This window comes from Amphiura filiformis, chromosome 8 (assembly GCF_039555335.1).
Source record: "Amphiura filiformis chromosome 8, Afil_fr2py, whole genome shotgun sequence".
Classification (NCBI taxonomy): Eukaryota; Metazoa; Echinodermata; class Ophiuroidea; order Amphilepidida; family Amphiuridae; genus Amphiura; species Amphiura filiformis.
In genome coordinates this window covers 28,897,713-29,007,098 of record NC_092635.1, presented here as the reverse complement: position 1 = coordinate 29,007,098, position 109,386 = coordinate 28,897,713, and the positions used below count along the sequence as shown (strand labels likewise).

The window sequence follows — 109,386 nt, the reverse complement described above, 5'->3', positions numbered from 1 at the left end:
TAAATTTTTCGTAAACAAAAGCCCACACAGAATTGTAACCTAGCGTTCGCTTTATAATCGTTCACCCAACTGAAACTATAATACCAGCTCATTGCTCATTGCACAGGTAAATCAGAAACATGTGTTGTGTGGATTTAACCAGACAAGATCTGATTTAATCAGTTGAGCTGTTTTCAATGAGTGTTATCTTGGTTTAATAGCTTTTAATGGGGTTTAAGTCCTGCAAAGGTCGTGGTGAATTCTACTGTAGACATGACTGCATCATGAACGGAATTGATCTGTGGGAGGACAGGCTTACAGTAGTCTATTGTCTGTTGTCTATTAACCCAAGTCACAGATTACCACACTTTTATACTGACACTATATATGATCAAGTTTCATGTTTTCTTTTTTTTTTTTTTTTTTTGGGGGGTCTGAATGTTCAATGACTGGTCAGAGCTAGGGGGTGTCGCGTTCGTATGACCACACTGCTTTTCATGCCGCCGGCTTTCATGTCTCAATTTTATAACTTTACCAGCAGGGCCAGGGGAGGTACATAATTTTTTGGTTGGTAGGCCTATTAAGTGCTGCTCAGATTTCAAAAATAGTGCAGGCTTCCGACCGGAGTTTGGGGTTGGCGAGTAAAATGGGGTTTCCAGAAAAAAATAGAACTGTTTTTGGCACACATTCTTGGGGCGCCTTTTAAATAAAACGCTCAAAAAGGCTCAATCAAGTTAGGAAAACACGGTACGGAAATGCTTAAAATTTACAAATTTTCCTGCTTAATGCTGTGCTTGAAACATGTATAGGGCCTATATAGGCCTACAGACCATTAAGGTTTGCAAATTGGGATCCCAAAAATTTGGCATGTTCAAAGGGAGCGGGGGCAAAGATTTTTGGCAGGCCGGGAGGGGGGGGGCAAGCGATTGTTGCGGGGATTGTTGGCGGGCTGAGGGGGGGGGCAAGCAACGTACTTGACCGTGCTGTTGAAATCTTACCCCCCGGGCCGCAATTATTGCACAGACCCTAAAGTTCTTGTAGCCAAAGCTCTGGTGGAGGAGGGCGGCACTTACCCGTAAGGCACAAATACGGAGTGTAATTCCCCGGGGTGTAAAGTTTCCCCTTAAAAAGAGATCCCCCGAAAAGCCGTCTCCCAGGATGTAGTATGTTTCGTCCAAAAAACGTTTTGTCCAAATACATTTTGTCTAATATTATTTAAATATTAGACAAAATATATTTGGACAAAATAACACTTGGACCAAATATTTTTGGACAAAATATAAATTGGACATAAAAATATTGGACAATTTGAGATAACTTTGGACAAAGTGTTGTTTTTCCATCTCCCGTGGTCCCTTTTAATAACAGAGTTGTTTAGTGGCGTGCGCCCTAAAGCAGATCATGTGACCTTGATGTCACATGTAAGTGACGGGCCACAACAGTACAACACGGCAGGGCAACACGGGCAATCAACGTCAAACTATTGTTATGCATCGAAGGTCAAGGAGTGGACAGCTTACTAAGCTTACTTAATTAGACTTACTTTTGATGTAGTTTTATGCCGTGTTTTTACGTACACTTAATCAGCAAAGATGGAAGTAACAATCACCAAAGTTTTAGTGCTTTTCTCATTGCTATGTACATGTTTATTGGCAGGGCTGGCTCCTCTGAGATTCGCCCGATTTGCAACACATCAGGATACAGCACACAGACGAAAACGAGCCATAAGGGCTATGAGTTTCCTCAGCTGTTACGGTGGAGGAGTATTTTTAGCAACCTGTCTATTGGATTTACTTCCCACGGTCAGAGATAAGCTGAGTGATGTGTTTGATAGGCTAGAAATTTACACAAGTTTTCCAGTGGCAGAATTTGTTGTGGCAATAGGATTTTTCATCATTGTAATTGTGGAACAAGTTGCACTGGATTGTAAAGAAGCATCAGGCGATGACTCTGGACATTCTCATGGTCACTTTCATGCAGATGAAAATGATGAATCTATAAACGATGTAGAAAGTAACTCATCAAGACCTCTATTAGAGCCACCGATTGATAGTTTGAATCGTGATGAAGACAATATTAATGCAGACATCAATATCAGAGCACCGGCAACAAATCGTTTAGGTTACGGAAGCTTTAATAGAAGGCGTCCAAGAGTCCACAAAGATTCAGTTGATGAATTTCGAGAACAGAGCCGTGAAGAAGCAGATCTTGAAGATCATGATATGCACTCTCACTCGTCGTTACGTGCACTAATGCTTCTCGTAGCTCTATCGTTACACTCCATATTTGAGGGCCTTGCTATTGGACTTCAGGGCACAAACGATCAAGTACTTGACATATTTACTGCTGTGATTATCCACAAAACCATCCTTGCCTTCAGTCTCGGTATGAGTCTAGTTCAAAGCAAACTTAGCAAGCGAGCAATAATACAAGCATGTATGTGTTTTGCAATCATGGCACCGATAGGAATTGCTGTAGGGATCGCAGTAGACACAGGTTATTCAGATTTTACCCACAGTGTCTTCAATGGCCTTTTACAAGGTATAGCTACTGGAACTTTCCTCTACATAACATTCTTTGAAGTTTTGCCTCATGAAATGCATTCCCCTTCTGACAGACTTTTGAAAGTTTTGTGCTTAATTTTGGGGTTCTCAACCATTTGTGGACTGCTATTTTTAGAACCAGATGTTGTAAGACCAGCTTGTTATAGAAATGCTGAACCAGTTTGATATGTGTATATTATCAAAAAAATGTACTGTGTTCGTTGATTGTTAATATAAGTTTGACATGTCTTCTGATGGGGTACAATTCTGTAGGGGGGAGTTTTACATGTTTCTAAAGTGGACATTTAGAGCTTTCAGAAACTGAAAACCCAATGTTTATACGACTTTTCGTTGCAAAGTTACGTCAATTTATCAATTGCTGAAAACAATATAAACCAAAAGAATTTTAACACTTTCTTTGCCAATATCTCAAAATCGAACGACATCTGACTCATTTCCCTTGATCGTGTCACATACACTGAGATTGATCTATCATTATCAGTTGGGCGGCTGGGTGCAGCAGCTACTCTATAATAATAATAAATGTGTGTAATGAGCAGGGACAAGTGATTTGCGCGGAACTTTTTTTCTGCGCAATCTCCGCGCAATTGGCTATTTTTTCCGCACGAATCACTTGTCCCTGGTAATGAATAGCAAACATTACATATAAGTTTTGCCAATTATAAACCGAGCAAAGTATATGATTCTGAGGTCAAAATGTATTTCATGATTGACCTTTCTACAGGATGCATTCATCATTCATGTACATTGTACCATATTCGTTCCATTAACTGCCCATGCCCCTATAAGCGCTCACCCAGTGACTTTAGAAGCAAACTGATGAAAATCTGGATGATGGTCCTAAACAGATCCATGGATGAATATTTTGGGCCACTTTTTCACATATGTGACTCCTCGCCACAACTGAGCCCGGATGTCGCCAGTGCCACTACTGAGACATGCTCCATCGAACTTGACAATAAACAAGAGGAAAGCAAGGATTGATCGACTGGTTTATTGATTTTCACTACTTAAATGTCAAGTACTATAGACATGATATACATCATTTTAAAGCTAATTTCAAGCAGAATATTTTGGTTGAATATCTCAAAAATGATGATTGGCGACATCCGGGCTCAGTTGTGGCGAGGAGTCACATATATGCAAATTTTATGTAAACAATGTAAAAACAAAGCGCCCACCCAAAATGCCTTTGTTAAGTGCCCTGGGCAGTTTTGGAACAAATATGGTTTCAGTTCAAACCCCAATCAATTGTGAAAAGTGCACTTACATTGTACATTGTATTTGAAACAGTACAGTACATACCGTGCATGACATGTAATACAATAGTGGCATACACGTGTAGCGTGGGTCATCACATCTGGGTGGGGTACCAGGTCTGATGGGGGGGAGGCACGAGGCATTTTTGGCAATTTTCCTATGTGATTTTCTAAATTTTGACAATTGATTGGGAGGGGGCCCCTATGATGATATGCCACTGTAATACAATGTATGGTATGTTTTTCTGTATCAGATGTGGTATAATCAGTTGTTCAGGGTTACTTTGTTTTCTCTTACAGTGTATCATAAGCAGGGACAGGCGATTTGCGCGGAACTTTTTTCCCGCGCAATTGGCTATTTTTTTCCTATGGGCAGGGATACATGATTTGCACTGAAAAAAAATTCCGCGCAATTTGTTACTTTTTCCGCGCAAATCGCCTGTCCCTGATCATAAGCCTATAATGACATTTATTATTTATTAGTTCTTATTAAAACTAAATATTAGCTAACTGGAATTTTTTTACTCTGGATTGATTTTTTGCTATGTTGTCACAAACAATTTGGGGCAAAAAAGTGAATTTTTGTGATTGTTTTTTCAAAACTGAACATTTTTGTTAAAATTCAACGTTACCATCTAGGATTTCTCAACTCATTTTCATTTTAAAAATGTATAGTTTGATATACATTGACTTAAACTTTTGTAAAAATACATTTTCTTTCAAGAGAAATGTCATGCAGCTTTAGAAGAACATGTAAAATACGGTATTGGAATTTGAACAAGACGTATGCCTGTACATTTAATTACATTAAGGTGGTACTACACCTCCTGATAAATCTTGTGACTAATTATTAGTTATGTATAGGGGCAACGTATCCAATTACTTCACTGAAATTTCAGTGATGCAAGACAAATGGTTTATTACACATGTATATTAAGGTGGCTGTGTACTCTCAGACATGCATGTAGTAAAAGTGCAATAACTTTGTAATTATTAGCATAAAACATATAAAAGTATACATTTTTATGAAGGCAAGACATCAATAAATCTTAATATAAATACAGATTTGGGGTAAAAACAAAAATTTTGAAGAAAATCACAAAAAAGTGAGTTTTTGGCAATATTTGTTAGGTAGGCCTACATCTTAAAAAAAAAAAAACACTCTTTCCAAAATATTTTATTTTGTTTTTAGCTCAATCTTGAGGCTCCATTCCAAAACGTTTTTTTTTTTTTTTGATATTGGCCTTATTTTTTGAGATATTGACCATATAAGGCATCAAAATGAACTTTTAAAATTCAAAAACGCCTATTTGCACAAAATGATGCCCAAAATCGGAAATAGACCAAAATATAAAAAAATGAGAAAACCGTTTCTTGAGTCGATCATGCTTTTTACGATGATCATATTTGCTTACCTATAGATGCTGTATTTATTGAGTTATCGTGTACCTAAATCGTCATTTTACCGAGAAAATGAACATTGAAATAATGGCCGTTGAAGTTTAAAGTGGTCACATTTTGCACTTTCATCGAATCTCACAGGAGAATCGACAGTTTTCGTTTTTGTAACTTATATTACGTGAACATCGGGTAAATCCACAGCCCCTTGAGAAGTTTGAGCGAAATCCATTCATAACTTGATATTTAAATCGGGGAAAGAACTTGAAAAAACCCACATTTTATCAGCTAAAAGCGGAGCCATTTGACCACTAGGTTTTTGTGAAATCAGTGCTTCCGTGGTGTTTCCATAAGATGCGCCGCCAAGACGCAGATAAGCGTCGCGTATCGTCGCGTATTTGTGTGTTATCAAATTTCTCGATACGCAACGCGATGTGTTTTTGCGCGCGTGTACCTTGCTGGTACAACAAAGATTTTCTTTCCTTTTCAATTTCAAACACGAGTGGAATAGTGAAATAAAATCCTTAAAATATTGCAGTTGGAGTTTACAAATCTGGATTTTCATTCCTTGTATTTATAAAAAACATAACAAGGTACAAACATATCATAAAAACTCAATTTTGAGAAAGAAACAATGGCTAGAGTACACAGCAGCGTTAAGAAATGAGGTACATTCTAGTGGTACCTCTTTTCTTATCATAAATAATGTACCGCTTGTCTTGAGTCACTGAAATTCCTGTGTAGTAACTGGATTCCTTGCCCCTATATTTACATAACTTTTGTTACCAGTGTGATATTTTTTGAAAAAAATGCAACAATAGTCACAAATTTACCACCTTAAATTGTTTATTTTTATGCATGTTTACAAATTGTATGCACTGTTACAATGTATATAGTTTTATTTGTTTTAAAAAGTGCAATATTTATACCCGCATGCGAAGCATGAACGGGTATATTGCCATTCTATGGTTTCTTCTCCTTCTCCTTTTCCTCCTCCATCAAACACATTCTGTCAAGGCTAGCGCTAAAACTACAAGGGCCACAGGGCCCATATGTGGCACACTTATGGGCCCTACCCGTAGATTTATCCTTTGCCCATCTTGGCCCCAGAGGTCAAGGTCACGGCCCCAGGGGCCCAAATGTAAAAATACAAAGCATGCCGTTTCTCATCAAATGAAGCAGCCTCAGGGCCCTGAGTTGGTACAATGATAGCCCCAGGGGTACTCTATATATACAAGTATACATAAACCCCACATGTTATATATTATGGGCCCCAGGGCCCCAAATGTTAAAATAAGGGGCAACAGATTGACAAGGCTAGCTATAAAACTACAAGGGCACTAGAGCTCATATGTGGCACATGTATGGGCCCTAAGTTGAAAATTGCCTTTTGCCCATTTTGGCCCCAGATGTTTAATTAAGTCTAGGGGCCCCAGAGGCCCAAATGTTAAAACAAAGGGCCGGCCGTTTCTCAGCAAATAAAGGAGCTACAGGGTTCAGATTTTGTACACTAATAGGTCTTTAGCATTATATTGTTATATGTATATATGAGACCCCATGCGTCACATAATATGGGCCCCAGGGCCCCAAAAGCAAAAAACATAGGGCGGTCGTTATTCAATAAAGAAAGCAGCTACAATGTCCAGCTTGAGTCTGCTGATAGCACTTGAGAATTATATTTCAACATACGCACATGAGCACCATAAGTCAAATATTATGGGCCCGGGCCCCAAATGTTAAAGCAAAGGCCCGGCCGTTTTCATCAAATAAAGCAACTTTAGAGCTCAGAGTTTGTACACAGATTACACCTGAGAATTATATTGTTATATGTACATATGAGCCCCATATGTCACACCATTGGCCCCACCAAAAGCTAAAACATAGGGCCAGCCGTTACTCAGTAAATAAAGCAGCTACAGTGCCCAGCTTGAGTCTACTGATAGCAATTATACTTCAACATATGTACATGAGCCTCATAAGTCAAATATTATGGGCCCCATGGGGCCCAAATGTTAAAAAAGGGCTGTCCGTTTATCATCAAATAAAGCAGCTTCAGGGCTCAGAGTTTGTACACAGATTGCACCTGAGAATTATATTGTTAATAACACCCATCCCATCCCACCCCATACACGTAGGACTATTAAAACAGATTCACAGACAATAGCGTAATTATAATACAGATAACATAAACGTTACGGCTGTTCCAGTTAATTGCATACCCATTGGCTGCTCTATTTAATTTACATACTCCCTCTGGAATGGCCACAAAATAGGCTGTTCCATTTAATTTACATACTCCCTCTGAAATGGCTGTTCCATTTAATTTACATACTCCCTCTGGAATAGCTTTCCCTAATCAAATTGCATATTGTGAATTTCAATAGCGTATTATAATAATTACTAGGCGGTTACCCGTATTTCGCGGTTCTCGGCTGTCATAGTTATTGGCTTTTGCAGATCTCAAACCTGGGCTTCCTTGGCCAAAGTTACACCCACCGACCAAGTTTGAGCTCCATGAGCAATTTGAAATCTTTGTTTTTGACCTATGACCTCTCAACCGTGGGTCTGACAAAAAGGTCACAATGGAACTTTTGTTTGTTAGTCCAATTTCCACCTACCCACCAAGTATGAGCTCCAAAGGCAATTTGAAATTTTTACCTTTTTGACCTTTGACCTCTTAACCATAGGTCTGAAGAAAAGATCACCGTGGAAACTTTTCGGGAAACTTTTGTTTGTTAGTCCAAGGTCAACCCACCCACCAAGTTTGAGCGCCATAGGAGCAATTTGAAATTGTTACCTTTCTTGACCTATGACCTCTTAAACGTAGGTCTGACGAAAAGGTCACCGTGGAAACTTTTGTTTGTTAGTCCAAGGTCCACCCACCCACCCACCAAGTTTGAGCGCCATAGGAGCAATTTGAAATTGTTACCTTTCTTGACCTATGACCTCTTAACCGTAGGTCTGACGAAAAGGTCACCGTGGAAACTTTTGTTTGTTAGTCCAAGGTCCACCCACCCACCAAGTTTGAGCTCCATAGGGGCAATTTGAAATTTGACATTTCTTGACCTATGACCTCTTAACCGTAGGTATGACGAAAAGGTCACCGTAGAAACTTTTGTTTGTTAGTCCAAGGTCCACCCACCCACCAAGTTTGAGCTCCATAGGAGCAATTTGATTTTGTTACCTTTCTTGACCTATGACCTCTTAACCGTAGGTATGACGAAAAGGTCACCGTGGAAACTTTTGTTTGTTAGTCCAAGGTCCACCCACCCACCAAGTTTGAGCTCCATAGGGGCAGTTTGAAATTTTTACCTTTGTTGACCTATGACCTCTTAACCGTAGGTCTGACAAAAAGGTCATCGTGGAAACTTTTATCTGTTATTCCAAGTTCCATCCACCCACCAAGTTTGAGCTTCATAGGGGCAGTTTGAAATTTTTACCTTTCTTGACCTTTGACCTCTTAACCGTTGGTCTGACTGAAAAGGTCACCGTGGAAACTTTTGTTTGACAGTCCAAGGTCAACACAATGGCATGGCTAGATTTGCCATTTAAAGTATTTGAAATTTGACTTCAATTGAACTTGGCCCCGTCCTTGACCTTTGACCTTCAAAAATATAAACTCGTTCTGTCTCATACCAAGCTGCACCCACCCACCAAGTTTGAGCCCCGTATGACCTACGGTGGCCTCACATTAGAAGTCACAGACAGACAGACAAACAGATCTACAGACAGAGAATAGCGTATTATTATATAGATAGATAGATGGTGATTGGAAATACTATGTGTGAAGCGTTAAGACTGTTCCATTTAAATTACATACCTTTGGCTGTTCCATTTAATTTACATACTCTCTCTGAAATGGTCCCAAAATAGCTGTTCCATTTAATTTACATACTCCCTCTGGAATGGCCACAAAATAGGCTGTTCCATTTAATTTACATACTCCCTCTGAAATGGCTGTTCCATTTAATTTACATACTCCCTTTGGAATAGCTTTCCCTAATCAAATTGCATATTGCAATTTCAATAGCGTATTATAATAATTTAATTATATATGGTGATTGGAAATACTATGTGTGAAGCGTTAAGACTGTTCCATTTAAATTACATACCTCTGGCTGTTCCATTTAATTTACATACTCTCTCTGAAATGGTCCCAAAATAGCTGTTCCATTTGATTTACATACTCCCTCTGAAATGGCTGTTCCATTTAATTTACACACTCCATCTGGAATAGCTTTCCCCTAATCAAATTGCGTATTGTGAATTTCAATCCATCAAATTGCATAGCTTCACTGTGAATTTGAGAGACTGACAACAACAACCTAAGTCCTCAGCAAATAAGGACTGTAAGTTTGTGTAAACCGATAAAATGCGGGTATAGCCGTATTTGTGTACAAATATATAGCCTTCTAGTCAGTTTTGCTATAATGTAGTTCACAAGTTAGAGTTTTAATTACAACACCTTGTGTGTCCTATTTATTAGAACGCAATGGGTATTAAACAGATGCCTTGTTTTTTAAATGTAGTCTTTTTTAATCCTTTATCACTTATCTGTACATAGTGTTGTAAAAAAACCTTTCATATTAAAGTTGCATTTCGTGATCCACAGCCTCATCCCCACTTATCTAAAAAAGTTGAGATTTTTGGACAAAACTATATTTTGTTTGGGTACACAGCACGACATTTTGTACTAGTGTAGCCAAATGTACTATTGGTGCTCATTGACAGCAACTGAGATTGTACATACTGTTCACAGTGTTGGAATTAAGCTTCTTCTTTTTTATCCGCAGCAAAATTTGCTTTTACTTTTCTCTTGGTGCATTTACATACTTCAGTGTGTATTAAGTTAAGTTTATGGCATAAAAATGCTACTCAGCTCCAAAATTGTGTAGCAAATTGATACAATTGTGATAGCATTTGCTACATGTACGGCGATACCAGCTATTTCCAACGCTGACTGTACATTCCATTCCAATGAACAAACTGAATTTGTATTGATGGACTTACATGCTTCTCTTTTTTTTTATATGCAGTACTGGATTTTTTTGTGCAAAAAATTTCCAATGTTGCAAATGTTGGAATAGCAGACAAAAAAGTCACTGCTACAAACTATTATTCTTCTCTTTTATTATTTTTGTGTCCAAAGTTTGCAAAAAATCAAAAATTGTGAGTTATATTTTCGCCTTTAAGTTAAAAAAAAATGAAAAAAAAAACCAAATTTCTTGATTTTCAAAGAGGACTACGTGCATGATTTTACTACTAACGTGCACAGCAGCTTTGAGACACAGGATTTAATTAATATGGCCGTATGCAAAAAAGCTATTATACTGCTTGTGTTCTAAGCACTGGAAAATGAGATCACGGTATTCGCGGCCACAACCTGGGGGCCGCAATTGTGTCTTTTGGTGCCATTGCATCTTTTCCAATTATTTTTTTTTTTAAATGAAATAAAAAAAGAAGTTGTAGACCCAAAATTACATGTACTTGTTAATGAAGGTATGAACCAGAGAACCTTCTTGCGATTTTTTTAAAGCTGGATAAAGTTGTACAAAATACATTTGCTTTTATTGAATAGCCAGGGACATATTGAATTAACATGCATTTCTAGCTGTTCAATAGAAGTAAAAGTAATTTACTTTAGCAGTATTTCTCTGGTTCCAACCTTCAATAACAAGTTATTTAGGGTAGATAACTTCTTTAAAAAAAATTTGCATTGGCGATAATTATAGGTGACTTTTCATTTGTTGGCTTGAAATTAAAAGGGGACATTTTGTAATCACTGATCAGTGAAAACTAACAAGTTGTAGAAAATAAAATACAAATATCTGTTCTTTATTGAAATTGCAATATTGCATTTTCAAGCTTTAGTGTTCCAGCCTCTCATAAAATCTTTTGTTCTGCTTCAATAATTCACATTATTTCCCTCAACCTCAAGTAGGCCTTGAAAGAAATAATTCATCCTTAACCAGGATTTGAATATCATTAATAATAATAAATATCGATTTTAGTTTCTGGGTGGATTGCACCACATCTATGTGTCAATGACATGAAAACAATTGTCACTCACTTACAGAACAAGAAATACAAGCCCCCCCCCTACAAGCCTACCTATTAATAATCCCCGGGTAATAATCGAACCCCAGAAACCAAAAGCATTGTTACATGGAGAACCGAAACATGTATCTTATTTAATATTACTTATCTTTTATTGAAATCATAGCAGCTGAAAGGACTACATGTATTCCATTATGCTTTCCATACATGTAACTGCATATGCCTACATGTACACCCCCACATTATTGTGAAACTTTACATAGTTCGCAATTTAACTTGCAGCTCTATGTACATGATGGGATAGTCCTGTCAGCTGCTGTGATATGAAATGTTAAAAAACTTCAGGTGAATGTAATTTTTTGCAGCTTTTATGCATTTGAATATTTGATGCAAATATTTATTTACAGTCATGACCTCATTTTTAAAACTAATAAAGTACCAGTACATGGTATTAAAAATATTCTGAATTGTTTACTGTTTCTTTTTAATTGCATGAAGCTTTCAGCATACATGCAGTGGTGTAGCTGCCGGGGGAGCAGTTGCCCCTGGCATAAATTGCCTATTTGGGCCCCCGCCCCCTAGTGCAAGGAAAAAAGAGAGGAGAGAGGGAGAGGAGGGGCAGAGAGATGGAGAATCCATACGATATGCAATACCATATGATTATTATCAATAAGCCTGGCAAAGCCCCATACAGGCCCCATAAGGCTTGCCCACCCTGGAAAAAATCCAGCTCTCGCCGCTGCATGCATGTACATGTAGAACATCTTGCATAGAGTGTACAGGTATCACGTATCTTCTGAGGTCCAAACAAAAGCCCCAGTGGGCCCAATGGGAAAAGCTATAAAAATGTATGGATTTTACATTTACAATCCTGGAGGGTGGGGGACACTCATCTTCAGACGTGGCAGTATACTGTATGTGCCTGTCATTAGGCACCCTTGTATGAAGTCAAATATACCTAATGACATACTTCACCGAATAACCCACCTTTTATAGGTTCGACTGCCCAATGACTCCATTTTTCTAGAAAATTGACAATTTAGAGCAAAAAATCTAGTATTTTGCTCAATATTTGTGAAAAAATTTACCTTATGATTCTTTTTTCCGGGCTTTTTTCCTTCAAAATTTTAAACAAAAAATTACAAAATGACCCATGATTTTAACATTTTTATACCAAATGACCCCTTTTTTCATGTTTTTAAATACTCAATGACCCTCTTTTTAAATAATTTTATACTGATATCTCCCTACTGATTTGGCTCATGCAGTAGGCACATACCCCTCACTCAGGTCTGTATGCGAGGGTAGTGAGCAAAAATCAGATTTTTAATGCTTTTTGGTCAAAAAGGTCAAAATTTTGGGGAAAAGTCCACTTTTCTCAAAATCGCTCCCCCCTCTTGAAAAAGTCCACTTTTTCAAAATCGGCACCCCAAAAAAAATCCTGCGTATGGGGCCTATCCTCACTTCACCCCCCTTCCAGGATGTCTGTTTCCCGGACCACTCACCTTTAATGAATATAAAAGGTCTATGATGTGTCATGAGATAAAATGTGAAGATATTCTAGATAAGGGTTATAAGAAAAGGAAGTAATGAAACAAAAGGTAGGAAGTGATTGAAAGTTTCTTTGGCCAAACAGAAATATTGTCTGGTATACCAAACCTACATGTAGCTACTTTTTTGGTTGTATAGCAAACCAATTCTGATACCATGGACAGCTACAAGTCTAGTCCCACCACATATTGTAAAAAAATGGTTGACTGACCATTTGTGTTCATGTTATAGTATATAAATGATTTCAAAACATACAAATTAGGGCTGAACCTTAACATTTTGGGGCACTAGTAGTTATAGAGTGACAAGCGTGACAAAAATTTAACAAGCCCGCATTTGTTGCAGAAATAATTTCCACATGCTGAACAGCACTCTCAAAACCAGGCTCAAAACTCAAATCATATTATTCAGTGGCGTATCGTGGCCGCTCCTACCCTGGGGGGCTAAAGAAAATGTAAATTTTGCCGCCCCTTGCAGCAACAGCCCAAAAAGTTGACCCAATTTTTGTCCAGCCAGGATGGCTCTCAAAAGTCTAACAAGTGTGTGCGTGTGGGGGGGGGGGCGGTGGAGCAAATTTCATCAAATGGTGCGTTCCTTACACCTGAAATAATTAAAAATACAATTGGTTCCATTTTTAAATGGTTCCTAGGAGGGGTCGAAGGTCATTATGGGGGGGGGGGAGCATAAAAATGGTCAAATCACGTAAATGTTGTTATGTATGTCAATTGATTCTTTCATTGCTATAGTATATGAATGAAAAAAGTTATTAATTTTCATAGTGTTACACAGTGCTTAATTCGGGGGTTATAAGGTTGATTTGGTCAAATGTCAAACATTGCTTACACAGAGGTCAAATTTAAAAATGGTCTGATATTATTGACACTAGTCTCAAATTGCTTCTCTAAACACTACCAATCTCAAACAGATACCTAATTAACAATTTTGGTGCAATGTTTATTTTCTTGTCCTCCTTTTCAATTAAAGCCATATTGTAACATTTGCTGAGGAGGTCACCCTCAATATTTTCAAAATACTGATTTTTACATGATTGGACATACCCAGCAAAAATCAAGACTTAAATTTACAATGGCGTACCCCGGCCCCCAACTCAACACATAAGTTGGTAACCATGAGATTTACCATACCAAATCAAAAGACCCCCTTTGCAATGATTTTTCATCAAATTTACCCCCCTTTTTCATGCAAAATCGAGGACAAAATATGGCCCAAAACAACCCCTTTTCTGTGGTTTTCAATGACTAGAATTTCAAATATCCCTTTTCCATGACTAGAATAACACCCCTTTTCAATGACACTAAATATTGACATAAAATTAACGAATTTTTTTGTCAAATTTTCGCGGACAGTGCAAATTAAATACCCCCTATTTTGCTGATTTCACAGTCAAATTTTGCAGACAGTCCAAATTAAATACCCCCGATTTTGCCAATTTTGAGGTCCTCGCTACTGGTAAAAAAATACACCTTTTCTGCACTATTTGGTAACTCTCATGGTTGCCAACTTTTGTGTTGAGTTGGGGGCCGGGGGTGTACCCAGGCCGCTCTTACCGGGGAGGCTGGAGGAAAGGTGAATTTTGCCGCCCCTTCATTATAGCAGCCCGAATGGTTACCTAATATTTTTTTGGATGGTTTGAAAATAAAAAGGATAATAGGCTCTAGCAATCTAAAAACTAAATTTTTTATGTATAGTTCCATTTGTTTCACAATTTGTAAACATTTTTGACAATTTTCCGTCCTTTTTTTCTTCTTTTCTCTTTACCGCCCCTGCTTTTACCCCAGGAGGCTCGCGTCCCCAAAGCCACCCCAATATACATGCATGCTTTAGGCCCGGGTTAAGTTTTTTAATTATTAAGATGGAAACATTATATTTTAGTTGAACACATACGCGATGTTCACAACATAGTACGTATATGGCATGCGGTATGATCATACCTGTGCCGTATTACGACCGATGGAGTGACACGCATTGGAGCTGGTAGTAAATTCCAATTTTCTTTGCTTTACCTCAGTTGTTCTGCTCAAAATTAAAAGGGGACATATCTGACAGTAAAAGCTAACATTTTATAGAAAAGAAAAATACTGATCTATTTTTATGGGAATGTTACAATATGGCTATAATGCATATCCAAAGTCCAATAGGGATATATCGGCTGCTGCCTGCACAATTCAGTATTTGCTTTAATTACCACAATTACTATAAATTATTTCTGCTGTATTTACTCCCCATTCCAGAAAAATACAGCACTAATTTTTTTGGATTAAAAAAATATTATCCTTTTTTGCCAAATGAAACATAGCTAAATCCTAATCCTTTAGTTAGTCATAACTGGCAATAAAAGTCAAATTTTAATATTTTTGCAATTTGAGTGAAAAAAGTCCAAAAACATGCAATTTTGCATGTTTTCTTACAATTGTAGTCACAAAATTGTAAGACTTGGCACAAGTCTAGTCTAAGCATTCAAAAAAGGTTAGAGTTAGCTCATAAATGTTTAATATTATATGTTGTTTTTGTTAATTGGTTATAAAAAAGATTGGAAAATGTGTTTTCCAAAAATTAGAATGCATAACTTGAAATTAGTCTTTGGGCTTGATTGTCACAGAATACGAAAAAGGTCGAAAAAACGCCTTAAAAATGCATGTTTTGGGCCCTTATTTACAAAAATTGACCAAATATTAAAATTTTACTTTCATTTCCAGTTAGGACTAACTAAGGATTAGGATTTAGCTATGTTTCATTTGGCAAAACAGGACAATATTTTTTTAATCCAAAAAAATTAGTTCTGTATTTTTCTGGAATGGGGAGTAGTTTTCTTCTCTATGTCCTCAAATCACCCCAGCACTTTAAAAATGAAACTGATACTGTATAAAATATTTATGATTGATTACGTGCTAAAATAAACTTGTCAAGTAAACATAGAACTTGGAATTGATGTTTATCCACAGAACATCTATTATCATAGGTAATTAAGCAAAATCCTAAAGGTAGTACTACATCCTGATAAATTTTGTGACTAATTTTGCATTTTCTCAAAAATAACTACACACTGGTAAAAAAAAGTTATGTATATTATATAGGGCAAGGAATCCAATTACTTCACTGAAATTTCACTGATTTGTTACGAAATGAGAAACATTCTAGTGTACCTCTTTTCTTATCATGAATAATGTACCGCTTGTCTTGAGTCACTGAAATTCCAGTGTAGTAACTGGATTCCTTCCCCCTATAATATACACAACTTTTGTTACTAGTGTGTTATTAGTTTTTGAGAAAAATGTAAAAATAGTCACAAATTTATCAAGGGGTGTAGTACCACCTTAAAATAATTGAAAAAGAATCATGAATATAATTGAATTGTATTCTTTTGATTCCAAAGAATTACATTTTAATTATATTGTCATAACAGTAAACTGCCTCTACAATAAGGATATCTGTGTTAAATCCCAACTTAGGTTACATAGGCCTATGGGCAAAATGAAATGAAACAAAATCACATGATTTTGGTTTTCTTCTCTGCTCACTGATCATTCTAGTTGTTGTAGATTAAAAAAGTTTTGGGAAAATCATTTTTGGGTTTTATAATATAATAAACAGGTGCCAAATACTAAAGCAATTGTACCTCATTTTGGTTGATTTGTCATAATCTTCACTTAGGAAAGCATCAATACTGTATTATAATACCCCCATATCAATATCGTTACCCGGGATCGTTACCACGATATCAGTGGTGTATCACGAGTCCCCTATTAGGGGTGGGGGCACAGGGTCTGATTGGGGGCACAAGCCATTTGTTCATTTCGTTGGCAATTTTCCTGTGTGAATTTCTACATTTTCAGCTCGATTGGGCAATGGGCATATATGCACTTGGATGTAAACTGCATAAAATTTGGGCACCAATATCTCTCACATACACACCAGTTTAATATAAAATGTGCACAATACAAGTAGGTTGATATCAAAAGTATTAAAAAGACTGCATATAGCTGGGGATGCTAGTTCGATTCCCAATACATCCAAAGGCAGGTCCATAGATATTAATGAGGTGTCACTGGAGCTAGAATAGATTAAAACCTCCCATTCCCATAGGCTTCACGGGCAAGTTTATTATACAGTTGTTTTTTCACCCGCCTACAATGTACCTGCACCTACCCCAGAAAAAAACATGGGACAATCAAATAATTTCTTCTTGGCCTTGTATCTGCAGGCAAGACTATGGTTTTTACCTTATTTGTGTTACAACACAGAAATAAGTGGGATATAAACTGATGGCAAGTAAATGACTTGTTAACTTTTAAACTTTTATTTTTATGTGTCCCCCACCCCCCATAAACAAGACATCTCTACAATGGCTGTAGCCAAGAATACAATACGGTACATAATAGAGAGGTTGCGATTCCCAAAGCGCCATGATTGTACACCTACATTCAAAATCACTCTCCTCAGTGATTGAAACAAGGTTGCTTGGCCGTATTGAACATTCAGCATGTACAAAATAAACATGCTTATAATCACACTGATAATAATTTCATGACAAAGGAGTACAATCCAGCTTGGAAGCAAGACTCGCAAACATTACATGTATGTATGCACATAAGAACCCTGCATGAACATGCACCCAGACCGCACATGGCGTATGGAACATCACAATCTCTCTTAATATAATACATACATCAAGCATTATGAGCATGTACATTTATCTTCTAGTTTCCAGAATGTTAACCTGATACACAATGCGTAAAAAGTCAAGGAAGTACAGAAAAGATTAATAACCAAAGTTTGTGTTGGATCATAATATGTGATGAGTGTACATGTATGATTATAATCTTCACTTTTTGTTCAATTCACACTGTTCACCATCACACATGATCCTACACAAACTTTGGTGATTAACCTTTTTCTGCACTTCCTCTATAGTTTACAAACTTGTACAAAAGTATACTATTGTATAGGTTATCTTCAAGTTTCAGCTTGTTTCATATTTGGGACATTTTTGTAGCAGCTTCCTCTTTTTGTACATTATAAATGTTTATTCATGCATCCCAAAGCTGTACTGGATGTCATGTAGCACAATGAATAAGTAGATAATGTAATTTCATCAAATTTTAGTCTTGAGAATTATACTGTTTGAATGTGTCTGTTAACTGCAATTGTCCCATCCCGGTGTACCATATCCCCCTTTCGAGTTAAGGTACTCAATGGTATGAATTAAACTATTTTTCTTTAAACCTATTGTTCTTGCCTTTTACCCATAAAGAACCATATCCTTTATTGCTCAAGAAAACTAAATTTATGAGAGTGTGGGTTTGTCATAGCACAATATTGGTACCGTCTTGGTTTCATTAACTGCCCAGTGCGCTTAACAATAAAGTCATTTTGGGTGGGCACTTACTTCTTATATTGTTCACATAATTGCATATAATGTGAAAAATGACCCAAATATTGATTTTATGTGTATGGTTCCTGTTTGATTTTGTAGTTGAACCCTGCACATATAATGATGGAGGATCATCATAAGTAGTTGCACATACATGTATGAGGATCAGGTCCCGGGATCAGGTGTAGTAAAGTCCCTGGGTGGGCGTTTATAGGGACATGGGTAGTTAATGGAATGAATACAGGTACACATACCTTAAATTTACATACCGTAAAACCTTGTCTACAAGCATATAGAATGTTTTTGATGAAAGCTTAATTAATCCAGGCGCCATCAACAGGGCTGTCAACTTTTTGGAATTGCTTGGCGTGAGACAGAGGCGCACCGGGATTTGCCGACTACAATGTTCATTTTAACCCGTGATTATTATTTGAGCCACCACGGCCCTCGAGAATCTGAAAGGGGGGGGGTAGGGACAACAAATTAATTTAACTATGCGTGAGATTTTACTTATTTTCCAGCGTTTTGCGTGACATTTACTACCTAGGCGTGAGATTATACTACCTCGGCGTGAGATCGTGAGAAAGTGACCCAATGCGTGAGACTCACGGCCAATGCGTGAGAGTTGACAGCCCTGCATCAATCGACACAATTAGAAAATTATGGAGTTTTATCAAATGAATAACCGATTGTAAGACCAATCTATTGCACTGGGATCTTTATGGCTGCTTCGTTGTTATATAGCCTTCATCAAAATCACTCTATATGCTTATAGACAAGTTTTTACGGTATTGTAAAACTATACAAGCAATTTTGTCACAAATGCTGCAAATCTTGAGCAATAATTTGTGAATGTCAGAGGCTACTAAAGTACAAGTAACTTTATTCCTGATAGTAGGATTTTTGTTTTAAAACAGACTCACTTCTATTGCACAAGAGTGTCAAGTTGAGGGTGTTACTAAACTTACAACAAAAAAGTACAGGGGGCAATCATGTACACAATAAAGTTCATGAATGCCCTTTGCCCTTTAACCATTTTAATAGTTTGTGTTATTAATTACTTATTAATCAATACACCAGTCACCTACAATTTAACAAGGAAAATTGAAGGAAGTAAGCAACCCACTACATTAAATGACACAACCGCACAGTTCAGCTTTTGTCAAATGTTGCCCCCCGGCCCCACCACCACCTTGAAAGTCACCTTGCCACTCCTCCACCCCACCCTGGTGAAAACTTCATGGCTAAGCTACTGCCCAGTGTTGCCCAAACTTGTCAGTGCCATGGCATGGCAAACTGCTTGCCATACCGTGGTGAAGGACTCTCTAGTATTAGCCCATTTTTATGATTCCATTGGGCGGATAAGCACTTGACTTAAAAACTTCTGGTTTTTAAAGTTACTGACCAATCAATTCATGGTCAAAACAGGGGTCAAAAACAAACAACCTATTGTTTTTATAAAATTGGCGCTTCAGAGTCTTAAAACCAATACAATTCTGTTAAATTGAAAGGAAAATACACTAAATTACTGCTACAGCCTGAAACTACAGGTGATCACCAAGTAGCCCAATTGTGCAACCTAAGGCATCACTACCACTGCCTAAATTGTGTATGTATCTGCAATCTTTAGACAGTGATCATTGAGATGTCACATGATTCCTGTGACTGATTTGAACAATGGGATTCACACTATTATCATGGTAATTTGATACGTCATGCAGCCCACACTCATGCTTATCTCTAGAGCACTTTGTACACTACAATAGACAGGAAGTTCAGTGACTTATTTCACTTTAATAAGGGAATGATCAATATTTATGGCAGAATCACAGAGTTTAATAAGACTAGAAGAGTCTGGGCAAGGTTGCCAAACCTGTGATTTGGTATTTTGGCAACCCAATTGGGCAACTTTTGACAAATTTGACAATTTCTTATCCCACAGAGACCAATCAATGGTAAAGACAAAAATTGGGAGACTTTTCAACATTGGCTTCCACGACTTCCAATAGTTTCCTGTCCCATAGAAACCAAAGGTTTAGAGAAAAATTGGGTGACTTTTTTTATTTTTTGATCCGCGATTTGGGCTGACATTTTTGGCAACCCCGAGTCAGGGGACTCTGGGTTATTACAGCTTTCAGTGCTTTCATGTATCCTTTGCATGCAATGAAATGTGTTGAATACAAGCACAAGGTGCAACATGCCAAAATATTTAATCATGTTTCAGGTCTTCTCCGTAAAATGATGAAAGTCCACAATTTTTGTCCCCGTCCCCCTGCATGACAATATATCTGATTTCAAAATAGTTTTGTGCATGCGACTCAAGACACTCGTAGTCAAACCTCTTAATCTTTGATGAGATTTCATCCAGCTTTATTAGTTTTCTCTTTTGAGAGCTCTCAATTTTAATCTTGAGACACATGCAGATATTTGCTATAAAATTGCTTTTACTCTTTGTACAGGACAAATCTGTAAGTTTTACATGAATATCAACATAACAACATCTAGACTTCTCCGTAGTCCACTTGCCCATTTTGCATACTCTGGCTATTACATTTAAGCATAAAACTCTGATTTATATTGATTTGTGTGCAACTGATAGATTTTCACATCTGTATCTGATCTTTTCAGTCACCGCACTCCCTCTGTTTGTAGCTTCCCAAGTGGACTACTGACTTTGCCTTGCGGTTAAGATTTTTAACACAGGACTCTATGGAGAGTTAGGCCAATTTCTGGCCTAACCAAAATTGGCCATGATGTAATGCATCTTTAAATGGATCTGCCTTGTGATTGGTCGCCCATATCTTGCCTTAACTACAACGTAAACAACTATCTGTGGTATTTGCGGCGCTTTTGTGTTGACGCGAAAGTTAATCTCTCATCAAACATCTAGCGCGTCTTGTACTATACCATGCTTAGTACTTGAGGTTAATGGACTGATAAACAAGTATGCTTGACAGTGTGATTTTAGAGAGCAAAGTCTCGGGGGCAAAGTTCTGCTTAAAGTCCATAGTCGGATTTTTGTGGTTCGCTATCAATAAACTGGTAGATTCCAAAATCAGAATTGTTCAGTATTAAAGTGAGCCATTATAATTATGCAAGATAATGTTGCATTCAATTACTTTTATTGTCACTAATTATCTGATATTCTTAATTCTTTATGACCATTTTACTATTGAATACTTTAATTTTAATAAACATCAGTATAATTTTGAGTTCAACGAAATGGGTTCATCATCATGACTAATAATAACATATTTTTAATCAAATTCGACTATGGCATAGTCTAAACAACATCTTACAATACAAACAAGGGAAGAAGCTTACGTATCATACACTGGAACAGCGAGAGGACTGGGGTCCAAGTCCCCACACAGGCAGGTATGTCCAGAGTTTTTACTCTGGTATATCTGCCTATGCGTGTCATGTTTCCATTTGTAAATTCATGTTTAATTGTGCTAGAGTGTGATGCACAGGCCTGTAACCAGGATTTACAATGTATTTGGGGGCTGATTTTGAAAAAGTGGATTTTTTCCCCCAAATTTGGACCCTTTTTGACCAAAAAGGTGTAAAAACCCCTATTATTGGACTTTTTGGGTCAAAAAAGGGGCCTTTTGGGGTTTGCGGGCACCCACCCCAGCCTCCTGGTTACAGGTGATGCATAATTCTTCTTTCCCCTAGGTACAAAATGTATATCTTACAACATTAGTTTTCCTTGTACTTCTTAAAGATCTATATTTAAAATAAAATCTTTTTTATAACTTTACAAAATTATGTGACAATGTCCAGTGGAACCTTATTAACACAAAATTGTCAGGGCCTCAGATTTTGGTTACTGTGTTAACATGAGTTTATGTTATCAGGTCTTTATACTGTATAAAATTATGGTTTGGATTTGAAAAGCATTTTGTGTTAACAGATTTTTCACTGTACTGTAAAAGTAGAAATTTTTGCGAGGTTTTTATTTTCTCGAATTTCACGAGTGGACATAAAATCGCGAAAATAAAAACTCGCGAAAAGAACCTTTTGCATTAGGTTTCTATTGTATCAATATCAAAACCGCGAAATTTAATTCTCGCGCAATTGACAAAATCTTCAAAATCGCGAAAATATTGACTTTTACATTATACATGTACTGATGTGATACCATTAGAATGTGGCATGTACACTCATACAAAATTATTTTGACATAGTCTACATTAATTATTTCGTAAACAAGTTTTAAAAATAGTACAAACTTCATCTCAAAACACATAATATATTAAAATAACCAACAACACACAGAAAAGTTTACACCATACTGTTTAAGATGCCCACTGAACATGAAAACTACTTTTTTAAATCAAAATTATGCACTGAAGGAATTTTGAAGTCAATTGTAATTTGTAAATAAACTGTTCAGTGTACATTTTAAACAACTTCCATTTTCAATTAATAGTTTTTTAAGTGTACAATATCAATATACATATAATTAATAAATATCTCCACTTGTGCATAATATTCTTTGTGTGAATTGTGATAGACCAGTACTCTCCAGCAGATGTTAAAATTGTCTGATATTCCCATGATTCACCAGTTAGTTTTGTGCAGTGCAAATGATTATTACATCAAAACATCTTCCTTCGTAAACTTCTAAACATCTTCCTCTGTGTACAGTAGTCAAAGTAAACAGTCTGTACTGAAAATTTTGTCTCTTATTATTAATTCTTCACTGAATTTATACTTCAGTTGCTTTGTATTGGAGCAATGTCCTTATTGGTATACTATCTGACCATGACATGGATTATAAAAACAATACACCTTGTTGGCCAGATCATAGACCATAGATCATAGAAAAAAAAACAATTTTCTTGGACAAAAATAAGCTGAAAAAAAAAGACTTTTTTAAATATATACATTTTTTGTATCCGTGTGCATGTAGGTTTTAATATTGAGTAGATGTCTTCAGAAGTGTCATACCCATGAAATGGGCTGAAATTTTGCATTTAAAGCCTGATCTCCGTCACTCAGCAACTCAAGTATAAATTCAACGATAAAAAGAGATTAAATTGTCACTCTGGACAGCACACATTTCATTTAGTAAACATGTAGTCCTTCTACTAGTCTGTCTTTTTGTCCCCTCCTGTTGTAACTTCTTGTGCCGTATTCCCATTCGGTTGGAATGGACATTTCATTGCAGATCCATTATTTGTGTTGTCATTTTCAGATTTATTTTGCTGTAAACAAAACAGAGTAAAACAGTAAACAAATGAGTGAACATGATCAAAACAATGACAAACACAGTGTTCTAACAACCCAAAAGTTTGATGTCCTTTAAGGGGTCAGTCACCCACCTTTATACTATTGGTGGGTTAAGGAATCCTGATGTTCAATTTCTTAGGGAACATGCTTATTTGATGCAGTAAGACCTTGTGAGCATTTTGACACCATTTTCATCCAAATCGGCCAAAAAATGAGTTGGTGCCGGCCAAAACAAGTATTTGGACAAGGGGGGGTCTGGGGGGGGTCTGAAAATCAATATTTTTGACAATCATTATTATATGCCTAATTATGTTAAAGTTGGTGCTGATTTGTATGTAATTGATGTCTAGAATTCCATTTATGAAAGTTGCATAAAAATTGGAGTTGTCATTTTCTTAAAATGGCTTTTTTACGTCCAAATATGAAAAAAAAATTCAAGATAAAACGGGGGTCACAACGGTAGAACCCCCCTTAAATCGACTTAAAAATTTTGGGCGATTTTTTTGGCTATTTAGGCGACATTTCATGGCTAATACCCCATGACTTGGGCTAAAAAGTTTTGGCAACCCTGTTTTGTTACAGTCAGTCTACTCTGAAGTACAAAGTACCGACGCACACATTGTGCTGACTAAGTTTGAAGGCACAGCTGTGCCTCAGCAGATTGCATTCTGGGCAGGCAAGAAACAACAACAATGCCCGGCCCGTATTGAGCGGAAAATATTTGTTGTTTTTTCGTACCGTTTCAGAAAAAAAAGGAAACAAAATATATTTCCCTTGCAATATGTACATTTCAAATGAATATAAAAAAGTTTGGGTTAAAAATGGAGAAGAAAAAAAATTTGCGATACCGGGTTTAGTACCGGGTACCTCTCGGGTAAAGTATGATGCACTAACCAATTGAGCTATTTGGCCCACTACGTCCATCGTGGAAGTTTTATAAATAAATACGGCGCACCGTCTCCTCAGCAGTTAGTGTGGTTTGCTTTTTCACAGAATGTGTATGACGCGAAACCAAAGTAGCTGTTGAGGAGACTGATGATTCGCAATTACATGTACATGTAATTCCCTGCCCAGAAATCCGAAGTAATTTTTAGTATAATTTACAAAATAGCCTGTAAAAGCCGCTGTGTTTCATGATTTCTCCGGAAATACATAGACTTGGAGCGTCAAATTTCAGGATAGTAATGAGAAAAATAGTATCTATCATGTGATACCAAAACCTCATCAACAATGAAAATAATCGGGGGGGGATGATCGTCGATCGGGTTACGGACCTTTTACAGCTTTAAATAAAAGTATGGATATATTCACCTTTTCTGTTGAATTTGAGTCGCTTGATTTTTCCTCTGTTTCTTCTCCTTCTTTCGTAATTCCATAGCCTTTCATTCGGACATTAAACCATCGCTGCCATTTTTCTGGTAAGTATGGCATAATTATTGGCTGAAGAAATCGATGAAATACCCATAGGAAAAGAGGTATTACTATGCAAGGAATGCACACCATGATGAATGAAGTTATAAGGTATGCTAGGGTTTTGTAAAGTCTTCACAATCACAGTCAGAATGAATACAATGATTAGTCTAATGAGATAGTACTGCTGTTCTGCTACACTGGTAAGCTTAAAATTAAATAAATAAGAACACAAGCAGAATCAATTATCCAATGACGATTTATCGACAACCAGTAAATAAAGTAGTGATGATGATGTATTTTTAGTGACGCAAGGACGAATTGCAATTTTTCGTCGTTTTACAGCTGTACAATATTCCCATACTTTCAGAAACTGTTTACAATATACATAAGCGATAGTACTCATCATGAATATTAATGAAGTGATGTCAAAGTTTAATAATGTGTTGATGCAGTGTGTGGTGTTGATCGAGTCGATCATTGTACATGGGAATTCTTTTAGCATTGTTTAGTGCAGTATTATAAATGACAGGTCCAGGGTGGGGTTGGAAGAAAGCAAGAATAAGACCCATTCGGTGATCCCAGCGAAAGTCAAGTGTAAAAATTAAAATTGTTGAAGGATTCAAATTGTCATTTGGTATTTTTTAAGGGGGTACTACTAACACCCATGTGGTAAATTTGTGACTATTTTTGCATTTTTCTCAAAAAATAATTACACACTGGTAACAAAAGTTATGTATATTATTGGGGCAAGGAATCCGATTACTACACTGAAATTTCAGTGACTCAAGACAAGCGGTTCAGTATATATGATAGGAAACGAGGTACCGTAGGGGTAACTTTGGGCACTTTTCAGAGTTTTTAAACCACTGCTTCCAAACAAAACCAATTATATTTCTAATTAACTCTTTTTTGTGACATTAGGGTTCCTTCTACACCTTGAAGTTGAAAAAGATTTTTAAATAATTTTGTAAGGGTGCCCTAGGGGTTCAAAATGACCTGACCAAAGTTACCCCGCCTTTGGGGCAACTTTGGTCACAGTAAATACATTCCATGAAGGAAAAAAACTTTAAAAAATTGATCTTCGCTGAATATGGGCAAGTTGTTGTTTTTTGTGACATTTGACACCTTGCAAAATTAATCAAACACACATCCTTGCTCACAAATATCGATTTTAATTTTTTCTGAAAAAAATGTAAAAAAATGCTGATTTTTTGGTCAAAAATCCCGACTATTATTTCTTCCAAACATATTTCTTAACAAATTGACACCAAATACGACTAAAAACAATATTGCTGTACGAAAATATGACCATTTAAAAAAATATTTTTGACCGACCAAAGTTACCCCGCGCCGCTGACCGAAGTTCACCCCATTTTACGGTACATCCTAGCGGTACCTTATTTCTGATCATAAATAACAAACCACCTTGTCTTGGGGCACTGACATTCCAGTGTAGTAATTGGATTCCTTGCCCCTATAATATACATAACTTTTGTTACCACTGTGTTATTAGTTTTTGAGAAAAATGCAAAAATAGACACAAATTTATCGATGGGTGCCCCCTTAAAGGAAAAAATTGGCAAAAAAACGAAGAAAATAGCAGCGAAATTAGTGAAGCCCATTCAAACACATGTAGGCCCCGCCTAGCTAATTATATAAATTACAGATTCATGTAAATGTTCGTTAATTAATTAATTAATTAATTAATTGACCTTGCAACAGATTATAGACTGGATTAGGCGCAGAGAGAAAAAACAGCAGAGAAATAGAAAGAGAAGAGAAAAAAATCTCATTCAATTTAATTAATTAATTCATTCATTCATTACCGGTAATTAATTAATTAATTAATATTCATTCATTCATTCATTCATTCATTCATAATAATTATGAGTCCTGATGGGAGAGCAAAATTAGGGGGGGCAGGGGCAAGAATTTTTGGCGAGCCGTAGAGGGGCACTCGAGAAAGGGGGGGGGGCGATTTTTGGCATACATTCATGGGGTACCTTTTAAATGAAACTCTAAAAGGCTTAGGAAAACAGTATAGGAAACGTTTAAGGGCTGGGGTATGAACGTTTGGACAGTATTTATTGTGGGACATTAGAGCACATCAGACATATCGAATTGCATTCTGAATACGAAGAATGTCATTCTGATATCAGTTAATTTTGTTTTTTGAAATTCGCAATTTAATACACATTTTATGGCAAATCATTAAAATTGATATTTTTGATATTTAACAGTACTTGAAGTAAACTTTATAAATCTGATGATTTATACTTAAAGTGTATGTAGGTGGGATGAAAAGCCGACGATCAATTGAAAATTTTGACCTTTCGTATTGAAGATATGGATTTTTTTTCCCAAAACACCAAAAAAATTAGGTCTTTTTGGAAAAAAAATCCATATCTTCAATATGAAAGGTCAAAATTTTCAATTGACCGTCGGCTTTTCCTCCCTGCTACATACACTTTAAGAATATGTCATTAGATTTATATAATTTACTTCGAGGACTGTTATATATCAAAAATTTGAAAAATATCAAATTTTTATAATTTGTCATAAAATTTGTATTATATCGTGATTTTCAAAAATGAAAATTATTTGATATCAGAAAGACATGCTTCGTATTCAGAATACAATTCGATAGGTCTGAGGTGCTCTCATGTCCCACAAAAAAATACTGTCGAAACGCAATAAACGCTCATTTTAGATCCCTTAGGCCAATTACAATTGATTCTTAGTTTCCTGTTTCCGCCCGCGTCCAAAGTTGAGAATTGCAAAATATTTAATTATTTTATTTATATTTTGGATTTTCTCTTTAAAAATAACTTTTAATGACTACCATTTGCTACTTTCCGACTTTGATCATATCATCTATAATGATGAATAAACTTAGAACCTAATTGTACCATTACTTATGTATAAAATCAAACATAGTAGTAAAATAATTAAATGCATGCTCCTTGTCAAAATGGCTTGATGTAGGTTGCGACCACTTATTTTAAAATAAAGAAAATAAAAGATAATTAATAATTAATAATTAAAAGTCGCCTCATCCCTGGTTTTCAACCATGAAACAGGAAACTAAGAATTAATTGTGAAGGGCCTTAAAGGTCCATTCAGTGATTTGCTCAACCGGACGATTGTACCGGTATCAAAATTCAGATGTTGGTAGGCCTATCATTGTCATAGATGTGCTAACATAGCCTGCTAGTAGTAGTAGTTCAGCCAAAAGCCGTATATTTAAGACAAAAGACGTTTACATGTAATTTGTAATTTATGTACTGACAGTAGGCCTAGGCCTAAATAAATTAGCTACATGTATTTCTATGGGGCTTCAACTTCATCAATAGTGCTGTTTTCTTTGTTTTTGGCCAAATTCTTCATTTCAAATATCAAACGACAATTTGAATAGAATGACTTATCCTTCACTTTTTAAAGCAATTTGTAAACAATTTTAATTTTTTTAACACTTGCGCTAGGGTGATCACTCACTGATGGGTCTTTAAAGGTTTGCAAATTGGGATCCAAAACATTTGGCATGTGCAACCATAGGTATTAGAGGAATATACCTATGGTGCAACTAGGGAGGGAGATGTTTTTTGGCAGGCCGAGATGGGGAGGGCAAAGAATTTTGGCAGGCCGGTGGAGAAAGCTATTTTTGGCACACCATTTGGAAATTTTACCCCAGGGGGCACACCCCATTTCATTTCAATTCTATTCTATTCTATTCTATTCTATTCTATTCTATTCTTTCTTATTTATTTATTTATTTATTTATTTATTTATTTATTTATTTATTTATTTATTTATTTATTTATTTATTTATTTATTTATTTATTTATTTATTTATTTATTTATTTATTTATTTATTTATTTATTTATTTATTTATTTATTTATTTATTTATTTATTTATTTATTTATTTATTTATTTATTTATTTATTTATTTATTTATTTATTTATTTATTTATTTATTTATTTATTTATTTATTTATTTATTTATTTATTTATTTATTTATTTATTTATTTATTTACAATTATTACAATTACAGAGCACCACACGCACGGGCGCTCTTTAATATCCAGGCACAAAATTGAGCAGGCCTGAAATTGAGCATGATATCACTTGATTAATATTCATGACCTACTCGGCGTCGTGTTCAAGTTTTCTCCTTTGAGTTTATAAGAGCTTTCTGGGTGCATGTGTGAATGTATGTGGTCAAGAATTTGTGAAGTTTTGAGCTATGATCGTCATGAAAATGTTCTTTTAAATGTTCGTGAACTTCAGGGCACATCTGGTTTTGTCTTCTGCATTCAAAAATCTTGCATCGCAGCTGGTATAAAAGCTTACAAACACTACTGATATGGTAAGCTTAAAAATTCAAGTAGTACATCATGATGAGTATCAAGACAAGGCCCAGGGGGGGGGGGGGTAGACTGCGGAACTCAGTCCTCAATGATAGTCAGTCATTTATCTTTAGCAAATGACTATCATTTGAGGACTGAGTTGTTATGATATATCTTCCGAGGAGCAATTTCAGACAATAGCTGGGGATTAGTGGGGCAGAGCCGAGGTTATCTATTTGAATCCTTTCATGAAGCATAGTCAAGTCTGCCAAGCTCAAGGACACTCGGCACAAATTGAAAGACCATGTCAACTCCCGACAAAAGAATGCATGCATGTCAAAGGTCATACGACACCAATTTGGTGTTTATGCTCCTCGAAATTAGTATCTTAAGGTCTATGTCTGGGGGGGGGCGATTATTTTTTTCAAACATCATATTTGTAACGCATACGTGTAAATTCAGTTGAAAATTTATACGATGTACGGAAAAAATAATTGCAGGCGGGGAGGGGGGGGCGGCGGCATTAGGACATGTCGAATATTCTCTTGGTCGGGCTGACGTCACAGGGGAAATGCCTTGCTTGTTATTAAAACCAGTGTGCGCATGTGTAGTTCCCCCAGGGCTGTCAACTTGGAATTGCTTGGCGTGAGACAGCTCTCTAGGGCAGGCGTACCGGTATTTGCCGACTCCAATGTTCATTTTGTACCATATTAATATTTGAGCCACGGCGCTCGAGAATGTGAGGGGGGGTTGGAGCAACAAATAATTCATGATGATGTGTGAGATTTTACTAATTTTCCAGCTTTTTCGCGTGAGATTATACAACCTTGGCGTGAGACCGTGAGAAAGTGACCTAATGCGTGAGACTCCGGCCAATGCGTGAGAGTTGGAAGCCCTGGTTCCCCTTTCTCGAGCTGGTTGCTATGATGCGAGGCTTTGCGCGCGCTTGTGCAAAGGGGACGAAGGGGACAATGTCAATGTTCCCGAATGTCCGACCTAGTGAATGAAAGTGACGTACCTACCTCTGCCCACCAGCATACGAAACTAGGGGGTCTATCGGTGTAAAAAATTTCAGAAAAAATGGGGTCATTCGATCCGGTGTTGGCAATGTCAAAATGGGGTGATTTTGTATACATGTACATGAGCTCCCTGAAATTTCACATTGACAATCAAAAATAGCTTTTTACCCAATTTTGCTCAAGCACAACAAAATGTCAATTTTGAGGATTAATTGTTCAAGAATGAAGAAGGGGGTCATTCAGTGTAGGCTACGGTACTGAAAAAACAATGGTTTTTTTTTCATGGAACATGAGGTACCGCGACCGGGTATGTCAATATATGGGAGTGCTCCCCCCCGGGACTCGGACACTAGCAGCTAGGGGACACAGGGATAACCTTGCCAATCAAATACTTCATCTATTGTGTTCTATACTTAATCCGATAAGTGATCGATACATGTGTGTATCCATGAAAATAGGGTGATATCCGCATTAATAAGCTATGGCGGGCATTGGCTGCATGCCTTACTTTCTGATTCAGCAACAGAATGTTATGACTTCATTCTTTATGATTATGTATCACTGAAGTCTTAATATCGATGTTACGAAAAGTTTGATGAAGTCCAATAGACGAAATTCCTTTAAGAAGGCTACCCCCCACTCCGCCCCTCCCCTCCAACATATTAAAGTGTTGTACTTCTATGGTGTCAAATATCAAAAAATTACAACCCGTATTCATAGAATGATAGAATACAGGGGCCGTCGCTATGGTTCATGGGGTTGTGGAGGGGGTGCGACAGTGCTAGGATATTGATCATGTTTATGGAAGAAACAAAATTTTATAATTGTATTTTATTTTAAAATATTTTTTCTTCATTAATTACACAAAAAAAAACCCATTAGGACTCACAGATGAATTTTTCAAGTCTTTGCCATTATTATATACTTTCTACTTTGGACCAACAATTTAGCAGTTATGAGGCCCAAAAGTTTCCATAATTCCAGGATTAAGACCACCAGGATTAAGGCAGTCACGATCAGTAAAATGGTAACAGGAGCCATTTTATAGACATTTAAAACTAAAAAAAATGCATAGCAATATTTATAGGAAATGAGCCCAATCAAACCTTTCCTTTCCTTTCCTTTCCTTTCTTATACTTCCTATAGCAGCTCATTTGAGCTAAACTGAAAGTCCTCTTTAAGCATTTTGCTGAAGGAGTATTTTCAAATTTTTTGGACCCTTTCAATTGTGAATTTTTCCTCTGAAGGGGTCAAAAGCATTGCTCAAGGGGTATTTTTATAATATTATTTTTGAAGACATTTTTAACCATGTGTGTGTTTGGAGCAGTGGCAGATCTATCTAGAGCAGTCAGGAGGGAGGGGGGAGGTTCAATTTTAGAAGAAAATAATGTAAAAAATGCCCCCTAAGGTAGTAAGAAACCTTTGCAAAATGAAGACCTTTAGAATTGAAGCAATTGGTGGACCATTTAGGCACTATTACTGTGTAAAATTTGAGATCAAAAGGTTGAAAAAGCAGAAAATTTGTGAAATTACGGTCCATGAAGCCTTTCCTGGGCACGTTTCCCCTATTATTGTAGGCCTATAGATTGTGTTAAACATAGGGCCTAAATTGGCAAATGTCGAAAGCAGAAGCGAAAACTCGGCTACTTGTTTATTCAGTATGCAGGGGGTATCTGAGGGGATATTCCCCCCTGAGAGGGAAAATTTTACAAAATGAAGGTCCAATTGAAGCCATTTGGTGCATCATTTTTACACTATTTAAATTATTGCTTCAAACAGAAAAAAGGACCCAAACTCAATTTGCAAAATTTCAAATGTTACACAAGTGCACTGACTGACTTTACAAGTCTTCAGACTCGCAATTACTACAATACATGTATGCATGGATCGATGCTGACAAAATATGACGGGCCCTGCACATAGGGAGTAGGTTCTTAATGCCAAAAGCCAAGAATAAATGCACAATATCGGGTGTTTCTCTATTCAAATCTTGCAATATTTGAACAGCGTACATTTCAAGATTTTTGTACTGCGTTGGACTTTGAGACTTTGGTTTTGAAGGAGTCCGCAAAGTGTCTGAACGCGTAAATATGCGTGTTTTGTGCGTTGAAGTAAACCCTGCTCTGGAACTTAGAGGAAGTGATAAATACAGATATCAGAACCGGGGATGGTGGTGAGGTGGTCCCCTTCTCTTTTCGAATAGCTCTGACACTTTAACGTGCACAGGATTTGACTCTTCCTGTACACGGGACCACCAGCTTTATGTGACTTTCCGAACTACGAGACACTGTTCCTACACTACATACATGTATATCTGCATGTGCTATGTAGTGTATGGGGGCGAGAAGGAATTCTAAAATATACTGCTTCAAAGCAGAGTCTGCTTCACACTGTCAGAGAAAATATCTCTGATACACTAAACCAATTAATAGTCTAGTCGGCGTAGTCGCAATATACTACAGTGGAAACTCTTTAATGCGAAATTTGTGGGGCCACAAAATTTAGTTTGTCTTATCAGGATTTTGTCTTATCCATCACATATTACATAGGGATTCAGTGCCAGGGACCTGAAAATCAAGCTTGTCTTACCAGGTTTTTTGTATTATCAGAGCTTGTATTAACGAGTTTCCACTGTAGTAATATCTCCATAGCCTGCAGCGTTCATTAACTTCTTGTTCATTGTACAGTTCCATTGTCATGTCATCACATAGTTATTAATATTACAAAATTTCTTTTATGTTTAAAAATTACAGGGGAAATTACCAACAGGACTTATGATTCGTCTGGCCAGATATGGCTGTACCAATCGCCCTTTCTACCACCTTGTTGCCATTCGTAGCTCTTATGCTCGAAACTCACCAAAGAAATATGAACAGCTAGGCACATATGATCCGTTGCCTAATATCTACAATGAAAAACTGGTGTCAATTAACTTTGAACGACTCAAATTTTGGTTGAAAAGAGGAGCAACACCTTCAAAACCAGTTGCTCAGTTACTAGGTAAGTACAGAAAGAAAGTTCTGTTCGTCAGAATCCATGTAAGTTGTATTATAATAGATTTAATAATCCAGTGGTTTCTTGGCCAATCATTTACAAGCTGATAAGCTTGCTGGTTTTCAATTTCTTCACAATTTGATTGATGAGCTTGGAAGGATCAGATGGATCAAGATCTAATCTAAGAATCAAATCTTGCAACAAGTTAGTCACCTACTTTCCACTTGTACATAATATGTACTAGTTGTCCACATCCAACTTAGTTTCATCAGCACAGACATCGACTGTTATCATACTGACATTTTTTAACGGAACACGGCTCTCCACTAAGGTGGACAATAAATAGCCCTGAATCACGTAGTGGAAGATCGTGATGGTCCCCAGTAAGTTTATCCACACAGCATGCTAGGAGATCGGGAGCCAACATGACACAGCAAACTGCAGTAATTGAATTTGTGTGGTGGTACTTGCTATCAAGGAAATGTACACAACAAATTCCCACCGTAGCGAGATAGGCACCCATATGATAAAGGATGCGACAGAGGGATGTTTCTCACTACATACATGTATATGTACAAATGGAAAGTAGGAGAATTGTTGCAAATGTATGTTAACTTTAAGGGATCTGGAATGAGCGTTTTGAGCATTTCGACAGTATTTTTGTGGGACATGAGAGCACATCAGACATATCGAATTGCATTCTGAATACGAAGAATGTTTTTCTGATATCAAATAATTTTCATTTTTTGAAATTCACGATATAATACAAATTTTATGACAAATTGTTAAAATTTGATATTTTTCACATTTTTGATATATAACAGTCCTCAAAGTAAACTTTATAAATCTAATGATATATTCTTAAAGTGTATCTTCAATACGAAAGGTCAAAATTTTCAATTGATTGTCGGCTTTTCATCCCACCTACATACACTTTAAGTACATATTATCAGATTTATAAAGTTTACGTCGAGTACTGTACAAAAATATCAATTCTTAATCATTTGCCATAAAATGTGTACTACATTGCGAATTTCAAAAAATCAAAATTATTTTATATCAGGACATTCTTCATATTCAGAATGCAATTCGATATGTCTGATGTGCTCTAATGTCCCACAATAAATACTGTCCAAAGGTTCATACCCCACCCCTTAATAGTTTGCGAAAAATAGGCTATGATGACCAGTCACTTCTCACTTGATTGTCTCTATGGGACGGTTCTGAGAATTCACTGTTCACTGGAATGCTACTGGCAGTACTGGTACATGTACACAACATTATTGTCAAATTGTCAGTTAAATTGTGTATCCCATAGCAAAATCATTGTAGGTAAGATTGGGTTTGGGGTTAAATTTAACATGTTTAAGGTGGTACTACACCTGCTGATAAATTTTGTGACTAAATTTGCATTTTTCTCAAAAATAACACACTGGTAACAAAAGTTATGTATATTATAGCTAGGGGAAAGGAATCCAATTACTTCACTGAAATTTCAGTGATTCAAGACAAGTAGTTCATTATATATGTTAAGAAATGAGGTACATAATTTGTAGCAGTATCTCTTTTCTTATCATAAATAACGTACCGCTTGTCTTGAGTCACTGAAATTCCAGTGTACGTAACTGGATTCCTTGCCCCTATAATATAACTTAATTGTTACCCGTGTGTTATTATTTTTGAGAAAAATGCAAAAATAGTCACAAATTTATCAAGGGGTGTAGTACCTCCTTAAAGCTTATTTATTCTGTGTATGGTCATCACAGTCTCCTTTTTCTTCTTTTCTTTTCACAGGATTAAGTGGTTTCTACCCAGTTCATCCCATGAGTGTAATAATAGCTAGACGAGCACGGCTATTAGCAGCCAAGAAGGCTAAAGAAGCAGAAGAGGCAGCAGCAAAAGTAGATGAAGAAGATGCAGAAAAGTTATGATATATGCTGACTGTAGAAATATATACAGAGACTTGTTCAGATACAAATCTAACTTCACATGCTTGTGTGTGATAGTTACATACACAGTCAGACCTGCCAACTGTCCCTCATTTTGGGTTTCCCAAAGTGAAAAAGAGGGACAGTCCTGTTTTCTGAAAATTTCAGTGATGGCAAATTGAAATGCAAGAACAGCAGAAAATGATGCAAATTTCACTTTAAAATTTTGTTATAGCTTTCTCTTAAGGCTATTGTGATAAGTTCAGACCTGCAAAACCTTCTCTGAATTCTGAGAGTATTGCACACCTCAAGTCTTTGAATTTGTTGGTACCTGGTTTGTGTACATGTACAAGGTTTTAGTCTCAATGTCCTTTTTTTCTGAATTCAGTAGGTTGGCAGGTCTGCACAGTGTGTACAAAGCAGTGCAGCAAAGGTAGAATGAAGAAGAAGGTTAAGAAAAGTTATGATATCAACCGTAATAGCCCAAAGTGCTTTAAACTCATTGGCAACAGAACAAAGAGGCCATACCTCACTTACAAAGTACTGACAATGACACACATAATGATTGTGCTGCTTGTTTGCATTAGACACCAAGAATATAGCTACATGTATGTATGTTTCTGAGACTAACCTATGTGAAATTAAATTTGATGTGTAGCACTACAAGATTGGCACATTATGGAACTTTTTAAAAAGTTGTCAGGATAAAAATTTGGCCCTGAAGCTGCAAATAAAAGTGGACAAGAATTTCAATAAAAGAATGAATCCTGCCTATACCTTTTTTCACCCTGATGTGACAGTGATTTCAGTGTGCATTACATTAGGTGCAGCTTCAAATTGCTTGCATTTGCTCAAAGCGCTGGCACACACAGATATGCTCTTACAGATGCCACATAGATTCACATGAGAAACAGCTGGCTCAAGGTGTTAACATCACTGCTACATCAGGACAAAAAAATGGTAAAGCGCATTATAGGTTTTTTCTCAACTTAAAAAGAAATGGCCTAGCACATAAGGGTGGTCTAAAGTATATAAAAGTATACATTTTTAGAATGGAAAAGACTTGATGGAATCCATATGTGCGGTCAAATTTGGGCAAAAATGCTCATTTTGGGAGAAAATCATGGGCAACAACAACAAAAATTCTTGAGTAAACAAATTTTTGTTATTATTTTTTTTAATCACATTATAATAATTTGTCATAAAATTTGTATTCGCAAATTTAAAAAAATCAAAATAATTTAATGCGATTCGATATGTCTGATGTACTCTCAGCTCCCACAAAAAGTACTATACAAACGTTAATATCCGACTCCTTAAGATCACCCTTAATATTTTGAAGAAAGTAAGATTTTCCTTTAAACAGCAAAAGTAAAATGGTTTAAATAAATAAATATAAATATTAAAAAATACATTAAAAAAACTGCATTGATACTGATTCTGTATTTTAGACATGTACCAACTTTCTGTTTCTGTTTGCAGTATGCCAGCCACTTGCAAGGATTTCAGAAAAAAAGTCCTGTAGTCTGGCTGCCAGTAGATTTGACATTGTTTTGGTGTCCATGGTTTTGTTTTTGATAGATTTTGCTTCTCAAGACCACAATTTTCAAAAATATATTTTCTGGACCTCTGTCAGCATTGAACATTTTGAGATATGGAGGGTCAAAGTTCATACAGAGGTCAAAATTAAAAACTGCTCAAGCAAATGCTGTTGATATTTAAGTTCGCCAAATTAATCTCTTTGCCATGGCGATCCAGAAAAAGTATACTTTTACCTATCTGAGACATTCTCTTCTGGAGTTATCAGCAGAAAGGTCAAAGGTAACCATTTGACATCCATGGGTCAAACCTGAAAAACACTCAGACTTGTATAAAAATAGTCTCAATTTTTTTGTCTGCTATAAACAAAAAAAGAAAGAATAGTTTGCCATAGCTAGGATGATATAATAAGTTACCATGGTAAGATGGTGACAAAGGTCAGTGTCCATTGAATCACATAGACCTGGCCCTTTTTTGCTATGTTACCAATACTTACCATGGTTACCCATGTAAGGAAACATCTTACACAATACAAACTATTATTTTTCTGCATTGATTTTCTATGATGAACAATTTGAGACTATTTTCGGAGCATTTTTCAGGTTTTAACCCCTGTGGAGGTCAAATCGTGACCTTTGAAGTTTTTGCTTACAACTCCAGAAGGTATGTCACAGATAGGTAAAAGTGTACTTTTTTTTGGGTTTTGGACCGCTATGACAGCGAAATAATTAGGTAAACTTTGCAACAACATTTGAGCAGTTTTGAATTTTGATCTCTGTATGAACTCCATACCCTCCATGTCTCGAAAAGCTCAATGCTGATAGAGGTCCAGTAAACTTATTCTTGGAAATTGTTGGTCTTGAGAAGCAATAACCAGCAAAAACAAAACTATGGATACCAAAAACCAGCTTCTGTGACCAAATTACATTTGGCAGCCGGACTACTGGAATGAAAAGCCGACCATCAATTGAAAATTTTGACCTTTCATATTGAAGATATACATTTCCCCCCAAAAGACCTACATTTTTTTGTGTGTTTTGGGAAAAAAATCTATATCTTCAATACCAAAATTTTCATATGATGAACAGGTTTTCATCCCAGCTACACACATTTAAGTATTAGATTTAAACAATTTACTTCAAGGACTGTTAAATTTCAGAAATATAATTTTTTAATCATTTGCCATTAAATGTGTATTATATCAAATAAAAAAATCCATTATTTGATATCAGAAGGACATTCCTCGTATATGCAAAATGCAATTCGATATGTCTGATGTGCTCTCAGGTCCCACACAAAATACTAGTATGTGAAAACGTCAGTATCCGATCCCTTAAAGAGAACAAATGCCCCAACTTTGATGAAAATGGTCTCAAACTGTTGGTACTGTTTAATACCTAAATTCTATTAGAGAAGCATGAGTTATAACTGCTTGTAACAACTTGTTGCCTAGTTACTCGTTCAGGGTAAAATCATCTTTAGGACTCGATAGCTATGACCTATTTTGTTGTGTTACCAAAGTAACCAGTCATTATAGGTGGTTCAAACTATTCTTTATTAGCCTGGTTGAGAGTCGGAATGCCCCGGTCATACTGTCCCCTCCCAAACAGTGGCGTAGGGTTGGTAGCGCCCGGAGCAAGAAACAAAATTGGCGCCCCTATCCTCCACCCGAGAATATGGGCGGAGGTGTGGGAATGGCATCGGTTCAATATATTTTTAAGCAGTGGATTCAGCACCTTTTGGCAATTTAATAAGTTTATGGTACAAATGCGCACGATAACGTTTGCCATTTTGAAGCTAAACTGTTGAAATATGGTGAAAAATAGAATAAATTCGTGCAAAGGGCGAAAAAAATGCACTTTGGGGGCTAAAATGGCCAAATAATTTGGTCAGAAACCCACATGCATGCAGGCGTCAACATTGGGGGATGATTGTATGGACCACCCCGGCAAAATATTGGGGGGGTTATCCCCAACCCCCGGGATCTACGTCTGTTTTTAAGTGAGGCCAATTTGGCGCCCCCTAGTGGTAGCACCCGGGGCACGCCCCCCCCCTTTTCCCCTAGTTACGCCACTGCTGTGTAATAATTATGAGGGGGGGGTAGGGTAAATTTCCAAACAATGCCAAATGCTCCCCTCTCGGCACAGGCGTATCCGGGGGATATAATGATAAATCCCCCCAATATTTTGCCAAGGGGGTGGTCCATACAATCACCCCCCCCCCCCATAATGTTGATGCATGAATATGGGTAGGCCTATCTGACCAAATTATTGATTAACCTCACCGTATATGCCCATTTTAGCCCCGAAAGTGCAACATTTATTCCACTTTTGCACCATATCAGTTTATCATGTTTATCTTCAAAATAGCAAAATTTTGTACCATAAACTTATTCTGTCCCTAAAAGATGCTGGATTCATACTTTAAAAAAAATTGCCAACCCCATCCCCCATGTCAAAATCTATGCCACTGCCTCTCGGCCTGCCAAAAGTTTCTTGCCCCCCCCTCGGAATTCCCAAAAAATCTTTGCCCCACCTTGGGATGATGGGACCCAATGATCCCATCCCATAGGCCTATAGGCCTGCGAGCACAGCAAGCAGGAAAACTTGAATTGGCCTCCTTTTTAGAGCGTTTCAATAAAATACCACCCCATGAATGTGTGCCAAAATCGCCCCTCCTCTCAGCTGGCCAAAAATAGCTAGCTCCCCTTTCGACTGGCCAAAAATTTTCTTGCCCCACCCCTCAATATTACCCTCAGGGCCCATAATTAGGGGTGGTGCAAAAATCATGTGTACCCCCGGGATGGTGAATTATAATAGGGGTGGGGCAAGGATTTTTGGCAGACCAAAAAAAAAAAGGGGGGGAGGGCAAGCATTTTGACAGGTCGAGGGGGGGTACATAATTATTGCACAGCCCTTATTGCACCGCCCTTTGACGGCAGCCCAGGGGGCACTCAACTTTGGAAGTGACGGTATGTGATTGTCAATAGGCCCCCTCTTTTGAAGTCGACTATACCCGATGACCCCCTTTTTTAAAAGTCATACCCGATGACCCCCCTCTTTTTAGTTGCGGCTACCCAATGGGCCCCTTTTTTTTGGTTGCGGCTACCCAATGACCCCCTTTTTTTCTAAATTATTTAGAAGAGCATTATCAAAATGCAACAAAATAATGCCAAAACTTTCAAATTTTGCTCCATTTTTTCAAAATTTTCTACCCGATGACCCTTTTTTTAAAAATCTTATACTCAATGACCCCCTTTTTTCAAAATATTATACCCAATGATCCCCTTTTTGATTTTGTTTGTACTCAATGACCCCCTTTTTTTAAATAACGCTTTGTTACCGATAGGCCCCTACTTCGCGACTCCGGTAGGCACTACCCGTCACTTCTAAAGTTGAGTGCCCCCCCGGACGGCAGCCTCAGTGCGACAAAAAGGTATGTCTTTAGGGAACAACCCAAAAGTTCGATGAAGCCCTATAAACGAAAGTCCTTTCGTTAGAAGGCTAACCCCCTCCCCTCTAACGTATGTGTCAAATGTCAAAAATTAACCCGTGTATTCATTGGGCACAGGGCCGTCACTATGGTCGATGGCAAGTTGTGGGGGTGCGACATTTTTAGGATATTGATCACGTTTAAGAAACAATAATTCTATTTTATTTTGAAATATTTGTCTTCATAAAAAATTAGGACTTGCTGGATTTTCAAATAAAAAAGAATCAAAGTGCGGTACAACTACTTTAAAAGATAAACTTACAAATGAGTTGCAGGTTGCGAGTGCTGCACTCTATATTTGTTTGAAATCATTTTGAAGCAACCACTGTAAAATGTCAATATCGTACTTCAGAAAATACTAAAATTGTACAATAATATTAAATCCTTAAAAAAAAACCACCTCCCTCCCTATAACGAAAGGACTTTCGTTTATAGGGCTTCATCGAATTTTTGGGTTGTTCCCTTAGAATGTAGATTGCTTTTCGATGTTTTTGTAGGCTATAAGGGAGTGTTCAGAAATACTTTGATTGGGGAGGACCGGAAAATATGTAGGGGCCATAAAAGTTCTGAATATTGGGGGGGGGTGTAAATGTTTGGGGTGTATGAACAGGGGGGGGGTAAAATTTGGCACGTAGATGGGGGGGGCGTGTAAAAACTAAACAACATTAGTCCCCCGGCCCCCAACTCAACACAAAAGTTGACAACCATGAGGGTTACCGTACCAAATCTTTCAAAGGCCCCTTTTGCAATGATTTTTCATCAAATTTAACCCCATTTTTCATGCAAAATCGAGGACAAAATTTGGCCCAAAACAACCCCTTTTTTGTGGTTTTCAATGACTAGACTTTCAAACACCATTATCAATGACACTAAATATTGGCATAAAATTTCTGGATTTTCTCAAGTACCCATTTTATCCAAATTTCGCGGACAGTGCAAATTAAATACCCCTATTCATGCTGATTTCACTGTCAAATTTCATGGACAGTGCAAATTCAATACCCCCTATTTTGCCAATTTCGTGGTCCTTGCTACTGATAAAAAAATTTGGTAACTCTCATGGTTGTGAACTTTTGTGTTGAGTTCCCGGGGGGGGGGGGCACTCCCACTTTGGAGGTGACGCGTACGTATGTAGGACTGGCCCTTTTCAGCGTCGCTCACCCAAAGACCCCATATTTTTTACGAACACATGCTCTGTCACACGAAGACCCCTTATTTTTCCATTTGATCTGTCACCCAAAGACCCTTAGGGAACAACCCAAAAGTTCGATGAAGCCCTATAAACGAAAGTCCTTTCGTTAGGGAGGGAGAGGGTTAAAAAGTCCGATTACGTTTGTAAAAAAGTAGTTAAAACATCGGTCAAAGTTGATCTTTTTTTAAGGATTTTAAATATAATTTAAAAATGTTAGTATTTTAGAAGTACGATATTGATATTTCACAGTGGTTGCTTCAAAATAATTTCAAATCAATATAGAGTGCAGTACTCGCAACCTGCAAAAACCTGAAAATCTAGCAATGAAGCAAGTCATAATTTTTTCGTGCCCAAAAAGGTATGGAAGAAAAATATTTTAAAATAAAATAGAATATTGGTTTCGGATCAATATCATTGCATTGTCGCACAGCCTTCGCACTCCTCCACATCCCCATCCACCATAGCGACGGTCCTGTATCCGGGCTGGAATTTTCGATATTTGAAAACTTACGTTAGAGGGGAGGGGGGAGGGGGTTAGCCTTCTAACGAAAGGACTTTCGTTTATAGGGCTTCATCGAACTTTTGGGTTGTTTCCTTATTTCTCATTTTGTACAGCAAATTTCATTTATTACTCATTTTGTTACTTATTTTGAAAAATTTGAACTGAGCCATTTATAACTAGAAATTCGATGTTCGAGGTTTCTGTGGCGCTGTTTCGGCTCTCACCCAAAGGTTCCATTTGCAAAAAAGGACACGTTCTCACCGTATGACCCCATATTTTTTACATTTTGCTCTTACCGAATGCCAAAATTCATGCTCTCACCCATTGACCCCATATTTTTTACATTTTGCTCTCACGGCCTAAAACTTAATTTTTTCGCGCGCGCGCGTTCGCGAATGTTCCAGTATTAGGCCTAAGTGTAAGCCAGAACAAAAGTACATTAGCAGACATGACAGATAAGGTTTTTTGATCAGGTACTTTATGTAGGCCTATTTTGATAAATCATCATAATAATTATGTATAGTAACTTATAGTTTTGTCTATAGGCCTAACTTGAGGTTTGTGTCAATTCCTTCTGGGTCTGCTCTTTAAATCACGAAAAGCTGCAATATACGAGGGTTGGTCAATAAGTCCTCGCAACTACTATATATCTCTGCTCAAGCATGACATTGATGACAGTTACTTATCATAAATGCAAGTTCGTACCTTTGTCTTTCAAAACACATAAAAATTTTCTATTAGAGTACCTTAAATTAGATAACCTCATTTGCATAAAGTCACTGCTATAATGCACTGACAATTGTCAACATTGGCGGGAAATTTGAATTGTAGTTAGGGAACGTGTAATCAAAAGGACCAAAGCAGTTTACAAGCTTTGTTTTTGGTATGAGGTAACCTAAGTATATTCACTTGATAATTGCGAGGGAAGAAATGTATCCATTAACAGATGCAGAAAAGGACCGTCTTTGAAAGGCATCAAAAATAGGCCTTAACGACAACTAAAAATGCTGTGAAAATCATGAGAGACGAGCACTCAAGGTAGACACATTAATCAAAATTATCTCCAAAATGAAACAAAAACAAATATGATTATTGGTATGGTGTGAGAGGTCATGTTCAGGACAATAGAAATTGTTACAATAAAAATGTAAATATGCGCATGCGTTGCTGGTATATATGATTAAAAGTGCCAAAAAATGTATGAAAAAAGGAAAATTTCACCAAAAAAGCGCTAAAAATATGACTAAATACAATTTTGCGGGACAGTAACAGTGTGAGTGATTTGCTATACTGAGTCGTATGCTAAAATTAAACGAACCTTTTGAAATTCACAATTCGTATTCAATCTAGAGCCTCTCTATGGTGTGCTACTTTGATTACAAAAACATGACATTTTGAAAACAAAGGCTTCATTAATAGAGAAATGTTTGTGATTTCCCCACCTAAAGCTCCCTTTTTAATAATCAGTAGTTACCCAATCGAATCAGGTACCATTTGTTAAATTTTGTCGTTGATAAATCTCGCTATCTCTTATTACGTAAAGGACCAATAGCTGATAAAGCCTACTCAAAAATGGAGATATTCAACATGATCCCTGATATTTAATAAAAATTGTGTAGGTCTAAAAAGAGTATAGCATCAACCCTATGTTATCGGTCTAAAAAATTGCAAAACCGCGCCAAATTCTATACTTTTATTCTTGAGATATTTGGAATTATGTAACTATACCTCAATTTGGTTCGTATTTTTCCCACTATTTTTTACCATAAATCATGCAGTGCCCATTTTAGGCTACTGTGTTTGTGCTAATGTGATTACGTCATCAAGAATGCAACATCGCTATTACAAATTTGTTTTGAAAGACAAACTGAGGTGCAAACTTGTATTTATGATAAGTAACAGTAATCAAAGTCATGCTTGAGCGGAGATATATAGCAGTTGCGAGGACTTATTGACCAACCCTCGTATTTGTTCTTTTTTAGTGTTGACAATTTTTAGAATAATTGTTCATGTAGTACATCTTATTAATTTATTATCACTGTATTTTGACCATTAAATATAATTATATTCTTTACAATTATATCATGTCACGTGACATTCCAATCATAGGCGGCGGAAACGGGAGAACGGAGGTGCACGTCCCCCGGGGGGGGGGGGGGGGGGGCATTTCCATAACAGATATGCATCATGTGCCTCAGGATAGACCCCTTTTTCAAACCGGCTTGTACCCAATGACCCCTTTTTGTGTTATGGTCCTACCTATTACCCAATGACCCCCTTTAAAAAAAAATTCATGTACTCAATGACCCCCTTTTTCTATTTCCTGCTACCCAATGACCCCCTTTTTACTATGATTCCCAAATTTAGGTGGTATTTGTGTTCTCCTCAAGAAATAATGAGATTTCTCAAATTTCCAAGGTGGCCAAGTTGTTTTTTCGCAGTTTGGCACTTATTTATGTGTACTTAATGATACTCTTTTGGCAATCCTGTACCCAATGACTCCCATTTTACTTTTTGTTACCCCAATGACCATCCTTTTTTCAAAGTTTCATACCGAATGACCCCATTTTTTTCAGTTGTATGACCCCATATTTTTGTAATTGTACATCTGACCTGAATGCCCCTTCTTTTAACAGTGCCGCGGCCCATCCTTGCCATTTTAGATTGGGGGTGCCCCCCCCCCCCCCGGGGCACGTCCCCTATTTTTTTTCCATGCGGGGCGGGGGCGACTGGTCATTTCCCCTAAAAATCTATAGAAGAAAAAATAAAGCAATAATTGCCCCGTGTAACTTTTTAGCACGTCGAAAAGTCAAGTCTGGAGGGCAAATAAGGAGGAAAAAAATCAACCAAATAATGGGCCAAAATAGTGTAAAATACAATGTTCGCGCGCTTTTGAAGCCCCTTTCATCCCAATCATGGGCGAAAATTGAGTGTAAAATACACAGCAATTTTGCGCGCTACCCGCGGACATCGTCCCAGTAAAGCCTTTTTGGAAGCTCCAAGACATGTACAGTAGACTTTACAGACTCTCTAAAAACAAAACCGGTATTATGTAGCGGTGCCCAAAATATCTGTGCCAAAAATCACTCCTCCCCCTTTCGACCTGCCAAAATTTGATCGCTTGGACCTGCCAAAAATGCTTGCCCCCCCCCTTTTGGCCTGCCAAAAATCTTTGTCCCCCCCTCCTATAATTCACCAACCCGGGGGTAGGGTAAATTGGGGTAAATGGAACGCTTAAGCAATAAATCACTTTCTGTGGTCAGGAGGGTATCCATATATGATTTTTGTTTGTTTCAATAAGTAGATAATATGTTTTTACAACTTGTTTTAACAGATAAACTCCCATTTTATAGCTTTGTTTCTTGTATCGGTCCAAATACATGCATGGTCATGGTGTTCCAGATACCGCAACAAATTGGGGTAAATGGAACAGTGGGTTGGGTAATTGGAACAAGGGGCATTACTTGCAAGGAGCCTACATTCATAGCCCGGGGGGTCACTCCCATTGTGGCCTGTACACCATCCGCGATAATGAAAACGCGTAAAAAGGGTAGTTTTTCGTGGGTAGGCACGATACGCGCGTAACGCGTTTAGGGTGCCAAAAACATGAAATATTGGGGAAAAGGGTAGCAAATTACTGCAATTGCTAATACGCGGAAATGAAATTTAGGGTATGAAATTTGATGCAAGGAATAAAATCCCTGTTTAGGGTATCGTTTTAGCCAAGGGTTCAATCCTTGTTTAGGGTGCTTTTCAAAAGTTTATTATCGCGGATGGTGTACAGGCCACAATGGCAGTGACCCCCGGGATTCATAGCTATATTTACATTGAAAAGACATCAGAATATTTTATTTAACATATACTTGTGACTAAACAAAAGATTAACAAAAATAATTTTGTTTTCATGTTTTTTTATAAACATGGTAAAATACCACGTAAAAATATACACTTTCTCTCGGTACATAACAGAAAAAATGGTTTTCAGATTTTTTAAAAATCAATAGGAGGCCTAATCTACCATGAATTAGTTATTTGTAGTATATAATTTCATAATAATTAAACCAATTAGTAAAAAAAATATTAACATGTTATATATATTTGAAGTCAGTCAACCGTGTTCCATTTACCCCAATTGGATCTGTTGTGGGGTAAATGGAACGCCAAACTAATCAATTAGCTAATTAGCATATTAATTTGCATAATTTCATCATTAAAATCTGCTATTTTATTGTTTTAAACATTTATGTTATTGTAGATAACAAACATATTGCCAATATTGTAAGACAACTCTCAGCACAACATTCAAATATTTAGGAATCAATACCCTTAAATTAGTAATGTTCACTGAGCCGTAGCACCACTTCAAGGTCAGTGACAACATTTGAGATTTTCTTCCACGCAAATACCGAGTAAACCCACGCTTGCATGGGGTATGAAACGAAAGCAGAACGTATGGCGTTGGGGTAAATGGAACAGTCGGTATGTAATGTTGCCCAATTTTTTTCTTGATTGAGGGAATTGTATTCTCGCGTTCCATTTACCCCACCGTTCCATTTACCCCAATTTACCCTACACATAATTATTGCACCACCCCTTTATTTATATTTACAAAATGCTAAAACATTTCCACAGTTCCACATTTTATAGCCTATAGGCCTATCAATGGGCACAATTTCATTGCACATGAATACAAGTTTATCCTGTCCTTTGATGTAGAATGGTACATTATCATGATTATGGGGGTCAAAATATAGGCCTACTTTTAATTTTGTACCTACTATAAGGGGGTGGGTCTCAAAAAGCATATCAAAACGTTTTAGCTGTGATAGACCCTTTACAAACTGCGACTTATTACTTATTTCCAACACTCTTTATAGGGATCACAAGGTCAAACCAAAATCTGTGCATATCGTTTTGTGCAGGCTCATGTTACCAGTCTTAACCTTTTTGAAATCTCACTATACCAACCGCTGCACTGCACGGATTGTATACAGAGTGCGGAAAGACCAATGATATCTGGTTCACGCAGAGGTGATTTGGGGGTTGCTGCATAAAAGTTCAATACTAGTTTTTTAGTTTTTCCGCTGTTTGCGAGTGAGTTACTTGACAAATCAGATTCTTTCTTAGATGATAAGCTTGAAAACATCCCAAGCTCCAATTGGATACCAGGAAGCAGGTATAATAATGGTGTCATGACGTTGAAATGCTTTGAGATAAATGGTCAAAATACGTAGAAAATCAGTGAAAAAGCTGAAAAACGCGGATCGCAGGCAGAGAATGAAGCAATATTAATGCATAGGTGAAGGTGAATAAAAATTATTTGCGAGTGAACAATATCATCTACATTATTGTCCATATCATCATAAATTGCAGGACATTCTCACGATTCTTTTGGTGTAAAGAAGCATGATATAGGACTAATAATTTCGAAGTTATGATTTTAGTAATACAAATATTTTGAGAAAATTTCTGATTTTTGTTGATGTCAATGGATGCTTGTAAAGGAATGAAATAAGAAAACGATCAATGGCGCTTAGGGTACCCCAACGTTTTGATATGTTTTAGGTCCACAGCTAAGGGATCATGAGAGAGGCGGGTCAAAAAAGTTTTGGGTTCACGAAGGGGGGCTAAAAATTTATAACATGAAAAAAAAATCCAGCCCTCCCCACCAAAGTATTTCTGAACACTCTTCTATTTATATAAACTCTTATATATTTTGTCAAAGATCCCATAACTCTGAGAACTGCAGGTCTGGAGAACTGTCAGTGAAAATTTGCCCCCTCAACATGCTCAAGTCAGTTCCTCGCCTCGGATTTTATACTGACGGGCGATATCTAATATTCGAGGTATGCTGTATTGAATATTGCCCAATCCTAGGTGCCAAACATGATGGTCAATATTGTGACTGGGTGAAGATCGACGGTCCCTAGAATTTCACATTTAAGCGAAAATGGGGGAAAATAAGGGATCAAAGCTGTATGTTACGAGTGTACTCGATGTCAAAGATGATTTGGAGGAGGTAATACTAGCAGTGCTTGATATTTTAGGCAGTAATTTCGATAACAAACGACGCGGTGGCGATTTCAATCAACTCCGTGTATTTTTGCCATAGAGTAAAACGACCGCATAGATGATGCTCCGTGCGTTAGTTTTTGTAGCAATTATTGTTTGTGAATGCACATGAATGGATTAAAGTACTTGATTGTTTAGATAGTTAAAAGTGCAAACTACAGCCTTTTGCAAAGATCCTTAGCAGTTTTTATGCCACCTTGTACGCGCGTAAATTCTCGCGATTGATCGGCGAATGTCAGCAGAGACCCGAGGCGAGTAGAGAGAGGTGCCGATGACGATGTGATGATGACCAGTGACAGCAGTGTCACTCCAGGGACTGCCATGCCAGACTGAGACTGAGTCTGAGAGCAATCTCTCTATACTCATAATACTGCATGACTGCTAGCCTGCTCTCCTTAAAATTAAATCTGATAAAGGAGAGTGATTTTTAGCTCTCCTTAGACCATTCTCTCAGTCAAAGCTCAAACTTAGGGGAGTGATTTTTAATTTTAGCTCTCCTTAGTCTTAGACTTTATACAGTACAGTTGATCATTCTCTCCATTATATTGCTCAAAACGGATCTTTTATTAAGCTCCAGTCCAGAGCTACTGGTATTTAATGCTCTCCTCATCCTGCAAATTCCAAAAGACAGTCCCTGGATGACATGAATGATTCAATTAGCCAATCGGAACCCAACTTCATATTTACACCATTTATAAACTGTGCCAAAATAAAAACTGCGAAGGAATTTTGCAAAAGATAATATAAATGTAAATAGTGTCTGTGACCGGTCTAGTCTAGAAGCCTGTCGTTAGAAGAATGGTGCAATGGGACGTAATGCACAGCTCACACAGAGTTTAAAGGCATGATCAGATTGATCACAAAATTTTTCAGGATATTTCGCATGGAATTTTTTTTGTTTAAAATGGTGATTATTTCTCTAAAAAATGAGGGGGTCAACCATGCATGCATATCTGACCTGTCAAAAATTAGCAAAGTTATGAGTAAATGTCTGTTTTCAAATTCTGCATTTTTCTGCGGCCATCATTGCCAGTTATTTTTCATTAGGCCCACGGCAATCCATTTTACACACCAGCGATTTTATTTGATGAAATCTAGTTCAGGATGATATTTTCGATATTGACATGTAGGCCTACATGTATGTAGTCCAGGCAAACTAGGTAAATGTCAAACTCAAACAGTTTGCATTCATCAAAGTGAAATACGACAGTCTCAATTTTGCTGTGGATTAACAAATTTGGCTGATTCCAGTAATCCAGTTACATCATGTGCCATAATTTGGGCAAAATGTGTTGCATGCTCAAAATTAAACAAATAAACATATTTTTACACAATAATGATTGCAGGGAGGGGGTCTCAAGGATTTTCTGGAAACCCATGCTAGATCCGGGGTTCCTGGAAGGGAAACCCCTTCTGGGAACCAGATTTATATAAAAACTAAGCCAAGGCTGTCTATGTTTAAACGTTTCACGTTTATCCGCCCGTTAAATGCACTATCCGTTTAGAAAAATCGCTAACCATTTAAATGTAAAAACAAAAAACAACAAAAAAAACACGATTTTTTTTCTTTCAAATTTTTTTTTTTTACATACGTTTACACGGTTAACTGACAGGATTGTGGTCCGTTTAAACGATTAAACAAATAACCGTGAATTAACACCCTTAATAAAAACATACCCCTAGTGGGACCAGATTTTTATTAAACAACCTCTAATGGGACTAGTATAATAGACCAAGTGCACAAAAATGACAATTATTGTACCAGAAATGACTTTTGAAAGTCACATTTTGTTCTATTTACTATCAAAATCCGAAAATTAAAATATGTGGCGTGGGCATGGAATCGGAAAATTTGATACCCCTAGAGGTGAATTTGATATACGGCAACTAGTTAACACGAACCCTCTTAACGAAGTTCCTGATATAAACAAGAAGTATGTTTTGCATTCCCAAGCCTACGTAACATTTCACATGTTATTAGAACTGGATAACATGAACTACTGATAACAAGCAGTAAAATTTGAATTACGCACAACTTTGTGTTAACAAGTGTCCACTGTATTCCTAGCAGGGTTCGAAGGTTTTTGCCTCATTGCCGGCAAAAACCGAACTCTGATCCCTAGCGGGACTTGAAGAGACTTTTGGAATATGATATCCCTAGAGAAACTAATTTTTTGGATTTGATATCCCTGGAGTCTCAATACTAGCGCTAGTCTCACTAAAAACTGATTGAGCATGGGTACCTGGGCATTGGCAGTGACCATAATCTAAGAAACGGCAACCTGCAAAACCATTTCAGCTGAAAATGTAATGAAGACAATTTGCAACATGTTAGGTCATACAGGTTGCCATAAATATCATATACAAATTATACATGTAGGGTGAAATTTTGTAATGAGATTTTTTCCTCCATCCCCAACACAAAAAACAATGGCCTAAAATTCCTCATCATATTTAAAAAAATTCTTTTAAAAAAATGGTTAGTTTCACAGAAGTAGGCGATCTCTAGGGAAATCAAATTTAAATAGTTTGTCGATTTTGGTCAATTTTTGGAAAAAAAGTGCCAAAATCATGCATTTTTCAAGTTATGCAAATATTTTTGGAAAACACATCAATTATCTAATCATTTTCACAACCAATTATCAAAAATAACATACAAAATTAAAATTATCAGCTAACTCTTGGCCAACATTTTGAATGCTTTTAGACCTATGCCAAGTCTTAGAATTTCTGTCTGCAGGCCTTGTGTTATAGATTTTTCTATGTGAGCTGTCAACAGCTCTCTGAAGGAGAGTGGTGTTCCAACTGGTGTGCGAATTTTGTGTAATTTTGTGTAATTTTGAATTGGGTAAACCTATCAATAGATTTCAAGTATGTTTTACTATATTTAATCATAATCATAATTGTGACCCGGCAGCTCAAATGAGCCGTAAATTCCCTAAATTGTATTCTGAGTTACGGTGTAAAATGTGTACGAAGGTCATATTCATCGGTAACTTAAGCTGGCCCGACATCCGTCTCATTTCGATAGTCAAAAACTAATCAATAATCCTATTGTTGAAGTGGATAATAAGCTTCTACCTTAGATGGCTATAGAACTTTTAATAGCTCTGGTCTTTGTTTGCTTATACATGTATTGCTAAATCCTATTCAAGTGGTGGGTTACCAGGCATTGTATTTTGTACAGGTATTTGAAATGACCGTCAATTATGACTGTTTGATATTTATTGCCAACAATGTGGAAGAAGAGACACATGTAAAAACGTAAAAAGCTATAATTTTGTTGAAGGAGCAAAGTTTAACAAACCATAACCCCGCTTCTGGATATCGTTTGAAGTCAAATGATATACCATTTTTAAGTTTATGATGTTTATTTTTAAACACAAAATAAAACAAAATTGACGGGAGGAATTTACGGCTCATTCGCCGTGGGACGGTCACAATTTGTGAAGAAACTTCGCATAAAACTATTGGGTGAAGTCATTAAAACAGCTCCCCTGATTACAATTAAGGGGAGTAATTTATAGCTCACACCAAAAGCAATTAAGGAGAGCTGTAGCCGGGTGACAGCTCCAGCTCTCCTGCAAACAAAAGGCCTGGACTGCAATTGGAAGAAATTGGCCTATTTTACCTCAACTTGCAAACATGTAGGGGCTACTGTATACATGTACAAGTCATGCAATTAATTAAAATCTCTAAATCTTTACAGAAAATGGAACGATGTTACGAAACAGTGAAGGAGATCACTAAAAGTTTGTCGGAGAGAGAAGCTCATGATGCACTTGTTGCAGTGGTAAGTCGCAGAACTGTGGAAAAACGGACAATGATAATGTGACTGTGTATGACATACAATATCATTGTGTCTGTGTTGTATTTGTGAAAAAAGCCCAGATATGAAAGTTTTTTCTATTTCATAAATTGATACTATAGATATTGATATCAACTGGTACTACTTTGATTTGAAGTCAGGAGTTTTTACAAATAATTAAACTTAATAAATGTTTTGTTTTTGCAGGTATTTGCTAAAAAAGACAATTTAAGACATGGCAAAGCACTTTGATGGCAATAAAAGCGAGAAGGATTTTCAATGTTTTTTTTTCAAACTAATATTCTGATAATAGGTATGTTACATGATGGGACGATGATATTTATCCATATATTCCATTCTCTATGGAAGAGTCAGGAACATAATTATCCTTCAGAACATCCACACTAAATTGAACAAATTGTATGTATTGTTCACATTGCAGGTTTGTAAAGGATCACAGCAACATGAAGAAATAACACTTGGTTTGCTGTACAGCATACTAACAGAACCTCACACAGCTAGCAAGGTATGATATAAAAAAATGAAATTGAAAAGTTTTGATTTTTAGCGGCGAAGCCTGTTAAAATGTCTGTATTGATCACTTCGCAAAACACTGCACATACTTGAAGATGTGTAGTGTGTGAGATTTATGCAGTGAGGATGTTTTATCTGCATGGACCATCACAGGGGAATTGATGATTCTTTGCTAAGGAATTCTGCCAGGCTCTGAACTATGGTTGTGTGTGATTTGTGCATACTTTACGCAGGGGCTGTAGACGCATCGGTTTGCTGGGATATTTACATGATGGCTATGGTCGCATTGCTCGCATAAGTCTGTATGGGTCCTATAATAAAAATTTAAATTTACTAAAATCAGTGTCTTGGTGTCTATAGCGACAATGTTAAAGAAATATCACTTCAAGTGGCATACCCCACAAAAAACACACACCAAACAATGAATCACGTTTTAATTAATTTTGATTTTGCATTTCAGATGTATCGTGATCTCAGCATGATCTCACGGGATGGTATGGTCTTGGCGTGGTCAAGAATCAATCAGCTTGTCATTGAGAAGTTCATCAAATTGCAAGAATTGACTAGGACACAGGTAATTTTAAGTGATATTAATATCATTTAAGGGGGTACTACACCCCTGGCCAATTTTATGCCTATTTTTGCATTTTTCTCAAAAATTATAGCGCATTGGTGACAAGTAAGGGATGTATATTATAGGGCAAGGACTACAACTACTGTACTGAAAATTCAGCAACTCAAGGCAAGTAGTTATTGATTTATTGATCAAATATTGGTTTTCCCTCATTTTTGACTGTAACTCCACAACTGTTGTCTGTGCTGAAATAAAGTTTCCAGTGCAGTAGTTGTAGTCCTTGCCCCTAAAATATACATATCTTACTTGTCACCAATACGCTATAATTTTTGAGAAAGTGCAAAAATAGGCACAAAATTGGGCAGGGGTGTAGTACCCCCTTAAGAGTATTAAGGGTGGTCTTAACCCTGGAATTATGAAAACTTTCGGGCTTCATAACTTCTAAATTATTAGTCTAAAGAATATAAAAGTATACATTTTTAGACTGGAAATGACTTGCTGAATTCATCTGTGAGGTCCAATTTGGGCCAAAATGCTTATTTTTGTAGAAAATCCCAAAAAACGGCTTTTTTGGCCCAAATTTTTTCGTAGAACGTAACAAAAAATTGTTTGGCCAAAAAATTTTTGTTATTAATTTTTAAAAACTAGATAAAAATATCTAGGGACCGTTTTTGTCTCGCCTGATAAGGCAGGAGACTATATAATCACTTTTCCGTATGTGTGTATGTATGTGTGTGTGTGTGTGTGGATGTGACAAATTTGGTTAAAGTTTTGGTTAAAGTTTGCCTTCCGCCTATTTTCTCGGAGACTAGGGGTTGCACGTTCCTCAAACTTGGTGGGTGGGTGCATCTTGACCCGAGACAGAACCGGTTTGTATTGGTTAGTGGGTCAAGGTCACTGAGGTCATCTAGGGTTCATCTGAGGTCAAATTAGTAAAACTGTCGTATGGGCATGAAACTTGGTGGGTACAGTCAACATTTAAAGCCAAATTTTGGAAGGTCATTTCGAGGTCACCAGGGGTCATCTGAGGTCAAATTAGTAAAAACTGTCGGATGGGCATGAAACTTGGTGGGTACAGTCAACATTTAAAGCCAAATTTTGGAAGGTCATTTCGGGTCACCAGGGTCATCTGAGGTCAAATTAGTAAAACTGTCATATGGGCATGAAATTTGGCGGGTGCAGTCAACATTTAAAGCCAAATTTTTGGAAGGTCATTTTGAGGTCACCAGGGGTCATCTGAGGTCAAATTAGTAAAACTGTCGGATGGGCATGAAACTTGGGGGTACAGTCAACATTTAAAGCCAAATTTTGGAAGGTCATTTTGAGGTCACCAGGGTCATCTGAGGTCAAATTAGTAAAACTGTCGGATGGGCATGAAACTTGGTGGGTACAGTCAACATTTAAAGCCAAATTTTTGGAAGGTCATTTCGGGGTCACCAGGGGTCATCTGAGGTCAAATTAGTAAAAACTGTCATATGGGCATGAAATTTGGCGGGTGCAGTCAACATTTAAAGCCAAATTTTTTTGGAAGGTCATTTTGAGGTCACCAGGGGTCATCTGAGGTCAAATTAGTAAAATCTGTCGTATGGGCATGAAACTTGGGGGGTACAGTCAACATTTAAAGCCAAATTTTTGGAAGGTCATTTCTGGGTCACCAGGGGTCATCTGAGGTCAAATGAGTAAATACTGTCATATGGGCATGACACTTGGTGGGTACAGTCAACATTTAAAGCCAAATTTTGGGAAGGTCATTTCGAGTCCACCAGGGGTAATCTGAAGTCAAATTAGTAAAAACTGTTGCATGGGCATGAAACTTGGTGGGTACAGTCACCATCAGCCAGATAATCGTGCCCAGCCGATAACCGCCAAATTCATTTACCTCTACCAAAAGTAATCGCAAAAGCAGGCGGTCACGAAAGCAGGCGAGACTCGTGGTTCGAGAACCGCCTTGTTTTAATTTTTTTGAATTTTGACCAACTTTGAGAAATTTGCACCAAAAATGGTCAAAAAATGCAAAATTTTCAAAAAAATCATAAAAAGTCTGATTTTACCAAATTTCAAATATTTTTGGTGAAGTTGGTCAAAATTCAAAAAAAAAATGAAAAAGGGTCCCTAGATATTTTTATCTAGTTTTGAAAAATTAGTAAAAAAAATTTTTTGGCCAAACAATTTTTTTGTTATGTTGCACTAGAAAAAATTTGGGCCCAAAAACCCGCTTTTTTGGGATTTTCTCCAAAATGAGCATTTTGGTCCCAAATTGGACCTCACAGATGAATTCATCAAGTCATTTCCATTCTAAAAATGTATACTTTTATATTCTTTAGACTAATAATTTAGCAGTTATGAGGCCCGAAAGTTTTCATAATTCCAGGGTTCAGACCAACCTTAATTATATCAATAGCCATCTCAATATTCAATCTGAAAGAAAGCAAGAAATATTCAATGTACAATGCACGATGTTAGTATTATGAAAGAAACAACACTGTAAAATCACTGAAATGAATTATAATGAATCGACATGGTATATGCAGCACCAATAAAATGTTGGCTTATAGCCAGTGCCATAATAGTGCCATATTTGTTCCATTAACCGCCCTTGCTCCTATAAGCGCCCACCCAGCAACTTTAGGACAAGCAGAATGTGATATAATAAACTGCCCATCCACTACTGTCAATTATGCTTAAAAAGGTTAAGTTTGAGTTGATTCCATCTTTTCAAAATTATATTTTTTAAACTGTCACCATTTTAACTGTAAACAAGACACATTATTGAGTACTGTACCCTAAAAACTAACAAATATTGTACTATAAGATGGTAATGGATGACTATGTTTGTAATATGCAATTTTGTAAACTGTGTAATTGCCACCCAAAATGACTATGTTAAGCACCCTGGGCAGTTAATGGAACAAATGCTTATTCCATTTATCTTTTTATTCCTCCAAAATGTGTGAATTTTCTCCACAAACAGTTTGTATTTGCAATATTTTAGAAATATTTTTTGAAACTTATACTTACTTTTCTTGCAATTTTTTGCGATGGTCAATTTTCTATATTTTTTTAAACATGGATTGTGTTGCAGATCATTATGGATTCTTCGATTTTAATGAAAACTTCCAAGATTTTGAGAAATTAAAATTTGCAGTCGGATCTATAATGTGCGATTATACCCAAAATGCGCAACTTTTGGCACTTTTTGCGCGTTGTGCATTTTCCCTGTCCTTACATTTATTATATTGCTTATTTCTAGGCTGTATGGATCACAAAGGAGATGGTGAAGAATGCAGTAACAGGTGTAGACAATGTTTGCTCATCTCTCATCAAACAGATTGCAGGTACGTTGAAATGTGTCATTTAGGGCTCTTTTTGAAATTCCCTTACACAGGAAGGTGTGCGCCATCCTGCAGCTTTCCTGTGCTAGCCTTCTTTTGTTAAAATCCTGTGTGATTATAACACTGCAATTAGCCACTTCACTGACTTAAATTAGGAGCGCGCTTTCCTGACCGAGCTTTTTCACAACGCCGCGCTTAGCAAGGGGAATCCTGCCTTCTTTCTGTGTGAAAACGTGGTAGGGTATTTCAATATGAGCCCTTAGATAATCCAATATAAAAGTCCCTGTGGCCTATTTGCTGTCAAAGTTATGTAATAATACAATTTTTTAATAGAGCGCCCTGCACTACAAGCATGTTGCACTCATCACCTGTGTATGTCTGCAATAATAGATTGAATACAATCCCGCTCTTTACAAAAATCTTACAGGTGTGAGTGATTAGCATGGTTCAATGCATAGGTACAGTGTGAATGTTGTAGTGCAGGGCAATCTATTCAAAAATTGTACTCATCTATTGCTATGGTAATTAATCCTGTTACATCATCACTTCGACAGTGAATACCAAATTAACAGTGCATAGTTTCATTCATTGGGAGCTTGCCTTGAGCATTATGGCTGCAGTAAGAGGCTGGTCGACTGCATATCCGTCTTTACACGCTTTTTCAATACGGAATAAATGCTAACCTCTCGTGACATCATCCAAGCAGCATAGTTCATTTCCCATTGAAAAGCGTGTAAAGACGGATATACAGTTTACCGTTCTGGTAAGCTTAAATAGTTCTTACTGAAGTGTCAGTCACAGTACCCAGTAAGGTGCCAAGAATACATGCTTTTTAGGTTAAGAATTCTTTTCTTCATGGCATTGGTAAATCCTGGGTGATTCCAATGTTTTTCTGGTTTTCCTATGGTGCACGCCAAGTGGGAAGATCCCTGGCACTGCCAGTCTCAGGTCAGGAAGTGCAGAGGTAATGTGAGAGTTAGCTTCTTTGTTTTGATTTCTGCTTGCTCTGTACGTAAGTATAAAGCTTTAGAAATTTCAGTTTTTGCTAATTGTTTTCACCTTTTCAATATTGGTGATATGTGGTCACTGATATGCTTGATTTCAGAAAGTACACTCACCTCCAGTAGAACATGTACATTGTATGCACTGTATATGTATCAAATCTTGCAGTGTTTGCTTGCAAGAGCATGATGCAGTTACTACAACGAGGAATGAAAATGGCCATGTGTTGGCCTGAATCACATATGTAGAATATAGGATATCATTGAATTTTTGTTTTGTTGGTCTAGTGGACTGAAGCACTGAAAAACCAGGTACTTGGGTATCTAGAGCCACTAGCCAAAAACTCACAGCTTGTTCAATGGAAGAATTCAGTTACTGGTATGTAGCAAATGTACTGGCAGTCGGGAGTAAAAATATTTTAGTAACAGCCTACGATTTGTTTTTATTTATTTAGGCGGAGATTTATCACCAAAGAACATATGGTTGGCAGAGGCTATGCTAGATATCTTCACTGAAAACAGGTAATGAACATAATAAACATCTTGTTGTTATTAAACATTATTAATATTCATGATATGGTTACGGGAAATGAGATGCAATTTTGGAGATGCAATTTTGCATCAATTACTACTACATTTGTAGCCCTTCAAAATGCTATGTTTTAATGTAAACCACATGAAAACATTAAGAACCAAAAGAATTTGAACATCTTTGTTGCTGATTACTCAAAATGAGTGGACATGGTTCCCTGCTACAACCTTGGCGAAAAATGTTGCCACACCTTAGCGTTAATTGTCCAACATCCTTCCTCCCTCATCTATTGCAATGTTGATTTGGACAAAATCGTCATCATGTCTACATTTCAGTCTCCCAACATTGAAAGATGGGGGATGGGGAAGGGGAGAGTCTAAATTGAATGTGCATGCATTTTTGCAACTATAAAACAAAGATAATGCGGTACTGTCACATATTTAGCTCTGGCGATTGCTTGATTTTGACACCAGCACGTGCTGGTGTGGCAACAAATTTCCGCTAGGGTTGTAGTTAGTTGGAAGTTACAGATTGTCATCGTTTTTGTACTCCAAATCAGTATTAGTGACAGTAGACTCATTCCTCTTGATATGCTCACTTATAGTTCCCATCTACTGAACGACTAGAAGAAATTGATATAAAATGGTAAGAAATAATGGCCATGATAAATGTGGTCATCACAGCTCATAAATGAAAGCCAATGACATAAATACTGACCTATGAATTAAAAATGGTATGATGATAGGGAGATGGAAAAATATAATGATAAAGACAAAAACAGGTTGGATTGATGAAATAATGGAATTAAATAATACTATTATTTTCTGATTTGTTTGTTTTTGTGCAGGTCATGGTTAGAAAAGTTGCCTGTGTTGATGTGTATGGCACTATTCACATATCTAAGAGTGATAGAAGATCACAATATTCAATCATTAGGTACACTGAGACAAAGAGAAGTAGAGTTTTGCATCACACTGCTTAGAAATAAGGTAAGTACTCCCAGTTAGGGTTACGCGACTAAGTCGCCAATAGTCATTAGACCGGTTATCAACACATGATTTCTAATTCAACACGTTACACTTCGTCGTGGTAAAAAATATGACAATCGACACATGTCGAAACTTGTAATGAGATTTTAAAATGCTGAAAAAAATTGATAGTTAAGCTTAAAATCACGCCAATATGAGTTACGAATGCCGACTTCTGGTGTAAACATACTTACTGGTTTGTATTTCGGGAGGTAATTTTTGACTTTCCAATGAAAACATGATCGAACAGTAAGCTTATTCGGACAAAATAGCATGGAAATTTCATTTTTTTCTCTTTTTGATATGTGTCGTAAAGTGTCGAAAAAGGACAATTTATTTTGACATGTCGGATTTGGGGTCATATCGACGATAATACAACACATATGACAGTCGATAACAGGCATAATAGTCATAGGGCTCCGCGACTGTCAGTGATAGTCTCAACTTTTGACTATATCTTTGTAATAGTCCACTAATGATGATTATCTATCCGCAGTTGATTCAATCATTAATTTGAAATGCTTGGATTGATTATAATGTTTTACTTTACATGTGTGCATGGCATGATAGAAATTACCTGGCAATCGTTTCGGGTTATGTCATGGCCACATTATGCAATTTACCCCTGCAATTCCATGTGTTCCTTTTAATTTGCAACTTTAAAAATGCACCAGATGTCATACTGGTATCAATTCAGAGCTTTTGGTAGCAAATGGATCAAATTGGAGCTAACACGATCCTGCACATGACTGTATCAATCAAATTATCACAATGTGCGCATGTTTTGATGTGGGTTGCAAAAGTGATTTATTTTTATGTTTTGTTTATAATGGAGTAAACATGAATTTGATCATTTGGATTAATTTTGACCACTTGGTGTTTGTGCCTAGCAATATGGAAACAAATACAGATGTGATGTCCTCATAGGTACAAATGATATATTTCCCAGATAATTTGTTCTGATGTACTGTACAACGGACATAACCATATGCTATGTCTTATTATTGTTTGTTTTCATTATCAGTTTATGGAATGCTGTAGAATAGGACGGGACCTGCTTAGGCTGCTACAGAATGTAGCAAGAATACCAGAATTTGAGCAGTTATGGAAAGACATCCTTCACAAACCACAGTCAATTAATCCACAGTTTGGAGGTAAGTTGATGAAAGAAAAACAATAACATGATAATAAAATTTCAGCGTTTACCTTCCGCTTTATAATGCCTAAGTTCCCTGTGTGAAAGATTAAGGTTATGTCTTCCATAGGGGGTATATGGATTTCAACTGGACTAGCCCATTCAGGATTTTTGTTTGGGAAATAAGCACTTTTTGGAAGTTATGGAAAAAAACCCTTTTTACCCTTTCGAAAAACCATGTCAAATTATGGAAGTTTAAACAGCTTTTCAAAATAAAGATTAGGGAAAAATAAGCCCTTTTGTAGAAATATATACACTGAGCCCATTGTGTGCTTGGGTGGTGTCTCGCGCTTTACTATAATGCCATAGCTTAAAAGGGCTTTTCGTGATATACAGCTTCATCCCTCCACTTTTCTCATAAAAGTTGAGATTTTTATACCACTGGAACCTCTAGCTACATAATGTTTATCTACCAAACATTTCTTGCAGATTAATTTGTTTAGCAAAACTATTGTCAAATTTGTGGTATACCAGAACGAAATTATAACAGTGGCCTATAGGCAGTGCCATACACATTATCATGTATAACTCTCAAACGCAAAATTAGAATCAACTGAAATTTTGGGAATAAGCTTTTTTGTGGATATCTTCTGAAAAATATCATTAAATAGAGGATGCTAGGATCACGAAATCCTCCGTTAATCGAGGAGAGTGCTCTGATGGTGATCAAAGGCATACTAGCTGTGTTTAACTGTGTTCTTGTGATTGTCATTATAGAGCAACTTAAACTACACAAATCAGTGGAAGTGAATTAAAAGAAATTCTATCTCTATGATATGCAGTTTGGATCCATATATTTATCAAACGTGTAGTATCAAATTCAATGAAATGCTAAAATAATTTTAATAATGTTTTCATTACTAATTGTTGTTACATTAATTTCATTAACAGGTGTTCCACAGCTCATGGGGCAGAGAACATCTCCTAAGTACTTAGCTTGTCGACTTACACCAGACATGGAAAAGAAAATCATATTCCTCACATCCAAGGTTTGTGCAAAAATAACACTGCTCGCCTTTTTGTGACCTCTCATTAAATGTTTAATGAAAAAACAAAGGTTTCTGTTAATTAAAGCTACTAAAAATAAAAAGTATGGGTATCATACATCCCAGCAATGTTCTTATGTAAGCATATGTATCTGCATTCTGTCTTTGTGTATTTTGTGTAACTTGCATATATTGTGACTTGAATATGAAAATTCACATAGGATTCCCAATTTTCTCCCAACAGGTAAAATTTGGGCAGCAAAAAAGGTATCAAGATTGGTTCCAGAAGCAGGTAAGCGGTGGTTGGATCATCCCTATATTATCCTACATATTATGCAATCCAATATACTGCTATCATACAACCAGGCCTCAAATTTAAGAACATCTAGACCAAAACATACTATTCCATAAAAACTGCTGATCTCCTGATCCCTAGATTTGCTACCAGAAGATAATTTTGGAGGACCAGGAGACAAAACAAAATTTTAAGCAAGTTACTTCCATGGTATCTGAAAAATATCAAGTCAGTCAATTGCTTCCCAAAGCCTATTTACAAGTTCACTACTCGCTCTTCTGGTTTACTTGCTATATGTTATGTGCCAGTTGCCCTAGATTAGGGCCCTTGTTAGAGGTCACACAGGTGTTTTATCCAAGTCTGCTTTGAATGTATTTTGTGGGCTAAATATTGATTTTGCCTACCACTTTTACCAGGCACTGAATTAATTAAAAGGTTGTGTGGTGCACTTAGTATTTTAACTCCCAGCTGTTTGCTGTAGCCTCACGGGAGCCAAACTGCACCAGCTGCCCATTAAATTTAAGCATTGCATGCAATAGAAACAGCATTTGGGTCATGTAAAACTGATCAGACTAAAGCAGTAGATTATTCTAAATTGATTAATTCAACATTGTTGGAAATGAATGTTTAGCATTGATCCAAGTATATTTCTTGCTTAAGAATTTTGAGCATAAATTGAGATTGTTTGACATTGTTTTAACCTGCTAATGAAAACTTTGATTAATATTCTTTTGTTTGTTTGTTCGTGATTTAGTACCTGTCAACTCCAGAGAGCCAGTCATTACGGTGTGATTTGATCCGGTACATCTGCTGTGTTGTTCACCCCTCCAATGAAGTGTTATGTTCTGATATCATTCAGAGATGGGCAGTCATTGGTTGGCTTCTTACAACATGCACAGTGAGTAAAGTTGCTCTAGATAGAGCATGTTGTCTGTTAATAATGAGTCAAATTAATATAGAACCAGGCTGCACTTCACAGCAGTGTTGATCATCACAAGCATGTAATTCTAAATGTTATCAAAGCTAACCTGACTACCAGGTCACTTGGATCCAGCAGTATGAGTTAAGAAAAAGAACACACACATGCACAACTTGTTACCATTGTAAATAGATGCCAGTCATCAGGAAATTGACTGATTTTATGAATTTTGTCAGGAAGTTTGGGATTTTTGTTAACAATACTTATTAAAATCTCTGAATAAAACAGTGTAGATGGTAAAGGACATGATCTGGTAGCATCCAAAACAAACTGATGGTTGATATGTTTGCTTTCCAAAGGATATACTTGAACTTTGATTTGAATGTTAATGTTAAAGTCAGAATACTAACTTACCAATTTATTAACATTGATTAACAATTGTTGTGTTTTTCTCTAGTCCAATGTGGCAGCATCTAGTGCAAAGTTGGCTCTTTTCTATGACTGGTTATTCTTCATCCAAGCAAGAGCTAATATCATGGATATAGGTAAGATCATTTTAAGTTCTTATATAAGTGTATCTCATCTCAAGTTGAGAGCAATGCCATGTTACATTTTACAGTGGCAAATTGAATTAGTGCATTTACATGGTTGCCTCGCCAGCGTATCAACAAATTGCCCTTGTACATGTGTGTATACACCCTGCAGGATTAGATTAGTGCATAAATCTTTTCATGGAGCACTTCTTACAGGCTTGGGATGTCTGTTTCATTCGATAGTGGCAGCAGTGAAGAAGGATTTATTGATGGACATAAAGTTTCTCAAGATTTACTTGCTTTGTATGGAGTCTACAATGGGCTCAAATAGATTTCAAATAGTGTCACCCATTTAGGTAACCCCATTTGAAATTTATACTCTGTATATAGGAGATTAAGGTCATGTTTTCCATAGGGGGTGACCTGGAATCCTTGATTGTAGTGTCCATGAATAAAATTGCAATGTATCTGAAATAGGTCTGCATTGATTAACAATTGTTGTGTTTTTCTCTAGTCCAATGTGGCAGCATCTAGTGCAAAGTTGGCTCTTTTCTATGATAGTGGCAGCAGTGAAGAAGGATTTATTGATGGACATAAAGTTTCTCAAGATTTACTTGCTTTGTATGGAGTCTACAATGGGCTCAAATAGATTTCAAATAGTGTCACCCATTTAGGTAACCCCATTTGAAATTTATACTCTGTATATAGGAGATTAAGGTCATGTTTTCCATAGGGGGTGACCTGGAATCCTTGATTGTAGAGTCCATGAATAAAATTGCAATGTATCTGAAATAGGTCTGCATCTTAGTTCTCCCATATGCACCTCTAACATCATGGGCAAGTTATTTAACTTGTTGATACGTTTTATTTTCTCTTCAGAGCCTGCAATACTTGTGATGCATCATTCAATGAGATCACATCCGGCCATTACAGCAACTCTTCTAGATTTCCTTTGTAGAGTAAGTGTTCATTTCACTTGGTATAATTGACCCTTTGCACAGTCATTTCAATCAGCCCTCGAATTAAGGATCTGAAGAGGCACAGCAACTTTTTTAGGGCAAGTTGATAATTGCCTTGGATTTTCACTGAAAAGGCAAGGCAGCATGGCAGTTTGTAATATTTCAAGAGGGCATCATGGCAACTGTTGAAAATTTGAGAAGGGCACCAAGGCAATTTCTCAAAGCAAAGAAAACACACCCAAACAGTCTGATAGATGATTTTATAATGCAGGGGCAGGGCTGGGGCACCGACAGCAACTTCATTAGAGGGCACGGCAAGTGACTGCCGTCGGTAAAGGACATATTTTGAGGGCATTACGGCAGTGGGGATGGGCACCCACGGCATTATGCCGTGGGTGCCATGGGTTAATTTGAGGGCTGATTTCAATATGAGATTCTACTTCAAAATAGTGTGTTGTGTGAACATGACCTTTTATACTCATGCTTTAAAGATCATGAACGCTTTGCAAAAGCCTTCTTGCGCATTACTAGAAAAAGCGAAAAAACAAAAATGCACTTTTGTGATTGAGTATGTGTAGAGAATCTCGTTGTGGCAACAAGTTGGCTGATCCATGTAAAGGGTCAAGAAGGCTAAGTTTTGATAAATGAGGGAACCTATTATTTGCTTTCCTGATGATATATTTTCAGCAGAGCTATTGGAAGACGACATTTCAAATTGAGTGTTACCTGCCAGCACCATTGCAGAGAGTTCTGTGGTCTTTTTTCAAATCCAAGTCATATTGATATGTTTCTCACAACAATTTATAAAATGGGAATCAAATACATTTATGGAACTGGATCCATTTCACAAAGAGATTTGTTGCAAAATCCATACCCGGTATTTAATCACTCCAAGTCACAAAGAGGGGGTTATGGTGAAATAAGCAAATAAGTAATAGGGATTTATAACATAAACCCATGGTAATGTTGTGATGGGTAAAGACTACTTGTAACTTTATGATGGGTTTCTTACCATAAGATCTAGCTAGCTTTGTGAAATTGATCCTGCATTACTACCTATACTTATTTATATATATCCAAAATAATGAGGATTTGGGATTTCACTCTCTGGGATATTAACTTCATCAGAATACAAATTAACATCCAGTACTTTAACTGTGGGGCTCTCCTAAGTTATCAATATTTTGGTTGTCACTTTGAATTGTTTCAAGCCTGGGATTGGTTTATATGTCGCTGCCTGTGTCCTGACTCTTTTGTTTTGTTTTTATTTTCAGATTATTCCTAATTTTTATCCACCATTAACAAGTCAAGTCAAGCTAGGCGCCATGACCTCACTCAGGTTTATTTTGGAAAAGAGAGTTTTACCGTAAGTGAAGTGAAATATATATTATTTATTTTACAATTTCTTTTTTAACAGTTCATAGTATATAGCCTACATGTATATACTGCTTAACTGTAAAAAGATACCTAAATGCAGTATTTTTGTTAAATTATGTGTTTTGCAGCCCAGGTTAGTTTGTGAAATGAGTTGCAAGTGAAAATCAAAGTAAACCATTCAGCAGTAAGTGAAAAAAAAGAAGATGAGCAAAACCAAATTAAACATTGTAATTATTTACTTCAAACATTTCTAACAGGTGCAGACATTTCAAGTTTTTTGTGCCTTTGTGTCACATTAATTAAAAAACCCTGCTACTTCCAAAGACTTTGTAAAGATGTAATTTTTTAAATAGTTGAAGTTATCTGTGGCCTCAGTTGAGAGAGAGTTTTATAAGATAGTATTTGCGTAAATTGTAATTAATATTATTATTTGAGGTCCAAGATCTGGCCACAAACTTGTGTGTTATTTTTCCTTGCTTATAGATGAACTTTGGTTGTATATATTACTGAAATATGTAATTTTGGTTTTGTCTTTGCAAATACAGTCAAACCTTTCTCGTCCGGACCTCTTTTCTACTGATCTCTATTATACGGTTGTGGAAGCATAACAGGATGATTTGTTGATTTGGCATGCACCTTACCCCATGTTGAAGCAATATTTTGTTCCAATTTTAGTACTTGTCAATACAGTCAATGCACAATTACATATCACTTATATGTGGTCCCATCACAGCCGGATAAAAGAGGTTGGATTGTAGTGAGAATTGAGTGAATATTGTTTTTTTTGTTTCCTATTTCAGGTCATTATCACCTCTCTTTGACAATCCCAAGCTAGACAAAGAGCTAAGAGCAATGATCAGGGATACCTTCTCAGAGTTCTGCTCAGTAACTGATGGTAAGTTTGTATTATGTAATATGCACAGTGGTACATTATGAACTCACACATAACTCCAGCATTATCATGCGATGTATTCTGGTCATTTATCTATAACTTTAAGTTTCATGTCTACAAATGTAGCTTTAGAGATGCAACAATTGATTTGCCTTAGCAGGTTCTGATAAAGGGGTAATTTTTGTGTGCTTTCACAGTTTTGGAGGTTTTATACAGACCTATGTATAAAGTAAAAATATTTAAAAGTATTTTGTTTAATTTTGCGGAAGCTCTGTTGAGCATGAAAAGTGCAAAAATTTATGTTCCGCAAAAATTTTCTCATCTACAGTAGCAATTTTGGAACAGGCAGATACATAGGGTAACTGTAGATGACAGCTGTGATTACAGTATATTTTCTAAAGATGATATTTTTGTTTGTTTGTTTAAACGGTCGCTCTGTGTGGAGACACACTTGGGTCTTAATGGGACCAGGTTCAAGCAATATGCTCAATCCAGGCTAAAAAACCTTGTTGATCATGCTGGCTTATATGGAAAGAAAAGGAAGAAACACAATTGAAGACGAGATCTCTATATGATATCCAAACAAAGGAAGTGAACAATTTTTTTGTCAGTTTTTGGGTCAAGAGAAATGAAATTCTTAATCCAATCTCAACTGCCACAGGCTTGGTGAGCAGTTATTTTCTTCAATATCAATCTAAAGAATAGCATGTTTTTTAGTAGCAAATCACAATTTTGGATGTGTTTTTGTTGTACATTTCAGTACCGCCAGTGCCTTCACCCAAAACTGAAATACCGCCTCCAATACCAGTGATTCCTACTCCAATAATAGCGGAGGTGAAAGAAGTAGAAGTGATCAGTGATACACCTAACACTGCACCTGTCAGGAATAGGCTAGACAGTGTAGAGGGAACATTCAGTGATGAAGAAGAGGAAGAAAAAGGTAGGTACAGTGTTGCCAAAACTTACCAGTGCCAAAGTGTGGCAAATTGGCTCTCCAGGCAATTTGCTGCAATTCTCTAGGCAATTTGCTGCAGTTTGCTGTGATATACAGGTTTGACAAATTTCAGTTATTTTACTTCCATCCCTAACTGTGGCATCCCTGAATGTGGCATTATGCTATTGTATGTATTCCATTCTCCTGTTCAAATTCTTTGATACAATGGATATGTTTGGACATGCATATGATGATGATGGTAATAGCTCAAAATTTTTTGAAGTCAAATGTTAGTTTCAGTTTCCAAGCTGCTTACACAATCCAGTTTTCTTCCCTGGTGACACTGCTATTGGTGACACTAGACACTGGTCAAAATGTTTATTTAGACAAAATACTATTATTTGTGTCCATGAAGAAAAAATACCCAGGGTTGGCATTCGAGGGGACAAAGCAAAGAAATGCACCTTAAATAATATCATGTCAAGAATCTAGTGCGAAATGTGTTGGGATATACTTGATATCTTGTAGGTCTATAATAATATTATTTTTCATAGTTATGGACCTACAAAATATCAGGTTTTGTGCTTCCTCCCTTGTGCTGATTTGTACATTTCTTTAAAGAAATATCAGAGTATTGAAACCTGAAATGATGAAGAGAATTAGACAAAAATGGAAAGGTGTGACAGTTTTGTATAAATTTTTGAATCAAGTACAGTTTACACAATGTACAGTAGTAGATTTAAAACAACAGTCACAAGACTTACTATTTGCAGAGCTGTGGTAGCTTGCGACCTGCATCTGCAGGTCGTCTTTAGCCACTGAAGAGATTATTCCACTTGACTTGCCTCTTGACTACCAGATATTGATTGGTTTTGGTCAAGTTTACACACTGTTTTGTACTTGATTTGTTTTGCAGTGAAATCCCAGGTTCCTGTGAAGGAAATGGTATTCCGTCCCATTAAAGAAGAAGAGGAAGAGGTTGAATTAGATCAGTACTTGGACCAGCTGGATGGTGATATCAAGGATCTGTGCGAGACCTTACAATCTCAAAAGTAAGATTATTTTGATACCGATCTGATAAGCTAATTGTTATTTTCATGAAGGTTGTATTATGGCAGATTTTCATAGCATTGCAAAAACCAAACAAAAAACCCCACAAATATTTTGTGGAATAGAGTGACGTTATCCTTGAAATATATTCGGCAACACAAGCAACTTCCCAAACTTGAAAATTGCAATAAGTTTTGTAAGGGCAAACAGGTGTTTATACAGCAGGTCTTTGTTTCATTTCATGAAACATTTGGCAGAATATGTTCCAAACATACAGTCACAAATTCAGTTGAATAAACACAATGTGCCATTTATATGCTTACGTAATTACATCTGCTGCATCCCATAAGGCAAAAAAAAATTGTTTGTCCACGTCCGACCGACCGTGTACCCTGGTGCCGACCGTGTCTTTTTTGTTTGTTTGTTGTAATTTACGTTGAATGTGCTAGTAAAACAGTGGTTAGTATAAATTTAAAGAAAGAAAATGTAAAGAAAATGAACAGTATAACATGCAAAACCATCTCAAGAGTTAAACCAGTAAAAGTGCTGTGTGTTTTGACTTATTTACCTGTCTTCAAATTGTCAGTTTCAAGTGCAATATTTGTAAAACAAAACAAAAAAACCGACCTACCAACCCAACTGTTTCATAAGCCTCTATGGACAAACAAACCTTTTTTTTTTTTGGCCTAACCTCCCTTTGGGAATGTAGTCAAGGTTGAGTGGCGGAAACACAGGCATTTGCTGTGCTTTGTTCATTTTGTGATTGCCTTTCGAGTATAGTACTATTATAGTTGTAATCATCATCATCTTTTATGAATGTTTCACAGAGATGCAGATTTAGAAGCACAGTGCGAAACTATGGAGAACCTATGTAGTGTGATTCTGGAATCGGTAAGTTGAAACATTTTTTTCACATAAAAAAATTTACAAGATTTTTACAAAATTATAATGACCTCTGAAGAAGCCAAAGTTGAACTTATGAAGGGCAAATAATAACCTTCAAACTTACATACTTATTATGGCGCAAGCAAATTCACTTGGCTACTTGATACCAATTTAATGGAGCTTAAGCACCTTTTAAAGAAAAGTTCATAATATTAATAGAGCATTGTTTTACAAGTTCCTGTCCTGTTTTATTCTCAAGATTGATTTCAATTCAATGTAGGCACTGACTTAAAATGTTATAACACAATTTATTCCTCTCTTGTTAATTTGTGTATTTTTAGAATGATTTTGACAGTGACACAGCAGGACCATTGGCTAGTTTTCTCACAGCACTCTATAATCCACACATGTCAGGAGAAATTCTACCAGAAGAAATTTCAGATGAGTAAGTACTGAAACAAAGCTTATTTCAGTTCATTATAACACTACACTTACTACCACACATGTTTTGCACTTGCTGATATGTGTACCGGGTAATTGGGTAAATAGAATGGGGTCAGGATCAGGTGATGTATTGCGACGTGATTAACGAATGAGGTCTTGATGTGTGATAGCTTTTTATGATGTGATTTCAATCAGCCAATCTGAACCTCTATTCGGGGTGTATCCATGGTGTAAAATATTCATGAGTTAATCCAGTGTCAAGACTCCATAGAGGAATCAAGCAGCTTACAGAATAAAGCTGTATAATCCTTCAATAGATGATGTCTTTGTTAGGCTAAGTCCATGCAGTTTTACACAAAAGGATAAACCCACTAACTGACATGAAGTGGACACCTTAAATTTATAAAAACTGAATGAAAAGCAATAATAGCTTAGTAAAATAGCCCAAGTTATTAAAGTATTTGAGTTAACTAATGGAGTGAAACAAGTCTGAACCTATAGGCAAATTGGCTTCATCAAGCAAAAATATGTGGCGATACTCTAGTAGAACCTTCACTTTTCAAACTCGTAGTCTTGATGCCCACTTTTACCACAAAACACACTTACACATCCATGATTAAATTAGAAGTGATGGCAATTTGTAATTATATACAAAAAATAACAACTTGAACAAACATTAACATAAAAGTATGTCTGTAGTGGTCTAACTCTTTGATTAATTTCTTTCAGAACAATGGAAGATTCATTGGGGAAACCAATCTATGTTATATTTAGGTAAGTTGATTTACGTTTTTTCCATGCCTGCAGTAATACACATAGGCCCAGGCAGGGAGGATTCCTTTCAAATTAAAGGTCCTTGACTCGATCGACAGCCTCATCCCCCCTCATCAAAACTGAGATTTTGGTATCAGAAGAAAGCTCATATTTTTCTCATTAGCCCAGCAAAATTTAACGCCCGAGACATGTTTTGTTTAGATGGTATGAACAGAAATGTAATGGCTTGTGGTTACCACACTGGAAGTGTGTGTACTATCCTATGGGGAATTGTAATGCACGTTTTTGCAAAACCGCTTGAACAATACAACTCAATTTTTCTAAGATAGAAAACAGACCATGAAAAATTGGACCACATCTCTTTAAGTGATATTCAAATGTTAAATATTCAAATTTCAGGAACAAAATTTTATCTTTTTTGTATTTTCTCAAATTGCAAATTATTTACAGATTTTGGTGATTTTTTGGGTCATTTCAAAAAAAAAAAAAAAGGCCGACTGACCGACCCTACTTGAAAGGTCTGTCCGCCCATAGAACAGGGTTTCTTTTTTTCGTCGCCTGAGCATGATATGTTAACTCCTCTTTGTACTTTATTTGACAGGAATTTAAGTCAAGACACAGAGGATGACTCCTGTCCACTGCAGCTGCTTACATTAGTTTGTATTATGTATGAGAAACACACCAAGATAGGATATAATCTCCTCTACTATTTACATTCAAGGTAATATCTTTTCTCTATATCATTGTCTTTTTTAAAATTTCTGACATAGAAATGAAAATATTTATGATAACATTTCGACCAAGTGTGCCTGGTATGATGAGATACTGATGAAGTTAGAAATGGTAATATCTCATTGTTCAAATTTCTTGCTTTTGTTCTGAGTGGATCGGATCATGGTACATATACAGAATAAACCTGCACATAAAATAGAAAGTAGACCCACGTTAAGAGTGCTATTAGAGCGAAAAAAGTGTAGTGTTGAGGTTTAACTCTTTAATTAACCCTTATTGGGTTTACGTTCTAGTGACCCAAATATGCTGGTATTTCTTATGTCATGGTGCTAACTGATACACAATTTGCTTCAATTCTTGTTTTGCAGTAGTAAACCTGGAGAAAGCAAACTTCATGTTTATGAAGAAGTGTGCAAAAATACAGAAGCTGGAAATCTGTCAACCTGTCTTGTCAAGGATTTCAAGGTAATTTGTTTATCTTTTAAGCTTCTTTTGGTTACTGCATGTTTGTTTGTTTGTTTGTTTGTTTTCTTCCTTAAAATCAAGTATCCATCTGTTCTTTCATATGGCCCAGCAATATATTTCATGTATATTCCAATATGTTGCAACAAGGAAGCTTACTGAGTAGAGATTTCTCAATTAAAATCCGCTCTTTGCATTGGTGGTATCCTCAAATCAGCACTGTGCTTCGTTTTTAAGATAGCAGAAGCTATCTTGATGCAAGTCAATGTTACAATGAGTTACAAGATTGTGTTGCATTGTAGGAAATATATATCACTTTATTAAATGGGAAAAATCACTATATTATAAATGGGCAATAGCATAAATGACAACATTTTGTTTTGAGCAGTCAAGTCCCTCAGTGGGTAAGAGCCCATGTTTGAGCCCATCCAGTTTTGTCAGTTGAATCTGGTGGGAAAGTTGAGCTCACTAGCTTGTAATTCCCCCTTTTGTTATTGGTGATGATAATGCTGAAACATTGCTTTGATTATTTTTTGCAGGCTTGTCAAGAGGAAGATGTCAGGTTACTCTGTCACTTAGTCACTCCCATTTACACACAGGTGAGCATAGGTGCAATTTATTCTAACAGTCTTAGTCCATATGATACTAGGTAATTGCAAGGAGCGTAACACGTTTTTTTGTGACGTAACTTCCATTGGAGATCAGAAAAGCGATTGGCGATATCTGATCAATAGGTGGCTAGCATACCCTAGAGTCAAATCGCAACTATATAGTTAACTTGAAGGCAACTTTGTCGCTACATGGCTAGTCACGCCTGAACGCTGGTAGCGAGTGTGCAAACACTACCAGTGTTTGAACACAAGCGATTTTTGAATCGTGATTTTTGAATCGCATGCAACGATTGCTAGTGTGATATGCCCTTTACTTTTGGGCCAATGGTTTATTATAACTAGTTAATATTTTCTGTATGTTTAACGTATGTATTATGTATGATTATGCTCATTTCAACACTGGAAAATCTAAATTTGGATTCATTGTTGGTTATTCTGGTAAGATTCATTACTGAGTGTTGTGTACAACTCTGGTGTTTTCTCCTTTTATTTATCCGTTTGTGTTTCTGTGTTTTAGTTTCCAGATACATCAATAGAAAGTATGGACTTATTGAATACCATAGTATCTTGTATAGACTCAGCACAGGTATGACAACAAGATTAGGTGCAATGTAAAATATGTAAAGCAGTGGTTGTAATTGGGCTATTTCTGTTGAAATCCATACACCCTCTTATGGAAGACATGATCTTATTCTTCCATGGGAAGCTGCTAGGGGTGATTACCATTAAAGTGCTAAGAGGAGCTGCACTACGGTTGCGCCTTGTAGAAGCAAAATGATTCTGATGTATCTCAGTGGCAGCGGAATAAATGGTTAATGTAAAGGTTTTGAACAAGTTGGAAAGATGCTATAAAAATGCAGACATTTATTTATCACCTTTATCATAGCACAACAATTTTTTCAAGATTCAAATGATTGAAATTGTAAATGGTAACTTGATATTTGAAAATATTACATGCTTTGAGAATAGGCCAGTTACTTTTTAACTTCATACTGTGAATGACCTTGGTCCCTACATAGTAACCATGAAAGTACAAACTTTTTAGGAAATTTCATCTTTTCAAGCTTTTTAAATCTATCTTTTCAAGCTTTTTAAAGCTATCCGGCAACTTGTTCCAGTTTTAGTGCAGGGAATGAATTGTTAATAGTATTTGAGGTACTCTCCTTGTTCATATGTGTTGACCATACAAATGCTTTGATTATTTTTCAGCTGCAAGATTTAATATGTGACATACTACAGGGTAATCTTGTCATATTCAAAAAGGAAACTGTTGCAAGTACATTAGGTAAGTTATAGGGATTATACAAGTTTTTCTGCACAAAATATTTTGTCTAACTAAATCAGCAAAATATTAAGGGATGGGGTATGAACGTTTGGACAGTATTTATTTTGGGACATTGGAGCACATCAGACATATCGAATTGCATTCTGAATACGAAGAATGGCCTTCTGATATCAAATAATTTTGATTTTTTGAAATTCGCAATGTAATACACATTTTACGGCAAATGATAAAAAATTGATATTTTTGATATTTAACAGTACTCGAAGTAAACTTTATAAATCTGATGATTTATACTTAAAGTGTATGTAGGTGGGATAAAAAGCCGACGATCAATTGAAAATTTTGACCTTTCGTATTGAAGATATGGATTTTTTTTCCCAAAACACTAACAAAAATTAGGTCTTTTTGGGAAAAAAATCCATATCTTGAATATGAAAGGTCAAAATTTTCAATTGATCGTCGGCTTTTCCTCCCAGCTACATACACTTTAAGAAAATATCATTAGATTTATAAAATTTACTTCGAGGACTGTTATATATCAAAATTTGAAAAATATCAAATTTTTATAATTTGTCATAAAATTTGTATTATATCGTGATTTTCAAAAATGAAAATTATTTGATATCAGAAAGACATGTTTCAGTATTCAGAATGCAATTCGACACGCCTGAGGTGCTCTCATGTCCCATAAAAAATACTGTCGAAACGCTCAAAACGCTCATTCCAGATCCCTTAATATATAGGCCAATTTAATCATAATAGTATCGCATATATTTCATACATTATTGAAAATACCTCGCTCTGAATTTAATAGTTATCATATGCATTGATTGCTAGTGTAGATGGGTTAACTATGTGTCCGAAGGTTAACTATTTTTCCAACTTTTGAACCTCTGTCACACAATGATAAAAATTCTATCTTCATTTTGATGTCAGATTTTGTCTTAATCAGATTGCATTTACATTTCACATTTGTTCATTTCATCAGCACATCTATGCTTTGCACCCAAAAGGCACAAATCAGAATTTTGATCAATTTTAGGACGTTCTGGTTTGGCAAGTCACTGGTAATCACTTAAACTCGCACTGCAAGACACTGCTGGCCAAATTATCGGCCCTTCAGAACTATTTTGATTGGTTACAAAAGGGGCTGTATCAATGTATTGAGCCAATCAGAGATAAGAATAGTCAGTTAGGCTGAAAATTGTTAGATCTGAAAGCACTACTTTAATTAGTTATTCAGATGATTGTCATATAATGAACCAATCAGTCATTATTAGTCCTAATGCTTTGATTGAAGCGACATGAAGGGATGGGTCACTGTCAAACTACCACTGTTATAACACCAGGACAAGCCAATTGGGCACTTTTTTACCGGAACCATTTAAAAAAAAAAGCTTTGGCTATAATGATCAATTTGACCCAAATGGGGTTTATTTCATTAATCAAATCTGTTTCTTTACTATTTCAAAATTTCCTTAAAGTGTAATATTTTGATGATCATAATCTATAATATCCTTTCACATTTACCATATTTTCCTTGTGTTACAACAGAAAAGACATTAGACTGGGAAACCTTTGAGCAGTACTGTGTATGGCAACTGTTAGATGCCCATGACTTTGAAGTAGAACTATTAATACCCATCTTGCCTAAACTCAACTACAGAGGTAAGTCTGTCCCACCTTTGGACAATGTCCGGGGCAGCTGAGACCTGGGTTTGATCATAGATTAGCAAAGAAAAGGATTACGAGCAGCGGCATCCCTTTGATGCTATGTGTGTTGCACCTAAACACAAAGACAAGATAGTCGTTAATCTTGACAAAAGTGCTATAACTGAATCCCTTCCACTTAATTGCATTACCAGTCGCAAACCAATAGATATTGTACTCTGAGGCGCCATGCAAACATATGACGCTGAGAGGGCTCAGCAAACGCAGGTTTAACACATTCAATGTTGGTGTTACAGATAGTTGTTTATAAATTGGCATGGTGAATATATGCATTTATTTTTTAAAACAACACTTTTTATAGCATTTCTTTGAGTTATCATTTTTTTGATATACAGTCCAACTTCTCTTATCCGAACCTCTTTTATATCGATCTCTCTGTTATCCGGATATGGGATCTTCATAGAAAAACATGTTTTTCATGTTTTGAGAACTTGATTTCATGCACAGAAGCATTTAGAAGTACATAACTATGTGGCATACATAACTCAGATACCATATTTCAGTGTTACTACCCCCATTTTGAGTAACCTTTTGCTGTCTCGATGTTTGCACTTCAGACATTCAATGCAGAATTACATGTATTTCACTTGTCCCATCATGGGTCCCATCATGGCCGGATAAGAGAGGTTGGGCTGTATATTACTGATTTTACATTACCATTATAACTGTGTGCTAGAGACTACTGTTAAGGCCAGAGTAATGGAAAACACATTTGTCCACGACCGAATTTGAGATTTTTTGATATTTATCAACACTTAGATGTATTCTTTCACTTGAAACTGATAAAATACAACTTGCTAATATTTATTCGTATTTTTGCTTGATTTATTTCACTCTTTTCAACTCTAAAAAGACACATGGCTCAAGACAGCTTAGTAAATTGGCGGAAATAATGAGTCAGAAATGCGTGAATGCGAAATATTGTGATTCTGCGATTCGCGTCAGAACGCTGGGCATAACTCTGGCGTATGTCCAACGAGTCAAGGCGCATTCGGTATGTTGTTAACGCCAGCATAATGTGGTGTAAACAAAACAAAAATTTGAAGTCAAAATGCCACTTAGATTTTTTAATTATTTTGAATTTCGGCGCACTGAAAGCAGAGATTATAGATTTATTGGTGCAAAAAGATGCATATTTAGACCATGCACCAGATACAGCTTTTACAAGTGTGAAAGTCTTACCGTTTTAAAATTTAAAGACGTTTTGTGCATAATTTTGACATTTTTTTACTAAAACGTTGATTTCTCAGTGTTCACTTTTCACGATATTCTTGCGATTTTTGTGACAAGATAACTTTCGAAAAATATGTAAGCAAAGGGTAAACTTTTGCACTATCCTTTAGAGTACATCAAAGTCTAGGGAAGGTTTTTCATTTTTTTCAAAATATTTATTTTAAACAAAAATATACACCATTATGTGCAATTTTTAGCTTCATAGAGTGACAAAATGGCTTTTTTCACATGTTTTTTTAATATTTCGAAAAAAGAGACGAATTTCAAAAAAAAAATTAAAAAAAACCTTCCCTAAGTTCATTTCTCTTCTTCATGAAAAGCAAACTGATTTTTTATAACTCTGAACGGATTTTTTTCTAAGTTGTCACAAAAAATTGGGGTAAAAAGTGAATTTTGTGATTTTTCAAAAACTTGAGATTTTTGAACAAATCTGACGTCACCATGGGATTCCTTGACTCATTTCCTTTCCAAAAATGTATAGTTTTATATACTTTGGACATACAATTCAGAAATAATGAAGCTCGAAAAGGTCCATGTTCTCTCCCATTACTCTGCCCTTAAAGTGGACATTTTTGTGCAACATTTATTTTCTCAATTTTTGCATTCCAAGCTGTTACCGCAAAAATAGCAACACGCAAATATATTCCTTTTGTGTATTCACCCATTGCACGGTTCCGCCATATGCGAGGAGAGCCTCGATCTGGCAGCATGCATGAATGGGAATTGAACCAGTCATATAACATTGCGTAAAGTTACGTAATACTTCCTTTCATGTCTATTGCCAGTTCGAGGCTCTCCTTGCATATGGCGGAACTGTGCAATAGGCGAACAGCAATGGAAAGAAAAGAATCACAAATTTTAAAACTTCTGGAAACAGTTCAAAATTGGCAAAATGCAAACAATTAATTGCACAAAAATTTCCACTACTACAGTAATAGGTGATGCTAATCCAACAGGTGCAAGTGAAATATTTAATGGAGATATTGTGACATTTCTGTAGAATTTGGATCCAGATCTTTATCCCCTGCTTTCTATGGTTTGATTCACAGATGATTACATGTTTTAATTAAATAAGGCTTACCGTTGGTCTTACTGGGAGTTATCTTACTATCACAATTGAGATAACAACACAAAATTACTCGGTCCTCCTACAAACACAACAAATTTGACTGGTTTTAATAATTACATGGATAGATATTAATATTAAAATATTCAGTGTAATTGAGTATATTTATCACTCTGAAAAGCTTGTGATTATGTTTACATAATTATTTTGTTATGAATTGATGCAAATTAGGATGCAAATCAAACATTAGATTGGTCATGTGAGGCCTTCTTAAATAAATAATAGTTGATTTGCAGACTTCTTTTGACAACTGTGACCTTTTGACAAACTTTTCCAAAATTTTAAAGATTTGCAAATCATTTTTCCTTATATTAATTTTGTTTCTGTCTTGTTTTGCCTTTTCTGTTCACAGATCATCCAGAAGCATTAGCAAGTATGGTACTATTGTTGAAGCTTGAGAGGTAAAGTTTGTCACTCGCTTGCAAGGATTGTGAACTTTTTTAAATACAATTGTCCCATTTTCCAGTCCCAAAACAATGCCAAATATGGGAAGCTAGACCTTTGACCTTGGTTGTTCAGCAGCATGTAGGGATTTATTGAGAAACTGTACAAGAAATCACATTTCTATCAGCAGTGCAATGTCCACATATTCTGTTGCGCGTACTGCCAGCGTGTGTGCGTATTTCGCACTAGTCTACGCATACAACGCGATCAGATTATGTGTCTAGACCATGTCCACTGACTAAGAATTCTTTTTAGCTTGTGGTTCTAAAATGTATATATTTTGAGGCCTGCTCTCAAGATTGTGTATGTCCCCCTGTATTGTATTATGAGGTTGAAATATGCATACATGCAATGTTTTGTTTTATACAGGGCCTCAATAGAATTACTCAAGCCATTATTTTGTAGGAGTTGTAAGAATGGGGATAGGTTTACATCAGCAATCTTGAGTTACTGGGCACTGCAAGATGAAAGTCACCTTGCTGATCTTACCAAGACATTATTAGTTAGAGCTACCAGTACAGCAAAGAGGTTACGACAAAGGTGAGTGTCTTTGTAATGACATGTAGGTATTGCTTAAGGTTAGCAACTATTTTAAACTGTTTTGGTAGTTCACAGCATCTTGCGAATGGTAGTAGGCTTTGGCAAAAATTGCATTGATCATTTCATAGCGTGTAGAAGAATTCAAACATCACAGATATACTTTTGTAGGTCCTGTGGTTCTTGAGTTATGTTGTAAAGAGGGCTAAAACAACAACACTTTTGCAAAACGTACATAACTCATTAACAACAATAAATCAAGCACGTTTTCAAAGTATATGATTTGTAGAATGAACTTTTGCAAAATCAATTATTTGGCTGCTTCGACCAACAATACGTCGTGTACCCTTAAGTGCTTACGTTAAATTTAGGTTAGAATCCTGAATCAAGATCATTTAACTAAGCAGTATGCTAGGCCTTGTCATGAAGTAATGCTTTTGGTAACTACGTGGTGTCCCATCTCGGCTGCATAATGATAATTATTTCCTTTGCTATCTGATTCTTGATATAGTACAGAAGATTACTGCAACATTTCAGCAGAATTGTGTGGTACAATAGAAGAGTTTTGTGATACCCAATATTAACTTTTATTTTTCTCCAATTAATGTGTCCCATTTACAATGTAGGTGACAACAAAATAGACTGCTTGAAGCAAACAAGGTTAACTGCATTAGTTGCCTTGAGCACAAAAGGGTTAACCGCTAAGGTTTAACATAGACAGTTAACCCTTTTGTGCTCAAGATACAATTATTTTCGCAATGCAGATATAATGAAATTGATATATTATTGTCTTTACAGACAACAGACCAATAAACAATCAGCAACAAACCCTACACCAGAGAAACTGTTAGGTCATTTAGATGCACTCAGGACAACTGTAGCAAGTAAACAAACAATGTGTAAGTATTGTCTTTTTTTTCTTCTTCCTGTGTAAGTGCAGACTTCAAAAAGAAGATAAGCGCACTGCAGTGTGTTGTGCTCTCCGCATCCAAGATTTTGCAGACAGCAAAGTTCAGTGCAAAATATTTACAGTGATGAAGTGCTTTAAAAATACTATAGATGACTGCTGGTTACTTGGCATCCCCCCTTAATGCCAGTCTGAAGGCATCAAGGGATGGGTATTCAGCAGGATCTATCCTCAGCAGGTTCCAATCTCGGCTGGATCTTGGGAAGACGGAGGAAGCTAATTGGTTGAAGTTGCAGTGACCAATCCAGAATCGGGAGCTATGACCTCTGGTGCGGGATTTCGCCTCGTTGAGGTACTCTCTCCATCTGATGTCAACCAAGTTGTAGCGGATGCGAAACATCATGGACATTCTGCTTTGGTGTCGTCTGCTTTGGAGGTCTTTTAGTAGGCCAGTCACACTTGTCCTACGGTCATATTTTCCCATAATTTCCTGAATAAATTTACTCTACAAGTGTAAAAATATATGGCCAAGTTGTTTCACTGTATTCTTTGTTCATGACTGGGCAAAGATTGCTTTTCTGTGGCATTTGTCTTTTTAAAAATAAAAAATTTAAGCAATTGATTGATAGCCAAAACACACTGCAATTTCCCAAGCAATGGCATATGTTACAGACCACCTCGGAGCACCTTGCAGCAGGAATACGCCATGCATTTGTACTTACAATGTGAAATTGAAAATTGATACCCTGAGGAACCCGGCAATATAGAAGAACACTTGTACTTTTCAAGGATATTGCTTGCAATCTAATGTAAATTAATGTAATGTGAATGAAGATGGCAGGTGGAAGTCTTGTTTATGTCTGTCAGGAGGCTCATAACTTGCACATTAATTAATGGGCTTTGAAATTTAAAATGTGTCCGCTTTGATAATCAAAATAGTAATAAGCTTAAAAAGTTAGGTGGGTGGTCAAGTGACAGCAGATAGTCATAGATGGCGGGCAGGTCGTATCCGGCATCCCTGTTAAGTGTTGGTCTTTGTGTCTTGATCTCTAAGGCTTCTCTGATCTTTCGGTTCCAAAAGCTATCCTCCCTACCAATAACTTCTACCGATCTGCTGTCACTTGACCACTCAACGGTTGGTCAGGTGACCGGAGGAGTGTAATCACTACGCTGAATGAAGATGCCGTGATGGCGTCGCAAGCTATGTCTTTGTTCAACTCCCGACTCTGAAAAGCTAACTTTTTAAGCTGATGTCAATATGACAGAGTCCAATTTTATCAGTCTACATGCTGCAAAATTGTAATATTTATCTATCAAATGATTTTTTTGTCTATTTGTTTAGTTTTTAGTCAAGATGCAGTCCTTCAGGGATTACAGCATATCCAAACAGCCTGCTCAGATGCTCAGAAAACAAAGTAAGTGGCTAGTATGTTCATATGGTTACAAATCATTTGCCTCATTACATTGCACATAAGCACACACACCCCCACCAACATCACCCACCCATACATTTGCCATCAAATGAGGACCATGCACACATTGGACCAAAGACATTTTTTTTGTGCATGCACATTATATGTAAAAGTACAGGGCAACTACTGAAGGATGCTACTGAACAAATTATTCACTCATTCATCTCTTCTCGTTTGGATAACAACAATGCACTTCTTTATGGATTACCAGCAAACCAACTCTATCGCCTTCAGAAAATTCAAAACACTGCTGCTCGAATTCTTACTTTCACCAGAAAATATTGCCATATCACGCCAATCCTAAAGGAACTGCATTGGCTTCCTGTCACACAAAGAATTGTTTTTAAACTTATGTTGATTGTATATAAATGTATTAATGATATTGCTCCGTTATATTTATCTGAACTCCTTTTACATTATGTTCCCACCCGCACGCTTGATCTGGAAACATGCAACTTCTTCAAGAAAGAAAATCCAACCGCACATGGGGTGACAGATCATTTGCAATCGCAGCTCCACGTCTATGGCATGAACTGCCTATTTATATTAGAACTGCTAAAAATGTAACTGTGTTTAAAAAGTTGTTAAAACTCATCTTATGTCAGAGACATTCTGTAATTCTTAAGTTATGTTTCTTAATTTAGTTCCAGTTTTCTTTGTCTTGTTAGTTTTTTTTTTTTTGTTTTGTTTTAGTGCCTTGAGCGCTCTTAATTGAGTGGATATGTGCCTTGTCGCTATTATTATTATTATTATTATTATTATTAACTGTGGATTTATCTACCAACCAATAAGGTACTTATTGTAATTTTACAATGTTTTTGATGTATTCATAGTGTGCATCCACGTTTGAAGGTGTGTTTTCATATGAAAGTCTGTGATCGAACGCAAACATCGGCACCCACCCACCCCACAGAAATACATGTAACATTTCCTTTGTGCATGTAGCATTTTGTTTCTTCATCATACACACCTTTTAAATATTTTTTAGGAAACTTTGCTAGAAAATCACAAGAGCAACAGTGCAAATTTATATGATTTCAAATAATGTCTGATTAAGGGTTCATTTAGTGATTTCTTAACGAAAATACAAAAAAGCTTTTTAAATTCAAGTGATTTTAGTATTATTGGAACAAATATACATGTGGCTTCCCAGCATTTGGTGAAAATTAAAGAATCTATATAATGTATTTTAATTGACTTTAAAAATATTTACGTACATGCATGTACTTCCTATTTGCATCAACAATATTAATCATAGACAATGTATATGTCATATTTGTGTACATGTTTATGCACATTACCATTGCAGAAATGCTCATCTCAACCAGTTGAGGTACTTTCTAAAATTCATGGAAAACAAACAGACTCCCAGAAATTACTGCATGCACCTTTAATTGGGTATTTTGTAGTTATTCAGTTGATCATGCGCGAAACAAGCATTTTGAAATCTTAAACCTTTTAAAATGAGAAACATTGAAGGCAATAGAAAAAGAAGACACATGAAGGAATCAATATGGATAAGAAACAGGGGCAAGCTATTTCTCAATAGGGATTGTGGTAACTAATTCCTCATGCATATATTTGACCATTTGCTAAAAACCCCATCTATGTCTAGAACCAACAAAGCTGGTCATTTCAATTTGAGAAAGTTCTATGATACAGCATGGAATTATGAGGTATAGCATCACCTATAATTGGATTTGTCTGAGAACTTTTGAACTATGTCAATCATTGTGGTACTTTACCTTTTGCTGCAGGTAATATTGTTTTGGATGTAGGCCCATCAATTAAATTGTGCATGTATGGCAATGTCAGTATATGCAAGGATATTTTCAATGGATACGCATTTTCAATATAATTATGTTAATCCCTGGATTTGTTTTTGTTCAATCAACTCGCACAAGGTTATGCAAAAGTTTGGATCCACGCTTAAAACTCCAGGCTATATTGTTTGGAGTAGGTCGTTAACAAATTCCTGACTATGTGCAAACCTATTTGCAAAGACCTTTCGCACTACCTGATTTGGAGGAGTTTAATGCGTAAACATGAAGTCGGGTTATGATTGGACAATTGAATCACATCATCATCACGTCAGCACCTCATTTGCCGGAACAATCTGCATAGCATTGCCTGATGCTGGTATGACCTAATTCTACTTACGCGATCAGTCAGTCAGTGTGAAAGGTCTTTGCAATATAGTGTAGTACATCCCTAGTTTATTCAAGTTGGTTGTGTTCTGATATACACCAGAAACATGTTTTGATATGCTGCATGCATCATTTGTGTTGCACATGTAGAAATGATATTCCACATATTGTGTGCGAACTCGGGTTTCTTATTTACTAGTGTGACCTAATCTGTTTAATATCACAGTTGGTGAAATTGAAATACCATGTTCCACCTAAAAAAAATGGGGGGGGGGGATGAACCTGTGTTCACAGGCCGGAGTGCCCATCTCTCTTTCGAAGCAATTGGACCAGACTCCTCCATGTAATGATACTGCAGTGCAAGGTATTCGCTACACCTCCTCCACAGCGAGTTCTTTACCATCTTAAACTTGTGTAAATCACTGAGGTGCGCACCAGTCATAGTACGCAGATTGCAATTGCCGTAGCATCCAACTGCGTGTACACTACTCTGATGTTATGAGTCTTATACATTTTGAAGTTTTCTGAAGTTACAAATCTCCTTGTGGGTTTTTGTACTCAATAGCTTATGGTGGGAGTGGGATGGGAAGGCGGAAAGTGGGTAACATTTTGAATGTCATTTGCAGGAGTAAGGTGGGGTACAATTTTCAACTTTTATGTGATATGCTGATATTAGTAATTGTCATGTGTGTGCAACATTATACATTAAAGTAACCTCAAGGTCATTATGTCATCTTGAGGTCGAATAATGAAAGTATGTTTTACTTGAAACTTGCAAATCATTAACAGTGGCAAGTTTACTTAGAAATTCACTCACCTGACTTGATATTTTACTTGTCCTGCACTTTGCACACATTTATTCACCTTTAACCTACAAAGTTATGGTGCGGTAGTCACCAGATAAGGTATCTAGCATGGTGTACTTTTTTTAAGAGGCCACTTGTAGTTCATGTAGGAGTATCAATTTGCATAATTTTAATAGTAAAAAGGCTGCTTGGATGAAGTGATCTGATTCTGATATTCACCATAAACAACAGCACTCTGTGCTTTAAAGCACCATATAAATTGTTGAAATAAATAAATAATTATATCTCCCATTTTAAACCTACAATCAAGTGCAAATTTCCCTGGGACACTTGTTCATATTTCGCGCCCTCTGTTCAATAAAACCGGTCATATGAAGTTCACCATGTGATATTTTATTTGTATAGTTTCCAACCTATTTGAATCCCCTCCTCCCCACCAACCAATGTTGGAGCAAAAATATAGGCCATTTACAAAATGAGGCGTTTGGTATACAACATTGAATAAAGTGCTTGGGAGGTCATTGAACTATGAAAGTGTCCCAGCAAATTTGCACTTGATTGTATAGGGGATGCGAAAAAATAATCTATTAATATCAATAAAATCGCCATAACTCTCGAACGCGTTGCTCGATTTTCATAATTTTTCAGTGATGTCAAGATAATTTCATTATGCATTACATGATAAGCCAATTTTAAAAAAAATTATTAAAATAAACATTTTTTTTTAATATCTAACCCTGCCATGCATGCATTTTTCAAGGAATATTTGACACATTGATTGCTTATATTAGAGTGGACATATAAATTCTCCTTTGGTAGAATTTACAAACATAATAAAAGCAAACCAAATAAGAAATTAAGAAAATATAGAAATAAATAGAACAGAATCATGATGTTTGTCTCATCATTGATCTTTCAAACTCATTACCCTATTTCAAATGCTATTATCGGAATGCACGTTAAACTCTTTAATATAGGCCTTCAACTACCCATCACAGACACGCTAATTCAACGTAACAATGCCATGCCAAAAAGTGTATATACAATTATATATACAATTACACATTTTAAATGTGCTTATTATTGGTATTCAAAAATAAAAAAGAGATAAAGAGCAGGATTTAAAAGTAAACATATCGGCGACAATGAGCTTCGAACCGTAGCCCTCATGATCAGAAGGCAGTAAGCAAACCACTACACTATGGTTGAGCTGTTGATATTCATGCGAATTTATTTATAACAAGGATAACAAGAATTAATGACGCAATAACGGTCTACCAGAATAATATAACTTAAAAAGTAATATATATTTACTTAACGTTATGGTAGACCGTGCTCATTTGGCTTAAATGGAGGAATAATTACCAATAAACATATCAAAGTTAGGAAGGTATGTATAATGTGACCGTGTATATTCAAAATATATGTTAGATAAATGCTGAATACGACCAAAACATGAGTTTTAATGAATGATTTCATTGGATCGAAGCTTCGATAACACAATACAGTAGCATTGCAATGATAGGATTAAATACGCTGAAATCGAGTGCAATTGTCATCAGTCTCCGGTGGCATATAGTTACTGGCTTTGCTTCTCGCCCCGAGATCTCGAGTTCGAATCCATGTAATGCTATTTTTCTTTCTTTCTTTTTTATTCTTTTGTCTTTCTTTCTTTCTTTCTTTCTTTCTTTCTTTTTTCTTTCTTTTTTTTCTTTCTTTCTTTTTTCTTTCTTTTTTTTCTTTCTTTTTTTCTTTATGTTGCCAATTTACATTTACATTTATCAATGAACTAAAGGGAAACAATTGTTTTGTTTTATGATTTTTTTTTGTTATTTCAGTAGGTATTTTTAACTGATTGTACTCTATATTTCCAATATGATTTAATTTTGATTAGTTTTAAATTGTTTTAAAAGTGAATTTTGAGATAATTCGCTTATAATAGCAATCATGTGTCAAATATGCCTTAAATAATGCATATATTACAGCGTTTTGATACCTAAAAATATTTAGTTTGACAAAAAATTACAATTAAAGTTACCAAAATATGCTTAATGTTATTTGTTTTAAATTAGTGAAAAAATCATGTCAATCGAAGCAGCAGCGTTTATGAAGTTATGGTAATTTTACTGAAAGTAATAGATTATTTTTGTCTTCTTCAATACAATCAAGTGCAAATTTCCCTGGGACACTTGTTCATATTTCGCGCCCTCTGTTCAATAAAACCGGTCATATGAAGTTCACCATGTGATATTTTATTTGTATAGTTTCCAACCTATTTGAATCCTTCCTCCCCACCAACCAATGTTGGAGCAAAAATATAGGCCATTTACAAAATGAGGCGTTTGGTATACAACATTGAATAAGGGGTGCGGGGAGGGTCATTGAACTATGAAAGTGTCCCAGCAAATTTGCACTTGATTGTAGTTGCTCACTTGGCTGACATGTTAGTGGTTGCCCTGTATATATGGGCAGCTGAGCAGGGGATTCTGCAAGGCCTGGTAATTAATTGAAAGGGTCAAAGGTCATTTCAAGTTCAACATACATTTCATTAACTTTGCTCGATTTAATGAAGATCAGTGACATCTGTATGTTTTGCAACATAATTGAAGGTCATATCAAGACTTGGGGTCATATGCGCATCAGTCACACAAATTAACCAATTTAAAAAAAAAGTTGTTGCTTAAAAATCTTAATTTTTGGAGAATGTTAGATTTTTATTTTAAATGACTTTAGTGAACCTAGGTTTGGCATTGCACAACTAAGGATACAATTTACATGTTCATTTACTGTATTCTGAGAATATGGAAGTAGCAGAATAACTACTTCCATGCTGAAAACAAAATGAGAGGGACCTCTCTGTAAGAATGCCATACCATACAAGCCATGTGCCATAATGAGCTAGGTATTATATAGTCACACACAAATTGTAACTGAAATATGAGCAGCTGGGTATTATATAGTCACACCCATATTTTAACTGAAATATGATCAGAAGTTGGAGGAGGAATTATAAGTGGATCTCCAACCTACCTACATGTACCATAAAGCTCCCAAGTTCTGAAAATAATGATATCTGTCATTTTAGAAATATAAGAAGTAAAAGGTATTGCATATAAAAATATTAACCTTTTACATGTTTGTGCTTAAAAATGATTCACTTTTGAGAAGTTTGACATCCAAAAAAAAACCTTATTGCAGTTATCTGCTACAACCCAGGTCTTAACCAAACTAGGGAGTGGGACTATACCTGCAAATTCATAATCTACCTGCTTTCAATTTTTCTGTGAGAGAAGTACCTGGATTTCAATTCAATGGTACCATTAGACCATGCAAGGGTTTAGTCATGGCTAGGACTCCAATTTCCTCTCTTAATTACTATGCTGGTGTACCAAGTGGACTAAGGTACTGCCACCCGTCCCAAGTCAGGGGCAGTAGCAGCTAGTTCAGCAGAATTGACAATACAGAAATTATGCTTACCTGGGCTTGATTAGCTCTAAAGCTGTGTATTTTATGAAAACGTAGATGAAGATCAAGCCAGGCTGCGGTCACCTGGTTATAGCATTTCACTTGTACAAAACTGACAAAAATTTTGACTCTCTTCTGAAAACAATTTGATATTTAGAGTTTCTTGCTTTGATGATTTGATTTGTAAATGAATGAATGAATAAATAGATAAATTAAATAGATAAATAAAATAGTTACAATTAGTAATAGAGATAATTATAACAATAATGATATATAATATAATAATAACAAAAGCAACCACAGTAATAATAATTTAGTAACCACAAAAGTCATATAATTATAGGTTTTATATACTATGCCATTACATTAGGCCATAAATAGTTTGAATATATATCAGTTTAAATTATATTTTTTTATTTTATAACATGCTATTTCTACTATTTTAAGGTTACAATGAGTGGCTAACAGTATTGTACACTAAATTTTCCACAAAAAATTAAAGCATGAGCATTTAAAATGCCAAAGAATTGTTGAAGATGCACTTTTGTTGTGACTGAAAATGTTAAAATCTGACTTTAAAAAAAAAAAAATCTGAATTTGAAATCTGAAAAAAAAAATTAGGGTCGGTATTCTTTTGTACACTAAAAAACTTTTCCAGAATTTTCAAAAATCGGACCGGTCGGGTGAGGGCAACACAACAATTTTTTTTTTGGCCTTATTATTATGCAAAAAGGAGCCCCCAAGAAGTTTTGTATTTTGTGTGCTTTTCCCCCATAAATGTTTAGTTAGAGGAAAGTAATTAGTATCCTGAAAGTACTCAAAATCATGATATTGAAAACCTAGGAATGCAGTCTTCTTACTTAAAGGCCCATTCAGTGATTTGCTCATCCGGATGATCATAAAAATCATCAAAATTCAGATGTTGGTACCTTTGTCATTGTCATAGCCTGCTGGTTCAGCCGAAAGCTGTGTATTTAAGACAAAATAAGATATTTTACATGAATCTGTAATTATTAGCTACATATATTTGAATGGGGCTTCAACTTCATCAATACTACTGTTTTCTTTGTTTTTTGCCAAATCTTTCATTTCAAAAAATACCAAATGACAATTTGAATGACTTATCCTTCACTTTTAAGCAATTTATAAACAATTTTAAGTTTTTTATACTTTCGCTGGGATCACTGAATGGGTCTTTAAATTTGATTTCCCCCTTGAAAATACATCTTCAGTGTACATAATACATGTTTATGGAGCACAGCAAAACAGGAAAAACATTACAAATTGACACGGCGTGGTTGACTTGATATGATTTCAAAAGTGACCAGGGACCTGGACTGATGAAAGCAAGACTTCCATCAGTGTTTTAGTTAGATTTAATTATGTTACAGGATATGCCAACAGTTTAGGGTACATGATGGCAGGGACAAGGTTCTTAATGTGTAAGAGCAGTAGTAGTAGAGCTATTATAGTAGCCACTTGTAACCTAATAAACCTAAAGGAAACTGTAATTTGCCAGAGGGTGTTAGAGATTACATGCCTTATACAACAGACAGCACTGATCCAAGCATGTAATGCTTGCTGCTACGCTGCAAGTCAAGCAACACATTGATTTCATCAGATCATAAATCACAACGGCCAGCCTGCCAGCTGATAAGTACATTGCTTTCCATGCTTGGCTATTTCAGTAATGATAAGAAACAAAGGACGGAGATTACTGGAACCCTGGTAAAACTTTTCCCATGTGGGTATGGGTGAGGGGATGATAAAGTGCATGGCAGCCAAGGGATGTGGAACTTGAGCTAATGCTGGTTCTTGCAGCTAGAGCTTGCTTTTTTACTTTCCATGATGTATCTGTTAATATCACTGTGATGATAATAGAAAACATAATAAAACATAGCAAAAAAGTAGTCACAAAACTTTTAGCACTATCATCCAGGGTTGATGATTTAAATTTTTTTTTTAAAAGTAAAGTAAAAAATTGATTTTTTAAAATTTAATCAGATTTTTTTTATTTATATCAATTTTTTTTAATTCCAAGAACTGCTATACTCCATGATAAATTCAAAAGAGACCGATGGAATGCTAGACATGCGCAATCCTATCAGGTATTTACAAAAATTCAAAATGTGTTTTTACGAGGGGCGGTCAATAAGTTCGTAGAACAAGGTACTTGAAAGAGTACTAGCCAATTTCTTTCAATCTCTCCCTTGAGCATGGTCAATACATACCTTAATGTACCCGTCGCAATTTTTCTTGAAACTTTCTATGTCAACAAAATGGAAGTCTTCCGATAGCTCCTTGAGCCACTCTTCAGTGAAGGCTCACCAGCATTGATCACCAGCAAACCTGGTATTATGAAGGTAGGACTTAAAATTCTAAAATAGGTTTCACTAACTGAAGGCCATATCTGAACCACAATATGGTTAGTTTAATAACTCTGTCGTGAATGGCAGCTTGATAAACTAAGAATAGCGTACAGGACACATTCCGAGAACAGCCACATTCCTACCATCAACCTTCTTCACACGATGGCTTGCCTCAATTTTGCTATAAAAATTGTATGATATATGCCTATAATTGTACTTTCATTTGGCAAATGATCTGTCATCAAGACTATCCCTGGATCTCAGAAACAGCGATGAAGACCTTGCACTACGGTGACCGAATGATGATCTTCTTAGGGGTGTGAGATCCAGGTGCTTCCACTAAATTCACCTATATTTCCAGTGATTAATGTATGCCTTATCACCGTTAGCCACGTATAAATTAAACTTGCCTTGGTCCTCATTCTAAGTGTATAGAAGGTGTGGACCTGAATATGTCAACTGGTATCAATTTTGTACATGAAGATTCTGGGACCCCATCTAGAATACACACTGGGATACCCAAATGTTAATGGATTAATATTGAAAACACATTCATCAGAGTTGTCATATTTTGTGGTTATCTCATCTTTCTTATTTGGCTCTTTATTCATTATCAATGCCACTGTACCAGCGCGTATATCATTAGTGGTGACGTTAGCAAGTCTTTTGGACCTTGGATGATCTTCAAGGACGCTTATTCCATTCTTGAACTCTAAGAACCATTTCGTTGCTGTTGAATACGAAGGACTTCATTGCCATTTACAACAACTGTACATTGTTAAAGTTTATTTGAGTTTTCACCACCGTCGGGAGAAATTTCCATGATGACCCTGTATTCACTTCTGGTAGTACCTGTGAATTCATGGAGGTAGGCTTCCTCTGAAGAGTGTCCTGCCCATATACAGTGATGCAAAAATATAATATCTTTGTAGTCATGTTTTGAAGGAACAAGCTTTCAAATGAGACCAAATTCAATACCGTGCAACAAAGTAACATACCGAGTTCTACGAACTTTTTGACCGGCCCTCGTACATGTGAAAATGTCAAAGAAAACATTTGGCAAAAATCATGGGAAAAAACCTACACCTTGAAGATAAATTTATAGCAATAGATAAAATGTCATCATAGAGGTATTGTAATTGTATCCAAAAGTTGTAGAAGCAATAGAAATGAAGTAAAACAGTCACTTTAAGAATTAAATTAACTTAGTCTATCAAAAATGGTAAAAAATTAAAAAGTTGATTTAAATCTTGACTTTGAAAGTGACAGGGATTTGCGGACAGCCGTTTGAAACTAGGGGTCTTTCAATTGTGAAAAATTTGAAGAAAAATAATGAAAAAACAGGATCATTCAGTGAGATTATCAGAAATTTCCCCAAAATTTTTGATATTTTGAAAAAAGGGGGTCTTTTCGTGACAGGAAAACCAAAAAGGGGGTCATTGGGTGAGAGGGAGTTCAGTAAAATAAAAAGGGGTCATCAGGTGAGAGGGAGTTGAAAAATGGGGGTCAATGTGGCCGTACAAAAGACCACAAACTTCAGGTGAGTGTAACATGTTACACTATGCAATTTCACACAGCATAATCTGTTTCAATTTGAAAGTTTTCAAATTGCATCAAATTTTGTTTAATCATTGTTTCAACAAATTCTCCACAAATGTCCATATCAGTTAGTATTGATTTTTGTCTGTGATCAAAGTATAACCATTCAAAGAAGTAGGGACTTTATTTGGGAGGTGCTATATTAAAAACCATAGAAACTAACCGATCTTATGATTAAAATGTTTGCACCTTTTTGTTTTTAGTGTATTGCCATAATATGTTGTTTTGATTTAAAGTGAGTTATTATTGAGCAGCTGTCATGATATCTGCATTGGAGTTAGGCCAAAAAAATGATTGCTGTGTTGTGATAAAAGGGGAAAAATCAGGACGGGTCGTCGGTTGGTCGGTCGATTTTGTTTTTCACTCTAAAGATTTAACTTCCAAGAAAAATAATAATGCATCTTTGGCCATATGCCATCTTGATGTCGACAAGTGGCAATTTTACTTTTGTGTATATTGACTTTGTTGAATACTGTTTTAATAATTCTTCTAGTTTTAATAAAACCTGTTCCATTTTCAGCAAAAAATCTGAGATTTTTGTGAAACGGTCCACTTCTAAATCTGGGCTATTGAAGTTGAAATCCATACACTCCCTATGGAAGATATGACCTTAATCTCCCACACAGGGATGTAGATTTCAAATGGAGCCATACATTCAGATAACCCCATTTGAATTCACACTCCCTGTGTGGAAGATTAAGGCCATGTCTTCCATAGGGGATGTATGGTTTTTAACTGGAATAGCCCAATGACACCAATAATGAAATTTGGATACAGGGCAAAATTGAATGGAACTTGGGTTTAAAATGGTTATAAGTTTGCAACTGGATATGGTAAATTTCAAGTTGTCAAAATTTGACAATTTAAAAATGGTTGACTTTGCAATCGGTGAATCGGTTGGATTATACCAGGTCAAAAAACATTAAAAGGATCAGAATTTAACAAATCTAACTATACTGATTACTGATTTGCATTCTTTCTTTAATCTCTTCTATTCTGATGATGCTGACCAAAGTTTATTTCATTGTTATGGCACTTCATTATCGATAATGGAGGTGTTCTATTGCCTGAACCTTAGTAAATGAAACAACACTCATCTGATTTACAATGTTAATGCTATTTTGAAAAATGCTAATAAATAAGTGTGCTTTTTTTTAGTATTGTACATATACTTGTAAAAGCTAGCAGTCCGTGTGCCCTGTGGAATGATCCCATATCTAGTTGTCTTTGATCCATGGAAGGTAATCAGATGTATCAGCTTAATCACTGAGCTCTTTTCCCTGGAGTAATGACTCAAAAAGGAGTTAGAAAAACATGGAATATGTTACAAATGTATTTGGATGGATGACTTATATTATAGTCATGAATCACTGAATTGGGTTCTTGCTTTACTGAAACATTGGAGATACAGTTGCCTCAAGAGAGTTGTGAAGGGGGATCATGTCTGTTATAGAAAACTTTTGCCATCCCAATGAGTTGAGTTTTGATGTGGAAGGCCAAAACATAAATGGCTGCAGGTGGATTGGGTTTGGTGTCAATCACATATGAGTGACCATGCACTGTTTTTATTCTTGTCAGACTTGTTTTGTTTTCCCCTGAGGTGAGATAACCATAACATATAGATTTTTTAGACTAGACAAATGTTCCATTCAGGATGTACCAAAGTGTCAAAGGTCATACTGAGGTCACTGAAGTCAAGTCATATTTACTGAGTTAATCTGGAACATGGATTTTCCATGGACTCAAGCGTGTAGCAAGCAAACATACACACATACAAACAATATGTGATAATACCAGTATAAACCTGTTCTTGTGTTGGATAAATTAGTTCTAAAAAGATCAAAGGTTTCATCTAGTTCATGTGGGGCCACATTTGTTCAAATCATTTTAAGTATACTATATGTACACCTATTTGCAAAACACCTTTCGCATTGCCTGATTTGGCACAGTTTATGGCGTAAACATGAAGTCGGGTTCTGATTGGCTAATTGAATCACGTCATCACATCAGCACCTTATTCGGCGATCAATCTGTGTAGCATCGCCTGATGCAGGTGTGACCTAGTTTTTACGTGATTGGTGGAAAAGTGCGAAAGGTCTTTGCAAAATGGTACATTGACAAGAAACTTTTAAAAGGGTATACGATGTATTGTTGGTGAAGCAGCAGAAAAAAAGTAGTTCACAGCATCTTGCGAATGGTAGTGAGCTTTAGCAAAAATTGCATTGCTCAATTCATAGCGAGCGTGTAGAAGAATTCAAATATCACAGCTATACTTTTGTAAGTCCTGTGGTTCTTGACTTATGTTGTAAAGAGGGCTGAAACAACAACACTTTTGTAAAACGTACATAACTCATTAACAACAATAAATTAAGCAAGTTTTCAAAGTATATGATTTGTAGAATAATCTTTTGCAAAACACCAAAGTGTTATTTTTCAATAATATATTGATTCAGATAATGAAAATCAATTTTTTTGGGCTGCTTTTCAGTACATGTATATCATAGGTTAACAAGTAAAATCTAAATTTGAAAGAATTTAATCATAAAATTGGTTTAGAAATTTATATTGATCACATTTTTGTATCTTAGCCACTTGCTATTGCTTTCAAATCAATAAACTTTGTGCATATTCCATCCTTTTCTGCAACAGGTTCAGCGACCTCTTTGCACTAGCTGATGAACTGGATGATATGTCATCACGTACAACACGCAGCCGCTTGGCCAGGCGGTCCCCAGGGAGTGCTAGTCCCAGGGGGCGCAAGTCTGTACAGAACAACGAACCAGAGTCTTCATCAGAGTCGGAACAGGTATGTTGCATGAAAAAAAAAAGATTATCAATAGCAATTTTATGTAATACTTCTATTTCTGGAAATGTACTGGATGTCCCAGAATTTGTTACGTATAGATTTCTGTACCCAAAAAAGTTTCCTGTTTAAGAATCAATCATCAGATCCTTTACTTCCTCTGAAATGCAATCAATAAAGCTAAGGCCCCCCCAAAAAAGGTTTGTCTCAAAGCTTGCGCTTGTTGTAAAATCGCGCGATTTGAATAAAAAGAAATGCAGAATTTTGTTTTTATTTCCAAAAAAAATTTTTTTATAGTTTTTCCCGGAAAAATTCGGCGATAACCAGCCTTTTTTTGTTAAAATACCATAAAAATACCAAGTCGGGAATAAAAATAAATTAAAAAAAATATCGAGTTTCGCATTTGTTTTCAAACCACTCGTGAGCTTTGAGACAAACCTTTTTTTTTGGCCTAACCTTGGTCAAGTGTCAAAGGTCAAATAAGGGTAATTGGAGGTTTTTTGTTTTGTTTCAATCATATCTCTAATTGGTATCATTTTGTTTATTATTTTCTTTTCTTTTTTCATAGGATGATGAAGTGATCATTACAAAACCTAAACCAGCTAAAAGGCGGAAAAAATCTACAGCAGTCGGGTCTGATAGTGACTAACACACAAGAGAGAATCATCTAAGGCTATGCATTATAGGCAACACACATGTCATCCGTAGAAGCAGATTGACAGTGAGAATCTGAATTCCATTGCAGTTCAATCTAGTCATCGAAATTGGTTGAGTGTGTGAATATATGAAGCAGCTGTCATGGGTATGTTTTGCAGCTACCTGTGACTATATGGTGTGGTGAGGCAATTGAAATGAAATATCTTGCCAATGGAAGCAGCACCAGCCCCACCAGGCTCAGTGCAAGGGTGTCAGGATAGTTTTCCATGTCATACACATCCATTTCAGGAAATGCTGCGCCAATGGCGTATTTAGCTGGAAAGAATGGGTATCAGTCGCATTGGATGCGGCAGTTAACGGACTATCCTATCTCGTGTTAAAGTTGATTTTTTGAGCAGCATGTTCAAACTTGTACACAACATGGTATCATACATTGTATGATCACCTGAGTTGCATTGAAATCAGTGGTTATGTGAAGCAGATGTGGTGGGTTAAGTATGTTTTGAAATAGCTGGATGGAAAAAAGCGGTTTGAAAATTAAACCCTTGCAATTGAAAATGCAGCTTTTTTTGTAGCATAATAATAATTGATATGGGGTCAGAGCCAGAAATAATTTCCAAAGACATTGAATAAATACTACAACTGGTTGTTGGTATTCACAATATGAAAAAGTGAATGGAAAGTTATGTGCATATTTTATGAAGCTGGCAATTGTTATTGACAACTCTTCAGATGTAAGCAACTACATATCTTACACAGTTCTTATCCTACACAGACATGCATATGTCCTATGCCGGATTGTGTTTGTGATGCGATACAGAGATGTGTAAAAGGCAGTCAACTTATTAATTTAAGTTGGCTGATGTTAGTCTAGGTTTTCTGTAATATGTATGTCACAGACCAACAGCCTCAGGATCAGGTGGAAGTCATGTTTTATTCATGTCATAAAAGCATTTTTTTTCTGTGGTCTACATCATAGTTTGCTCTTGATTTGTCCCAGACAAGTAGACATAGCACAATGGGGAAAGTCTTTGAGCCAGTCCTACCAGTGCCAAGGATAATCATTTAAAAAAATTAACAGTTAATAAGCCATGTGTGAGCATGATAAACTCAAGATCTCATCAAGAACCACTATATCAATACTCAGTTTCTCCTTGTTAGACAAAGCGATAAGACTGGCAGAGCATGGACTCTCTAAAACCCTGTGTATAAACTTATGGAAAATCTACCATATCGGATTGTCATCCATTAGCATTCAAAATTGTGACTTTGGGCCACAATGTCATTAGCTTTTAGGAAATAGACCAGATTTGTTGGACCTGCCTTATTGGGGACACCTTGTAAACCAATTTGTAAATTTGTGTAAAACAGCATTCAGTTCCAGGTGGAATTATTATGAACAAATTTGATATAGAACTCTTTTTCTACAATTTTGGCATACAGTGTTCTCAGAATCAGCTTGCAGTTTGTATGCTCAATGTGTTTGTTAAAATAATCAAGTTGGGTCGAATTTTCTATTATACGAGGGTCATTCAAAAAGTTCTACCTGTTGGGTTATAGATTTTGTTTTGTTAAAGGTAGCTACTTGAAAATTTGCATACATATAGTTCGTAATGTCACCTACAGGTGGTGAAAAAATCATGTCAAGACCATTTTCAGATTTTTGTTGGTGACCTGAAAACCACAGTAAGATATAGTTCACCGGAAACGGTCAAAACATGTACAATATTTACAAAGGCGTCTCAAGTAAAGTGTGTTGAAGATCCCATGATTATTCCATTTGGTCATGTTATACAGTAAACACTGTATAAAACACAAGAATAATCATAAAATTATATGTACTGGTTAAAAGGTTGCCACAAACTGAAAATGATGGACATTAATATGCACAAAACCAATAGAACAAATAGCCAGTGTAATAAAATTAGTATAAATGACCACAAACACAGTTTATGAAGATATTGACTTTAATAAAACATGATGTAAAATGGTAGCATTATGTCGCTTTCTTTGGAATAAAATACCACAATAGATCACAAAGGAATTAAATTTACATTTTGACTGAAAATGTGTTATAGTAGCTTGAACTTTTGTATTTTATCTAAAAGCGCAGCTAGAAAAGTCACGCTGTAGGGATGTACACTATGCTGATTATCAATACCTGAGATGTTACAAGATATCCCTCTAAAAATTGGAATTCTGGGTAATTTCTGTCCATCAACATTTTACTTTTTCAGTCACAATATCCAAAGATGCGTCACCGTTTCTGGTGTACCATATCTTACTGTGTTTTTCAGGACACCAACAAAAATCTAAAAATGGTCTTGACATGATTTTTTCACCACCTGTAGGTGACATTACGAACTATATGTATGCAAACTTTCAAGTAGCTACCTTTAACAAAACAAAAGCTATAACCAAACAGGTAGAACTTTTTGAATGACCCTGGTATAATTCATTTGATTGGTGTGTTCCACATGACTATCATATTTATCATCACATCATTGTTGATGGCATCTTTTGATGGTAACAAGTGCAAGAGTCATTTGATTGGTGTGATTGTACCACATGACTATCATATTTACCATCATATCATCCTTGTTGATGGTATAGCATGTGCAATGATTGTACATGTGTGATTTTATTCCTCGCCAGCCGCAACAGAACATATCACTATAAATTGCATATTTACCATATATGTATTCACTTAATTCAAAGTATTTTGTTGTGAATCATTGCAGCTTTCAGGTAGTTTTATAATGAATTATTTACATCAAATGACAGGAATTTATGATTATGTATTGGAATGCCTCATTGAAAGATGGATTGTCTTATTCAAGTGTGTGTATCAAGCTCAACTAAAGAAATGAAACGGTCCATCTTTCAATTTGGGCTAGTGGTAACAAAACTTTTGTTTCAAATCAGCTTGAGAGTTTCATTCAAGACCATGTTTGACACAATCTGATCCAATGAGACCAAAGGTAGAAATTATGAGATACAGGCAACAAATACGGAGCAAAAAACTATAAATGAAGAAATTTTGCAATATAAAAGCTTATAACTTTGACTTGATTGGATTAAATCATGTCACACATTTGTTGTGTTTTAATCACATGTAAGGTTAGTTTTTGAGAGGTTATTCACAAGCATGATTGTACTGTTTTATCACAGAGATAGTAATATGTTGCACTATACCACTTTTCGCCCTGATGTGGCAGTGACGACAGTGTGTTGAGGCAACTGTTTCGCTCTCGCATCTCTATACGGCATTTTTAAGCGTGTGCTTGTTTACGCCAGCGCTTTGCACGAACTCTAGCGATATGACGCTGTGCCCAGAGAAATGCACACTGACGTCACTGCCATATCAGGGTGAACAGCAACGAATGGTTCGACTCTATTCTCAAATTTGAACATTCTTTAGTAACTCATTGAGAATATGTCATTATAATATTTTGCAGATTTCCTTTTACAAATTAAGCGTACTTCTAACCGTCCAGCGTGTATTATTTTCCACAAGGTCATATGGACACGCTTGACATCACTCGCGTATACGCAATGGTTAACACGTAAAAGGAACTTTAGAATATTTGAGATATATTGGCACATGTAGTGCTCCAAGAGCATAGCTTGTTTGCCAACCTTTAAGTAGGTGTATTGCATGTATTATGTAAAGCTCCCAGAGCATAACATGTTGAATAAATCTCAATTTTGCAAACCAATTTAGTGCATTGGTGTTCAGACCTCTGTGACATGTTGGATATCTTAGCAATGGAAAGTGCTACCACACATTTTAAGATTTTTGTAAACTCTCAATAACTGTTATCAGTTCCAATTCCATGACTTGCCCTCATGCATTATTGTCTTAGGTTTGATTCGGCCAGTGTTCACTGGTACTGGATGGGCACACAAACTAGCACTACAGCCTGCTTGTATTAATTTTTCGAGGTAAAATGCTATTAAACATCCAAAGGTGCAGGGAAACTAATGAGATGTCACTGGAGCTGGAATAGATAATAACTTGTACATGTGATTAAAATGGACTAGTCCATTTGAAATCCCCACACACCCCCTATGGAAGACAATGGGGTTACTTGAATGGGTGACACCCACATAGGAGAGAGAAAACAGAGAAAGTACCACCAGTCAAAGTCCCTGTGTATTGTATACGGCGAGTTCTCGCATATTCATGAGGGCCGATTGTTCGATCGTGCCATGTCAAACAATCACGCCATACAGCGATAGAGCGTTGCGTGCTTTCGCGATTACACAATAGACCATGAAAATACGCGGTAATTGCGTAGCAGTCTCGCCTGTCGCATTTCATGGAACAATCGGCCCTCATTATCGGATGATGCGGAGACTTTTGGCTGGTGGTACGCTCTCTGTAGTACTCTGTGGTGACACCATTTGAAAATCACACCCCCTGTGTGGGAGATTCAGTCCATATCTTCCATAGGGGATATATGGATTTCAACCGTAATAGCCCATCGCAACAAATATGTTATGGAATTCTCTTGGGTCGGGCTGACGTCACAAAGGGGAAATAGCCTTGTAAAACCAGGGTGCACATGTGCAGTTTCCCTTTCTCGAGCTGGTTGCTATGCACGTGCCTTGTGCAAAGGGGACGAAGGGGAAAATGTTCCTGGATGTCCGACCGAGTGAATACAACTCCCCAAGCTTTCCTGTGAAGCTACCACATTCACAACATAAGTTATACCAAATTAATAATGGAGAGTTGTTTTGACCCACTCTATATTTACCATTGCATAAACAGTTAACATGTATGAACTGTTCCAGGTATCATCTTGTTGAATGTTATTTTGTTGACGCATTGTTACTTGTTAATGTTTCCAAGTACATATAAATCAAAATTTTGATTTTTAAAAATTCAGTGTTGTGAAAATTTATCAATTAATAGCATGTTTACATTGAAACAATATTGTAACATTTGCTGAGGATGCTGCCCTCAAAAGAAGTGATTTTTACATGATTATAATGTACTTAATAAACAAACATACCATGCAAAAATCAAAGCTTTAGGTGCTGTATTGCAGGGATGAAAGTTTTAGTTCAGGCTTCTTTGTAGTCCAGATTTACGCAATTTCTTTTATTTTCAGCATGTTTAGGGCCATTCTGGTTATTTTCTTGCTGTTTTCAGGCGTTTTGTCAAAAGTGGATTTTCATCCCTGATTTGTGACAAAATCTGTGAATTTGAATGAAATGACGGAGTTGTCTTTTAATTAACAATCAAAATATTAGTTGAACGTATAATAGGGTGGTTCTTAATTTTCAAAAGTCTGAAATACCTTGCTCCCACCCCATCAAATGGTGATCCTGGATGAAAAACTTATTCTCTGAAATTTTCAGAAATATTGAGTATGATTTAGAGGTAGCTCAAGAGCCCGCAATGTGGCCGCGACTTAGCCAAATTTTAGTTGTCGGACATTTTTGAGCATGTTTACAAGGGTCTATTTTCAAAATAAAGTGTTTCTTGATACCCAGTCTTTGTAATTGCATTAACAAGAACTAGTTTAACATACAAATAGCAAAAGATGTCTTGTATTTACTTCCATTGTGATTATAAACCAGACCAAAAATGGCATTTCGTACCACGCAATGCTAAAATTCTGTCCGTCAGCCTTTTTGGGCAATTTTGAGGGCCACTAGTTTTAAAAAAGAGAATATCATGATGCTCAAAACTTTATAATTGCATTAACATTAACTACTTAAACATATAAATAACAAAAAATATCTTGTATTGTCATTCATTATTGTTTTAAACTCAACCAAATATAGTACTTTGTGACATGAATACCCCAAAAATACTATGTATCGGCCATTTTGGGCAATTTTACAATGGTTTATTTTCAAAACGCAGTGTCTCTTGGTACTGAATCTTTGTAATTGCATTAACAATAAGTAGTTTTACACATTATATAGCTCTAGATGTCTTGTTATTACTTCCATTATTGTTTTAAGATAAACCAAATATGGTACTTTGTGCCATTTGACCCCGAAATAATGTGTGTCAGCTCAGTCGGCCATTTTGTGCAATTTTACAACACTTGGGTCTATTTTCAAAACACAGTGTCTCCTGATACTAAATCTTTGAATAATTACAGTAACTAGTTGAACACATATTATAGATGTCTTGTATTTACTTCCATTATTGTTTTCAAATGTGGTACATGTACTTTGTGACATTGCGTGTCAGTTGGCCATTTTGAGCAATTTTACATGGGCCTATTTTCAAAACAGAGTGTCTCTTGATATTAAATGTTTGTAATTGCATTGAGAGAAACAGTTCCACATATGTTTTTAACAAAATATGCCTTGTAAAGTTGTATTGACTGCCATTGCTGTTTTATTCTAATTCTAAATTTATTAATTGTTGTGGTCGTTGCAATAGATAGGTTGTATGTGTACAGGTAAGTTCTAGGCACTGGAGAGCTTTTTTATTGTCATTCCCCTCTTACCATGCTTACAAAGGTTATTACCCCTCATCACCGCGAGTTACTTGAGCTCTCTATCACCTTCCTTGGATGCTTTCCCCCTCATGATACCCACTTCTTGAAACCGGGTCCCTTGAATCACGAACATTTGATGGCCAAGATCATTTTACTCCTCATTGGATGTTCCAAGGGCAAAAATTCAAACTGACACACTATGACAATGTATGAGGAGAAAGGCATTCAGGAGTTTTCCTATTTTCTGTGGCTCTAAGCATGGTTCACTGCACCCTAGCAGCCTGTGCTCCACATAATGATATCCAGCTAATTGCAGGCTTATGAAGACAACCATCATGTTTTTACAAACACATAGCACACAATCTGACATAATGAAGTCCAGCTGCAGTTCCTGCTTCAAGTTGTATCTGAGCATCGGCACCAGTTTGCTAGTCAACCTTGGCAGATTCTTAGTTTAATGAAAAGGACTATGAAAGCAACTAGGGGAATCTTTTGTTATAAATATGTTGAACAAGTTGCTGCTAATGCAATTACAAAGATGTATCATCAAGAGACACTCTGTTTTGAAAATAGGCCCCATTATGTAAAGCTCAAAATGGCTATTACTGACAAACAGTTTATGGGCCATGGCACAAAGAATCATATTTGGTTGATCTTAAAACAATAATGGAAGGAAATACAAGACATCTAGTACTATAATATGTGTTCAACTAGTTACTGTAAATGCAAATACAAAGATTTAGTATCAGGAGACACTGTGTTTTGAAAGTAGACCCTTGTAAAATTGCTCGAAATGGCCGATTGACACGCAGTATTTCGGGGTCAAATGGCACAATGTGCCATATTTGGTTGATTTTAAAACAATAATGGAAGTAAAAACAAGGTATCTAATGCTATATATGTGTTAAACTACTTAATGTTAATGCAATCACAAAGATTCAGTACCAAGAGACACTATGTTTTGAAAATAGACCCTTATAAAATTGCCCAAAATGGCCGATAAACAGTATTTTCGGGGTATTCATGTCACAAAGTACTATATTTGGTTAAGTTTAAAACAATAATGAATGACAATACAAGATATTTTATGTTATTTATATGTTTAAGTAGTTAATGTTAATGCAATTACAAAGTTTTGAGCATCATGATATTCTCTTTTTTAAAACTAGTGGCCCTCATAATTGCTCAAAAGGCTGATGACGAGCAGTATTTTAGCAGGGCGTGGCATGAAATGCCATTTTTGGTCTGGTTTATAATCACAATGGAAGTAAATACAAGATATCTTTTGCTATTGGTATGTTAAACTAGTTATTGTTAATGCAATTACAAAGACTGAGTATCAAGAAACACATGATTTTGAAAATAGACCCTTGCAAACTTGCTAAAAAATGTCCGGCGACTAAATTTCGCCAAATCGCGGCCACATTTGGGCTCTTGAGCTACCTCTAAATCATATTCAATATTTCTGAAAATTTCAGAGAATAAGTTTTTCATCCAGGATCACCATTTGAAGGGGTGGGAGCAAGGTATTTCAGACTTTTGAAAATTAAGAACCACCCTAACGTATAACAGTATACATACATGGCGTTCGGGAAGGCCCTGTGTTGCCAGTCTTCAGGAAATTTCCTGATTTCAGGAAATTTTACTTGGATGATCCTGTACAAATGTATAGGCAAATTACATTTTTTTTGCCATTTCAGGATTTTTTGGCAACACTGACTGGCATCTCTGTATTGGCCATAACACATCAAAAGGTCCTATCTCAATCACAATGGACACAATTGTCTGTTGTTACCAAATTTGGGCAGATTTAGAAAGAAAAGCTTATAATAAGGCAAAATTGGATAATTTGTCCAAAAAATTTGAAATGACCCATCAGTATGAAAGTTTACCTCGAAAAAGGGGTCATTGATATATTAAGTGGGAAAAAATGCAAATCATGTTTGTAGCATGGGTGCAATGGCAGCACCTCACTGATTCGAATAAAGTGAGTGCTATGAAAAACGTATTCTTGATTAACATTTCACAATATTTGGTATAATTTTGTCAATTTTGGTATGAATTCACTGCTCAGATGATATACTTACTGGCATATCAGCTATTTTTGACAAAATGAGATCAGTGAAGTTTCATAATCTAAGCTCTACATGATGACAAGCTCAAGACAATCATGTCACTTATTAATGAAGTTTAATGACTTTACAATTGGTGAATAACAACAATGTATTTTATACATTAAATGTTACTGTAATATGTATTTTTCATACCCATTCAAAAAGTGGACATTTAATTGAGGTAACGTACGATTAAGTTGCAAAAACTTCAAATGCCATTATCTCAAAATGGCCATTTTCGTGATATGCCCCCGCTATGCCAGTATGTCATCCAAGTGACAATTTATATTGGTAATAATTAAGCTTTAAAGAGGAAGCCCTACTAGAGCAGTTCTTCTGGGGTGAACCAAACATGCCTGGTTATCAAATTAATCAGTGACAAGGTTATACCTGAATTTAACAGGTGCTAATTGATGTTTTGATGTGATTTTATCAATTAGCACCAGTCAAATTCAGGTATAACCTTGTCACTGATTAATTTGATAACCAGGCAGGCTTGGTTCACCCCAGAAGAACTGCTCTGGTGGGGCTTCCTCTTTATGAAAAACATTTGCTTGCATGAGTTTTGCATTATTTGTGTCCATTGAAGGAAATTGAATATTTGGTCATTTCGTAGGATACCAAGTGATTATTTACATCGCTATGATACTTTTTTCACAATCACAGTCAATAAATTATGCATAGAGAATATACCTAACCGATTCTAGAAAAATAAAGCACTAATTGTTTTGGATTTTAAAAATATTATCTTGTTTTCCCAAATGAAACAGCTAAATCCTAATCCTTTAGTACTAATTGGTAATAAAAGTCAAACTTTAATATGTTTGCAATTTGAGGGGAAATGGGCCAATTAAAAACATGTAATTTTGCATGTTTTGTTATTAATTGCAGTTACAAAATTCAAAGACTTATATAGTCTAAGCATTCAAAATCTTGGTTATAGGCAGGGACAGGCGATTTGCGCGGAAAAAAATAACAAATTGCGCGGAACTCTTTTTTCAGTGCAAATCGTGTATCCCTGCACATAGGAAAAAAATAGCCAATTGCGCGGAAAAAAAGTTCCGTGCAAATCGCCTGTCCCTGGTTATAGGCTATAATTTCAAGATCTTATGTTAATTTTGATAATTGATTATAAAGTAGGTTGTTAAAATGCATTTTCCAAAAAATAACCTGAAATTCGTCTTTGAACAAGTCTTTTTACAGCATATAAAAAACACACTTTTTTTTGCCCTTATTTCCAAAAATTGACCATATATTAAAATTTTACTTTCATTGCCAAGTTACTGACTATAAAGGATTAGGATTTCGCTATGTTTCATTTGTCAAAACAGGATAATATTTTTTAATCCACACAATTTAGTGCTGTATTTGTCTAGAATTGAGAGTAAGCAATTTGCTGGAATTGGGAGTAATTATTAGCTATTGTGAATAATGTTTACTGTACATAAGCATTGACAATGCCTATTGTTTGATGGATTTCTCCATTGAGTGTTGTTTGGACATTTTTGTACAAAGAAACCATATGTTCTCTTGTATGAATGCTGAGCAGATATCTTTAATAATAAATTGTATTTTATACAAAATGAAAATAACAATGTGTGATATCGGCTTGTGTCTGTTTGGTATTATTGCCTCAAGTTTGATTATAAATGCAAGTATTTTTAATATCAGAGATACATTTTACTTCATCATGATGCACAATGGGCTATTCCATTTAATATCCACATTACCCCTGTGGAAGATTTTGGAAATATGTTCCACAGAGGGAGTATGAATTTTAAATGGAATTAGCACATGGCAGCTCCATTTGAATTTCATACACCCTCTGAGAAAGATTCAACCTGAATCTTCCACAGAGGGAAGGTGAGTTTCAAATGGAGATGCCTAATGTGCTAATTCCATTTAAAATTCATACTCCTCTGTGGAACATATTTCAAAATCTTCCACAGGGGTAATGTGGATTTTAAGTGATAGCCCAATGTTTGTATGTGTTCGTGTATCTCTGCTACATAGATTACCAGAAGGCCTTTGACACCGTGTGGCAAGATGGATTATGGGCAGCAATGAAGCACCTAGGTTACCCGGACAAGATAGTTCGACTCTTACAGGCTTTGTATGGCACATCGAAAAGTGCAGTGAGGGTGGACAAAGATATCACAGAGTGGTTCAGGAGTGCCACAGGAGTAAGGCAAGGTTGCATCCTATCGCCACAGTTATTCAACATACTACTGGAATTAGTCATCAGTTTAGCAATCCAGGACCTGGACACTGGCATCAAAATCCAAGGCAAAACCCTCAACAATCTGCGGTTTGCCGATGACATTGTTTTAATGGCAGATTCAGAGGAAGATCTTCAATCACTTGTAACTCTAGTCCACACTCAAAGCAAGAAATTTGGCCTCACTCTAAATAAGGGGAAAACTGAAGTTCAGATCATCAACAAAGTCAGCCACCCAATAACCATCTTCATAGAAAGTGACCAACTGAAGCAAGTCCAAACCTTCACCTACCTGGGAGGAGTTATCACAGAGAATTCAACCAATAAGGAAGACATCAAGCGGAGGATTGGACTGGCAATGGGAAGCATCTTGGAAGTTAACCACAATATGGAAGTCAAAAGAAATTAGTATCAACACAAAAATGGAACTCTACCAGGTGCTAATCTTGTCAATAGCAACATATAGGGCAGAAGCTTGGGACGCTCAAGAAAGAGAGCGAGAAGAGATTGTTGGTGTTCGAGATGTCTTGTTTAAGGTGGATAATGGGAGTCTTCAGAAGAGATAGGCTATGGAACACATCAATAAGAGAGGCAACAAGCAGCCAGGTCACAATACTAGACAAAATCAAAGCCAAACAACTGTTCTACTTTGGACACATCGTCACGGATGCCAAAGGACAGATACCCTAAATATGCCCTTGAAGGTAGAATACCTGGACACATGCCTAGAGGTAGACCCCCAAAGCGCTGGCTTGACAACATAAAAAGCAGCTGCCAAGAACTGGGGATTACATCAATCTACAATGCAAGGAGTATGGTCACAAACAGAGGCATATGGACTTCCATGGTGAAACGGCTGCTAGCTCCAAGGTTCCCAGGATCCGAGGGAGGAAAGCAATAAGTCCATAAGTCCAAGTGTTTTTAAAACTCCCGCCACATCACAATAAGACTATTGAACAGTGCACGGGGTTCACTCAAGCATATCGATATACCAGTCCCTTGCCTTTATTGATAAACATTGAGGTCAACTCATCTATACTATTATATACTTATCATCATGTTTAAAGATACAATAAAAAATAATATCTAAATTATTGCCATGAGGAAGGCATATGGTCAGTAGTGCATTTTGTAGAAGCAGTTCATGTTCAAGACCCTTCATTATGCTTGTGCTTGTATGGAAATGTCTAAAACAAAGTACTTTTACGAACTGCTGCGTTTAATATCCCAATTTACCCACAATATCCTGGTAGAGGTAGTAATTCTACATAGGTGCTTATGGTACTATGCCTATGGGTCCATGTTCTAACCGCCCTGAATCTTACAAAACCCTACATGCTGGGTGTCTCCCCTTGGGTAAAGGCAGGCAACACATAGGGTACCTCATGAACAAACCCCCCTGAAAGTCTTAGGGTTAATGAGACTAAATATGTAGTTTTATTTACTGATCATGGTGTCTTGGGCCACCATTATCTGTGATTTCCTGTAAAAATGCCGAGATGCCAATTTCCTTCTTTTTTTCAGTCAGTGTACAAATCGCTTGTTGAATAGGAGAACTATTGTTTTAAACATATTCATGTCAGATTTATTCAAGCCAAACAAGGCTTTTGATCGAAAATAATTTTAGTTTAAAATAATGTGGAACAATTGGAACTTAATTGCTCATTTTGCAAGTTAAAAATATTGTGATCCCAAAACAATTGGAACTTCATTATGGTAATTGCTTGTTTTACAAGTTAAACATATTGTGACCCCACAACAATTGGAACTATAATTGTGTGTTTTTAGGATAGGTTGTAATATAATGATGCTGAAAAGTTATTTTGGACAGTATCTCCAAATCCATTTTACTGATTGATATTCAATTCATTGTGTTGCTTGATCATATCACATCTGTCTCACATTCCACACGTTTCATGTCACACATGTGAATTCACATTACGTGTGAAAAATGCAAATACTATGCTTTGGTTCATCTCAAGTTCAGTGGTGACGTCTATGTTTTTGTCACAGTTGCGCTGCAAACGTGCGGACAAACCACCCTTGTACATGAACTCTGCACGATTTACATTACTTGCCCGATACGGTACTGGAACCTACATCACCAAATTGAGGTGAACAAAGGTTGTTGGGATGTTTAGTAATAGAAGCCCTGCATACTTTTATCGATTAGCTCCAAACAAAGGATTTGAACCGGTGTCCTTCACCGTAATCACGACTTGACGCATAAACTATGTGTATATCGCTATTCGTCTTATACGTCTTGTTTGAATCCATCAGTTGCGTGAAGCTCCCAATAATCATGAAAATATTAATCAGCAAGCTAAATACACGCATTGTAGGTGCTGGAATGAAATACCAATGTTCTTTGTTTTACCTTAAATTTGTTTGGCTCGATATTAAAAGGGGACAATGCGATCAGTAGTTATCAGTGAAAACTAACATGCAATTAGGAATCTGTTTATGCAAATCACACATTGCTTTAAAGACCCAAAATAAGGAAAAATGTGACAATATATAACAAAGTCATGACTACATCAAACAACAGTGGTTTTCACAATTTCTTTCTTTTATTAAAAATAATTTAATTACATCACAACATAAATCACAATATTATGTTACATCTCTTTAAAAAAAATGTTTCTTTCATACAGGCCTATCAATGCACTTATCTCATTACATCTATACATGAACACATTTCCATAACCCCATCACAATAATAACACTTCACTAATATAGAAAGCAGGAAATTATTATTCAGCTAATGGGAAAAAAAAACTCCAATTATTCAGCACAGTTTTGTGTTTCACTACTACGAATATGACTCGATCAATGCAAGTGTATAATACTTCTTCCTTAAGGCTGCGATCACACAGAAGTATACTATATACAGTATACGATATATGCTCATTCGGTTCAGGCAGAGTTACATAGTATACTCCTATGTGAACTCAGCCTGATCGAATGATCGTATAGCGAATACCGTATACTTCTATGTGATCGCAGCCTTCGAGCTCTTTAGTGCATAACAACAATACAGTTATAAGCATTAGTAGTAGGCCTGTATGAAAAAACAACACATGTATATATCTAATTGAAGATTCTCTTGCATACATTTACCCACATGTTCTCATAATATAATTATCATACACATACACAATTGCATGCGGGTATGGGTTTGCCATTTTGAGCTTTTAGGTGAAAATTATGCACGTAAAAGCATTTATAATGTGCCATCAATCTAGGTAGCCTATTTCTGAGGTGCTTAATATATGTGGTGTAGTCATACATTTGTAGTCCTATTCTTTCATTGATATCAAGGTACCAAATTCAAAGTTCCACTTATTAAACGGCCAAAACTGATTTCACCTACAAAACATTATTTTGCTACAATTTGACCTATACATTTTCCACCATTGGGCCACAGAATGTGATCGAAGTATAATAGGCTGAAAAAAGATATCGAATTTTGCCCTATGTTAGGCTGCACAGGTGGGAAAATTTATACCCTATCAAAGTAGGAGGGGGAGGTATATTTGTTGTAGGCCTTTAGGCCCAAAACAGTTTATAACTACACCATTGATTGAAATTAGTTTTGGTATTGATATCAGGAAGTATACAAAATGTAAATAAATCATTGTACATCCTGTAAAAGTGGGCTTTTTTGCGTAAGTAATATTTTGTGCTTTGCCAATTTTGTTTTTCACTTGTTTTTAAAATTCATGATTCTAAGCAGCTCTACATTGACCTATAGCTATAAACAAAAGGAATCTATTTGCATTGTTATTTTCACGTTAGTAAGCTGCATGGCACACAAAAATAAATGTAACATAAAAATGTCTACTTATACAGTAATCTATTATGATATTTTCTAGCTTCCTTGGATGTTCATGGTTCAACATCAGAAAAATCAAGTCATTGTCTGAACCAGGGTCCGAATTCAGTCAATTTTTTTGCATCGCAGTTTGTGCTATGCAAAACACATGTTTGCATAGCAGTATAGCACTTTTAGCTATGCATTTTGGAAAAGTGCATAGCAGTTGATGGAAATTGCATCGCATTTTGCGATGCGATACCGTCGAATTCGATCGCTGGTCTGAACGCAAGAACATTGTAAAATGTAAATATTTTTAATTTCAATTGTACTTCCAAAATTCTTGTATTCTTTCAAAAAAATAGGCTCATTTTTGTATTTTCTCCCAAAATAGGCA

At 36.2% G+C, this 109,386-nt stretch overlaps 3 protein-coding genes and 1 long non-coding RNA gene across 5 annotated transcripts; 3 read left to right on the top strand and 1 right to left on the bottom strand.

Moving 5' to 3' along the window:
* The first annotated feature begins 1,436 nt into the window (after positions 1-1,436).
* LOC140158912 (zinc transporter ZIP1-like) lies at positions 1,437-2,841 on the top strand. The gene has a single exon (XM_072182179.1). The coding sequence runs from the start codon at positions 1,572-1,574 to the stop codon at positions 2,706-2,708; it is 1,137 nt and encodes a 378-aa protein (XP_072038280.1). The 5' UTR covers positions 1,437-1,571; the 3' UTR covers positions 2,709-2,841.
* A 16,204-nt stretch (positions 2,842-19,045) lies between these two features.
* LOC140158911 (uncharacterized) lies at positions 19,046-25,123 on the bottom strand. Its single transcript, XR_011859836.1, has 2 exons — positions 24,750-25,123; positions 19,046-23,413 (listed from the first exon to the last, which is right to left on the bottom strand). It is a non-coding gene; the product is annotated as an uncharacterized lncRNA (long non-coding RNA).
* Positions 25,124-29,025: 3,902 nt separating this feature from the next.
* Positions 29,026-36,317, top strand: LOC140158909 (small ribosomal subunit protein bS16m-like). The gene is made up of 3 exons (XM_072182178.1): positions 29,026-29,220; positions 32,973-33,219; positions 35,008-36,317. Exons 1-3 carry the CDS (start codon positions 29,218-29,220, stop codon positions 35,142-35,144), a joined length of 387 nt encoding a protein of 128 aa, XP_072038279.1. The 5' UTR covers positions 29,026-29,217; the 3' UTR covers positions 35,145-36,317.
* Positions 36,318-47,753: 11,436 nt separating this feature from the next.
* On the top strand, positions 47,754-96,424 carry LOC140158908 (integrator complex subunit 3-like). Of its 2 annotated transcripts, XR_011859835.1 has the most exons (33): positions 47,754-47,885; positions 51,648-51,731; positions 52,189-52,272; positions 52,741-52,854; positions 56,105-56,189; positions 57,643-57,709; positions 58,567-58,708; positions 59,772-59,901; positions 60,834-60,931; positions 61,173-61,220; positions 61,978-62,121; positions 62,600-62,687; positions 63,555-63,634; positions 64,909-65,000; positions 65,812-65,906; positions 66,664-66,843; positions 67,754-67,889; positions 68,715-68,778; positions 69,114-69,217; positions 69,946-69,990; positions 70,592-70,711; positions 71,091-71,187; positions 71,724-71,783; positions 72,313-72,381; positions 73,005-73,080; positions 74,635-74,748; positions 77,523-77,571; positions 77,984-78,154; positions 78,950-79,050; positions 80,401-80,473; positions 93,566-93,722; positions 94,288-95,929; positions 96,003-96,424. XR_011859835.1 is itself a non-coding variant. In XM_072182177.1 (32 exons), exons 1-32 carry the CDS (start codon positions 47,817-47,819, stop codon positions 94,366-94,368), a joined length of 3,117 nt encoding a protein of 1,038 aa, XP_072038278.1. In that variant the 5' UTR covers positions 47,754-47,816; the 3' UTR covers positions 94,369-96,424. The 2 variants fall into 2 exon arrangements, 1 of the variants encoding a protein (XP_072038278.1); XM_072182177.1 differs by having other exon boundaries at positions 94,288-96,424.
* Positions 96,425-109,386: the final 12,962 nt, after the last annotated feature.

Excerpts from the sequence above, each read along its gene's own strand:
- LOC140158908 (XM_072182177.1), top strand. The coding sequence starts at position 47,817 with ATGGGGGAAAATAAGGGATCAAAGCTGTATGTTACGAGTGTACTCGAT. Across the intron at positions 58,709-59,771 it reads TCACACTGCTTAGAAATAAG|TTTATGGAATGCTGTAGAAT; the intron begins GTAAGTACTCCC and ends TTTCATTATCAG. Across the intron at positions 60,932-61,172 it reads TCATATTCCTCACATCCAAG|GTAAAATTTGGGCAGCAAAA; the intron begins GTTTGTGCAAAA and ends TTCTCCCAACAG.
- LOC140158909 (XM_072182178.1), top strand. Across the intron at positions 33,220-35,007 it reads ACCAGTTGCTCAGTTACTAG|GATTAAGTGGTTTCTACCCA; the intron begins GTAAGTACAGAA and ends TTCTTTTCACAG.
- LOC140158912 (XM_072182179.1), top strand. The coding sequence starts at position 1,572 with ATGGAAGTAACAATCACCAAAGTTTTAGTGCTTTTCTCATTGCTATGT.